At 45.2% G+C, this 139,800-nt stretch overlaps 8 protein-coding genes across 13 annotated transcripts; 4 read left to right on the plus strand and 4 right to left on the minus strand.

Annotated features, from left to right (window-relative positions):
• Positions 1-19,733: 19,733 nt before the first annotated feature.
• Positions 19,734-36,332, minus strand: REST (RE1 silencing transcription factor). Of its 2 annotated transcripts, none has more exons than XM_017805921.1 (4): positions 36,292-36,332; positions 34,249-35,159; positions 28,114-28,197; positions 19,734-25,196 (listed from the first exon to the last, which is right to left on the minus strand). In XM_017805921.1, the coding sequence occupies exons 2-4, from the start codon at positions 35,147-35,149 to the stop codon at positions 23,497-23,499; spliced, it is 2,685 nt and encodes an 894-aa protein (XP_017661410.1). In that variant the 5' UTR covers positions 35,150-35,159; positions 36,292-36,332; the 3' UTR covers positions 19,734-23,496. The 2 variants fall into 2 exon arrangements, with proteins under 2 accessions (XP_017661410.1, XP_017661411.1); XM_017805922.1 differs by having other exon boundaries at positions 23,497-25,196; positions 36,288-36,323.
• A 7,889-nt stretch (positions 36,333-44,221) lies between these two features.
• SARAF (store-operated calcium entry associated regulatory factor) lies at positions 44,222-59,342 on the minus strand. 2 transcript variants are annotated; one of them, XM_017805861.1, is made up of 6 exons: positions 59,214-59,342; positions 58,399-58,574; positions 56,766-57,156; positions 53,891-53,999; positions 52,015-52,133; positions 44,222-51,509 (listed from the first exon to the last, which is right to left on the minus strand). In XM_017805861.1, the coding sequence occupies exons 1-6, from the start codon at positions 59,281-59,283 to the stop codon at positions 51,484-51,486; spliced, it is 891 nt and encodes a 296-aa protein (XP_017661350.1). In that variant the 5' UTR covers positions 59,284-59,342; the 3' UTR covers positions 44,222-51,483. The 2 variants fall into 2 exon arrangements, with proteins under 2 accessions (XP_017661350.1, XP_017661349.1); XM_017805860.1 differs by having other exon boundaries at positions 52,015-52,136; positions 59,214-59,339.
• Positions 59,343-59,479: 137 nt separating this feature from the next.
• LEPROTL1 (leptin receptor overlapping transcript-like 1) lies at positions 59,480-64,592 on the plus strand. Its single transcript, XM_017805862.1, has 4 exons — positions 59,480-59,592; positions 59,805-59,880; positions 61,304-61,490; positions 62,097-64,592. Exons 1-4 carry the CDS (start codon positions 59,577-59,579, stop codon positions 62,211-62,213), a joined length of 396 nt encoding a protein of 131 aa, XP_017661351.1. The 5' UTR covers positions 59,480-59,576; the 3' UTR covers positions 62,214-64,592.
• Positions 64,593-66,166: 1,574 nt separating this feature from the next.
• Positions 66,167-79,875, plus strand: SRP72 (signal recognition particle 72). Its single transcript, XM_017805841.1, has 19 exons — positions 66,167-66,334; positions 67,296-67,416; positions 69,131-69,254; positions 70,016-70,159; positions 70,923-71,034; positions 72,082-72,113; positions 72,663-72,787; positions 72,882-72,939; positions 73,118-73,249; positions 73,644-73,772; positions 74,278-74,350; positions 74,924-74,988; positions 75,961-76,056; positions 76,521-76,624; positions 77,222-77,299; positions 77,929-78,066; positions 78,314-78,351; positions 78,659-78,818; positions 79,619-79,875. The coding sequence occupies exons 1-19, from the start codon at positions 66,229-66,231 to the stop codon at positions 79,791-79,793; spliced, it is 2,010 nt and encodes a 669-aa protein (XP_017661330.1). The 5' UTR covers positions 66,167-66,228; the 3' UTR covers positions 79,794-79,875.
• Positions 79,876-82,136: 2,261 nt separating this feature from the next.
• On the plus strand, positions 82,137-87,738 carry ARL9 (ADP ribosylation factor like GTPase 9). The gene is made up of 4 exons (XM_017805843.1): positions 82,137-82,170; positions 82,604-82,772; positions 85,310-85,485; positions 86,558-87,738. Exons 2-4 carry the CDS (start codon positions 82,757-82,759, stop codon positions 86,735-86,737), a joined length of 372 nt encoding a protein of 123 aa, XP_017661332.1. The 5' UTR covers positions 82,137-82,170; positions 82,604-82,756; the 3' UTR covers positions 86,738-87,738.
• Positions 87,739-87,911: 173 nt separating this feature from the next.
• On the plus strand, positions 87,912-97,008 carry THEGL (theg spermatid protein-like). Its single transcript, XM_017805842.1, has 9 exons — positions 87,912-87,969; positions 88,765-88,795; positions 90,957-91,007; positions 91,990-92,112; positions 93,696-93,809; positions 94,118-94,229; positions 95,338-95,469; positions 95,992-96,167; positions 96,735-97,008. Exons 1-9 carry the CDS (start codon positions 87,945-87,947, stop codon positions 96,847-96,849), a joined length of 879 nt encoding a protein of 292 aa, XP_017661331.1. The 5' UTR covers positions 87,912-87,944; the 3' UTR covers positions 96,850-97,008.
• Positions 97,009-98,881: 1,873 nt separating this feature from the next.
• HOPX (HOP homeobox) lies at positions 98,882-106,460 on the minus strand. Of its 4 annotated transcripts, none has more exons than XM_017805848.1 (3): positions 106,214-106,460; positions 101,476-101,651; positions 98,882-99,133 (listed from the first exon to the last, which is right to left on the minus strand). In XM_017805848.1, the coding sequence occupies exons 2-3, from the start codon at positions 101,617-101,619 to the stop codon at positions 99,056-99,058; spliced, it is 222 nt and encodes a 73-aa protein (XP_017661337.1). In that variant the 5' UTR covers positions 101,620-101,651; positions 106,214-106,460; the 3' UTR covers positions 98,882-99,055. The 4 variants fall into 4 exon arrangements, with proteins under 4 accessions (XP_017661337.1, XP_017661336.1, XP_017661335.1 ...); XM_017805847.1 differs by lacking the exon at positions 106,214-106,460 and adding an exon at positions 103,175-103,307; XM_017805846.1 differs by lacking the exon at positions 106,214-106,460 and adding an exon at positions 101,965-102,070.
• A 15,158-nt stretch (positions 106,461-121,618) lies between these two features.
• SPINK2 (serine peptidase inhibitor, Kazal type 2) lies at positions 121,619-126,513 on the minus strand. Its single transcript, XM_017805773.1, has 4 exons — positions 126,407-126,513; positions 126,019-126,056; positions 125,370-125,479; positions 121,619-121,789 (listed from the first exon to the last, which is right to left on the minus strand). Exons 1-4 carry the CDS (start codon positions 126,453-126,455, stop codon positions 121,744-121,746), a joined length of 243 nt encoding a protein of 80 aa, XP_017661262.1. The 5' UTR covers positions 126,456-126,513; the 3' UTR covers positions 121,619-121,743.
• Between the last annotated feature and the right edge of the window lie 13,287 nt (positions 126,514-139,800).

Below are 139,800 nucleotides of genomic sequence, written 5' to 3' on the forward strand. Positions count from 1 at the left end.
CCACAGGGCTTTGAAAATTCCACTGTCATGCTCTCTGCTATAATTAGCACTTGATGAACTTAAAATGTTTGATGACTGTGAAATTGCATTCCTATAGAGACAATGCACACCTGGAATAACAGCATGCAATTCAGGGGTCTATGGAGTCTCACACCATTAAACACAGCACTTCAAATAGAGTTTTCACTGTGAAAATGGAGCAGCCTCTTTGACGTGCTAACATCAGCTCTGGTCCACTTGCTTCTCAAATCACTGGTGTAGCAGACAATCTTCAGAGGGCTCAGGATACACTTTAAAGCAACTACAACATTTTCTTGTTTAGGAATGAATGTACTCTTCTGGCAGAAGATGAAGAGAGGCAGACCATCCTTACCTCAATTTCACCTTCATAGTCAGAATGAAGGTAGAATGGGGTATATCACTCTATATACCAACATATATATATAGGGAGAAAGACTCATTGACCAATTAACCCATTCCAGCTTCACTAAAAAATAAGCTGCTTTGTGATATGGATTAGAAAATAGAATCTTTTATGTGAAGAAAAGTAAGAAAATGCATTGCAAATATGATTGACTCCAACTCACAGTTTTGCAATGCTAAGAGTGCAATGGAGATGCACAGGAAAGTATGTGTTTTCTTCTACAGAATCAGTATTTTTCACCGCAAGCACTTCCACCATTTCCATACTAAATGAAAAGAGCACTCTTGCCTGAGCTGAGGGCACACACCTGAAAAGGAAAGCTGAGTTGGCAAAGACAAGACAAAGGCCAAGGAGTGCAGCAGAACCTTGGCCACACCCTGGTATAGAACTACTCCTTTCATAGGGTCAGGATGTTTCTACCTGTGCTATTCATTACTCATCGTGGCAACTGAAACCCCAACAGAGAAGGCTCATTGTATCAGACGGCTATTTCCAAAGAGCAAACACACAAGATAGATCAAGTGGTATCATCAACTTTGCTTTACGGGTTAATGCCGAGGGGGTAAGAATGTGACTTTCAGAAGACATTCATGCTGAGAAGATGGCAGTCTGAGAATGAAGACCCACAGCATGGGAGCACTATGTGGCACCTCAGACTGGCCTTTTCACTCCACACGAAAGTCTAAACCCAAAAAAATGAAAAACGAAGGCCTGTAAATGGATTTTGTCCTTCTAGGGATTTTCAGAGCCAGTGTTTAGAACAAGGACCCTAGCTTCTAATATCATGCTGGGCAGACACTAAAAGAAGCTGAGACAGAGTCCCAACCAGAATTATCTCTTTTAATGCTGTCTCCTCAGTCATGGAATAAAATTATCTTCTGTCTCTCTACATGTCCCATCATTAAACCCGGAGTTCAAGGTCACACAAATATTTGTAAATATTTTCATGATTTCACTCTGACTAAACATGTCTGCATAGAAATTCAAAATGGATTTTTTGCATCTTTAAATCTCATGCTTGACCTCTTCAGTTTTTAAGTCTGCTATGGAAGGCTTGTCATGAATCATAGAATCATAGAATGTCCTGAGCTGGAAGGGACCCACAAGGATCATCGAGTCTAACTCCTGGCCTTGCACAGGACAACCCCAAGAATCTCATCATGTCCCTGAGAGTGTTGTCCAAATACTTCTGGAAGGCTTGGTGCTGTGACCTCTTCCCTGGGGAACGTGAACTTATCGTGAAAAAAGAAAAGTAAAACTATTAACACTATGCAAGCATTCATTATGTGGACAAGGTTAATGCATGGTAAGGTTTGAGGGCTGGATGTAAATCTGTAGGGCTTGATCTCAGAATTCAAGCTGAACTGCTTAAAGGTTTTTCTGTGCTAACACTGCTAGAATTATCCAAGTCACTCCCATTTCTGATCTGTAAGGTCTGAAAGCTAACAATTCTCTGCCACATAAAAATACAAGGAAGATCATATATTGCTGAAAAAGAATAGTATCTCATATTTAAAGAGACCTGCCAAAAATGTGTGAATACGGATTAAAAACAGAAAAAGAATCCCTTCGTATATCACATGACAAGTACCGGTGTGTCTTTTCTGTCTGCTTTTGTAAGGTGCATATAGAACGTTTTAAAGCTAGGGGTTAAACATTTGACCTTTACTTTGAGCTTTCCTGCCCCTGAAGTGTTTCCATAGATACTTAATATATAAGACAATCTGACCTTTGAAGGGTGCTCTATTGAGTTTTCAGATACTATCTGGTTGTAACAAATGTGGGTAGAGCCCTTCCCAAATCATTTGCGAAGCCTAGCCATGATGCCACTTCTTCTGTGACAGGCAGCAAGACAACCTGAAGAACTGGCACATCTTTGCTTGGCTATTCCTCAACTTGTTACATGGGTAGCAAAGGCCAGGCCAAATTCCTATGCTGTCTTAAGAGCATATCCCAACAGGCAGTCTGGAACATCAGTTACTGATCTAATGCACATGTGTTGTCATACTCATCTAAATTGACTGGATCATAGTTTATATTTCAGGGAAATATCCCAAGTTACTAAAGCTGGAGGAGCTGGGCCATTGACCTCAATGAAGACACGATAATTTACATCAGCCAGGGAAGTAGCTTGGTGGAACTTTGCTCATTTAAATCAGTGGAGGATTTCACCCATTATCCCTGCAAATGTTCTACAAAAATGCAATGTTCCCTCTATTCCTTGGCATTGTCTTAAGCAATGACTACTCTACATTCCCAAGAAAGGGTATAGCAATATATATTTTAATCTCAAGGTGACTTACTGACTGTTTTTCCATAACAAAAGATGGGTGCTTTACTTCAATAGCTTTTATTAGTGGTGAAAAAAAAAAAGGCAGTGATCAGATTTGGTAATTGAATATAGAAGGTAATTTGCACTCCAATCTTCTTGGAAATTAGGCTTTTTATTAGAAAAAGGAAGAAGTCTGAAAGCAATAACTGTCTTTCATGCGTTGTGATACATTAAAAAAAAAAAAGGCTGGAGAATAGTGGGGGCTGTCCCTTTCTTCCAATGTGTAGTTCTTTCCTGAAGAGAAAACCAGAGCTAAATCCTAGCCATATCTCTGTGACACTGATAGGTTAGTTGACTTACTGCCTCTCAGGGGTTCTGAACATGTGCAGCCCTTATAAGAACAGGCCTTGTCTTGCACTGACAGCACCAGAAACAGCAGAGAGCAAAAGAGGGGATTGGGTTCTGGAGGTGTGTATGAAGACACTATGAGGACTTGTATCATATTCTAGGATGTGCCTAAGGAGACTTTCTTTCCACTTCCTACCTGCCACCAGCCCACAGGAACCAGCTCTGCAGAAACTATAGAAATACACAGTAAATATATCCTGCATTACTGTCATATCTGAGGCAGGGGTACCTCTCCTGCAGAAATCAGATGCCATAAAAAATGAGCACCGTGTACCTCAAAGAAGTAGAAAGCCTCAATTTTCAATAAAAGGCTTTGAAATAAAAATGGGGTCAAGAACGTCATGAATGAGACAAATCAGTGGCTCAGAGAGCTATGATTCCACTTGAGTAGTCTGGAACATGGTTGAGAACCCAAAGACTTTTGTTTCACAAAATATGAAGTGACAGTTTTGACACCCTTCTGTAAAGTTTTTAGGTAAAGCAAAAAAGCAGGCTTACAAGTTGAATTTACCTTGCCATTTCATTATTTGCTTATTAAAATTCAGAATCAAACACAAAGAGAAAATGTCATCTTTTTCTTCAAGAAAAAGAAATTAATAGCCAAACTGCAGAAGCAATAGACAATAAAGACTCCATTGTCAGAAAAAAAACCCTGCTCATGTTCTGAATAAGGAACAAAAGTAAGAACAGTGATAGTTTTCATAGACTTAAAAAAAAAGCCCCAAAATAAAAAACAAAACCAAAACAAAAACAAACAAACAAAACAAAACAAAACAAAACCAAAACAAAACAAAGAAAGCAGCTGAAATATTGTTTCCTGGCTGTGTTTTATTCAATGGGATGGTTTTGTTCACTATTTTAGTCCCAGACTTTTTGCTGTCTGCAGGCTATGCCCTATGCCTGCAAAAAACAGATGATGCTGATACATAACTAAAGAAGAACTCACTGGAACAGAGAGGTGTGAATGGTTGAACCAGCCTTGACAGGAAGATTATTTGTTGCTCAGAGGGACACTAGATGGTTGTGTAAGATGGGGATGTCAAGATCAGCTGTGTAATAGAATCTGTCCTGAGATTGGAACAATGAGCAGCAGAATTAAAAACATAAGGAAAAAATTACCCATTTAGAAATCCTGAGTAACCTCCTCTACCAAGACAATCAGATGAAGAGAGCCCAGGGTTGGGTAGTCTTCACTTTTTGTTCATGTTTTCAGAGCATGGGAAATTCAGCAGCAGCCACTATCAGCAGCAGCTGAAGAAGTACATTTTAAGCACCATATACAAAGTTTTAAAGTTCAAAATCACTTGAGGGATCTTCAGGATGGGACAGAAAGATGAACTGGTGTGGGTTTGGATTTGGGTTTGGGTTTAGTTGCTGCCTCTACCTTATTTGGTTGCTAAGTATATGGCATGGATAAATGAAGCTAGATAACTTAGGGGGAAAAAAACTACATTGCAAATACAGTTCAGCCAAGCTTTATTTTTCAATTGGCTAAAGAAGAAGCTTTTTAAACTTAATATGACCTAGAAACTGCGCATTCCCCAACAGTCCCAGCAGCCCTAATTAGTTGAAGAAACTAAGAGGTTTACCATATAACCTTCAAATCATCTCTTTGAATTCACTCTTTGCTTCTAAATCTCACTGGTTTCCCAAGTGTTTCTCCCTTGTCCCATTTCATATAGTTAATGAAACATCTCAATCAAGGAGCAGGTTTTTATACGCAAGCAGTTTCTGTCTGCATTTTAAAGGGATGAGATTTGAAATAAATTACCACTTTTTGCTTTGTTCCTTAGGGTAAAATGAGTGTCAGCACCACAACCTCTTTCTGACTCAGGAACGATTTGCCAGGTACCTCACCTCCCTTTTTACTCTCAGAAGAATACTTTCACGTCTCAGGAGGAGAAGAGTTTGGGAATGGGAATCCAAAACGTTTTGTTTCTCATGTACACTTGCTGATTGAAATGTGTAGCCCCTCTCCAGCTTTACCTTTTAAAATGGGGTAATTTGCTCCGTACCCTGCAAAAGCTCTTCTGAACAGAACACAGTTCATACTTGTCAAGGCACTGACGTTTCCAGACCTGGCACATAAATATGGAAATAAAATTTTATCCAGAACAGAGGGTGCCAGGGACATCCTGTTCACAGAAGGTGTGTCTTCCTTTTTTTTCATTCAGCAGCTATTCAGAAAATGTCTTTCAGATATCTAACCTAAATTGACCGAAGTAGTGTCATCTCATTCCAAAGTCTGGGAGATTGACCCACACAGAGAAAGTCTGGAATTTGTGCAGCATTTCCAGAGCTTCTTCCTCCTTTCTTCTTGTTTTCTTTCACTCACTTATTTACACTATGACTAAATTTCACAAATACAGTTGAAATTGCTACTGGAGTTACTGCTATTGGCAAATCCTCTACTGAGGGAAAAAACTGTTGGAATTTTACCTATGTGAGATATCTAGTCACAGAATTCAGATGGTTAAAGTGTTCATGTAATATAGGACCTTGATGACCTTCAAAATTTAGGGTCTGGTTGCCTCAATCAGCTACCCCAGAATCCTCAACATGGTCACTGTTTGCCTCTCTTTTTCACTTTGAACTGCACCTAGTTAAAAAGTTTGTCAAGACATTTACAAGCTTACCAGTTTTGAGGACAGATGGTAAGCAAAAGAAGATGAAGTCAACCAGCCTGTAAAATAATTTTTAACACTACTATTTTCTAAAAATAGTCAACTAAAATCTTTTTAAAATATGAAAAGAATGTTATGGGCTTTCAGTAAAAAACCCTATTCTGTTCCTGCTAAAGTTATGGGGTTTTAGAATAACTGAAGAACACTGTGTGTGTGAAAGTATTCCAGTGAAAACATTTGGCCAGCCCCAACAGACTCCTAGAAAACTTCTTTTGTCTTACTGTTACTAATGTGGGGATAAATACATAATGGGGTAAAGAAATTACAAGGCTCTTATCTGTTCACTTTCTGAAATAAGCACACATTGTGTGTGCTTACACAAAAACTACAATGTAAATGAAAGCTCATGATCTGCAGCATTATAACCCATTAATGACAACACAAAATGAGGAGAACAAAGGAAAACCAGAATGGAAGAGATGAAAGAAAGCAGGGCATACAAATCTAACCTCAAGAACCAGCTGGAAATTTTCCATTGGAGGGTTCCCTGATAGAAAACAACTTCAACAAAAATGCAATTGCATTATTTACAGTAAATATTTCAACTCCACAGTGGGAGAAATTGCAATGAAGCCATGTTATTTCAACAGTTTTCAACATTTTCAGATCCAACTTCAGGTAACAGACAATTGCTCAAAGGAAGATCGAAGTGAACAAGCAAATCCGGACAACTTTATCGTGTTTGCTTTTTTTTTAAATCCTAAGGGATATTCAACCTTCCTGAGTAAGATTTTCTTTTGACAACCAAATTCTTACAAGGTGGAAGCAAACCCAATGGTTCAGAACCAACTGAAATGTCATTTGGCTCACAGCTTTGACAGCTTCTGATTTCCTGGAAATTCTTGGAAAGATGTTATTCAGAAAAAGTTTGCTTCAGTTTGCAATTCCTCTCAGATGCATTTCCTTTTCTGAGTCTCTGGGGACACACAGAAACCAACATCATCAATGTTCTGTACCATGTTCTGACTTCTCACAATAGGGTAATAGATAGGTTACTTGCTGGGCCTGTTCAGTATCACATAAATATATGATATACCTATTCTGCTAGAACTGTTATTCCTTTCCTAAGAACTGCTCATTTTCTTCATCTGTTAAATTTCACAGCTGCTTGAAAATGTGCTCATATTTCTGACACTGTTTTTGCCTAGAAGAGATTCACTAACTTGGAACTTTGTGAAAAATGCATTTGATTCTGGTTTCCTGGGAATATTCACTACTGCACAGCTTCCAAAGTCATTATATTGAAGAATTAGAAATAGTAACATTTAGAATTATCCGACACTTCATTTACATACCTAACAACCAAACTCTCTTGCTAACCTATCTCTAATTATGATGCTGAATTGATGATCTACCAGATGCTTAATTAATAGAATACAAGACAGTTTTGCTGGCCAATGAACTGGTTTTGCAACTGCATTGCTCACCTTTCTGTTATCAGGTGCCTATATCCTTAAACAAACCAAAAGTGTTTCTTTAAACACTATTTCAGCATGAGAAAAATTTACCCTGCAGAAACTTTCTCCCTATTCAAAATATATCTGTACTATAAGGCATGAGTGGTTCAAGGGCACACAGCAATGCTAGTTTCATTCTCATCCTAACTCAAACCAGTTCGGCTTTGTCTGCTTGGGCTTCTGCAAAATAAATCGGGCTTGTCGTCCTCACCCCGAGTTGTCCAGCCCACAGCCGGGAACTAGAAGCTGGTATTTCCTCAGGCTGGAAGAGCAGTGCTGGAGCTTGCGGACTACTTGCACCACCTAGTGATGCCTGCGGGCTTGCACAACTACTCCTTCCTGCCTGAAGCACAAAGCGAATCCTGGCTGAGAATGTCAGAAGTATCTGGAAGGAAAAGGGGGAAAACCAACGCTTAAAACACAAATATTGTTGCAAGAACTAGCATTCTGTCCTCACCATCAACATTTTTAATTGGCTTTTCCCCGACACAGCATGTAACACTAAGTAAAGTACATCTGCATCACATTTGTATGGATATCAGATGAATTACAGAGGGTTTACAGGGCACAACAGAGTGGTACTTACTGGAGAAAGCAAGATGCAATGGGGAGGGTCAACCACATTTCCACATGCATTTTTCTGTAAAACCAGTGTTTTCAGTCAAAAAAAATCTTGACGGACCTCCAGATTTTCTCTCCTTCCTGCTGAAGTTGCCAGCTGCTCATATGGCAGCAAGAAGAATTTCCACTGGTCCTCTTCTGGAAACTTTTGAAAGGCCTTTGAAAGGCCTCCATCTCAAGAAATTGGAGACACTGGCCTTTCTCTCAGTTTCCTCCTCAGCTGTGTGATTGCTCTTTGATGTGCTGATGCAGAAACCAAGGTGGAAGGTGCTGGCATCTCTCATCTACCATGAGGGTTGTCTGTAGCGGACAGGATGCCTGCATTTATTTCCTACCTTAGTAACAGCAAGTCCATGCTCCGTTGTGAATTCCACTGTAGGTTCCTGCTCTCATCCCAGTCAGGTCCCTTAGCAGTTCCTTGCCTTTTCTGTTCTGCTCTTCCGCTTCCCTACGAGCACAAACAGGAAAAGAAACAGTGCAGTGCTCAGCTCTTCAAGGGCTGACATCACTCCTAGAGCTGGGCAAAACTTCTCTTTTTTGCTGCCCATCTTCAGAAGATGTTTTTGGTCACACCAAAGGCTTTTGTTATTCTGTCCCCTTTTTTTTAATATATTGTTATATTTTTTCCTTTAGAGGAAAATTAATCAAGGTATCCAAGGCCACTCTAGGTTTGATAGTATCAAAATAAGCCCAAAATAATTTCTAGGGGAGATGAAAGACAGTTCTAGTTTAAAAATCTTTTCTCTGTAAGACATTCCAGAACTGCAACCGAACGACAGGCTCAAGAGTTGAAACCAAGTGTTGAGGCTGACCAGAGAGAGTTCTTTTCCCCATTGTTTTCATTCACTGGTAGATATAGGAGGTCAAAAACAGATTTTTTTTTTTTTCAAAAGAAAACATTCCTTTTCCTCTGTCTTCCTTCTTCTTAAACAGTGTTCTGAGTTTTGGTGATATCTTTAGTGCCACATCACTGTAGTAATAGTGGTGAGAGAGACACTAGAGACCACAGGAAATGTAGAAGCTGACAGAGAAGATCATCGGGTTAGAGAAGCCCAAGGAAAAACAGGACACTTTGCCTGAAGAGAGCTGTCTGGAGAGAGGTGTGTCTGTTTTCTAATGAGGTCAGCTCATGCCCTCAGCTCCCATGCAGGAGATGAGTCACACCCATGGACTGCAAAGCAAGGTGACCCTACAAAAATGTTTGCTTAACTTCAGCTGGCCCAGAGGCATTTCACTGGAATTCAGCCCTTACCAGCAGCAAAGGAAATGTACCCTGCAAGCTCACACTGAGGCAAGAGACATTGCCTGGGGCTATGTTAGGGGACTCACAGAAGATCCCCAGACCCTGGAGTGGTGGCTGAAGGATGGGCCCAGGAATTTATACTTACATTGCTATACACTTGGGTGGGAACAGCACTATTTAGAAAAGACAGGGTTTGATGGTTGGTTTTTTTTAATTAGAATTGGGACACAGAAGTCACGAGTCTCAGGATCTGTGCTGTAAATACTTAGTTTAACTTAAATTACATTGCCTATTGGTGTAGACTTTTGCGTAAAATAGAGGCAATTTTTGCCTGAATTGCCAGTGCATCTCCAGGCTTTGCTGCCTAATGCTTGAAAAAAAAGGCATAGAAACCTTTGAATGAAGATTCTGTAACATAGAATTCAGGAGACTAGAATTAAAACAGAACAAGAGAAAGAGCAGATTTGTGTAAAAAAACCCAACCAAATGTCTCTAGTTCTGCCATAGGAAGTAGAGGAGCTATTCACCTAAAAATGAGATTATAGGTTATTGGTGACTTCATGGGGATTTTAATTCTTTCTGTTAAGTTTGAGGGCAAAGAAGATGGGAAGGGATGTGACCAGAAGTGAGATGTGCTCCATTTTTTCGGCTACTGTGTTAAAACTGAGGTTGAAGTTGTGTTCCCAGAGATTAACTCAAGTACCTACTCACAGTCCGATCTTTTATTAAAATTATCCAAAGAGGTCTTGCCTCAAGAGTTAAATTGCTTAGTGACATCTCTATATGAGCGTTGCCTTTTCTCCGCATGAGTGTTTCTCTGATGACTAGTCACTTAATTCCATTAGCAATTAATATTAGGCAGTCTCCCATCTGAAAATGCTATTACTTCAGGAAAATCATAGTTAATTGGGCCTGAAGGGGGGAGGGGAGGGAGGAGTGCATGTGTGGGAGGGTGGCTTTTCTGATCTTTGTTTTACTTGATGGTGTTTTCTGCTCTTGATTTCTTTGGTTCTGACATTTAAAAGGGCAAGCCAGTAGAGTTTAAATCAATCCTGGTTTTTTGTTAACTTGCCAATCCATTAAGGGTTTCATATATTACTTGCTTTTCAGTAAAGGCATTACTGAGAATTAGACTTAATTGCCAAAAGAGCAAATTTTTCGGGATTCTCCAGCAAACACCAGGTAACATTAACACTACTTTGCTTCTTTTAATCCAAAGCCATTTCACTGCTGTGTTTCAAACTAAGGGAATGTTTATCTGAAAGTCTTCATTATGCTAATATCCATAGGATCCATCTCAATGCCAGCCTCTACTGAGAGGACTCATTTTAATCTAGGTTGTTGCAGAGCTCCACTGCACAGTAATATGAATTCAATTACAAACGGTCTCAGTTAAATCTCTGAGGTTTCCAGAAACATCTTCAGCTCTTCAAAAAGTTATTTTCTGCCAACCATGTTGATTAGCCAAAGACATTTTAAAGGCAACCTCTTCCCTCACTCATTATAAAGGCCCGAACAAAACTGACATAAAAAAATGTTGGTTAGGGGACCAGCCTTTTCATAATGACAGCAAGAGGTAATGAAGTTTGTACATCTTGATTTTAGAATGACCTTTGAGATCAATTTTCATTCTTCTCCTGACTTGGTCACTGTGATGTTGACCTTCCCTCACTGTCACTGCAGTTGCCCTTCTTTCCTTCCCCCGTACTCATACAGCCACATGGGCATTCCCATGAACCATACACTTCTCACCTGCATACATCCTAAGAAGATTTGGTGTGTTTGTGTAACTTCCTGAGTGAGGTCTACAGCGACAAAAGGGAATCCTTGACCCCACTCTTCCTGAGTTTCAGAGTTTGATCACTGAAGCCTCCTGCTCTTAATGCTTACCCCTCTCATTCATTGGAACAAGCGGAGGACGTCGAGACCCATCTTCTGCTAGCATAGCTCCTGTGAAGGCAGCGGATCTGTGCCAGAAGAAGATTCCAGAAATGCTAAATATCAGGAACAAAATATATCAGGTCTTTTTGTTTGACCTCCTTTAAAAATTCAAGGATAGAAAAGAGCCCAAATACTTCTATTATTGAAGAACGCAGTGCTGAAACAGATACACATCTGATCTGAGGCCATCAAGGAATGGAGAAACCCAGCAAAGATTCTCATATATTTTCAGTTTTCTGTTGGTCTCACTATTAATACCTGACCCTTACTTTAAAGCTTTTGGTGTGTTTTCTTACCTAAAATTACTGGATCTTCCTGATGTAAATCAAGGTGCTTCCCCCCAGTAGAGTTATTTCAACATTATCATGTCTCAAATCAGCTTTGTGTTTGAAGAGAACAAATTGCATTCCTTCAGTCTATCACTTCAATGCCCTATGGATATCGTGCAAAAAGAGTATTCGCTGTTAACGTTTCTGTGTCAGTAAAACATGGATGTGCTTGACAACCACTGTAATATTACATTAAGGACCTGAAACTTGCCTTGATATTGCTGTAGTTGAAATCAGATGCAGTTTCCTGTCAACATTAGTGGGATTTGTCCTGAAGATGAAGAAATTCCCAGGCAAGCTCTGCTGTCTTGTCCCATACACCTTCTAATGCAACTGCCTGCATTCAAATGTCAAATCCCTTATTACTGTGCTTCGTAACCTGTGCTAGACATGAGAAATTCCATGCCAGTCAAGAACAATATGAATTTGAAAGCAAAGCCTGATAAATTCAAATTCTTTTGCAAACTCTAGATTCATGTATAAGTCAAATCAAATAACAGATTTTCACATCTTCCAGGAGTTACACTATTCTAAATATGTTTGTCACAATATTTCTGACATATGTAGGACTTTTATATCAGTAATAACATTTGAGTAGCACCAGAATATCTCTGAAAACTTTCAAATCTGTGGATCTTTAGACAGTGACAGAAATAAATCAGTTTCCAAAGACATTGCAAGCAAGTGGGTTTCTCTAAGGAGCTGGGTGGATTTAGCCACCCTCAGAATCAAGCTCTTTGTGAATCCAGATGGGCAGCAGAAGTATGATGAGCTTGGCTTCAGTTCAGCCCTTGGGTGGGAACCTGCACAGACTCTGCAAGTTGTATCTACACACGTGGCTTGCTTAAAAGTTATATGATCCCAGTCCTTCAGTTACTGCCACAGTTCAATGGTTGCTAAGTACAATCTGCATTTCCTATCCATAGGCAGCAAGTGGTTCTAGAGTTGCCAGAGTTTGGAGAAGTGATGGCACTCTAAATCAGCAGGACCAGTGCTCAAAGTGTAGGTTTGGTGATGTTGATAACCAAGATGTCTGTCACAGCCCAATAGCAACTGCTCAGTCTGTACAGAAACTTTATGTCTGCATCTCATTTGTCTGCCAACTGGTTTGCTTTAACATATGGAAGAGAAAAGACCCTCAAACCAAAAGCTGGGTGAGCAGTCCAGCAGCAATTCTCAGTAGCCATCGTTGAAGAAACGCCAACGATCTCTTTTTGCCTTTATGAACTGGACTGGCATGGACCTGAGCATGCAACGGTCCCTGTTCTTTAAAGTTGATTTGAAAATGACTGTGAACAATTTAAGCACTCTCAAAAGCTTTGACAGTTTCCAATCTGTTCCTCTGGAATATTTTAAGTTAGTACAGCAATAACAGTCCTAAAAAATTCTCAGGCCAAACAGCTGCTAGTTGTCACATTTCCATATTTTTCAAATGGTTCCGGGGACTATTTATGACCACTGCTTTGTAGTTTGGCATGGAAAGCAGACTGTAATTTGGGAACTGCTGCACCTAAGACAAACAGGTATGGGCTGGTTTCTCCATTACATCAGCATAGGCATTCCCATGGAGCTGAAGAGCTTAACAGGGACAGAAAAGTGACTATCACTGTGGTACCCACAGAGATGACTGATAACTTTCGACCTCCCTTATCCCTTGAGAAAGACATACTGAAACACCATCAATCTGGTTTCCTAGTGATCTAAAATTGACTTCATGTAGGCATAAACAACTTAATAAGCTGTGAATGGACAACGTTAGAGCAAGACTGGAGATTTTTTGCCCTGAAGTTAAAGGTTCTTCTAGTAAGGGTTTCCTTGGTCACACAAAGCCCCCAGTCTCATTATCTGATGCCTTAGCTGATGATCTTCCAACAGCAAGGCTGCATGAACGCTGGGAACGCAGCAACCCTGCCCCCAAAACAGGGAAAAGGGGAGCACATGAACTCTTCAGAGAAGCTGCGCTTTAAGCACTTTTTAGACACACTTTCCCCCCAGAAAATCACAGGGCATACTGATAAGGATGACCTGAAAGGACTCTGCAAATGCTTGACCAGTGACCACACCAGCTGCTGTCTCTTTCCTTCTGAGGTATTTGGAGGGCTTAGTAGATCAAAACAGCAGGCACACATTTATTGCTGATCAGCAACTACAATGCACGAAAAAAAAGTCCGATATTCTTACGCACTAAGGTGCAAATCCTGTGCAGCAAAACCTGTCTACATACTGCTTTATGCAATATGGTAATATAATCCTTTTTATCTGATTTTTTTCAGTGCTTCTTCCCCATGCTCAAACACAGGGGACTGCATGTACTTGCAGCTTTTTAGATCCTCTGATAAAATATCATTTCCCCTCCTGGAGATATATTCGTTACTGTCAATGCCTGCCAGCCAAAGGGAGAAGCAGCACTTGATTTTTTTTTTTTTCTTTTTTTAGCAGCTGGAATTTTCTGGTGTTGCTCTCTTGTCACATCACCCAACCTCCTGCTATAATCCAGAATAAGCACAGGCTGCGGGTGGCGCTCCCTCCCCGCCACCGGGTTCGTCCCTCAGCGCTGTGAGAAGAAACTCTGAGCAGGAAAAGCCTCGTCACGGACCACTGGATTTCCACCGCTGAAATAACAGACTGGAACAAAACAACGTCAGCAGAATTACACAGAAAAAAAAAATATCTCCCAACAGCTGCCAGCTTTCCTCAGGCTCCATGGCCCCTGTGTACACACTGACTTCATTCTTGCAGAGCATTATTGGCGCTGCCTTGCTGGAGACTGACCGCAGGGTCTCACATCTGAGGGGAGCAATGACTCAAATGAGCTCCACAGAAACATCTTCAGCTGCGCAAATGTAGCAGAAATACATAATCCCTGCCCTGTGACTGCCTGGCACAGTTGCTGGTATAGATTTGCGAGCGTTGCTTCCTCTTGGAAAGGAACTGTGTGCAAAAGGCACCATATGATTACTCCCATCTCCTATAATTACCCTAATCAGAGGACGGTCAGACCTTTTAGGCTAAAAAGTACTGTGACAGCATTGTTGATAATATTCCCAAACTATCCCCATATTTTCCAATTGATTAGGTTTGGTGTCCAACCTTAAGAAAGCAGCCTTAAAATTGACAAATCTCAGCTTGAAAGTCAGAATGCCTGATCTTTCTACTGCCTTTTATACAGTCTGTGCAATCAACTTTTCAACTTATCTGCAAAATAAAGAATAAAAAAATTATTTGTTCTTTCTAGACTCGCCTCGAGCCTGACTCTACCCTCCCTATATTTTGATTTGGGATCAAAGCACCTATATTTTCTGGACAGGGGAGTAGGAACCAGCTGCAGTTATGGGCTATGGTGTGAGCAGTTCCTCCCTTTACTGGAGCCACAAAGTTGTAGTTAGGAATTACAGGCAAGGGATTGGTGCCCTGGGAAATGTGAATGCTTAGTGATGACCCAAGAACTTTCTACAGTGCTCTAGGCAGCCAATGATCCACCTTGCTATAAACTGTATATGATGTTATTAAAAGTGTAGATGAGGCGTCTATAAGAAAAAATAAATAGCCAAAAGGTTAATTTTGTTAATATGGTAAAGAATGAAACTCTAATATTATAAACATCATAGAAATGAGTATTCCCATTTCAGTTAATATATGCTGGTGGGTTCCCTTTGAAATCAACAGGCCTGTATGAATCAAGTTAACAGTATGAGTGAATTTGTTCTGTGATCTAATTAAAAAAAGCTAATAATCTGATAAGCATAGAAGTTTGCAAGGATTTTGTAATCACTCCATCAATTGCCTTTTTATTTTTTGTTTAGTGGCAATTCTAAACTAAAGGTTTTATAGAGCATTCAATTTGACTGTTATTAAAATGCTAGTGTATTTCATGTACCTATTTTAGTATCAGAGCAAAGATGTAAGACTACACAGCAGAATACCTTTTTAAATCAAGGGTCTGATTTCCAAATGTACTGAAAAATTGATAGGAATTAGAACTTCCTAATGTGAGCAGATGGAGGCTTACCACCTTGGAAAAGCAACACCTACAGGTTTAAATATCAGATTCATGTGCTGCAAATAATCACTGGCTAGCTCCACATGCACATAAATGAATACACACCTTAGAGGCATTTACAAGTGGAAATAACTACAGATTAACCACAGGGGTTGAGGTTTTCAAGAGCAGAAATCCAAGCTGTATAATGTTATTTCTCATAATTTTTCTCTGTTCTTTTTTTATTCTGCTTCCTTTTTTTTCTTTTCTTTTTTTTTAAAGAAAGCCAGAAGTGTTTTTGTTACACGCATGAAATTCATCAAGAAAATGATTTCTCTCAGATTACTGCTTTCTTTTTTCTCCCTTGCAAACATTACCACTGACAGCTTTGTATTTTTTTCCTTGTAACATTCAAAAATGCAAACTTGTCTGAAGTATGATATCTACAAGGCCTCAGCAGAAAGTCACCACCTCCAGTAGAAGTCACCATCTTCTCCAGTAGGTCCTGGAGTCACTGCACCACTCATGTCAGAGGTCTCCAGCCGGACAGACCTTCTGACAGCAGATGTAGCTCTGCAGGTCTCAGGTTGCTGAGAGGACCTGATGCTACTCCATGAAGGTGAGTCTGACGGTCATCCCTTCTGCAGAAGGTGATGATGACAGCCCTGGGACAGCTATTCTTTGTTGTTCATCTTTAAAAGGGAATATTGAAATGCTACTCAGATCTGACCATTGGAGGGGGTTAAAGTGGAGACCAGCACCCACAGGGCTCCTGGATTGTCTTTACCTGGCTGACTTTCTCCCCTGGTCACCTGGCTGCCAGTGCGCTGTCACATCAGAGAGTCGTGTACATCTGCAGCCAGTCACTTCTGCTCAACCCTAACCCTAACCCCTTGATATCCCCAGTGGGATATGTGGCCAGTGGAGAATGAAGATTAACAGTAGATTATCCTTGTCTAAATAAAGTCACATTGCCACTGAGTGCTGGCGTTCCGGACATGCTGGAACTTCAGTGCCAGCTGGAGTCAAAGACAGCCACAACTGGTATCGCTAATGCATTTTTCTCAGTCTCTTTAGTGGCAGAGTGCAGGTCACAGCTTGCTTTCACCTGGAGAGGTGTCCAGTGCACTTGGAATTGGCTGCCCCAGAGGTGGGAACACAGTCCTACCATCTGCCATGGACCAATCAAGACTGCACTGGAATAGGGTGAAGGTCCAGAATACCCACAGTACATCAACAATATCATCATGTGGGACAATACATCAGCAGAAGTTTTTGTGAAAGGGAATAGTCCAAATCCTTCTGAAAGCTGACTTTGTCATTAAAGGGAGGGCTGCATCTCCCTGCCACACTGAAAGCACGGATGTATGGTCACGAGTGGGAGCCTGTGGGTTGGTTTTCTTTGGCATGCATCTGATGTGGTGCCAGCTCACACCTCCCCAAAAAAAAAAACCCACAGGTTCTTTTCCCACCCAGTGGCTATTCCCTTTTCAGAGCTGGTCATGGTGGGGGACTCCCAGCCTACAAAAATGACTGCTGCTTTTCAAGGCAAGAGCTGAACAAGTCCCATGCAAAATTTGAAATTTTACCCACTGTTAACACACTCAAAATAGCCTGTAATGTGAGGAGAGGCCCATTGGGCTGAGAGCCTAGTGAACCACACAGTTTGCAGTTGCCCACAAACTCCCCCCAGCAGCAACTGTCTTCGCTGATCTTGCAGCTAAACTGCTGGGGGTTGCCCAATATGACGTGCTGGAACAGAAACTTGATGGTGGGCCACCCATGCCCTGGCAGTGCACTGACACATCCCAGTGGTTCTTCTGCTGGGAGAGTTGTGTCTGTGCAGATCAGATAGCAGCCTCCTGAAGCACCAGGTGGAGTTCCTGACTGTCTACTGTTGGGGATGAGTCGGTGGTAACATCCCATGTCACCTATTGCATGCCATGGTGTGGTTATACCACATCTTTGAATTATTCTGTGCCTCAGGTCCTCGGTCCAGCCTTACCAGGCAGCACCAAATCAAGGAAGAGGACAAAAAGAAAGAAGGAAAGAAAAAAGCCCTCAAACCATCAGGGTTATTCTGGCCAGCTCTAATCAGACTCAGTGCCTGCTTAGTACCTTTTGGGAAGACTGGAGGAGCATATGACCCCCAGCACAGCAACAGGAAAAGCCCCTGGCACTCTGCAACCACTGCAGGCACTGCCAACATCCTTGTCCCTGGCATCCCCGCCAAGGGACCAGTCACCATCTTCCCACTCAATTTTTTGCTGCAACTTTCTTTTGGCTGCTTATGATGGAAGCAAGCCCAGCAACAAACATCATCTGTCCCCCTCACCTCCAGCACAGCCTCAGCTGCAGATGACAGCAGCTTGAGTATTCTGACCTGTATAGGGCTAAAGGAGACCATGAAGGCTCCTTGGACTAGCCTGTGGGCAAAGGACGGGTTTGGCCATGTGGTTTGAGCCCGGGGGTGTCAGAGCTACAACATTGTGTTGCTGCAGGTCTGGTGCTTCCAGCAAAGGAGGGAGAACTCATTTTACCAAGCTTAAAAATACAACGTGGGTGAGAGAAGGATCCTGTCCTGTCCTTTTAGATTTACCTTTTCCTACACATAGCTTATATTGTATATGAACAGTGGTAAAGCCAATTATGTCAGCATGGCTAAGCTTTAAAAACAAAAGACAACCACCAAATCAAAATCAGGAACCTAGCATTTTGGCTCCTTCAGAGCATTAAGGCCTGAATAAGGCAGCTGAATTAAGACACGAGCTCGCTCTGTCCCCATACAAGCCATCGGGAAGCTAAGCTATCCTCCACTCAAGTCAACTCACCTTTTGGGCATCTCAGTGTGTGGGGAGGATCTCCTGCTGGCCTGCAAGATACCGCAGAGCCATGCATTTGTGCTTAGCTACCCAGTTCTGCTAAAAAACAACTTAGCACAAAGCAGATTCTTAGCTGACTTTTCAGCCTAGCAGGTTTTATCCTGGTCTTCTATCAGGAAAAAACTAGCAGGTTTTCTGGCGGGGTGCAAGGAACTAGTCAAAGATAAGGATGACCTGACTGCAGGTGTAAGGGAAAATGATTTCTCAGGTTGCCAACCCACTTGTGTTCTCTGGTTTCAGCTAGCTTGTCACCAAAACGCCTTCCTGGGGGTGAGGGGCAGCACTGGCTGGTGGTGCAAAGGGTAGGACCTCCTCTATTGATCCAGTTTGAAATCATTAACTTACACAGCACAGGCAGAGGCACACAAGTGCCTATCCAAACCCTGCCATCTCTTTGCCATGCTCTTACATCTCCTTTGCAGTCCATGGGCAGGCTCAGGTATCGCTCCTGTTCCCTGTCCTCACCATAAATTGCACACGTTGCCTACAAAACTTCTAAGGGGAGCAACTCCAAACCCACCCTTATCTGAATACTGACAGCCCCCGCCCAAGGGTATGTCCTGTGGTAGTGGTGCACCCTGCTCTTTGCTGCTTAACTAGTAACTGTATGGCTTGGAAACCTGAATTTCCACTAAGATGTCACAGGGTGGGAGAGGGGCATGGCTTATGAGAAAAAGTTATAACAGAGAAGCCTAAAGCTCATTTCTTATGTTCTAGGAGCATCCCGAACCATTCAAAGCTGCAGCAGCTGCATACACAAGTATCCCCTTAAGTTCATCAAATGTTTGCCTTAATCCCTTAGGAATTGTTCTGTGCTAGGAGGAGGTAAGAATGATCAAGCCCCACAAGTAGGTTAGCATCCAGCTCAGGTTTTCTAAAATGGCCAGGCTGGCAGACAGATGAAATGTCACCCTTGCAGGTTATTCCAGGCTCCACAGCTCTCAAGACATTTTCAGTGTCTATATAGACAGTACTGCAGCCATAGGGATGATGGGTGACATTAACTTTTACAAATCTACTGCTAATTCACCAAGTGAGACTGCATCAGAAATCCTTCTGGAATGCAGAAGATATTGCCACCTCATTACCTCTGAAAATCAAATTTAAATTCCTCGGCTTCCATCAAGTTGCATCCCTTCTCACGTGGCAGGGAATATTGCCTTTCATGCCCATTGGGCCCATCCTCCAAAATCACTAACAGGTTCAGCATTCCATATGAATCTCATCCATATGCACGCAACTCCCACCTTGTGCCCTGCCCTCACTGAAATGAAAACAGTACGCTGAAATGGAAAAACAATGTATTTCTGGAGCCCCTGTCCCCGCCTGCAGCCAAGTCTGCGTGTGCACGCACCTGGCATCTCTGTACTGGCTCCCCCACACCCACCTGGCTGGCTGGAGGTCTTCAGGAGTTCTGCCAATGTTGCTTGCACTGCTCCTGCCTCTGGTTACAAACGGCTTCCAGAGCCATTAATAAGTAGAAGATAGAAGCCGCATGTTCCTTAATAAAGTTTATTTAATCATAACTATGCTTAGGAAAATACACTTGTCAAGGTTAATATAATGCAATTTAGTTTATACTACATTTTGGACAAAAGACTTCTTATACATGATTTAGGTAAAAACAGGATGTATGATCTGGCTCGTTTTACATCTATTACAAATGTAGAAAAGACTGTCATGCACTACAGTAGAGAGCATGAAAAAAAATTACCTTTGGTTTAATTCAGAGAATACAAGTATTGCACTGTAAAAGCATCAAACATGGTGCAACTAAACATCATAAACATGTTTCCATGCCAGCTTACAAAAGTTTGTTAGCTAGTGTAATTTTAGAGGGGGAAAAAATTTATGTACACATAAAACAATTCCATTAGCTATTTGGATTCTGTTAATATCGTATGCACGCCACTTATCTATACAACTGACATTCAAGAAAACTCTTGAATTTGATTTAATACCTTCCAGCTACATTAAATCTGTTGAAATCAATGACATTATCATATCTTAACTGGCCTGTCAGCTCTTAAACATTCTTCTTTAAATGACTAAAGTTCCAGCCTAGGTCATCAAAATCCAGAAATAGCAATTACAATACCATGGATTATTAGTGCCTAGCTACCCACTTCTTGACTGTTTCCCAGGGCAGTTACTTTGACTGTATAGATTCATACAGCAAAAGCCCAAAACACCACATTATTCGAATGAGGGCTGGCAGTGTAGGGGTATCAGTGTGCTAATCCTTCCAACCATGTATTGGAGGTTAAACACTTATGAAGATACTATTGCCAAAAAACACAAAAACTCTAGCATTGGCAAAACCAACACATAATAATTTAAGAATATTGAAAAAGACCAAGGAAAAAAAAAAACATTGTTTAAAGGGAGATACAGCAATGTAAGACCACCATATATGGTGGGCTACCTGACCTGCACTCCCTCTCAAACACTCAGTATTAGCAGTGCTTAACATTTTAGATACACATAATGCATTACATCCTTGCCTCTTTACTGTAACATAATCCCAAACCTTGCAGAGAATTCCAACACAGTTCTGCATCAACATTAGGTATCTCAGGACATTGTTGATGGGTCTCAGATATAAAGAATCAACTTTTCTTCTTAATATGTTAATAATAATTTATTTTCAGTTTGTCATCTTGTGGTAAGAAACACTGCCAAACAGGAGCCGACTGTTGTCTTCAAAGAGTTCTTGTCAGATCAAGCACTGAAACCTTGACCGCTTCATGGAAATGTGCAGCACAGTATTTCAAAGAACCATCTTTGTTCTTATCTCACAGAGAGATTTAGAGTCAGTCAACAGCAACATTTTCATTTAAAAACAAACAAGAAAAAAATTATCAGGCCAGTCCACGAGTTTATTTGAACATAGCTAAAGTCCTTGAAGTCTCTCACAAGATGGCAGAGGCTCTTTGCAAGGATATGAAGGGAGCTATAAAACCTCTACACAGTACTGGAATTCCCAGCAGCTACTCATATCGCTCACAAATGGTGGCAACATTTATATATAAAGAAACACTATTATAAAAAAAAAAAATACATCTAAGACTATTACAACTGGTAGTTTAGGAAAAAAAATTCAACTAGGTTTATTTTCTTAATGTTTAACATAAATATAGTTGCAACTTGATCTTGAGTTGACAGTGATTGTCGCAGCCAAGGTAAGGATTGAACACTATCTATGCAAACAAAAACTCACTATACATTATACAAGTTATTTCTGCCATGAGGGATGCCTTCCCTCTCAAATCTTTGGCCTCCTATTACCAATCTTTCCCAAAAGCAGAAGCAATGTAGCATTGTTGCTCTCTATTCATTCAAGGCAGTGGGTTTCTTTGGAGGGGAAGATGCTGTGGGAACACCCAGTGAAAAATGGGGTTTATTCCAGAACTTAAACATCGAGAGTTATTTGCTACAAAGTGCTCTGACAAATGCTGTCTGAGCTCTTCAACTCCACTCTCCAAATAACACCCACCTCCAAATTTGCATTTTTGGAGCTGACAATCAGAGAAGCTGCCCAACTGTTCCCACTGGAAAGGCAGCTATTGACCATCGGAAGAGTGCACAGATGAGACCTGGAGGGCTTTGCTTCTTCCCTGCTGGTTTGGATTTTGTTTACACTTTGCCACGGGTTGGCTACAAGCAGTAAGTATGCAATCTCTCGTGTGTGTGTGCTAGAAATGACATTCATTTAGAATTACAAACTCCCAGTATGACATGTAGACCTGAGATGACAATCTTACATGCTTCTCCCTGCACGGAAGCAGGAGGATGATTTTATTAAATGCAACTTGAATGAATAAGGAGCAGAAATCCCTAGTTTTTTTAATGTCAGGTTTGTTGCTTACCAGTTGATTTATCTGTATTTGTTTGATGGGGTTTTTCTGTGTATGAGATGTTAGATTATATCACTGCTACTATTTTGGTTTTTTTAAGCTTGTGATGTTTGACCGCTGTCCACCACAGAAATGAATAGGGAAGGGGAAAAAAATAACCATCTGGACTTGCAGAATGTGCGAACTGTTTCCACGGAGAGTGATTATTTTCCTGTCCAAATTATTAATCAGAATTTATTACTCTGTATGTGTGTTCAAAATATCAGAAGTGGCATTTCCATGATAGAATAAATCTCATTACAAAGTGTTTTGAAATTGCATTGGTATCCTTTTGCTCAAGGACTATACAATTTTAAAGCCAGTTAAAAATATATAGCCAAGCAGATCATAATTTCAGCAACTTCATGCACGACTAATCACAATCCAGGAAAATAAGAAAAATCTGCAGTAAGAAGCATCACAGAAAACTGCCACAGAAAACTGTCCCGTGGTAAGCAACAAGTCTGAATGTTTCCAAATAAAAAAAACTTACATACAAAACCAAACATGCATATATAAAGTGTACATGTTCTGCACAAGCACTATTCCTAAAGGATTAAACTGCATAGGTAAAAATCAAAAACAATGTGCAACATTATTAAGCCCTTAAAGCACAATCCAAAAAAAAAGCAGAAAGTAAAAATAAAAAACTTGTTCCCCCACAACAAAGCCAATTACATATCAGTGATTAAGATATTAATCAAGACAGAGGTTCTCCAATCAAAAGTTGGAAGGACTGCTCTCAAATTTTGGCTTATCATTCATGCTTAGGGGACCTGAAATGTACGTTCATAATTGTAATTAGCTTAAACAGTTATGTTCATCACTAGCCAACTTTGATTTCTTTTACAAAGTGCTCTTTATGTAATAGAAGCTATATTCCTGGTAGAAAAACCATCAAATAGTTTAACACTTTGAACTTCAAGACACATCGAAAAGAGCTAAAAAAAATGGGGAAGGGAGGAGGGGACAGAGTTGGCTGCTAGAACAAAAACAACTAATGCCAGTGGCTCTATGAACATGCAACTTGTGTATTGCTAGCTCCAGTCTTGTTCCTAAAACTCAGTTTATAAAAGAACTGCATATGCTAATAGACTAGAAGCTTACGCTCACTTTACAGGACAGAACCTCATACCACCTACCTGCCTTCTCTAATTAAGAGATCCAATAGTTAATGAGTTCACCATTACACACAAAGTTGTCAAAAATATTTTCAACTTACAAAAAAAAAAAAACCAACAAAACAAAAAAGAAACCAATGCAGACACTAAAGGAAACCATGCTTAAAAAAAATCTACAATATCTGTACATAAGCTGTGTAAGATCTTACAAAAGAAGATTCTCCAAACAACCGCTATTTCTATTCCTGCCCTTTTGCTGCCTTCTCAAGATAATACACATTAACTAGGTGCCGGTTGAGGTGCTTGCTGTATTCACCTTCTTTTTTAAATGAGCGGTCACAGAAAATGCACACATAGTTCTCTCTGGCCTCTGTGGTGTCTGGAGCTCCTTGTGGTGTCTTTGGACTTGTTTCCTCTTGTACAGAGCGAGCACCATTTAACCCCGAGTCATCGCTTCCTTCTGATATGTTGTCACTTATGTCGCTGCCTTCATGGCTGTGGATGCCCTCATCCTCATCCATTTCCTGAGATTCATTCACTGCTGTGTTATCCCGAGATAAGGCCAGAGCTACTTTAGGGCTCTGTGTACACCTTTCTGGAGGCATGGGTGCTGGCACAGCATCTCCTGTTGGCTCTGTCGCTGGCAGGCATGTCTTGGTCAGGTCCATCAGGTCTGAGTTGCTCACAGGTTCTGCCACAAAGGTTTCCTCTGGCTCCTTCTCAGGTGCCAGATCTGGTACCACATCCATGAGCACGTCCAAGCTTTTTTCAGAAGACACTGCATGGGAAGATTCCTCAGAGCAAGTGTCTTCCCCTTTGTTGGCCCGTCTCTCCTCCTCTTTTGCATCAATAGTGTCTTCGCTCTCTCCTGCTGCAGCAGGCATTTCTTGGTCCTCTACCTCAACTTCTGTGTTTGCATCCTGAACTGGCAAACAAAGCTGCTCTGGATCTTGGATGCAGTCTTCTTTGGGATCAGTGCTCTCCCCCTTGAGAGCATGATCACCATTGTTGTTTAATGCCACTGTCTCAGAGGGATCTTGCTCCTTCTGGTTACTGCTCTCAGTGTCCGGCTTCACGCATCCATCATCTTCTGTGATATGATGCTCATCCAGCATCTCCTTTTCCTCGATCTTTTCCTGGTTGAGTTTACTGCTTTTTTTACTGTGCTTAATTTTCAGAGCTTTCTTTTTTCTATTTTTCTTGAGGCAAAAAGTTTGCTTTTTAGGCTCCTCCTCTGGTACAACATCACTTTTTTGAGCTTCCTGGCAGTCTCTGGGTTTAGCTTCCACTTTCTTTTTCTTTTTTGTTACTAGTGAGGTATCATTTGCTGGCTCTTGCTTTGAGGAAGTTGCTTCAGTCTCTGCCTTTCTTTTGACCTTCTTTGTTTTACACGTTTTCTCAGTACTCTTCTCAGTTTTAATATCCATCTCCCTGTTTTCTGAAGCTGATTTCCGACTTCTGGTTGTCACCTGGCCTGCAGAAACATTGCTTGTTGATTTCTTTTCCTTTGTCAAATTATCTTTTTTCTCCACCTTCACAATTTTCTCAGTTTTCTTTGCAGCTGCATCCCCTTTTGTTGGTTCCTTCTCCACTTTGTCATTACCGCTCTCAGAAAAGTCAGCTTCACTCTTTTTAGTCCGTAGCTTCACCTTTGAAACATCCATGGTGATGTCAGCACAATCGGGATGCCTGGATTTGATGTGGTACTGCAGGTTACATTTTTTAGACGCTGCATAATCACAAACAGGACAGAGGAACTGGCGCGGATTGACGTGGAGCTCAACGTGCTTTTTGAAATTGCTCCGGTCAGCCGTTTTGTAGTTACAGTGCGGGCAAATCAGAGGCTTTGGCCCATTGTGAACTTGCCTTGCATGACGAGTTACTTCATGCTGGTTTGAGGCCACATAGCTGCACTGATCACATTTGAATGGCTTCTCACCTAGGGAAGGAAGGACGGAAGGGAATGATGGTGATTATTAAGTATGGGGGTTGGGGAGCATTCACTTCCCACTAATACAGATAAAGAAATATGAAACTCAAAAAGGATAAAAAAAAATTATCCATGCGCCTTTAAAATTAAGCAAAGTCAACATAAGAAATCCAAAAGTCACAAACACATTCACAGGACACTAAGAACAAAATACAGGAAAAGAAAGAAGGGGTGAGGGTTGGGAGGAAGGGGATCCAAAACCAAACAAGCAGTAACAACGTCACAGGTTCTGGCTAGGCATACATACCGGCAGAGATCTCTCTACAGTAATATTAGCAAATGGAATCCATACCCAACTGGTCCATTGAATGCATTGTAGAAAAATGGAAATGTAACATTTGATGAATAGCAGTTTCACACAAACGTTTCAAAAAAGTCCAACTTTACACAGATTTAGCATATTTCATGTTTGCATTGAAAAGGAAATGAGGGAAAAGAAGCTAGCAAAAACCTAAGCACATGAAAGGGGTGCCCAGATGATCTTTACCTCTGAAAAAGTTCAGTTCACTGTTTTGGTGTCTCAAACACATGATGTATTGGCTGCAGGCTACTCTTGGCAAGCCAACCAAATGCAGACTGAAGCCATCATCTTGCTACTGAAATCCGCATTTACAGTTGTGCAACAACTCTTGTAGAAGTGTTCTGCTTAGTGCATGCTGCTGCAGCAGAAGTGGCTTTTCACTTACACATCAAAGCAAATAGGAAAAACACTTCTAGTGCAACAACTCAAGCCCAGAAATAGTCTGAGAGCATGTGTGAATTCAACTGAGGAATTTGGGATGCTTCTGAGGTCTGAACCAGCATCTCAAAAGTGACCCACAGAACTCATGCCTGCCACTTCTTCAATAAGCTGAAAATCCACTCCAGTCCCTTCTGCGCATGGTACAATAGCGCTTCTCCCACCCTTGCAACCTGCTGCCCTGGCACTGCCCATACTCAAGCTGGTCCTCCAGAGCATGACTGAGGAAACCAGACAGCCTGCAGTGAAGATATGGTGCCTGTTCATGCGTTAACCACATAGTTGATCTGCAACACCCTCAAAAACTCTAGAAAAGGCTGTGCTGCTTCCCTGGCAGGAGGGGGTCATTTGTTTAAGAATCCAGATCACTTCATGTCTGCCTGCAGCATCTCTTTATTATTTAAATAAGAGCCAGTTTGTTTCCCTCCCTCCCCACTTTACGTCCTTCCTTTTTCCCCTCACTTTCTGGTGACGTTTTCCACAAGTTTAAGCTTGATGTGCTTATTGCTCATCCTGCATCCAAGTATGGAGCCTTACCACCTACACTTCAAGGCACAATTCTGTGTTACATGCGGTGAGGACAAGAGCAGCCTGTGTCTTATATACACACAAACAAGCTGTTCTAAGTACACAGAGTGCTCAGAGGTAGCTGCAACAAGGTAACTCAAAGACAGTGTGTAAAGACTTTGCGCATCACCTCTAAATCCAGGGGGTTTATTGCACAACTGAAAAGGACATGTACCAACATGGCTGAAAAACCAGCTGTGAATTAGGCTTTAAACCACTGTCATTTGCTGTCTGACGTAGGAAGAAAGCTATGGCACCATTTGGCCTCAAAAGGTCAGCCTGTGAACTGCAGGAGTCCAGAAATTGCCACAGAAAAGGTTCAGCTGCCTGGGCAATGCAGCAAAACACACAATAGAATTTAGAAGAGCTAATAATACAACATCCCTGATAGCAAAAGTCATGCCCTCCATCCCAGACCTTTGAGGTAAGGGTCACAGGCAGATCCTACTCCTTAACTCCTTCAGATTTGAGACTTCCTTGCACAGAACAAGGGGAGAGTAATACATTCCTGAAATGGTTTTCAGGTTTGGTATTGACCAAACTGTTTGCAAATTCCGTTTGGCTGAACTAGAGTTTCAGCCAAAAATGGTTTTCATTTCTGGAAGCAGAATACTGCATTCACAAAATTCTCAAACCAAAACACTGACATGTCATTTTAAAGTTGGCTATTTTTAATGGCTCCAAGCCCCCCCCTCCACTACAATTAAAATTGCCTGCATCCTGCTTTCAATTAAAAGTCACATCTATTGAAATTGAAACAATTACTGTTCAGGAGATCTTCACTCCTGTTTGCTAGCATTAGGAATTCACCCAGGTCTGGTCAATTTACATTTCAGCAAACCAAAAGCACAGGCTGAGATCTACCTAAACTCCCCTGCAAGAGTGATAGAGAACAACTGTGCCTGTGTCTGTGGTGTTACAACTCACAAAAATGCTGCAAGAGAACAGATGTTTGTAACACCACCAGTAATGGGAAATAAAGGCTAGTGAAAACTGCTAATTTGGCTTTTAGTGCCAAAGTCACTTGTGAACAACTTCTGAGTTTGCTTTTTCTCCTCTGTGTCTCCTTGACATAAGCAGACACTAATTTACATCACCTCAGAACCCCTGGATGAGATGAAATCCCAGACATCATAGAGAAGACTCTCAGCTACTCAAAATTTTCCCAGTTTCACTGATTTGATCTCAGCTATGGCAGCAGACAGAAGACAAGAATTTGTTCCTATATCATCACAATGCTGTATTTATTACTAGATTACTAGGACTACTAGAGCAGCCCTATGAACCTCAGAATACATCTTGAAAAGTAAAAGGGAAAGAAAAAGATATATTCCTGTCATCACTTTTATTAATGACTTAGCATTTCCTTAGTAAGTACAGACATTAAAAGAGGAGCTAAAACTCAGGCTGTACTGAATAAGATGGCATCTCACAAAGAACTGGGCAGCCTGCTCTAGGTGAACTGGGTGACCTCCAGAGGTCCTTTCCAACTTCAACCACACTGTGATACTGTGAACCATCCCCTTTTCCTCAGTCCCGCTGCTGCCACGCCTTACCAACCTGAGTGGGTGCGCATGTGCCTGGTTAAATGGGTCTTCTGAGAGCTGGAGTAGGGACACATAGCACACTGATAGGGTCGCTCTCCTGCAAAAACAAATGGTAAATTAGTTACTCAAACACAGCAGATTCCCAAATCTGGTTACCAACCCAGACAGGTGAGGCTGTCACAGCCCCTCAAGTTGTATTTGAGGGCACGTTATCTCTCAGCAAAGGGAAACAGTGAGAATCACATGCCCGAGCTGGACCAGCACAATGTGTCCTGCCCTATGAACGAGGATAATAAAAAGGCAGAATATGAGAGAGGCACATCCTAATGTCCATCTGGGGTCGACAGTGACCTCGGGCAAAAGGTGATGAGGACAGACACCTTTAAGAAGCCTTAAGCCACCAGATCTGACTTTCCTACAGCATTTTCTCCCAGCACTCAGAAGATGCACAAAAGATACAGATCCTGTAAGAAACCAGGTATGTTCTTGCTTCACATAACATCTTACCTGAAATCTCAGTGTTTAATTTGGATTAAGATGGGGCATAACCATCCATTCAGCATGGATGTGCATTTCCCAGAACACGTGCGCAGATAGAGACCAGGTCTCTACTTTCAAAGTTTTACTGGCAGAGTGAAACTAGCTTGCAGCATGGAAAACCATGATGCCCTGCTCAGTGAAACTATGCTGCTAGCAAAAGCTACCAAAAGTGTAGCAGTAACATTTATTTTGAAGACTCAAAACCATCTGCCTGAAGACTTATTGGTTTTGGAGAACTAATGGATACTAACCTGTCATAAGTTATATCTCCACAAGAGAGAATTAGCTTGTAATTGTAGCTAAAAATTATATCAAGTACAATGATACTTGAAAATCCTTTTCAAGTGAAGACAAGCTCCAAACAAAGGCAGATAGTTTTAGAATTAACATCTGTAGGCAGGTCCAGATAAGTAACAGGGCTGTTTGCCTCAGACTACTAGTACAGCCCAGAGATCTAGGCAGCCTCATCTCCACCAGAAGTTGTAAAAACACTTCTCAGGTGGACACTCTCAACAAGAAGAGAGGAAGGAAGCCGAAAAGGGAAAAGGAAGTTACTTGGTTGTAATATTTATTCAAGTCATAGTCAGAATTACACTACACCATTTTGGTAAATTTGCTACATATGAAGCATACAACCAAGGTGCTCTACAAATCATGGAGACCTGGACATCAGCAAAAGCAAAAGCCCTGCACACAAATCATGTGTTCCACTTACAGAGCTATAGCTCTATCTGCAGCATGTGAGGCTCCACTGCTGGCCTGTGCCAAACAGCAGCAGAAGAGGTCTTTGTAATGCAGATTAATCCCACATTTCTTCTCCCATCAAACATTTATCGTTCTTGATTAAATCAGCAGTTTAAAGTTAAATTCACCCTAACAACAACAACTCCCCTTCCTTTCCAATTAAAACAAGGTAGGAGATTGGTGCAATATACACAATTAAGATTAAGTCATGTATAAGGGAGGGTTAGTCCTTTTGTTATAAAGAAATGGTTTTGTTTTTACGTGACTCCTTACAATTAGAAAATATAAGGCCAAAGGTCCTGGAATATTCAGTCATATCTTCTTTCCATTACCTGAAATTTCACTTCTGTAAAGTTACCTACAACATTAGGAATGTGGAAAAGGCTTTTACTTCCATACCCTTTTTTACATAGGGCACAGCAACAAAACATACTATTTATGTACGATGAATGCAACCAGTTTAAAATGTGTTATTCCCACTTGAGAATTAAATGCATGACTACATTGTAAAGGCTGTTTTATAAAACACTATTCCCCAAAGGATTTGTATTGTAATTTAACAAGCTCATTCATGACATGCAAACAAGCCACCAAAAAAACCTCTCCAGAAGACACTTACAGAATAAGCCCCAAACTAGCAAAAGCTTAAGCATGCACTTAACTTTATGCAAATGAACAGGCAGACTGACATAAGAGAACAAGTTTAAGACCATCTTGTTGAGGAAACTATCCAATCTCCATTCAGGAGACTCTCTGGCAGTCACACTCCCAAGGCCAGACTGCTGGGACTGAAGGCCCTTCACGGTAGGCAGATCCAGTGAGCCGACGGGTGCCCCGCTTGGCTCCCAACACACTCCACTCTCACAGTCAAACCAGGTTTCTTTACCAGTCAGACCCCAGGTTTGCCATAGGAGAGTCTCAGATGTCTCAGCAGTAACACAGCAACAGTCCAAGCTGGTGCCTCCAAGAAGGACCCCCAACAATTGAATCTCCGGGCTTTTATACCCGCATGCAAGTCTCGCTTTTCCTCCCGGGTCTTCCGCTCCTGTTGAGTCCTTCTGTGCCCATCCACCTCGGTGGAATCATCCATTTTCGTCTCCTTAGTTATCCAAAAGGTTGGCAGTTCATGGCTCCTGCTGTGTCTCTCAGTGTCTATTCACCTGACTGGCCTCACCAGTAAAGGGTTGGCTCTGTGGGCTCCCACCCTGAGCTCAATCTGCATCTCAAACTGCAGCTTGCAAACCAAGCTACCTCCTCCAAATGTAATCCTCAACGATCTCTTTATAAAGCCTTTTTTACAATGCCATTAGAGCTTCTGTCTGCTTGAAACGAAACTGCTTCCATCAAACTTCCAACACAGTGGCAAGCAAGAAAGATCCCCTATGACAACCAAAATGTAAAAAACCCCACAACAACAACAACAACAACAACAACAAAGTCCAAAGCTAGATGCAGAACACTGTGACTGCCTAAGCAGATGTCTTATTCATAGAGCCTTGCAGATTACTTTCAATGAAGTTTTCTAGAAATTGCTTCTAACAAGTAAAACAGGAGAAAAAGGAAGAGAACAATGCTGCACTGTCTTGCACATAGTACAGCTCCAGGATCATCAGCAGGTAAATCAAGTCAAAACTTGGTCTAAAAGGTCTAACAAGCACAAATGAGCCCAGGTAGGTCTTCCCCTGACACAAAGAGTCCTTTCTGCCCAAACAGCAGAGAGATTGCCCCGAACACCTCCACCACCCACTCCTGGGCAGCAGACAGGCTCTTCCAGATGTAGCTTTCCCAGGTGACAAGTTTATGACCATCTGTATAGTCCTTGAAACACTCCTTTGCCCAAGGTCCCCCACATTTGTCAGCAGCCTGCCACACAAGCACTGCCACAAGCTGCAAGGTATCTTCCAGGACAGGGCAGATTCATGGACACCTGCTTTTCAACACGGATGCAAGCAACAGGCAAGCAGATTACCTCTGCCTGCCTCCCCGCAGTCCCCAAACATGCAGAGGATAGGTATTTTTCCCAACCACTGAAGGTACTAGCATACAGCCCCCTTCCCTGCTCCTGGCCATGTGCTCTGGCATTTCCATGTGTCCCTATTAAGTCGATTCAGTTCACTAACCAGCAGAAAATCAACCTGGGGAAGAGAAAGGGAGTTTTGCTGCCATTTTAGTGAACTGAATCAACCAGTCCCAGGACATGGGGAGAAAATCGAGACTGCCTTTCTCCAGCAGCAAAGGCAGAGCATTTGATCCTGTGAAACTCCACTCTGTACAGTCAGTGTTTCAGAAAACTGTATGGCTCTAACACAGCAGAATCCAATTATCTGCAAGAAGGCATTCTCCCACACAAAAAAAAGTCTGGCAAAGCACAAAAAATAGAAGAGAAAGATTAAGTGTTTATCCAAAATTATTTAACTTCTTAGCAATCAGGAAACCAAAGAAACAAGCAATTCCAACTCTCTTAACATTCTGAACCCATAAAATAGGAAGAAAACTATGTATGTATCCCATTCATTTTTTCCCAATAAATATTTTTCTTAAGTTTTAAATGAAAACTATAATCCAAAGCTATTTTAGTATCATTCAGTTTTTATTAAATTCAGTATTGTTATGTGAACAGTCTGTAAATACTTTTGCCTATAAAATATCTGTATGTTTTTTCAGGTTTTATGGGGCAGGGATTGTTTGGGGGTTTTTTGTGCACTGTGGGTTTTTTTGTGTTTTTTAAGGCAACTTATTACACATTAATATCAGCAAAAACTTTTAGCTTGGTGTATAAATATACCTGTCATGAGCTTATCCATTCTTCTAATACTCTTCCTTTAGTTTTAACTCTCCCCCACAAAATCAGTGTTACTGGGAACGGGGCACATTGCTAAATCATTCTACTAACATATTTGAAAGCTTTTTATCTGGAAGACATTAACTCTGTAGTTATGAAGTAGCAAAAAAACACCTACCAGGGTAGCTCACTTCAGCTTAATTAAAATAATAAAAAGACACAGCAAAACAAAGAATCAGAAACCTTGACTGCATCCCTGTTTTTAAAGGAGAAACAAGGAACTGGATTTTTTTACAATTTTAATACAGTTCACTGGTAAATTGGTCAAATGCAGTGATAACAGAGCGCTTCCTGGGTAAACATGCTTTCATGTTCCTGTAAAACTCAACATGTTAGTTCCTGTAAAACTCAACAAATGATTTCAGAGATCAGAAAGGGGGACCTAATGTCATGTACAAACACAAGCAGGGATGAATTTAAAGTCGAGACACATGTAAACCAGACAGAAACCCAGCACTGGTTCACACGTGGCCATGAGTTCCCCACATGATTCATTTGAGTTTTTTCCCTATTATTTTGCCATTTTCACCCGATCTCTTTCCTGTTACCTCCTACAATACACACAAAGAAAATGAACTGGAGGATAAACCACACCATTTTGGTAATGTCTCTCACCATAATCTTTGTTTACTTGTTTAGGAAAAAAATATTTATACAGGACTGATTTTTAAGCTGATGGTATCCTCTGAACAACATCACTCAATTATTGTTAAGAGAATAATATGTCTTAAAGTACTAAAAATGCTAGCAGACTCTTCCAGCCCCGACAAAGCAAATACTAAAGCGAGCTGAGGAACACAAACTTCTGCACACTTAAGCTCAAGCCCAGCCCCAAGGCCTCTGGAGTGCTCATCCCTTCCAGACAGCTGCAGACAACTAAACCGAAGCCTCCAAACCATTTATGTCACTGCTGTAACAAAACATGATTTTAAAGGAGAAATTCCCCAGTGTTTTGCTCAGCCGGCATAATCTACAGTAAAGGGGATCCAAGTCAGGTCAGCATGCTGGAGGATGGCTAGCAAGTCTGCCTTCTCCTCAGAAAAGGCCTGACATGGTAGAAATAAAAGCTTCTAAGAAGCTGCAAGGAAGGTCTGAACTGCTTTCCCACTTCCACAAAAGGGATCAGGAAGCAAAGCATCTCATGGCCCAAAGAGGTGAGACCACGATGATGTCCCCTCCTAGAAAGGAGTTTTGTTATGCCTCAGGACTCCTCATGTGAGAGGCCGGTGAGGCTCTCTGATACAAAGCAAAGTATTTCCTAAGTCACTTGCAGTCCCAGCTCACAGGACAGCAGCAACAGTGAAGGTCTTCTGATTCCACTTGGTATAAACCAGAGAAAAAGGGGGTCTCACACTGTTCCTTCCGATTACAAATCGAGGTTAGGATAAGTCGGGAAATCGGGCCAAGGACTCCCTCGTAGGCTTCCTATAGGGCAACAGAAGTATGTGTCTACTTCTGGTTACTACAATGATGCAGGCCCCAGAAAAAATGAAGCCCCTGTACATTAAAATGAATTAATTCACTACTCTTCTTCTGACTTTGTAGATGCTGGAGGGCTCCTCTGCATTTGAGTATCAGATCTTTCTTCTCTGTAATTACACCATAGTCAAGTTTCACCTCAGTCTGAAAGCATCATTTTCAAAACTACCTATCGGATTTAGGCACCTTCTGTCAACCAGTTTGTTTTGGTTTTAGAGTATATCAGTTTTTGGTGTTGTAGACCCTGGCAATCATCACAGGCACACTTTGTCATGCCCTCTTCAACAAATAGGCTCATAATTACTAAACAAGATGCTCTTTATCTCCTCTTGGGTACCTGACATTTCCTCAGTCTTCTAGGATTGCAGACTGGAGCTCAAATCAAACCAAATTCCACAAGTCTATAACCTGCTGGCACCAAGAGAGAGTTTGTTCCATCAGGGTGGAACAAACTTTGCAAACAGAAGACTCTGCTTGCTTCATTCATCACAGATTTCTCAGTAGTCTTACTGTACTTCAATCAAAAAAAGATTAAAGACTTACCTGTGTGAGTCCGAATATGCTGAATATAATTGTTCTTCCTATCTGAAAAATAGGAGCACTCTGAGCAGGTATACACTTTCCTGGGAAAATGATTTCTAAGGTGTTTCTTCCAGTGATATTCACTGACAGTAGTGTAAGTGCATATGGTACACTTGTAGACTCTCTCATTTTCCCCTGCTTTGTTGTGATGCTTCAAGTGAGCCAGATAGTGATCATATCTGTTAGTGTTATAGCCACATCGATCACAACGGATTGGGCCCTTAGAGAAATCCACCTCTTCTGCAGTGCAAGAATCAGACTCTTTCACCTGTGCTTGCTTTTCTGCATTTTCTTCCACAAAGAATTTCTTAGCGCTGTGAACCCTGATATGATGCACAAACTCCTCTTCGGATTCTGCCTCATACTGGCAAGGCTTACAACGGAATGGCTTGCTCTTCAAGCTCTTACACTTGTCCTCTGTGCTTTCTGGAGTACATGGTGCTTCCAATGACACATCTTTGTCCACACTGGGTGTCTTAGCAGGGGAACAAGCAGCTGGACCTTGGCTTTCCACACTAGGAACCTCAAGGGAGCTTAATTCCACACTTTCGGGTGCCTCACGGTCACTCTCCACAGCCTGGGTATCTTCCATACCATCTGCATCGCTATCTGAGAAGTTACTGTCCTCCACAGTTGTCAGTTCTGCCATCTGTCTCTCTTCTCCAACCAGGTAATCACAGCAGTTGCCATTAACTTCTCCTGTTAAGGCCACATTTGCCAACATAATAAGCTGAGGAGCTGCCAGCTCAGCTTTAGAAAGGTCCTGTAAGTCATACATGTCATTGGACAATGCCATGCCAATACCAGTACTGCCAGGAAAGAGGCTGTTCCCACCAGACTGTCCCAGCACTTGAGTTGCCATGGCAGTAATTCTGTCGGAAAAGAAAAGAACACCTGTAAGCACCCGAGTGCGGAAAAGCCTCCTCTGCTATGTACTGTCCAAGTAGCCCTCCAGGGAACATCAGAACATTAGAGTTTTTTGCTGAGGCGCTGGGGCAGCGGGAAGCAGAACCCGGGGTGAGGCTGCCACAGACCTCACTCGGCCTCGGGGAAGGTGGGGGGTCTCGTTCCTCCCCCGGAGGGGCTGTTTGGCTCTTCCCTACGGGTGGTATAAGATCCCACTGTGTGGAGGACGGGTGGGGGGCGCTGACAGCGGGGGCCCAGGGCCGAGGCCGAGCTCCGGGCCGGCGAATGGCCCCAGGCCGGGCCGGGCCCCGCGCCTCTCCCCACGCCAGACGCGGGGGGCGGCGCAGAGCCCGCCGGTGAGTGCCGCGGCCGGGTCCCGCCGAGCGCCCCTGTCCGGCCGCCGCCCACCCGACGGGCCCACGGCCGCCAACAAAGGGGGACGGCCCGGCCCTGCCGCGACCTCCCCGCGGCCCGGTGCACATCCGCCGGGGGAGCCGGGCCGGGCCGTGCCCCGCCGCCCTCCCTCCCCCCTGCCTGCCAGGCACGCGGCCATTTTCTGCCTGCCCACACAAAGCGCCCTCCCCGCGCCGCCCCCGGCCCGCCCGCCGCAGCCGCCGGGGGGGCCTGGCCGGGCACAGCCGCCCCGCCGCTCCCCGGTGCGGACGCCCGGCTCCCTCCTCCCCCCGCGGCGGGCAGGGCAGGGCAGCGGCACCGGGGCGGGGGCGCGGGCCGGGGGAAGCGCCTCGGTACCAGCAAGGTCACGGCGGCCGCGCCCACCCGGTGCCCTGCAGAGGGAGGGGGGAGCGAGCGGCGCCCCGGGCCTGCGCCCGGGCCCACGGCCTGTGGCTGCGCCCGGGCCGGCCCGGCCGGCGGAGGCTTCGCCTTCCGGCGGCGGCGCGGCCCGGCCCGGCTCGGCGAGCGCCCCCGCGGCCGGCGCGGCTCCTTAGCCGTGGTGCTGATCCCCCCGCGGCCCGGCCCGCCCGGCCGCCCCCGCCCGCCCGCCGGCCGCAGATCAGCCCTGGACAGCGCCTCTCGCCCGGCTCCCGGCCCCCCCTGCCCGGCGCCGCCGGGCCCCGCCGCGCTCGCTCGCTCACCCACCGGCGGCGCGGGGCCGCCCGGCCGCGCGGCTGCTGCGGGGCGGGGCGGGGCGGGCGGGAGGCGCTGCTGGCGGCGGCGGTGGCGGCGGGCGGAGGCGCCCCCGCATTCCAGCACACAGCGCGCAGCGGCGGCACCGCCCCGCCCGCCCCCGGCAGGAGGGGCCGGGCCCAGCGAGGTCACCCGGCAGCGGCGGAGGGCGAAGGGGAAGGGGTGGCCCGGCGGTGGCGTTCGGGGCACCCGCCCGAGGAGGGGGCTCGTGCCCGGCGGCCGCGGGGCTTGTCCGTGCCCAGCCCCGCTGCCCTGCGCTCCTTTATCCTGTTCAGGGGCGATAGCGCTGAGCTGCCCATCGCCAGGCGGTGTCCGCGGCATCGCCTTCACGAGGCGAGTCCAGAGAAGGGCGACGAAGCTGGTCGAAGGGGCTGGAGCACAAGTCCTATGAGGAGCGGCTGAGGGAGCTGGGGTTGTGTAGCCTGGGCAAAAGGAGGCTCAGGGGTGATCTTATCACTCTCTACAACTACCTGAAAGGCGGTTGTAGCCAGGTGGGGGTCGGTCTCTTCTCCCAGGAAGCTAGTGACAGGACAAGAGGACATAGTCTTAAGCTGCACCAAGAGACGTTTAGGATGGACATTTGGAGGAATTTCTTCACAGAAAGGGTGATTAGACATTGGAACAGACTGACCAAGGAGGTCGTGGAGTCACCGTGCCTGAAGGTGTTTAAGGAAAGACTGGAATTGGCACTTAGTGCCATGGTCTAGTTGACATGGTGGTGTTTGGTCATAGGTTGGACTCAATGATCTCAGAGGTCTTTTCCAACCTAATTGATTCATTGATTCACCCTGCTCCACCGTGGCATGGTCTAGGCGACTAAACTACCCAAATACAAAACGTAAAGTGCCTCATGCAATCGCAGGACTCCAAACCTCCAAATTTATTCCTTGTTCCAAAACTAGGAAAAACCCCAGCAAGCGTTTGTTGTGGAGCCTGGCTGTGCACCTGCTGGCTGTGGCAGGTCCCTGTAATGGTGAGCTCAGGAACAGTGGGCAGTCCTGCTTGTGTGACAATCCCAATTCAAAATGAAGAACCCAATTTTCCTAGTGGTTCTTTCTTCTCTTAGGCACTCGTGTGGCTCTTCATCATGAATATCTGAAAAATTTCCTTGGCCCTGGAACTCCTCAGGCTTAGCTGATTCATAAATCCCAAACCTTTCAGCAGGAGCCAAATACCTAATGAGGTGACATCACTAGGAGGCTGCGGAAACCCCCCTCCCTGTGTCATCTGGCCAACTTCAAAGAGAGTTATGCTGTACTGCTGGGCAGCAGGTGCAGACGGGGCCAGCCTCCCTGGCTGGCAAAGTAGTAATTTCTCCTAAACTGGGGAAAGCAAATGTTTTTTTTCCTAGATGCAAAAACAGCTGGAGAATGCAAACTACGTCATGAATTGTTGAAGGACTGTAAAGATACTCTGTTGGATATTTAAATGGGGTATCTAAAGAGTATCTCTGATCTGTTCCTGTAACAACCTTTCTGGCCTGCACAGCAGAGGTTTGATGTGTGTGCTGGATGTGCCTTGCCACTCTCCTTACTAACATGCCTGCGAGGGGTGTCCAGCGAGACCAGAGTAGGGCCACAAAGATGATCTCAGAGAGGGCTGGAGCACCTCTCCTATGAAAATAGGCTGAGAGAGTTGGGGTCGTTCAGCATGAGGAAGAGAGAGCTCTGAGGAGACCTTATAGCACATTCCAGTACGTGAAGGGGGCTTATAAAAAAAAAGGAGTGACTTTTACACAGGGAGATAGGGACAGGACAAGGGGATACAGTTTTAAACTAAAAGAACAGAGATTTAGATTAGGTGTTAGGAAGATATTCTTTACTCAGAGGATGGTGAGACACTGCAACAGGTAGCCCAGAGGAACTGTGCATGCCCCATCCCTGGAAGTGTTCAAGGCCAGGTTGAATGGGGCCCTGAGCAACCTGATCTAGTGGGTGGCATCCCTGCCCATGACAGGTGAGTTGGAACTGGATGATCTTTAACATCCCTTCCAAACCTATAGTTCCAGGGCTCTGTGACAGGCGCACACCATTGCCCCTCAGTTTAAAATGCCACCACGGTTCTGTCACAAGTCAGCTCTTTGCATCTTTTTTTCAGTGTCTGATGAAGACCAGTGGTGATCTGGGCTTTACACTGGAGGGGTTTTTTAGTGTAAAAGTGGCCCCTTTCAGCACTTCAGTGCGCTTTTTTACCTGAAATATGGTTCTTCAGCTCTCAGAAAGCTTCTGAGTAAAACTTGTCAAAGCACATAAATAACCTAAAAACCTAACTTACTTTCAATAAGGTTTCATTTTCTAAGTTGTTTTAAAGAAGTTTTCTTGCTTCCCACCTCTTTTGAAAACAAAATTAATGCCTTTTATATTTTATATTCAGAGAAGAGTTTCCTCATTGTGTATTTTTTCCTCCAAAGATTCGTTCATTAGCAGTTACAGAAATGCCAAGAGTGCTTGCAAATCTTGCCAACTGGCCCTACTTCTACTTGGGTATTTCTGTTTCCCAAGGGCAAGCTTCTTTCTCCAGCCTCCATATATGCCTGTCATTTTCTTCATCCAGAAAAGGAATTCCCTAAGACAGGCATCTTATATTATGAATTTATATATATTTATATATATTATGTTATGGCTTTATTTGAAAGAGGTTGCTCTAAAACCTTAACCTGAGGTCTTTTGCCGAAGCATCGCACTCTTGCAATGTCAATGTGTTTTTCCTCCTGCTTCACTGCTCCCAGGATACCCATAGTTTGGAGCCGGGTGCTTGGATCGCAGCCATGCTGTGGTATTAATATAGGCTACAGCTCTGAGCTACTCCTCAGGAAGAGAAACTTGAGCTCATGGGAGGATAGACTCACATCAAAGCTTTTCCCTTCCGAAATATATGGATGCTATTGGCTCAGGCTACTTGGCTCTGAAAAATATAATCCAACTGTAGTCCAGCTTCTGTAAGTAGTGACATTGCTGTTGCCTACCCCTCTTCCTGTAGAACTTGCCCTATTTGCAGACAGCTCTTTGCTCAACACTCCCCTTATGCCAGGCTGACACAAAAGACATGTTCCCTGGTGAAAAGCTCCTTTGACCTCTAAGTTGAACGTTGCTCCTAAGTCAAGTCTGAGCTGTTCATAAACCCCCTTAACTCTAGTGGCTGCCCCATCAGATTTATAGGTTAAAACTCAAGTTACACTACTCCTTAGCTGTGCCAGAAGTCAAGTGCTGTTAGTTCTCCAGTGCTTTCCAAAAAAATCCCCCATGTGCACCCCAAAAAGTCTTAGCAGCACACGGAAGTGGCTACATCAATTATTTTGTGGTCGGGATGCTTTTGAGCAGCTTGAACATAGATAATTCTGCAGTGAATATGTATCATGAAAGAAATGATCCACATCAAAGCCTGTAATGTCTGAAAAAAAATGCAATAGTAAATAAAAACTTCTGCCAAAACAAGAAACTTGACGTTAATACTCAGATGGATTGTTTCCATCCTGCATCAGCTGGGGAGCAGGGAGCTGAAACTGTGTTTGTAATAGAAAGCACACTTCAATAGTAACATCCAGCTGTTATAAAGGCACTGCATTCAGAACTGTTAAAGCATTTTAGATGACTTGAGGTTCCTACGGGAACTTTGGTTCTTTCCTTTGTGTATAATTTCACAATTGGATTTGACATAAGTGCCCTTTTAGGTTCATTGCCTGGAAGCGGGTTTTTTGTGCTGTCTGGTTGTCCTCATAATTTTTTTTTTCTGGTGACCAGATTGCTTAGGCTTGTCTGAAAGCACTACTATTAATGTTATCTTAATAGTATTTTAATCTTTATCACTTCAACAGAGATCTCTTTCACCTTTCAGAAACCAGTCTGACCAGATTTCTCAACTTTTGTACTCTGCAAGTAAGCCAATTTTCTGTAACTATGTTGATGTTGTAAAAAGGTGGTTACGGTTCCAGTGTTCTAAAAAACTTAAATATTAATTGCTTCACTGCCAGGCATAGACCCTACAAGCTCTTGCTTTAACAATACAATGTAGGCTCTGCTGAACTTCTAAAATGCTATTCAGAGCCTCACACCATATATATACTTTGCACTACTGTGCTCCAAGAGGAATCTCTTTTGGTGTTGGTGGAGAAAAAGCATTGCTGTCTGGGTTGAAAAAGGTCTCCATTTGTTTTGTTTTGCCTTATTTGCTAGTTACAAGACATCTCCTGTTTGAAGACCAGAATGGGCCAAAATTTCAAGCCCTATGCAGCATCACTCATATCTCAGAAATTCTGGCTTTAATACTTTTGAACAAGCTCGTTCTGCATCTCATGATGACAGGAATCTAATAAATTATTTTTTTCAAAAAGTCAGTAAAATTCTGACTCATAGCTATGCCACTGTGGCACCTCCTCCCTCCTAACATGAAGGTTTCCTGTGCGGTGAACAGGATCAGAAGTACAACACATAGTAAAACTACCTCTCCAAAATGCTCCTCTGGTGAGCAGCACTGGCCTGTCCTACCTTGCAGGGTCAGCAGAAATGCCACGTTAGCTCTTCTGCCTAGAAATGAGTGTAACACGGGGTCAGTGGAAGTGCCACGTTAGCTCTTCTGCCTAGAAATGAGTGTAACACGGGGTCAGTGGAAGTGCCACGTTAGCTCTTCTGCCTAGAAATGAGTATAATGCGGGGTCAGTTTCAGGGAATATGAGTTTACAGAAGGTTATCCAAACTTAGCTTCTCACTCTTTGGTCTTTCAGAAAAGCACACAGAATAGATTGCATTTGTTATGATGCTGCCTTCTTGGATAGCAGTTGATACTGCGAAGGGGCAAACTTTGGCAAAGCCATAATTTCATACAGTACAAAATATCATGCTCAAATAAGGCAAAGGGTCTTCAGCAAAGTATTTACTTAAAGTTATTTTTTATACTCACAGGGTATTTTTCTACAAGCAGTCAGGCTTAATATTTGTACCTATTTTTACATAGCCTTTTCAAAATATCTTTTGGCTTCTAACATATGGCTGTTACCAACTGCTGTGCCTGTGATTTTACCAAGCAGTAAATCCAGCGTTTGGGCTGCCACTGCCAGACTTAATCCACCACAGCCATCTGACTCAAAGCACGAACCTGGCACAAAACGCATCCTGTCAAGTCCTGTTTGTTTCACGATGCTCTGAACAGTTAATTTTGCGCCATCAGATCTTACACAGTTCCCATTTATGTGGACGGATTTCCAAATTATTTCAGTCCATGGAAGGAAGAGGTGGTAGGTACCGAGTGCTGTGGAAAATGTGCTCTCGAATTTGCAGCTGGACACTGTGCAGTCCGGTGTCAGGGCTAGGCACACAGCACCTAATCCTCTGCAGCAATTCTTGGCTTCTAAAACTAAAGTTGCCTGAGTAACTGTTTGGAGGGGGAGGGTAATGTTGTGCTTGGAATTACAGTGCCACAGCCTAAACAGAAGTGCAGCTGCAGTGACTCGCAAACTGTTTTGAAAAGCCTTTCTCATATGGGAACACTGGTGTAACTGGATCTGGAGCTGTACATCTTTTGTCTTGGGCAATGGCAGGGTAGGGAATGGTGTGCCTGGTGTTTGACAACAGTTCTCTGGGTGAGCAAGTGTTTTTTAAGCAGCAGTCCTCTGCTCTTTGCCGCTGGCTAATTGACAACAACAGGCATTATGTGGGGAAAAGAGATGATATAATGTACAATTACTGGGTAAGAGAAGGAGTAAGGGAGTAGGAAGGGCCCCTTTAGAGGGAACATGCAGTTGTGTGGTGGGGCTCAGCTGTTCTGACCACAGTCCTGCTTGGTTTCCCCTTCATTCCCAGGAAGTCAAACTCCATGCTGCATGTCTACTCTCAATAACTCCTGCTGTGAAGAGTTTGGTTTATTCACCTCAGGTTCAGAAATTCCACCTAACTTTCCTAAACACCTCTGGGTTTAAGCCACAGCCCTCTTGCTCCTGCTTCTCACCAGGCTTCCTATGCCTGCTGGCTTGGAAGTGTCACTCAGCCAAACCCACTTGGGATATTTACTCCATCTTTAATCGAGTCTGCTCTTCCTCTGTTCCCTCCTTCACCGTGTCTTTGCCCTATCTTCCCCAGAACAGCAGCTACTGCCTGTTCTTCTACCTGCTGCAAGCACGAGCTCACCCTCTGACAACCAGACAATATTTAACCCGAGTTGGACTCTCTGGAAGAGTTGTACCTTTCCAGTACCAGGGACAAAAGGGGTTTGAGATAGGACAATAGCAAGGAGAGGGTACTTTAAATCATGCAGTATAACTAAACAACATCCAACGTTCACTCCAGCCCAGCTCTTCAATGTTTGGTGTTTGCACCAGTGCAACTATTCAGGGAAAAAAAAGTTGAAAACACAGCCTACATAAACGTATAAACCTTTCCACTTCACCTCCAGTAATAATTGTTCAGTCAACAGAAATGTTTCACCAGCCTGAAATAATCCCTGAGAATCAGTGAAGTGTTATGAGCATTTTCCGGAGCACACTCTCTGTGCACTCTTCTGGAGTTGTACAGACTTTTCCAAAAGCTCAACTCTTCGCCATGCTGTACCTCTCCACACTGGAAAAGCTGCACCAGGAAGGACACACAGTTACCAGGTGGACAAAGGCCCCCGAGAGCGTTACTTGCCTCTCAGTTCCCAGGTAAGTTATGGGGTTGCAACACGGTTTCAAGAGAGGTTTCACTGATGCAGCCACACCGATCACTACAACATTGGCTAATGCCCATGTTTAAGTGAGGCCTAAAGTTTCCTTTAAATATGGAAAATGTAGTGCTCTGGGCAGACAAAGCGACTTTTATATTGCCCCCATTGTTTTCCTAATGGAAGCCTGAAAACAAACAAACAAATAAACCAAACCAAACAGCCCAAAACTGACAGCTGTCCTTAACAGCTCCTCACCATTGACTCCTGCAGTTAAGTCTCAGATCCGCCTTATGTCTCCTCTCTCATTCTTTTCTTTCGAGTATCTCTGCAGCTCATCTTGAGCTAACAAACTTCTGCCCACAAGGTAAGAAAGGAACTGGAAAAACCACCTCCCACCCATCTCTGCAGGGTGATCCCTCCTCCAGTCTTTTGTCTAGGGGACCTGCAGGAAGGAGATTGTGTCTTACTGAGGGCAAAACTGTGCCCGGTATGATGTATTTCCTCTGCCAGTCTGAGCTGAGGTGCAGAGGCACTGCTGCAGTATAGGAAAATCACCAGTCCTGTTAACTCTGTGCTTGCCAGCTAGCCTGCTCAGAGGCCGCCTCTGGGATAGATGGTGTTGTCATCTGAACTCGGTGAGCTTCAGTAGCATGGTAAGTTGTTAAGGAAAAATGAGCTGGAAAAGCATATTGAAGAAAAATAGTGAAGAAAAAGCAAAATGCAAGCTCTGTTTCATGCTAATAAAAATTATTTCTTCTCCCTACAGTTCTCACATGGCTTATAAAAGTAGACGTCCTGTCTCAGGTGGAAAGGTGTACTGAGATTTTATTTAACATCTATGAGATCTTAAGATCTATCTTCTGTAGATCTAGTTGATATATGAGCACTGTAATATAGCACATGCTGTAATAGAACACAGAGCTCCATCTCTTGAAACACAAATGATTAATTAATAATTGGTTTTTTGTTTATTTACGATGCTCAGTAAAAATGTCGGTTGTCCGATATGTTGACTGTGCCTTTCTCCTGATTTCAGCTGGAAATCATGCCACTTACTGAGACAAGAAAACATGAAATTCTTAACATCCATGTTTCATACGTGAACTTTCCTGGAAGAGAAGTCATGTTACCTGCCCTTGTCTGGCTCTTTAAGAAATTAACACCTCTTTAGCAGTCTTGTCTGCAAAGTGCAAAGATGTCTGAATGCAGTAAGAACAACTGCCTATTGAAATCATCAGTCTAACAGAAATGCTGATGACAACTATGATAACTTTATTCAGAAGTTTGGTCTACATTTAAATTTTTTGCCAAGAACATATATTGGGACAGGAACACAAAATATTCTCTTCACAAAACCTCTCTTCCCCCTACACCAACAAACGCTTTAGTGCAATTAGAGCTGCGCTGTTTGCAGAATTTCAGTAAACTGTACTGGACAAAGAGTTTTTCAGTCAGCATTACCCTTCTGTGCTAGAAGCTGTGCCTAGGATAAGTAGATCCTTATCCCCGTAGATGATGTAAGAGCTATCATACTGCCTTGGAGGACAGCTCTGCCTACCCCAGTACCTCAACTCTGATGGAGGCCATTAAAACCTTCTGCTTCTGGAATTCAAGTCCTAGGGATTTTTGAGCCAGAAGTCATGTAATGGCTCAATCACTGACGTGTTGTTTTTATGTAAAATCACCCAATCGCTTCCTTCTCATCTTTAGTTTTGGCCTTTAAAACATGCTGCAGTAGGAAGTTTCATAAATCAGGCCTCTGTTTTGAGGTGCACCTTATCTCTGACCTGGCAAGATTGTGAAGATGTATGGTTAAGCTGTGCATTTGGGAGGTGAGCAAGAGAACAGTCAGGACAGCCTGACCCAGCAGCTGAATTAATACAGGGTCTTCATGAGCCACATGCAGACTAGGGGATGCAGCTCCTTCAGTGTGCTGCAGCCACAGTGCACAAGAACACCCTTCCATGTGCCGACTGGCTCCATCAGAGCATTCTACATCTCTTTTTAAAGCTCTCTTTTGCTGACTGTTCCATACCCTTGCTTTATTTGTCATTCCAGGGCATAACACATTCCTATAGCTCGGCTGTCTTCCCGCGCCTCTCCTGACATGCTGTCCAAAGGTCATCAAATACAATCTTCCCTCACCCACAGCCTCTTGGCTTGGAGGTCTGCCAAGCTGAGGCTAAGTGGTAGCACTCATTGCTCCATGAGGCCTCTCAGGTGCTTAAGCAAACAAAGACTGGAGAGGAACAGATGCCTGGTAGCACGTTCAGGCTAGAAACACTATCTGGTTCCTGTCTGGGACTCTTTGCTCCCTACTCTGCTATGGCTGAATCCCGTTGGGAGATGGTTTGTGCTGGGTTTCTCTCTCAGCTGCTGCAGCGTTCTGTTTCTCAGCTCTATCCAAAGCAGCTTTGCAATGTAAAAGTCAGTATCTGCCCAAACACTAACTTTTCTTTAGCAGCTACATCACCTGAGCTAAAGGAAATGTATTAGTATCTTGAGTAAAACTGGATTACCTGAATCAAGTGTGGTCTTCCTCCCATCACTTATGTTTGCACTGCTTCAGCTCTATACACATTCACTTAGTTACAGCCTAGTCCCCAACTCCTTGTTAAAAAGGAAATAAATCCTTCCACCTGTTAGGGAGGAGAGCATGTAGGATTAACCACCCGAGCCTGCCAAGACAGAATCACACTGCACTATGACCCAGGGGGCCTGGCTCGTTTTCTAATAGTCAGGATGTGGACACATGGTTTGCCTTCCTAAGGGAAAGAGCACTTCACTTCTGACAGTAGGTGTCAGCAGCAGATGACAATTTGTGCTGAATAGGATCTTGACTCAAAGCTAAGACAAGTAAAACTTTCTGAGCTGTTTCAGCCTGACTGGAGCCTGATTTTTACCTCGGTTTCAGAAACAGCACAGATCAGTGTTTCTGTCTATGCTGCAACCACATGAATTTCTGCACTGATCTAACTTCCCCTGTTACTGCTACCAATTCTTTGCAAACTGTGTATCAAACTACAAAGACCCCTGAACAGGCCAGACTTTGTTGAACACCAAACCTGTTACAGTTCTAAGTCTCTCATTCTTGCCCAAGTGGTGCAGAAAGCACTGATGGAATTATTTAAATCCACATCAATAAAGTATTCCTCCAGCTCCTAGAGAAAGAATGTTGATAAAGTAATCCCAGCATGAAGGTCAGCTCTGCAAAATTGTTCCAACTCAGCATTTTATCTACATTCATTATACCTTTTTTTTTCTTTTCTTTTTCCCCCAACCATAATTGTTTTCTGTCCATTAAAGCAGATGTGATGCATTTACAGCTGCTAAATGACAGGAAAATGACCACAGGAGTTGACTGGAAGATGAGTAACTACCATTATTCTGCAGAAGCACCAGCAAAAGGTATTTTGGATTGATGGTAATTCCAGTGTTGCCTCAATAAACACATCCCCACACACTAATTACAAGGACACAGGAGACATAGAGAGGAAGGCTAACAGGCAATGATGTCAGGGCTATGATCTCAAGGCTGAATCTCAGAGGATCCTGCACAATGACATCCATATACAGTTGCAGAGCAAAGACTGCACAAGAATCTTGGTGCCAGGGAAGTCAAGGCAAATGCAGTAAATGAGCTAAAGTTCCTTGTACCATAACTCAGAGAACTTGGTCTTTAAATATACATGATTCGTCTCCACCAAAACTGGCAGTGGCTAGTTTGAAATCTGAATTCTGGTATGTCTTAGATGGTCCTCAGAGCAAAAGGTGTCAATACAAATTACCAGTAATTAATTGCTCGTAGGATTTCTTTAGATATGCAGAATAAACTTCTAAGCCCGGTAAAATAATCCTAGTACAACAGCTATTAGAGCTGCCTAGTATTTCCTGCTGTCATGTCAGAAGAGTGAACAAGCAGGACATAACTGGACACAGGCTTCCCCTGCAAGCCTGGCTTTGGCTGGTGCAGGTGTAAACTTGCTACCCTTCATCATGGTTGCTTGCTGCTCTTTCCATTTCTGGCCTTCTCTGTTCATTCCAAGTCAAACTGCAGCGGGAAAGAAACATGGACGCAGGGCCAAGTCCCCTTCCTTGTGCTTGGCACTAGCATTGTGGCATTTTCAGAAGGATGTGATATCTTTAAACATACATCTACCTACAGGATTTGCAATGGCATGCCTGTGGAGTGGCTGAGCTAGCACATCCTAGGCCAGCTTCCTAGTTATATTCTTAAGTCATTCCTAAGGTAGGATGCAGAGGATGTTTTCAGGTCTTCTCCTTGCTGCCAGTTCACCAGCCCTTAATCTGCTCCAATCGCCAGTTGCCAATACTGTACCCTGGACAAAAATGTTTCTCTGACAGAAGGCTAAAAAAAACTTTTTCCACAGACATACTGCCCACACAGGTCAGTTCACAGCCTGACAGTTTGCTTGCTTGACTTCCCCTCCATCTACTCCACCCATTCCCAGCTCAGTGCACTTTTTGCAAATGCTCGTCACTTTCTTGGTAAAAGAAACATTGACACTCACCAGGAACAGAGGGAACTACAGGATGGAAGACAGTGGGAGATAAGATATACAGGCCACATAAAGGTAGTCAGCTGATTATTTTCATTAGCACTGGTAAATCACAGCCGGAATAGAAACAGAGGTGTCAGAAAGTGAAGACTACTGCGTTTACATACAATATTAGGAAAGCAAGAGAATTGGCTGCAGAGGAAGGTTTCAGCAAAATATGCTGAGTGATAAAGAGCCTCTCCCACGCAGCACTCAACCTTGAACTGCCCCAATAGGTATTGAAGGAGAACCTGACATTATGTTTCATTAGACACAACAGCATTGTCTGTTGGTACAGATTCCATTGCTGTGAGATTTTTTAGCATTTTTGTGGTTTTGCTCATATACTTTAGTTCATAGGCAACTGGGCTATTTCTGTACCGCAATCACTGGTTGATAGGGCACTCTGAAAATACTAAGAACTAATACTAATTTGCTTTACTAAGGAGATAAAAATACAGCACTTGTAATAGGTGCTAAGTGGACAACAGTCTTATGTGCAAATGCTGCATACGCAGGCAGGCATCACTTGCTACTTTATTCCAGCAATTTCTCTCTGCAGCAACTCTTAGTGCTGGAAATTGTGCCACTTGGCTTGACTCCCCCTTTTGGAACTTAGTGATATAAAGTGATGATCGTGGAAGAATTTTACTTTTAAAAACAACCACCTACCATCTCGCCTTGCTGGTAAGTCTAACACACACATGGCACCTAGGAAAAAAGTGAGGTGTGTAGCAACAGTCTGCAGAACTAGCCAAGATCTGACCTGGGAGCTGAGTCACAAGACAGAACAGCATAGAGAAAAGCTTATCTCTGTGCATCTTTTTTTTCTTTCATCACATGCTTCAGGGGAAGTCAGCTGTAAAACCAGGAGTTTCGTTCCTGTAATGAGCTTTAGCTTTGTGTGAGGACATAAGCCTTGTCAGAGTATGAGAAGTACTAGTCCCAGATGCCAAACAGAACTGCAATTATCTACAACAGCATTTTACAGTTTAAGCATTTACATATGCCTTGCAACTATGAAGTTGCTGTGAAGATGCTGCCAAAACCCTGCCTAGGAGCAGAAGACAGACTAGGACCTTCCAGATCTGATGCTCAGGAAGGAAGCTCAAGGCCTCTCACAAGTATGTACTCTAAGCTGCCTTCCACAAGTTCTTTTCATTCAGGAGCATCAGCAACATCCCTTATGTTTGACCAAGGAAACACTGGTAACAGAATTTGCAGGCCTCTGTTTAACCCTACTTTACAACAGCCAAGAAGTTGAACTGCCTTTATCTGTAGACCAGGGCTCTATCCAGCAGTGACAAATTCTCTGTGTAAGAAGTTGATGTCAGCTTAGGCTACACCAGTGTAGAGTTCTGCTACTTACACAACCAGGAACAGCAGTGATCAGAAATTCTTTTGAAAGGTTCAGCTCATCACCTTCTAAAACCAGGAACTTGACGACATAGCAGAGCTTTTCTGCAGACTCAGATCCAAAACCATGATTTACAAGAAAGCATTTAATTCCTTACAGTGTTCAGTATTTTCTTATTGAAAATCCAATCAGTATAATAACTCTTCCCAGAATTGTTTTATTTTATTGAAACAACATACAGCTTACTCACTCTGGGTCTGGGGGTAAAGGATGATATTACACCACCCGGGAAGTGGACGGAGACAGACAACTCTGAAAAAAACAGAACACGCCATCCCTGCAAGCCTCAAGATAATGCTTAAAAGACAAAAGTACTCCTTATTCACTTATTTCATTATCAAAGGGAAGGGCAAAAATATCCTACAGATTTGAAAACTGTATTCAGTATTCATAAGGTTCATGTATCAAATCACATTTCATGCAGAAACTATAAATACATAAATACATACAAAAACATTGTCTAAAACATTTCATAGCACATTGTAATTTGAGAGCTAACTTCAGCTTCAAACTACCCAGTTAGCAAAAATCCAGTTTCATTGTTAGGTAATTAGTTGGCAAAGAGAATATTGACTGTGACAAGTTTCAACCTGAATACACTTAGAAATAAGTAAAAACTCCACATTTAAAATACATTATTTTGCTACACTTTGTCAAAAAGGTAAGAGATTTACCATATACTACTTCTCATAAAAAGTAGAACTTTCTAACAGGCCATCAGTAAGGTATTCCCTTTTTGTTTTTAGGTTCATAAAGCAGATTGTTAATGCAGTTATTTTTCCTCAACCCTCAGGCAGCTCTGAGAAGCAAACCGCCATTTTACCCTCAAGTTATCAATTTTCATTTGATATTTTCAAAATAACATTTTCAGTGCAAGCACTTTTTCAGAGTTTCTGTTGACTTCATACAGACTTCTATGTTTTTTGATGGGTTTGTTTGCTTGTTTATTTTGGTTTTTTTTTCTTCTTTGGTTTTCTTTTGTTTGAGTAAGCCAGACATTGAACTTGGGCATAATCATATGAGCCAATTTCTTCTGTACTCATAGCTGCTTCCAGATTAGCTATGCTGAAGTCACTTTCTTAGAAACTAATCAGACCTGCTATATCTCCTTGTGGAGGTGCAACTTGTATCAGCAAAGCAGTGCTTTGCTTTCACTGTAATAGTTTATATCAATTCCCAGACACTTTACTTTCACAAGGCTGAAAGCTATGCTCCTCCTGCTGCTGCCAGCATACAAAACCTGTGCACACCACACTTCTACACTCTATTAGGATGAGTTCTGGAGAAGACCTGGGGGTCAAGCAGTCCATTTTTCACTCTTGCCCTCTTCCCACAATCCTGAGAAATTTCTCTGCTTTCTTTTCAGCAATGCTTCTCCCAGGGCAGTGTCAATCACACAAGAACTGTGTGATACTTCTGAGAGCCCCCAAAATATCATCACAGAATAAAGCTTTTCTGCTTCCCACTCTTTAACAGCACTTTGTTTTGAAAAAGTATACTGGGTAAAGTTTCCATCCTGTTAGACATTCAATTTTCTTTTTTGCTTAGTATCAAGGCCTGCTGTGCTCTAGAGATTCTACCAGCTCTGGATTAAGAATGCTCCCTTCCCTTTGCAATAAGCACCTTTGGTTTACTGTGTCATAGACAGGTCATCTAGCAGGACAGATCATTCACATCAGAAGTTTTCACAGCACTGCCAACATCCACCATTAAAAGCAAAGTCTGTGGCCTCAATGCTGGCAAAATGTCTGCTATCACCTGAATTTAAATTATCTCAGTCTTCCAGAAAAAGGTTCAAATTAGAGAAAACCATCTTGTCTCTTTTCAGGTTACTTATTTACTTCCCCCCTAATTTATACGCAAAATCCCCCCGGTTTGCGCAGTCACCTTGGATAAGCTCTAAAACATGGAGCATCCTCAAATCTGCAAATTTTAGCTCCAACAGTCACACATCACAGATACAAACATATTAATGTTAATCTCTCTATATACAGTTTTACTCTTTTCCACTGAGGAAAAACTGCAACACTTATCTGAGTAGCTGACTGCACTTACAGTAAAGTTCACATGAATTCTACAACGACGAACAAAAGTAGCTTCAAAGAGCAGCACTCAGGTATCAGGTGGATCCTGGACTACCAAGAAAGAGGTGGAAAAAAATACGTCAGAAATTCTAGATCAAATGAAATTAAGCCCAGAACATGAATAGCAAGCTACTTGTTAAGAAATCTGGTAAGGCTATCATTGCCACAATCCCTCAAGTACAGTCAGATATATAGTCACTGTAACATCATTTTTCTTAACTTGGATGAATTTATTCTGTATGAGAAGCTGCGGATTTGAAACAGTGGATTTTCCAGCACTTGTGATATCCTACACAGCAGTGAGAGTCCACATTTCCACAAAGAAAGAAAGGGTTTTTTTGCCTAGTCTTTCATACTTCACATTCCCTTCTGAAACCTACTATTAATAAAATAAATACAAGTGCACAGGAAGATTCAGTTCAATGACTCCGATGTAATAACGCCAAGGATTTCATCTTCGTTTTGTGCCCCCAAAGCCTGCAAAGAAAAAAAATGTCAGCTCTACTACAGCCTTTCCACTGAACTCTCTAGTTCTAAAAGGGCTAAAGGTGGCAAGGGAGACAAGGTACACATATTCACATGAAGTAGAACAGCAACCAACTGTGGGCTGACTGGCCTGAAAACTATTCTTGCAGATTAGACAACCTGCCTTCTACAAAGAACATGCTTGTTCATGCTTGCTAGAGAAGGACATGTATAATGTGCACCAGAAGGGAAACCCTTAAACTAATGCACCTTGCCACTGAAGACAAACCCAATACTGGTGGTACCACGCCCACCATACACCTGTGGGGAGTTTCATGCCCCACAATGCTGCCCTACTTCCACAGGAAACAGAAATAAAGGACATGGTTACATGCCCACCTACACCAACTGATAAAATAAAACAAAGAATGTTTGCTGAATCTCAACTAATGTCTGCATATTTTTGATAGGTCAAAGTCTCTTGAGCTTCAGGAGATGCAAAGGTGTTTTGCCTTACCAGAAGCAGTTCTTGTTCCTGAACTGCTACCTTGTGTGGAATTGCTTGAGTGCTCATTCATAGGAGGTGCAGCTGTGGGATCTGTCCACATACTGTAATATGGGGAACGTGGCTGTGCTCTGCTGTGAGACAGAGTAGAAAAAAAGATTCATTAGTAACGTTATGAAAAATTAAGAAGATACCATTCCAAACAAGACAACTGCAGCTCTGAGGAAAACTGTAAACAGGCAGTTGTTCAAAATCTGGAAATCCCCCTATTGAACATATTTACATGTTGAGAACAAGGGATATCCAGTGTTGTTATAATATCACCTGTAGAATTCCAAAAGGAAATTAAACCTCATTCTTTAAAATAAGCAATTCTATGAATTGCAAATGAGGAAAGTTTTCCCTCTGAAATTCTGACCTTAGATTCTATCAGACAAGAAAAGAAATTTGACATCAGAAGCTTAAATGCATTTTGGCAACACCTACATCCCAGCCATGTCAGCCAAGAGAAAACATCCTTCTGTTAACTATTTTGAAAAGGTTGTATCATTAACTCTAACATATCACGATCTTTGACTCACTGATTTAATTTATTTGCTTCCATGGATATGGGATTTCCTGCTGCTGAAATGGACAAAGAGATGTCTTACACTTTCTGGCACCAGCATTTTGAGGCACATAATTTAAAAAAAGAAATCAAATTAAATAATAGTGTATCAAAGACTGTTTTAAAAGAAAAGAAGCCAAGTTAGGAAGCTTGTTCATGTATCTGGACTTATTCAGTTAGGTCTCTAATCCTGAACAATAAGATGTGGCTATGGAAATGGGGGGGTGGATGGAAATCAATTAACTAACCTGTTTGTAGATACTACGTAAATACAATGCTTAAGCACAAGGATCATGTATTTCAACTTAAGAAATACTAAGACAATAAGACCTTTAACATATTTTACCTTTTGAGAATTGCTAGCAGAGTTAATATAAGGCTTCTGTTATTACAAAAAATAACAACAAAAAGAATCTCAACAACTTTACAATCAAGATGCTTTAACACACTCCTGTCCATATTATTTTACTTTCAAACTTTCAATATGAAAAAAGGTATACAGTTATATTTAATCTGTTACATTGCCACATTCCTACAGGAATAGACTCAATACACATGCAGTTATTCGATAAAAAGAGAAAACTGCTTGGGCTCTAAAGATTCCCTGGAGGAGTCACATATTTTCTCCAGTAAAGCCTAAAATGGCACCAAACTCCTACACTGAAACCAATGCATTTTAAATGCCTAAAAGTGTCAAGCAAATATGACCAGCAGATGGTTACTCCAGCACAAAACCGCTTTTGAATGCTGTTTATGTTGTGTTTTTTCAAAATGCAACTTACATAAGACCTACAAGTCCTCTGGAAAACCATACCTCTTGGATTTCCACACATGGGCCATTGGGAGACTGAAGATTAAAGGCTGTTTAATCACACTGAGTATCACATAAGAGCAGCTGCCATACAGACTGACTTCAGGAGAGATGACACTGATAGAAGAGACCTATCTACAGATAGTCATATTAGGCATAAAACTATCTGTGTTTTAAGGCAGTCTGCAGGTAGATTGTTTAAAAGCTCAATTTAAATTTGCAGGCCATTATGCCAGGTCAGGGTAATTAAAAGCAGAATGAAGTACCTCAGTCCTCCCAGTTCTTCCCCAGAAATGCGCTTATAATGTCTCTGATGCTGCGGCTAGACATAACTCCTCAAAATTCTTCTAGTGTTAGGATTTTATAGCTTTAATGGCACAGGCCTGAAAGCTTAGGAACAACGTCAACACAGCATATGGCATACCCCCTGAAAGCTTAAATACTTAAAATCTGATAGATGCATGTTTTACCTGTGACTGCCTGCCAAGTAGCCTAGCAAGCCTCCTGCTCCTAATCCAGTCCAAAATCCTGGTCCTGAATGGGTTCCATGATGGGAATGAGTTCCAAAGCTATTGTCATCTTAAACAAAACAAAAATAGGAAGCATCAGTTAGTAGCCTAATCCTCAGACCAGCTGTTGCAACAAGATTCTCTCCTGTTAAAGATAATGGAAAATTAGAAAAGCTCTTCCTAATTCCAGTAGATTCTTGATCAAGCTTAACTTGAGAGGCCTCACATTTCAGAAAGCAGAGAAAAATACAGAAACAAACACTGCTTTGAGGAGTTTTATGCTAAAAATCTACTTCCACCCCATCTCACAGCCCCGACATTCACAAAACATGGAAAGTCCCTGCCTGCTGATCTAAAAACAGACAATTAAGACTAAAAATAGAAAAGGAAAGGAAGAAAGAATAATCTGAAGGTCACATAGCAGGCCAGAGGCAGACACAGGAGCAGAAATCAAATAGGTAAGACTACAAAGCAAGCGAACCACAAAGACGTACAGCTTCTAATCTCACTCAGCACAGCTGCACCATTTGAGTCACAGTGGCTCAGTGTAATGGCTAACATTACTTGTATTGTTCCTGCTAATCCTAGTCTGGGATTTGTTATCAAAAGGCATGTTAACTGCAATCACATTGCAAAGTTTTTATTATGCATGAGTCACCAACCTTGACAAATACCTTGATGAAACTGCAAGCATATCAAGTGGGTTGTGGGGGAAGGAGAGTCACAGATTTTTTACATGTGACCTGCATAACATGAGGTTCTGAGTCAGAACTGAATGTCTTCCATTTAGAAATAAAAACAGAAGAGACAACCCCAAAGTAGAATAATTTTCTGGTCTAGAGAAAAACACAAATGCAAGAATAAGCTCAACCACAGGCTTAACACATAAGGAAGTATAAAAAGCAAGGAAGATAACATTAGAGTCTCCCTGAAACACGCCCACCTCAACAAGTGGACCAGAGATAATGGAAGTAAAAGTTATAGAAGGTCTGGTTTGTCTTCAAACTGGTATGAAATAATCAGTTTTCAGTCTGCATTGGATTTGATGTTGAATTTCATTTTGAATGCATGGGGAGAAAGATAAACTCTCACTGGAGTGATATATCAGTTATGTTGATTTGAACCAAAAAAAAAAAAGACTACTTCCTTTACTGTAAAAACAATGTTAATCAGAGATGAACCAACTCATTTGTTCAAAAGCACCGTGACTGAACGTTAACTCAGAAAACTGAGTCATATTTTGCTGAAATATCTAGAGTAAACATGAAGAATCATGTCAAACCACAAACAGAGAGAAAGCAGAATTTTATTAAGATAGGCTGGCTAAACTAGTTTCACAGGACACGCTCTGCATGTTAACAGGATTTAAAATGAGGCAAACTAAATATTAACAGCAATACATGAACATTGCTTTCCATTACTGTCCAGATTTCCAAAGATTAATACCTTCCTGGGAACACATGGACATACACACTCAGAGATGTGCTTTTGCTCTGCTGCCAGAATATAAGGCAGACATTAAATGCAATGAAATAGCATAACAATTGGTGCAATTAATCAACAAGGAACAGGACAGAAGAAAACGAAAGTAACTCTTCACTGTTTTGCCTGTGTCCAGTATGACAGAGCCCTGTCTTATGACCAGGGCTCTACTGACTACCACAGTAATGCCAATGGCAAGTGCCCACACAGGGTCACTGATGCACATGCAGCATAGAAAGACAGCCTGAAATAACTACATGGAAACCAATTTGCAAAGCCAACAGTAATATGGAAGCAGAATCCCTTTAATTTTCTGCTGCAGGTACATCTGAATGTTTCTGCTGGGCACGCCCTGCACAAGGGTATCCCAAAGAGTTACACTGCACCCTCTGTTGGCCAAGCTGCTTGAGCAAAACTTGAAGAAACCATTAATACGCATTACTAAAATACAAACCTCTAAGTAAACTTAATCCTTGCTATATATTTTCTTGCTAAAACCCCTTCTCTATCTCAAAAAAAAAAAAAGATTGTGTAACTTGTGAGAATATAATTTAAGTTTCAATGCTGTGAGCAGCTTGCACGTGCAGAGGGTTAAATCAGTTGGTCAGACACCAGATGAGCAACGTTTATGTTCCTCAGACACTGTGACTGCCTAAGGAAGACCATTTATTAAGTGAAAGAAGTCATCAGTTTTCTGGGAGAAGAAAAAGTGCACCCTTTCCTAGCAGCACCCTTGTCATTGCTTATCTATTGCTTACAACTTCAGATGAAAGGCCCCACGTGAGATTGAGATGAGGCACCTCTAATGCCAGTTCACAGGCACTGTTCTCTGTTCTGGGAACCAAATCTTTCAGCTGCTGGAACTACACTGAAGCACCTGTTAAACAGAGGACTGGTATATGATACTCAACTCCATTAACTGCTTTGTGAATGAAATCAGTGCTGAAAGATCCTTCTGTAAGGTTTCAAAGCACCTCTTTGGAATGGGTTTGCTTCTGGCTGCATAAAACCATTCTGTCTTCCAGATTACCTATGAAAATTATTCTCCCTGTCATAATCCTCCTATTTCACAGGGTATGAAAAGAACACTTGCAGAGCATGGGGAGATGGATTTTCAAAGGTTCAAAGGGCAGCTTGCTGCATAGCTGCCCTGAAAGCCTGTGGAAAACCAAGTTCTTATTTTCTCTTTTGAACAAAGAACAGAACACAAAGCTGGCTGCAGGCTCTGCAGCCAAATCAGCAGAGTCAACTGCCAATGCTCTGGTTTTAAGTTGGTCCCACCTGCTCCTACTGCAGATAAAACAGTATAACCCTGCTTGCTCTTTTGAGTACAGAGAACAGGTCAGGGCCCTACCTGTGAAGCTGGACTTAAAGCCAGGAGGAGGAGGTGCCTGCTGACTCTGCCAGAACGGCCTCGCGAATCCATCACTGTCACCGGGACTCTGCTGAGGCTGCTGATTGCTGAGGAAGAACTTGTATACTCCAAAAGCAAGAGCAAGAAGAACTATTACAACAATCACTCCAGAAGCAGAATCAGAAGAATCGTGCCTTGACTGATAATAGCTAGAACCAAAGCTTCCAGAGGTCTTCACCTTCCTTTCACCTTCCTCAGTCAGCTCTAGGCTGAACAGCAAACTACAGGAGCCTCTCAAGATGTAAGGATCATCCGGGTAATCGTAGCCTTCACAGCTCACTTCTATGTGTCCAAAGCGGTAGGCTTTGTCCAAGTCTGCTTTGCACTGCCACTGAAAAAATAAACACAATACAAAGTAAAATCTTCCGCTCCAGAGATTAAAATACCTGTCTGCTTCCCCAAATATGCTCTGAAATAAAGCCGTGATTGCTAACAAACTACCTAAGGGGCCACACGTTATGAAATTTCTGAGCACTTATTTTGAAAAGGAGTAGGAATTTGATGTTAACTAAAGATGATTTTTAAATCCTACAACTTGAAAAAAATTCTGATCTTTCAGAACACTAAAGAGTTACGACTCTGGAAGATTTTGTTTTTCTTCACTGGACAGGTTTTTCAAATATTCCTTCTTTAGATAAAGCAATACTTCTAAAAACATGCTATACCCTGTGCAACAGTTACTTAATAAATGCCTGTCCTATGTAAACTTGATGGCAGCTACAAAAACACATGTGATCCTGAAATCCAGTGCACCCGATTCAGTTTGTGTCCATGCAGAAACCAAAAAAAACTGGGACAGACATCATTAGGCATTCAAATCCAACACTTAAAATCCTACTGCAGGCTCTGCAGTTGAATATATGTGGATTCTTCAGCCTCATGTTTCCTTGAGGTGCCTGAACTTACCATCTCTAACTGCAAGTGACACATATTTTGGAGAGGAAATAAAAAAGTAGTAATTTCTAAATTAATAATTCAGGACAGCAGTATCAACTGTCAATTCAAATTTGACTGTTCTTTTACAGTACTGTGTCAGTTTTAACACTCACCTTCAGCCTTGATTCCTGGTTATCTACTGACAGGAGCTTATGTAACAGCTAACAAAAAAGAGCCATGACTACTTCCTGACAAGCACTCACATCCTAAGGTGCAAGAGGAAGTCATGCAAGCCCAAAACTTAGTGTTTAAAAGGTAGAGCTAAAGTGAAGCAACTATTAATAATCCTTTTCCACTCTAATAAAAAATGGAAATCCACACAGCAATATCAATTCCAAGAGCATCCTCTGAGGTTTGCCAGAGTTTGATTTTATAAACTCGAGAACTATTTTATTTAAAACCAATGAAGGTTCGCTGCGCTGTTTTTACATCAGCACCTTCAAGGATATTTCAAACATATACATACAGTAGTTCTGGAAAATGCAAGCCTAGAAGTATTTAGGTTAAGTTTTAGTCATCAAAGGCCATCTAACAAAAAGCAAACTGAACCGACACCCTAGTTCTTTTCCTCTTCGGAAATTACCGAGTGTAGGGGAAGATGATTTCATTAATAGTTTAACAAGTTTTAAACAGTTACCTGTACATCATAGCCATCCCAACCTTTGTTGTAACACTGAACCACCTCAGGGACACGGGAACACCCCGCAGTGCCTCCCGTGCACTGCAGCTGCGGGACCGCAGGTGTCCGCCGGGACGTCGTGTACTGCCCTCTGTGGAGAGTGAGCGCCTGTATGTCCCTCAGCAGAACCTTTCCTGAAACGGGGAGCACAAACGTCAGAACCATGGCATTAACTGGGTTGGAAAAGACCTCTGAGATCACCGAGTCCAGCCCATGGCAGAACACCACGTCACTAAGTGCCACATGCAGTTTTTCTTTAAACACCTCCAAGGACAGTGACTCCACCACCTCCCTGGGCAGCTCATTCCAATGTGTAATCACGTGAAGAAATTCTTCCTAATGCTTGTCAGCACTTGTCTAGGTGCGTTTCCCCTGGCCACACGGGCCTCCTCTCAGGACACGACTGGCCATACAGAGGCCGAAGCAGCGTCTTGCTTCTCTACAGGAGACAAAAGCCCCAGGAAGCACCAGACGCGCAGAGGGAAACACGGCATTTCCCTCGTTTCCTTCCGAGGCAGCTATGGGCAACTCCTCTTAGGCATACGAGCAGCCCCGACCGCACAGCGGGATGACTGCTGCGGCACAAGCCGCCTTAAAGGGAACCCCAACCCAAACGCCTTCCTGGCGCGGGCCCAGGCACAACCCCTCCTTCCCCCGTGCCGCCGCCGCCAGCCCGGCATAGCTGCGCAGCGCCGGGCCCGTAGGGAGCAACGGCGGCGCCAGGAGAGGCGCCAGGGGCCGCGCTGAGCCCCGTTTACCCCTGCGGGTCTCACCCGGGCGGTCCCAGCCCAGCGCGGGGCCGGCGGCGGCGCAGAGCAGGAGGAGAGCGGTGGCGGCCGCCATGACAGCGCTAAACTACGTCACCGTCCGCCCCGGCGGGGGGAACACAGAGGAAGGGAGGGAGCTTCTCTCTGTGCCACGCCCCCAGAAGTCCGTGGAGCCAATAGGCGGCGAGGGCGCGGCGCTTCCCGCGCTTCGCCTATAGGGCGGGGCCGCCGTCTCGCGACTTTCGCGCGCGCGCGTCACGCGGGCAGGGCGCTCCACCTTCCCGGACGCCGCTTCCGGTTCCGTGCGGCAGTTCCGGTTCCCGGCGCGCGCCCCTCCGGTGCCGCGCGGCTCGCGGGACAGGCGGCGCCATGGCCGGGATCAAAGGTGCGCGCGGGGGGCGCGGGGCGGCCCTCGCGGGCAGGGGCGGGTGCGGGCCGGAGCCGCCGCGGGAGCCCCCCGTGTCCCTCCCCCCCCCCGTGTCCCCTGTGCCGGGCGGGCGGGGCTGCGCTGAGCCCCGCGTTGGTTTGCGGGTCGCGCTCGGTTTTGTACGGCGTGTCACGCCCTTCATCTGCGGTCCGCTTGTGTTCTCGTTGCAGCCTTGATCAGCCTGTCCTTCGGCGGAGCGGTCGGACTGATGTTCCTGATGCTCGGATGTGCCCTTCCCCAATACAAGTAACGTGCACTCGCTTCCTGTTCTTTGTGTCTTGTTTTTTGTGTCACTAACCCCACAGTGCTTTGGATTTCGTCATTTCAGAATCATAGAATCGTTAGGGTTGGAAGGGACCTCTGGAGATCATCTAGTCCAACCCCCCTGCATGCCAAGGCAGTTGTGGACTGAGAAGTCCTCTCTGTGTAGGAGGGGTCTTGGGATTTGCCTTTGTTTTTTTGCTTCGAAAGATTGGGGTGGGAAAAAGACCATCCAGGGTTTAATTTACCTTAGAAGTGGTGACAACAAAAGTTAAGCTACCAGGCCTGACTGCAGACTGTTATTAAAGGGTACACTGCCCTGACATGTCCCAGCTATTGTCTGTGGCTGACAAACAAACAGGAACTCCTGAGGTAGGCAGCAAGTGTGTGTTATCCAGGGAAGCACCTGCATTTTCTCTGGCTGCATAGTAGTAGCTGGGCTCTCAGTGACTGTCAGGTGGACCTTTTGCTGTGTCCCAGGCAGGTAATGTAGCATCTGGAGTGATTGCAGTTGCTACCTGTACTTTGGGTATGTCCATTCCTATCCTTTAGTTCTCAGGAGATACAAAGTAGCAGACCAAAAGTGCAGGTAGTTATACCTGTGGCTTTGACTTTTTGCAAGTGAATGCTGACCCTACAGAAAATCTTTTAAATTGACTTACTGAATGTTAAATAACATTCAGTAAATAACCTGTTATTGGTTGTGAATTGCAGTTCTCTACATATATGACCATGACATATATAAAACCAGTGCTGGTGACACAAACCCTTGGGAAGGAGATCACTGTGCAGTTGCCCTTCAAACAATGCAATAAAGTTTTATTGAAACAATGTGCACCTACGTTTGTGTGCCTGAGAAATCTAGTCTGGTGAGCTGCAAGCAAAAAAAAGTGTTGCCAAAACAATGGTGTAGTTTTTGCAGGTGTCTGCTGGTTGCATTCATATTTTAAAAAAGTGGAAAAAAATGTCTTGGTTCCCCATGGTGGCTGAGTATTGTCTGAGAATGACGCTCTGTCCCACATGTGTGCACTGAAAGCCTATGGCCAAAATGATGTAAGGGCTCTGCAAAGGTATCTCTGCAATTCTTAAGCACAGCTGACAGGATAAACTTTGGAGTTAAGCTCATCTTGTGAGGTGGCATTAGATTTAGGCTTGCATAGTGAAATCTTGCTTTATGAATATCCTGTTAGTGAGCTCTGCTGCCACTGAGGTCAGCCGAAGCCGCTCACAAACATGGTCTGCTGGATTAATGTCAGCTTGTTCCAAAGCCAAGGATTTGCCTTCTCTGGGTTTGTGTCTATCTTTCCTGAATGTGGATGCTGGATGGGGAAAATGCCTTGTGTTGATTTTAGGAAGGACAGGAAGACAATTGAGTTAACTTAAATTTTTCTTCTCCTTTCTTTTTCAGCCAGTACTGGCCACTGTTTGTTCTGTTTTTTTACATCCTGTCTCCTATCCCGTACTGCATAGCAAGAAGATTAGTAGATGACACAGATGCTACAAGTAATGCCTGCAAGGAGCTAGCAATATTCCTTACAACAGGCATTGTGGTATCAGCATTTGGGCTACCAATAGTGTTTGCAAGAGCAGCACTGGTTAGTAATATTTCAACCTATGATTGTTTGTTTTTTTTTCCTTGAAAACTTTGTTCTTGATGTTTGGGTTTTTTTACTGAAGATAAAGCTCTTGTGCGCTAAACAACTCTTATAATTGCATACTTAAATGTTTGCAGTGGAAACAGAATAATGCAGCTCAGACAGTCGGTTTGAGTGCCTCACACCCTCACTCTCCCTGGAAAACATCCACCTCCTTTTTTGTTGCTGGCATATCTGCTGGTGTTTTGAAGACCTTAAATAACTGTCTGTTTAAAAAAGTCTTACAGAGTGGTTGGCAATATAACTGGGCCGCAGATGTGTTTGATGCTGTAACCTAGCCCTACTTTATACACCAAAACAGCTGTGCCTGCTAGCCAACACTTTGAGTATGGATAGAAAAAACTTGTGCTGCTTGGCTGGCTGTGAATTGATCAAGTAATTTTAGGTAAATCCAGCCTTCTCGGTGTAACCACAAATAACGATATAACCTTATTGCATCATGGGCATGTTACTGAACTTTGTCTAGAATGGGACAGTAAGATGTTGCCTTTTGTCTTGTCAGTATTCAGTTCAAAATGTGTCTAACTAAATTCCCCTTGTTCACAGATTTACTGGGGCGCATGCGCACTTGTTCTTACGGGGAATACAGTCATCTTTGCCACAATCCTAGGATTTTTCTTGGTCTTTGGCAGCAATGACGACTTCAGCTGGCAGCAGTGGTGAAAGGAAGATAAGAGAACTATCACAGGCATCTTGTCATGCAGTGGCCATCCATACAAATGAGAGAATGGGCAATAAAGAGAAGTAGCGTAGCAAGCCTCTTGAGTATTCTAGATGCTCCTTTTCACGTTGTTCGTTCTGAGTGTACTACTGTTACTGACAGGGTTTATATGTTTTTATGAAGTGGAGAGATTATTGATTTCATTTTTACCTATGGTATGTTTTTAGATGCTCTCTTGGTTTAAAATTGTCATCCTTCTGTCTGGTGTTTTATGTGAAGCTTTAAATCAGGAACAAGAACATTTAAACATGGTTTCAAAGAAGATTTAAAGTTGGGGTTTTTGGTCAGGTTTTTGGTTGGTTTTTTATTTAAGCTAAGCATTAGTACTATGTTTCAGTTTTAATTTTTTTTTAAATACCAGGATTAAATTATATACAAGCTGATTGGAGGTAAGAGATTGTCCACCACCATTGTCAATTTCCAAATCGACAGATTGTTGCTATATTGTAGCTATATTTTTAGAGGCAAGGCGGGTTGGAAAGTACCGGTTGCAGATTTTCTTCTGCCCATACCTCATACCGGGTGATGAATGTTGATAGCCTTCATTTCAGGACAAGGCTGAGGAGCAGGTAGTGTTATTTGGGAGAAAAGTCCTAAATTTTAACACTGCTGGCCCTCTTACCTGCTTTGTTATTGATTCTGTGGATGTGACATTCAAATGCTCTGTAAATGTATTGATGCTGACAAACAAAACTAAAGTGTATTGTAGGGGAAGGGGAAATGATGTTTAAATTCCATTTTTTAAAAAAAGTATCTTTTGAACTCTTTCTATTTATAAGTATTGTATGGTTTTGAACTTTTATGTCAAGTTTTTACCACAAAGATGGTAAAATGTTCATTTATGGAACTACTGGTCTATGTTAATTTGAAGCGTATACAAAGCTATTTCCTCCTCCCCCTTTTTAATTTATTTTATACATAGTATATATATATATAATAAAACAGCTTTTAAAATGTAGACTAAAACTTTGTGTTAAACCTGCCTAAGAATGATTCACCCCCCCCCGCTTTTTTTTTTTCCCCTCACAATGCGGTTGAGTGACTTTTTTGGAAGTCACTGGCTGAACTGATTTCACTTGACTCTTTTTAAGTTCTTATGCACTATTGGTTGATAAGATTTAATGTTATGTCTGTAACTGTAGCTTGTGTTCTGTGAGATCGCACATGTAGCTTCAGATATTTAAGACAAGTTTTATGCATACCTCTCAATTGTCTGGATTTTTCATTTGAAGAAATCTGCCATTAGACATTCCATCACAACACAGTTGATGAGTACCACTTAACCAGGTTTGACTGTACCACATGCAGTGATGAACTTGACCAAACATACTTCTAAATGGTATTTTTCAATTCTTTAAAAAAAGTCTAGGAAAATTAACCATGCGTAATTAAAAGCTGACAGTTGCTTAGATTTTGCTTAACAGTGTGAAAAGGCACAGAACTGCAGGTCTTGGCTGTAGAATTTGTGTGCAGATGCAAAGTATAAAGCTTGAATATATGTATATATTCATATTTGTATATGAATGTCTGCAAGGTTTGATAGTAATGGTAGCGACTTGCATGATGTGCTCAAGGAACTGAAACCGGCAGGTGGGGACAGCAGGGGTGTCACTGCCTACGTGTTCTGCTTTGTTAATGTCTTGTGGGTAAAACAAGAGCTCAATTTTGTCAGTGCTGGTAGAGGAACAAGTAGGTGCTAAGGCTCTAGTGCAGAAGCCAGTCCGTAGCAGATGGTGTTTCAGCCATAAGTAAGTGGTTCACCAGACTGCCCGCGATGGTGGCATTTGGAGCTGCAAGAGGGCTGTAGGGTCACGTGTTTCATCCCTTCTTTCATCCCCTCTGTGCCAGTACAACGGAGGCAGAAAATCTTCCAAACCAGTGGCGAAAGTTGCAGTCCTTTGCAGTCCTTGCAAAGGAGGAATGTTTAGGACATGTACCAATCTGAATCTGTTACCAACTCCTTTTTCATGGTCAGGAACTGTTTTCTCCTTCACTCCTAAAGCCTGCTTCTCCATATGATGCTACCCTCTGGATCACTGGCCACGGAGCTGACTGTGTATGTATTGGTGGTGCATTTTTTTGTTTGTTAATTGCATTACAGCACTACCTTCTTTGCTTGCACACCAAGTACAGGCAGTATTGCTCTGATTTGTGAGCTAGACACTTGAGAGGTATAATCCTTCCATATAATATGCACTGAGATAGCATAACCATCCTTCTAGAGGGAAAAACTTTGAGCGATAAAAATTTTAAATGGCGATCTTGAGTTCTGTATGTTTAATCAAAAATACTCTAATAAAAGGAGTATTTTGTTTAACGTATTAATTGGTTTTTCTTTTTTATTTCTTTAATGTGATTGTCATTCCTGTGGCAGAGATGACACCAGATTGCTCACTAGTCCTTCGGAGTGAGTATTCGTGTCATTTACCTGGGGCTGCTCTATAAAGAGAGGCTCGAGTGTCCAGTGCTGTACTAGTTGCACTGAGCTGGCTTTGCTGGTTGTATCTCACACCTGGAGTTTTATCTCAAGTTTGTGTTTGAAGGCCAAATCCTGATATGTTGCTGGAATTATACAAAGTAACAGCCACCCTTACTCTCTGATGTATTTATAACTTTACAATTTTTATTTAAAAAAACCCCATCCCTTGTGATATTTGTAATGATATGTGGCATTTCTGAAATTTGAAAAGTGATGTCAGTCTTTAACAGAAGAAAGTAATGGGAATTGATGGAAAATCTTTTTGGGGTGAGCCATCATCCCCTTCCCTCTCTTGACACACACTCACTTTGGTCATATCTGTTGATTTTTTTTTTCTGTTTGTTTACTCTAAGAGGGGAAAAAGGTTGGTTAAAATATTAACTGCATTTCTTAAGTCAAAACATTGGAAGAGGAGTGAGGTAATTTGGCAATAACTGAGGTGCTACGGCTGCACACAGTTTTTTCATGAAATCAAAATAAATCAGAGAAAATACTGAGTTGGAAGGGACCCACAAGTATGATCAAGTCCAACTCCTGGCCCTGTGCAGGACACCCCAAGAATCACATCATGTGCCTGAGAGCGTCATCCAGATGCTTCTTGAACTCAGACGGGCTTGGTGCTGTGACCACTTCCACTGCCCAACCATGCTCTGGGTGAAAAACTTTTTCTTAATATCCTACCTAAACCTCACCTGACTCAGCTTCGGGCCATTCCCTCAGGTCCTGTCACTGCTTACCACAGAGAAGAGATCAGTGTCTGCACCTCCTCTTCCTTCCCCTCACAAGGAAGTTGTAGACTGCAATGAACTCTCCCCTCAGTCTTCTCCAGGCTGAACAGACCAAGTGCCCTCAGCCACTCCTCATATGGCTTCCCCTCAAGGCCCTTCACCATTTTCATTGCCCTCTTTTGGATGCTCTCTAAGAGCTTAATATCTTTCTTATATTGTGGCACCCAAAACTGCACACAATATTCAAGGTGAGGCCACACCAGTGCAGAGCAGAGCAGGACAATCCCCTCCCTCGACCAGCTGGCGATGCTTTGCCTGATGCCCCCCAGGACACGGTTGGCCCTCCTGGCTGCCAGGGCACTGCTGACTCATATTCAACTTGTCGTCGACCAGAACCTCCAGGTCCCTTCCCACTGCTCTCCAGCCTGTCGTTCCCTAATCTGTCCGTACATTCAGGGTCGCCCTGTCCCAGCTGCAGAATCCGGCACTTGCCCTCCTTGTTGAAATTCACACTCGCAGTGTTGCACGGAAGAGCGGGAAGTGAACATCACCACAGTGCACCAGCTCAGCGGGTCAATCCCTCGGTGCCCACTGCCCGCCGCTGTGCGGGAGGGGGCGGGGTGAGGGCGGTTGGGGGCGGGGCTGTCAGGAGGTGACGCGCGCCGGGGGGCGGGGCCCCGCTCGGCTGTTCCGGTTCCGGCGCAGCCCCCGCCCCCGCGACGTGTGTCTGGTCCCGGTCCCGGTCCCAAGATGGCGGCGGCAGCGGGGCCGGCGGCGGCGGCAGGGCTGTGGAGCGAGGTGAACCGCTGCGGGCAGAACGGCGACTTCGCCCGCGCCCTCAAGTCCGTCAACAAGAGTGAGTGCGGGCGGTAGTACCGCCCTGCGGATCGCCGGTCCCTGCCGGGGCGGGCTTGGCCTGGTACAGGGGCGCTGTCGTGTGGCGGGGAACGAGGGGTGTCCGTCCGTAGGCTTCGTGCCGGGAGCAGGGCAGCGGGCAAAGGCCCCAGCGGGTCCGACTGTGCTGGGGAAGAGGCGAGACGGGCAGCCGTGACCAGCAGGTGCTTCTGTTGCATCGCGTGCATCCCTTGGTGTGATCCAAAGCCTCGTGGGGTTTCCTTCCGTTTTGATCGTGGGGGAAAGGAGTGCTTTTCCCCCTGGGAACTGGAGGAGTGGTGTACTTATGGACTGACTGGCTTGGGAGCGATAACTTGCTTGGGGCTGAGAGTCCACGTTGGGTTGTGGTTTTTTGATGGTTTGGCATCCAAAATGGGATTGCTGTATAAGGCATGTAATGATTAAAAGTTCTGTCTTTGCTGCTTGTGCAGAGTAGGGGACTCCTCTCCTCTTCTGGCAGAGCTGGGATCACATGAAAAAATCAAATAGCAAAACCCGTGTCTCTCCTACTTCTACTTCCCTGTTTACCAGTGACAGAAAGTGTTAAAGTGACTCCCTATCTAGAGCCACACTGTTCTTCTGTACTAGCTGTTGTCCTTCCTCAGTATGCTTTACGTGGCACTCAGGCCTTGGCACTGTGTTCTCTGCCTGAAAGTGAAATGCCAGCGAAAGGTTTGTCCAGGTGTTTGTCCAGCCCCTTTGGTGCAGCTCTGTTCCAGACATGTTAGCACAGTGGTCACTTCGGGTAATTCCAGTATTTATACTCAATTCTTTTATGAACCAAAGTAAGCCATGCCTTTTAAATTGACATGACCGCTCTCTGGGTTGGGTTTTTGCACCCGTAACAACATGTGGCTCTTACAAAGCCTTGGTGTGTTTTATAGTGAGTTGGATCATTGTATTGAAACTGATTTCCCCCGCAGTACTGCAGATCAGCAAAGACGACGTGACTGCGCTTCAGTGTAAAGTAGTGTGTCTTATCCAGAATGGGAACTTCAAGGAAGCTCTCAGCATAATCAATACCCACACTAAAGTGTTAACCAGGTGAGTTGTGTTTTGCTGTGTTCTACAAAATATGAAACCCTAAGTCCTTGAGAAGCTGCTGCAGCTTCAGTGGAGGGGACTGATAAGGCAGCAAAGTGCAGGAGGTGCTCAGAGACACTGGGATTGGTCTTCTTAGTGAAACTGTTTTTTTATGGGTCTGGCTGAGTTTGAGGCAGTCTAACATCTTGCTCTCACTATTGAAGGGATTGTCCCTGATATAGCTCTCAGCCACCTCCATGTGCTGATGCTGCCTGTTGGTGTGGCTGAGTATCACAGCTAATACAAGGGAAGGGGACAGATCTCAGTGGGAGTGAGGAGAGAAGGGAAAAACCTTTGCCAGTGGCAGTGAACTGTTGGCTTTGCTTGGCTCTCTCACCATACTGCTCCTTGGGGTCCTTTTCTTTGCCAGCCTGAAGGTATTGCCTCAGCCTTTGTGGTGGTGCCAGCCCTTTGTGCATCCTCTCAAAATCAGGACCTTGGAGACAACTTGTGTCTGAGGACAAGTCAAGCTTCTCATTTGAGTCATTAAGAAGACTGATTTCCTTCCTAATAAGGATGCTCTTTATGCAACAACTAGGATGAAAATTTCTACCCAAGAACTGCCTGGCAGCAAAATTTTTGTATTTCAGATACTGCTTTTATTAAGGAACTTCCCAGAAAAGTGTGTTGAAGTATCACTGTGATGAAACATGCCATCATTTATGTTCACATCTTATTATTACCTTATTCACTAATTCCTTCTTTCCTGGGACAAAAGGGGTTTAATTCAAGTTTTTTAGCTTAATTTTTAATTATATGGTAAGGAGGAGCAATATTTTCTTTAAATCCAACTGGCTTCAGAGTTTTTCCTATAATTTCTTTAGCCTCATTCTGCTATGTGTCTGTCTCTGTCCTGCAGAGCAGGAAAGTGGTGGTTCTTCCTCTGTCTTGAAGTTGTCCCATCCTGTGCTGAGGGTGGCCCACTGCTTTTCTTTAATTCTGAATGCCATTAATTTGTTTTCAAACTTCCTTAATACTCATTTGAAGTGAGATAATTTTAAATAGGCAAAGAAAAGCTGATAGCAAATGGCCCAGGCATGAACTAAAGGAATCACTAATTAACTTTAGCTTTTTTGGGAATGCTTCCCTGCTGGTGTGAGCTTGCTTTGAAGCCCGTTTTATGTTAGCAAACCTTTTTGCTGCAGTTCTGCTGCGCTGATGTTTCAGAATAGGTTAATGTTATGTTTGTCTTCATATCAGACTGTAAGAGAGATTTGTATTTTATACCTTTTCCTTCCTCTCTCTGTGTGAGTAAATTGTCTTTAAAAATTTGCAGTAACAACCTTTTGTTGTAATGATACACCTTCTCCTTAAGAAAGAGTCATGGAATGAGGTTTGGTATTGTTCCACCTTTTAAGCATTTAATTAGCATAATCAGTAGGAGGTGGGGGCAGAGAGGATTTGGAATGCTGTTTGTCTGGAGACGCCATTAAAAAGGAACCTCTTTTTAGGTGAAGTTTTGATATGCTTTCTGTGTTGAACACAAAGTAGGTTTAAGGTACTTTCAGTGCTCAACGGATACATAATTCAGTAATCTGGGATCATGTGTTTGGATTTTGGGTTACGTAGCAGTCTGAGACTAATTAGGGCTGATTAAACAAGTGTGCTTATGTGGGTGAATGCTTTTGAATGCAAACTACAGTGCATGCTGTCAGCCTTTGTCTTGTCCTTGCAGTGACATTATTGCCTTTGAGAAGGCCTACTGTGAATACAGGTTGAATCGTATTGAAAGTGCTCTCAAGACCATTCAGAGTGCCAGTCAGCAGACAGACAAGCTGAAGGAGCTTTATGGACAAGTGGTAATTACAAGCTTTCCTTCCTAGTGGGAGTTTCATATGCTGGATGCCTTGTCACTCCTCTAATGGGGGGCAAGTATGGGGACAGAATTTCCTTCTCTGCCTTGAAGGTAAGGGCAGGTACAGTTCCAACTGCTCAAACTTCTGTGGAGCTTCAGGTGGCTTTGCTGGAGGGAGAGTCATCGTTTTATCCCCACTAAACCAAAGCAATTTGTGACTCCCACTCCCTTCCTGGGTCTGGCCTGGTATTAGCCATATGGCTGAGGATGGAAGAGATCTGATGGGATTTGTTTGTGGTTGAGCTGTTTGTCCAGGAATGGTTTGTGGGACCTGACATCTCGGGCATTAAAAGTGAAGCAGGAAAGAAGTTATGTTTTTTTCTCTCGTTTCTCCCCGGTTGATCAGAACGGTTTTGTGAAGAATTCTCTCAGCTGCATGAAAGACCATTCATTTAATTTCTTTCTTAGAGAGGCGATCTAATTTGGAAGAAGGCTGTTTGAGGACAAAACTGTGTAAACTGCTGCTTTTAAAGAAGCTGTTTTAGGAGTAAGAGCTGTGTCATTTTTTGCAGGTATCTGGTGCCATTGCTTGAGTCCTTGCAAATATAATCTATATAGTTTGCCCTTAAAGGTAGATGCAATATTAGTCATGTTCAGCATATGATGCTCTGCTGCCCCTGTCCATGGGGAGGGAGGAAGGAGGCTGTAGTTACCAGCATGCCCACGAAAATACTGTTCTGAAGGCTAATCCCTTCCCTTTCACAGTTGTACAGACTGGAGCGTTACGATGATTGTCTGGCTGCATACAGGGATCTCATCCGCAACTCCCAGGATGAGTATGAGGAAGAGAGAAAAACCAACCTCTCTGCTGTTGTGGCAGCACAAAGCACATGGGAGAAGGTGGTGCCAGTAAGTGAGTATGTGTGTCTATGTGTGTGAGAGTGAGAGCCAAGGAATAAAGGATATGGAATTATAGATACTGAACAGGATAGAAATGTGTTCCTGTCTCTTAATGACTTCTGAGCGTACTGAAAATCAGCTAGTGGCTTTTCCTCTGTGGAGGAATAAATGCTGTTATTGATCATGAGTTATACTTCACCTTTGATCTCTAGGAGACTTGTAGATGTTACAGCAGAGCAGAAAGTAGATCTCTCTGAGCCTGCATTGGGCAGAACACCTGTGGTGACTAGCACTTTCCTCTCTCATTACCTTCTTGCCCAGGGTAAAAGCTAACTCTTTGGATCACCCAGCCATGCTTGGGAATATTTTTGTTAATGAACAGTGCAGATTGTAATGTTCACATCTGTTTAGAAATATTTGTCCTTCAAGGTGTGCATAGCGTGCTCAGCTTTCTGTTTAGCACTGTAGATCCACTTTCTAACTCTGTAGAGCAGCAGTTTTGCCCTTTTGCAGCAGTCTAAGTAGTCCCCAAGTTCAGGGTGGACTTTCCTTGCTGCCTTGTCAGTTACCTCTGACTCTGTACTATTTGAGGGAAGGTCCTTTGCACTGCCACTTACTTGCCAGGTGTGTGCCCTGTTAAAATTGCCTCTTAAATTTATTTTGCAAGGATTAGTTTAAGTGTACATGAAAACTATAATTTGTGTCCGTTGCTTGTCAAATCTGTACAGATCAGTTGGCATTTATTGAATGTTACATTTGCTTTTCATTGTAGGAGGATTTGGGCCTTCGAGAAGCTACCTACGAGCTGTGTTATAACAGTGCATGTGCATTGATTGGGCAAGGAAAGTTGAATGAAGCAATGAAAAAACTACAGAAAGCAGAAGGTAAAAACATGGTGAGGTGAGAGGGAAGGTTTGTGTGATAGGAGCAGTTGCTCTCTGTAGATGCAAATCAGAGGAAAAGAGGTTTTGGAAATTTAAAAACTGGCCAGCATCAGGATTTGTTTTAAGTTCCTGACACAACTGGTGTTTTTGTAGAAATGTTCCTCTGCATCTCTTTTCCAGAGCTGTGCAGCATGTACCATCTCCTGGCTCTCTTGCAACCCCCTGATTTGTGTTCAATAACTTTGTGAAGTTTTTTAAAGTAGGAAGTAGATGTGAGTGTAATCTCTTATAAGCATGAAATGTCTCATCTATTCTAACTCCTAATTTTGTTAGTATGAGTGTATATTTAAACATATGCTATAAAAATTAAGAATACTTCTTGGTATGAATTAGGTATGAAATTAATGTAAGCTGATAAATGAGCTTTTTTTGCAAAGAGGATTTTTTTCTATGGGGTGGAAGAGGGATTTTATGTGTTTAAAAAAAAAAAGGTTAGGGTGGGAACTAGGAAGGACTAGTTTGTGTCTGATCTAGTTGCTCTTGCAGATAAATAGGTCAGTTCTGTCCCAGTTTTGATGAAGAACCTATATGCTTTGACAGGCGTCCTTTGGAGAGCAAACAAGCGATGTTCTGGTGAGGTATATGAGAAAGTTAAGAAGCGACTAGTGTGGGTTCTGAAAACTAACAGAATTGCTGCCCCATAAAGGGTGATGTAATCTCAATATTGCAGGCTTGTAGCACTTAAAATAACTCCCAAGATGGTGTGCAGTTGTAGCTGAGTGATCTTTATGGAAAAGATCAGGAGCTAGGTGTAAGGAAATTTGCTCAGGAGAGAAAATGAGCATATGACTCTGCTCTCAGAAGGCAGTTCTGGGAGGGACAGTATCTCATGCTCAGTCCCATCCATCATTGCAGTCTCCTCTGTCCTTGTAGTGCTGCAGAAGTTTCAGCAATACACGAAAAAGTTATCTATTCCTCCATGCTTCTAGCCTTTTTCCCCCCCCAAAGCCTTCTAAATTGTGTTTTTCAATTTGTTTTTCCTTCTAGAGCTGTGTCGCCAATCACTGTCAGAAGACTCTGTAAGTTCTTGATGTTCTGGAGAGTGTTTGCTTTGTGCCATGTGGTCACAAAGAGCAGAGAGCCAGAGGAGAGCCAGTGCTGCTCTGCTGGGACCAGCTTATGAGGGTGGGGCAGCGATTGTGGCTGTTGCAGAAGGGTAGCAAACACTGCAAGCTGTTTGTGGCTGTGCTCCTTGCAGAGTTGCCTGTGCTGGTGCAGGTAGGATGGGTACAGGTTGTCTGAAAGCTCCCTGTAACCTACTCCTGCTACGGATGAACACGCTGAGTGGGTGGTGAGAAACAGGAAATTTGTAATCAGTCACTGGTTTGAGCAAAGGGGCAGATTCAGCACACAAGAGTATTTTCAGGTTCTCACATGAGCAGATGAAGTTTTCTTCCAGTTTAACCCACATCTGCTTCTGTTTGTGCTGTGGCTACGACCTTCATCTGTAGTAGCTGAAGTACTTTGCTGCTAATAGTGCCCAAGAACACTCATAGACAGAAGCCAGCAGACAGAAGCCAGGGTAAGAGAGGTGACATAGCAGCTTTTTTACTTTGATTTTTCTTCAGGATGTGACAGAGGAAGACATTGAGGCTGAGCTGGCTATTATTCATGGTCAGATGGCTTATATCATGCAACTGCAGGGTCGTACAGAGGATGCTTTACAGCTCTACAATCAAATAATCAAGTTGAAGTAAGGGGGTTTTTTAAAAACAAATGCTCGACCTCCCATCTGTAGAGAGAGTGCTGTTTAATAACAGTATGCTTTCTGCTTTTCTTGTCTGCAGGCCAACAGATGTAGGACTTCTTGCTGTCATTGCAAATAACATCATCACAATTAACAAGGTATAGAATTAGCTTGCTGCTTTTGATGCAGTTACTCAGCTTGCTTCTCTGCTTTTGTGGAGAGAGGGGAGATAACTGGAAAAGTTTTTTCCTAAATAGTAGTTAAATTTCAGACCCAGAGGCCTTTTCTTCTTCAAGGAATATAGTGAAATCTTCTCATGATGTGCAATTTCCCTAGGACCAAAATGTCTTTGACTCAAAGAAAAAGGTGAAGCTGACCAATGCAGAGGGTGTTGAGCATAAACTCTCCAAGAAACAGCTCCAGGCGATTGAATTCAACAAAGCTTTGCTGGCAATGTACACTAACCAGGTAGGGGAAGCTGATGAGCAGTAAGTAGCTACAGATTTACTCCACAGGAGTTTGACTGGGAGATATGGCTGTTCTCTGTCAGAAGACAAGACCACTTGGTTTAGGCACATAACTGAGCAGAAAAATAAAATCATCCCTAAAAGCACAACTGGCTGACTGTTTAGTGACTTGAGTATTGCTGTAGGGAGAACTGTGTGGAGATTACTAGAAGATAAAAGCAATATGAGTGGTCTTAGATGCATCTGAAGTGCCACTAGGAGGACTTGTTCTTGGCTCTGTGTACTCCTTTCAGGGAAGTCATCACAAGCATATCTTAGGTACTGCGGGTACGTTAGCCCTGTGTTAGATGCTTGCAGAGGTTGAGATAAGTGTATTCTCTCTTCCCACTCCTCAGGCAGATCAGTGCCGCAAGCTGTCAGCAAGCCTGCAGTCGCAGAGCCCTGAGCATCTGCTCCCTGTGCTTATCCAGGCAGCCCAACTGTGTCGTGAGAAGCAGCATGCAAAGGCTGTGGCACTTTTGCAGGTAGGTTAAAAGGAAGTTTTGCCAAGCTCCATTTAAACTTGTGCTTTGTGTTCTCCTTTGCTGTTTTCCCTTAGTTTGTTTTGTTTGGTTTAAATTTCCAGGGGTATCTGACTGCTTATTTTGGTTTGGTTTAATGCTGTTGGAAGGCCTTCACACTCAACTGAACAATGCTGCTTTTAAAGGGAAATAGTTCCCTTACACCTCTGATTCTTATGCTTAGGAAGCTGTAGTACACTTCTTCTAGGGTAAGCAGTAGTCTTTGCTGCTCTGCTTACAAGCAGTTTGCAACACCCTTCTTTTTGGAGGAAATGAGTGGCTTGGGACAGAAATCTGAAAGGACAGTGGCTCACTGGCACCTCTTCTGCTGTGTGCTGAAGCCTGCCTGTGCCAGAAAGCTTCCCTTGGCTCTTGCCAGCTTGCCGTGTCTGAGCATGAGATATGATTCGCCAAAGCAACAGCCTCGTGCCCACACACAAGTTGAATTGTTCTTTCTTCTGACTCTCAGGACTTTGCAGACCAGCACCCTGCCAATGCAGCTGAGATCAAGCTGACGATGGCCCAGCTAAAAATTGCTCAAGGTATTAATTGTCCTTCTTTGTTGGGAAGTGTCTGTACATGATAATGCTAAAAGGGATGAGAAAAACAGACTTCAGGGCAATCTTTGCTGCAGTCACTGTTGTGACAGAGGTGTGGAGCAGAGGTGCTTTCAGTCAGGTAATATATATACATGGCTCTAGCAGGATAGTGCTTATAGCTTAATGGCCAGATATGCAGGCTCCACAGATCACTGCCAGAGATGCCCACAGTCTTTGTGAATAATAGGGGGCAGGAATCTCTTCTAGGGCAGGATAATCTCGGGAGCAATGTGCGGCTCCCTAATGGTACCATTCCTGTGTACAGTCAAGCAGCACAGAGTTGCACCTGGAAGAGAAGACCCTGCTTGCAAAAGCTTGCTCCTGAACCCTTGTGGAATGTGGCAAGGGCAGAAATGTCCATTGTGTGGAGGCCTGTCCTTAACTCTAGAAAGGGGGAGATGATCTGAGAAGGGGAAATCGTTCTGTCCTCATTGTTTACCTTTGGCTCGAAGTTCTCTGCTGGGATGAAGTGTTGCCATGCCACTCAGAGTGCGTTCTTCCCTATCTCTCTTCTAGGCAGTGTCACCAAAGCCTGCATGATCCTGAGGAGCATAGAAGAACTGCAGCACAAGCCTGGTATGGTAAGCAAAACTCAGTCTAAACTGTGTGAGGTTTTTCCCTTGTAGGACAGCTTTGCACTGCCTGCTCCTTTTTGTCTCTTCCCTGTGGTTTTCACTTGACCTGAGTGTTTACAGGGATTTTGAGCCCATCTTCCTTGTGTTGGACAAAGGTGGGATTATAACTTGCATCAGGTAGCCTGAACTTAGCCAAAGAAGTACTCTGCCTGTCAGCAGGGATGCTCTCTGCCTATGTTCCCACTCCCTCATAGTCTCTGAGACCTGTATGTTGTCTGGATTTACTTGCATAACATGACTGGAGCAACTCCTTCCCTGGTATGTACTGTGAAGCAGCTTTAGGACAACAGGCCTTAGGGAGAAAGTGCCATATGTTTCATCCCCACAGCATCACCCCAGACTGCATGCATATCCACATGTGGTATCCAGGAAAGCTTGATGACCTTGTAAGTGCTCATGTGCTCAGCATAAGCATCTTGAGCAGGGGCTGACAGTTGTGGGTCTGCTCCAATTGCAAGGGCGAACGATCAAAGTAATTTGTAGGGGCAGTCAACAATAGCAGCTCCTTGCCCTGGGTCACCTCTGGTTGTGACTGGGATGTAGGCGGACAGATAGTGTCTGTATCATCTCTCATCTTTTTTCATGGCCCTTGGAATAGAGAACAGAGGAAGAAAAAGGGTTTCTAATGAAACTGTGCCCAGTGGTAAGCAGATAAAGTGGCAAGACAAGAAGGTTTGTTCAGTGGATGCAGTCGTAGGCTTGTACCATAGGAGAAAGATGTTAGGGGCGTTTTTTGGGGAGGGACCTGGGGAGGAAAATCTGGCCTGTGTATCCTGCCTGTTACCACAGCCATTTTTTAGGGACAGAGCAGAAAGCTCACATTGACTCTGCTTTTGGGAAATCCTATCATTTAACTGCTGACCCCAGGCTATAAACAACTTGCATGAAGATCTGTATGCTGCTCTTGAATGTTTGCAGGTGTCTGCGTTGGTGACAATGTACAGTCATGAAGAGGATATTGACAGTGCAATTGAGGTCTTCACACAGGCTATCCAGTGGTATCAGCAATTCCAGGCAAGTCAGACCAGAGAAGCTAATGTGCAAGGATGTGTCCCAGTCTTTTCTAGCTAGTCCAACTCAGGTTTTCATGTTGGTGCATAGCCCAGCAGCTATCCAGTTGGAGTTATGGAGACCTGTGAGCTCCTGTTTTGTGAACATTTGTTTATCACTGTTACATTATTTTAGATGTTTTGCAAACAGGGAGCAGCAGCTCCTGTCACATTAGGAGAGTGGTGGCAATGGATGCCCAAATGTAGCAATCAGGGCTTCTCCCTGATGAGACAGCATGGTGGAGCAGCAAGCTGCCTTGTCCCAGGCAGTTCTGCCTCATATCCCAGAGTGCATAGGCAGTCTATTTTCTGCATTATAGGATGCTAACTCAGTTCTCCTTGGCCAGGTCTCAGGGGCATTAAAGCCAGCTAGAGCTGGGCTTCATGCTGTGATAATAAGGAACTAATTATGGCTGCTGTGTCTTTCAGCCAAAGTCTCCTGTCCATTTGTCACTGATAAGGGAAGCTGCCAACTTCAAACTAAAGCATGGCAGGAAGAAGGAAGCAATCAGCGACTTGGAAGAGCTCTGGAAGTGAGTTGGGTGGTTGCTGAGCAGCAGGTCTCAACCCAGAGTCCTCTGCAAGTTGTCTGGTGGCAGGCAGTATCTGCAATAATTTTTGTTAACTGGTAGCCATTCTTTAGAGTTGCTTCTGCACCGGGGCCTCAATGCAAAACCATATTTTGGAAGGAGGAGAGAGAATTCATTTGATCCATAGTTGATGTTCACTTGAAAACCTGGTAGACTTGTCCCAGAGGCCTCTTGTGTACAGCAAAGATTGCTTTGGGGACTGGGATGCACAATTTTTTCTTGGATGTTTAGGTTTTAGTTTTTATTGTGCACTTGATGGGATTTTGGGGGCTAGGGGAACTGTTAACTTGCCTTTGCTACTGGGTTTTTCATCTTTCCTTGGATGTTTCATGACACTGTGGGGTTGTCTGCACCTCCCTTTGTCCACACTAGTGATGTTTGGTGATGTGCTGTGGAGGAGACCACAGGCTGATATGCCTGTCCCCACAGACAGCAGCTGTGCTGCAGCAGCAAGCTCTTGTATGGTGATACCAGTCTTTGGGATCAGTAACATTGGTAACTTGGTCCTTTTCTGTTTTGTCTTTTTTTTCCCCTGCAAAGGCAAAACCCAAAAGATGTGCATACTCTGGCACAGCTCATCTCTGCCTATTCCCTGGTTGACCCTGAAAAAGCTAAAGTGTATCCTTTTGATGGTGGTATCAGACCAAAGAAAGGCACTGCTCACTTGAATTTTCAGCTGTGTGGGGACTTCAGACTCACTCTCGCCTGAAGAAAAGCAAGGAACATCTCCAGAACAGCAACATATCCAGGTCAAGTTGTCTGGAGCTACATTATTTCCCTAATTGGCTTGATTACGATGAGATCTCCGGCCCCTTTTGTCTTTGGCTGCATTTTCTTTGAGAATTGATAACTTAAGACTCAGTGGAACAAAAAATAGAACACCTCCATCCTTCCTGTTGGAATCTTAAACCTGTGGTAGTAATGCAGGACTGTGCCTGATAAAATATGACTAAGGTCTCACCCAAAATAGGGTTCACATACTGCGTTTGTCACTTGAGCTGCATTTGGGCGAAGTTGCTCCTTCTGTCCCCATATTAAAGAGGGAAAAATAAGGCAGATGGCAATTAAGCAGCTCATCCCAACTGGTGTAAGAACCTGGTGAGAGAGACAGAAGTAGCCCAGTAGGCCTGTCTGGTGTCTGCATTTTTAAACAGACAATTTATTCAAGCTGAAGTTGCCTCTTGCTGCCTGGAAAAAACCTGGGTCTTATGCTTGCTCGTTTGCATCCTTGAACTCTTCCCTTGCAGTCTTAGCAAACACTTGCCTTCCTCAGACACCATGTCACTGAAAGTAGATGTCGATGCGCTGGAGAACTCCCATGGAGCAACCTATGTTCGGAAGAAAGCTGGGAAGCTCACTGGAGACAACCAGCAGAAGGAGCAAGGGTAAAGCAGGCTCTGGTGCATCCTTCTTTGGGGTGGCATGGGAACCACACCTGGTGTGGTGGTGGCATAGCTGTGGAAGGCACACTGGTGAAAAGGGAGCCTGTTGTTTTAACTGCAAGAAGTTTAATGTAGCAGCAGACCAAGTTCTTAGAGAGATGGTTTAGCTTCTTCCAGAGCTAGTTTTCAGTTGATTTGTCTGCTCTGTCCATGCTGTCTCACAATGTCTGTTCCCCTTCTTGCTTTTCAGACAAGGGGAAGTGAAGAAGAAGAAGAAAAAAAAGAAGGGTAAGTTGCATTTCCTAGCTGTTGACATAGCACAGCTCCAGGGAGTTCTCCAGATTGTTTCTTCAAATAGCCAGCCTCCAGCTCCCCAGGAGCCAGAGCCCCCTGTTAGGACTGGGTCCCTGTGAACGCAGATCTTCATGATAGCTTGTTTGGATGGGACATTTTTTTCATAGAAGTGAGAGCAACACCCTGCTAGGATGATGTGGGTTGCTGGGCTCTTTGCACTGCCTGGCTACTGATATGCCATGCATGTTCCTGACTAGTGTGTTGACCCCAGTCTCATTCCATGACATTGGATGTTCTGCAGGAAAGCTGCCTAAGAACTACGACCCCAAGGTGACTCCTGACCCTGAGCGGTGGCTTCCAATGCGGGAGCGTTCCTACTATCGTGGACGGAAGAAGGGCAAGAAGAAGGAGCAGGTTGGCAAGGGGACTCAGGGTTCAACCACAGCTGGCTCATCTGAACTGTAAGTATCCATTTTGCATGGCTTGATGCAGGGAATCACTTTTGGGCTGCTGGGAGGGATGGGTTTGTGCTGTTCTGCTGCGGCTCTTTCCCCACACCAACTGCAGATAGCACAAGTGAAATTGTACTTTGCTGCTTGAACCTGCTACCAGCTGCTCTCCCTATAGGTTGCTGAAAACCAAAGTGATATGATAGGCATACTTGAAGGTGCCATGGTGCAAATAAAATTCCCGTAGTCCTTTAATGTGCTTTATCTAGCTTTGATGATAAGATGAATTTTGCATGCTTTCTCTTGAGCTATTTGCTTTCAAGTCTTTTGGCATCTGGAGAATCATTAGCCATGATTCAAGAAAACACTGTACTTCCTTCTAAGTTGACACATTATTTGAGGTGGAATCAGGGATTACCTTTATGTATGGACGGCAAGATAGTGACAGTAGCATCTGAGAGAGGAAGGATGCTGGGTTTCCACTGCCTAAGAGTGGGGGCCTGAAAGACTTCTTGTGTGTTGCATGAGCTGTCACATACTCAAAAGTTAGCCTTACTTCTGTTGTTGAGGACTTAAACTATTAGTGAACATCAACTAGAAGGTGACTGCCTTGTCTTTGAGACATGTTCCCACTATCCATCAGCCCTTCTGTATGTTGAAGCTTATTTAAGATCTTGCATGAGTGCCTTCCCATACATAATGCTATCTTATGGGGCAGCTGTGTTTTTCACCGTCAGCTTCCTGCATTAGTACCACATCTTGCAGGTGGTTGTAAACCCATGTGATATCTCTTTCTCTTGTCTTCCCTGCAGGGATGCCAGTAGAACTGCCAGCAGCCCACCTACCTCCCCTCGGCCTGGCAGCGCCGCAGCTGTATCGGCTACAAGTAACGTCATCCCTCCCAGGCACCAAAAACCCGCTGGTGCTGCAGCCACCAAGAAGAAACAGCAGCAGAAGAAAAAGAAAGGGGCTAAAGGAGGGTGGTAAAAAGCAGGATGTGTAACCTCTCTCCTTCAGTAGGTGATGCTGGCTGCAGAATAAAGATCAAAAGAAAGTGCTGGTGAAAGACTCGTGGGATCAGGATCTCTGTCCTTCCTGTCAGTGGTCTGGGGGAAGATGGGCTGGTATAGGTGCCGTGATGTCTTTGCCCACCAAGTTCCCTTGCTCATGCCTGGGGTTGTTGCCAAACTCAAATTAGCCCCTACGAAGAAATCTGTCCAGGCTGCCAAACATTTAAGAGATGTGGGATAATCAAGTTGTTCTTGAAATGTAGTTTTACGCTCCTGCATATGTTGAATTAGGCCTTTAGCAGATTTATCTGATAATGCATCTGATGGTGTCTCATGCAAGCACTGTGTTTTATGTCGTCCCAGTCAGTCATTGACCCGCATAGAGCACAGGCACAAAGCGTCTTGGAAAGCATCATCGGGACTAGATCATGTAGGAGAAGATAATCTGAAGGGGGATAAGGAGAAAGCATGGCAAAGTGTATGGCAGCTGAGTCATTGTCCTGTTTTCTGCAAGCCAGCTGCCTTATTCTAATGGACTTGGCAAAACAAGGGGGAACTCAAGGTGCTTGATTGTCCCAAGTGCACTTCTTCCTCCTTTGGGCTGGACCATAGGTTTCCCATAGCAGAGTCTCAGGTGTTGAGTTTATAAAAATAAATAATTTGAATGGTACAGCAGCAGGTCAGCTTAAGCTGGCTGACTCTGGAGAGGGACCCAGAACAAAGAAATCCCCAAGCAATTATACCTTTGAGACTTATGCACCTGCCCTACACGTACCTTGCACTTGCCTCTTGGTGCATGGGTATTTTTGGTCTGGATCTTTAACACTTTAGTGAGGTATTTTTTTGTGTCCATGCAGGAAGGCTGTTAAGGGTTCTTATATTGTGAAGTTGCAACTACTGCTGATGGTTGTTGTCTCCTTCTGTTTTGTGCTTCTGGTGCACCTGCTTGCTGGAAAAGCATGCGAAACTAGAAAAGCTGTCTTAGGATAAACGTCTTTATCAACAATGAAAAAAACAGTGTGTTATCAATATGCTTCTTTTACTAAAGACAGAACAGCAATGTACCAGCTACTAGAAAAATTGCTAAGAAAACTAACTCCATTCCAGCTGAAAAGGTATCTAGGTGTAAGTTCACAACTTGTGGCCCAAGGCTTCAGCAAGTCCAGCTAAGCAAGTAAAGCTAACCAAACAGCATACTACATCACACAGAATTATAACTCTGTGTAACTCATTCTGCTGAAAACTTATTCATGCTTAACAACTACTATCTCTCAACACCCATCTTGAAATTTCTGGTTTGATCTGAATGTAGCCAAAACATTTTTCCAGACATGGACTGTCAAGGTGCAAGAAATAGCACCTCAGAGAGAGTTGTCAGATGTCAGCCCAAAAGGCAAAGGCTTCTGCCTCTGAAAGGATTTAAAGCAAAAGCCTGAAAAAGCAGGGAGCAAGGGAAATGTTACCGTGGCTTAAAAAAACCCCCCAAATCCTGAGTCCCCACAGAGTAAAAATCTACAAAATAGAATCCAGTTTTTATTTCCTTTACTGTATGCTGGGAGGATCTGGAAGGGGAGCTGAAAGTGTGTTGTTGAGTGAGAAGAATGAGCATAGAGAAAACAGCTGTATGAATGGCTGCCAGAGCCATTTGCTGCTAAGTGAGTGCTGAACAAAGAGTATTGTTTTTAAATTATTTCCCTGGGCGATGTGCCTCCTCTTAGCAAGCAGCTGGTGCCTTCAGGAGAGAGAGCACTATCCTACAGCATTCCAGTTTCTGGAGAATGCAGTTCTGTTCAAAAGGCGCTGTTCTTCTCTGGTCAAACCTGGCTGAAACTCTGGCCTGATGGAAACGCTGACTTGTGGCACTGCTGGAGCCCTGCCTGTCCCGAGTGCCTGGACAGTGGCCTGACTGCTGCGCCAGAGATGGGTGCGCAGACAGAGGCAAGCTGGGAAAAAATCCCGCGGGACTGGGGTAAGGAGAGGGCAGCAGCAGTCGTGGGGGACGAGTGGCCTCCCTGTGACACTGAAAAGCCACTCGTGGCGCGGGGCGCTGCTTCATCGCTGCTCGCGTGTGCCCAGCCTGGCCCTGGGAGCGCGGCGGGCGCGGCGCTCGGGGCTGCGGGGGGCGCTGTCCGTGCGCGGAGGCGGTGCGCGGTGCCCGCGGTGCCCGGCGCGGTGTCGGTGCACAGAGCGGGGCGGCGATGGGCTCCCGCCTGCGGACAGCCGCGCTCTGCGGGGCGGCGCTGGCCCTGGCGGGCGGCGCGGCCGTGGCGCTCCGGGTCTGGGCCCGCCAGCGGAGCCGCGCCGCGCTGCCCGTCCCCCGGCCTGCCGCCGCCGCCGCTGCCACCGCCGATCAGGTACCGGGGCCGGGTCGGGGCAGCGGGCGAGGCCGCGGAGTCAGGGAGCGCCGACGGAGCCGCCGGGGGCCTCTGGCGGGGCCGCGCCGCCTCGGGGCCCCCGGGCCTTCGGCCCTGCCGGGCCCTCGGCCCCGCCGCTCTCTGGAGCGCGGCGGCGCCCTGGGCCGCGCCGGGGCTGCCGCGCCGGGGCCGCTTTCCCCGCTTTCCTCCCCAGCAGCGTCCGGGGCCGGCGGGTGTCCCAGGGCTCCCCCATCGCCGCGGCCGTGCCCTTGTGCCGCAGGAGCCGGGCGGGCATCTTCCACCTCCTCACCGCCAAGTGGCATTTGCTTGTGCCCTCCAGGCCCCTCGTTCAGCCTCCTTCTTTCCCCCAGCCCTGCTTAGCTTTGCACTTGCCCCAGCTGCCCGGCTAACGGTGCTGCCTCTCGCTTTGCAGGGAAAAGGATACAGTAAGCAGATCCTGGTGCTGGGCCTGGATGGGGCTGGGAAGACTAGCGTTCTCCACTCCCTGGCAACTAACCACGTCAAGCGCAGCGTGGCTCCCACCGAGGGCTTCAATGCCATCTGCATCAACACTGAGGAGTCCCAGATGGAGTTTCTGGAGAGTGAGTGAACCCGTTTTAGTGCAAAACATAAAATAAGTTCCTATTTTGTGCCCTAGAGGTCAGGCACATATTTTAAAAGCTCCATGTTCCTGCATGCCTGCTCCAATAACATGAAGTTATGATTATTTTCACCTTGGGGATTCTCTTTTCCTACCCAGCCTCTTTGAAGGACACAGTGGTGTTAGGTCAGTTTTCATTCAGCCCTGGCCACTAGGGAGTTCTGCTCTCAGAGAGAGAAGGGTAACAAGCCTGATTGGGTGAAACCAGCCCAAAGGAGAGATTTCCCCTGTAAGACCTCTGTTGTGGTCCACAGCTGTCGTACAGCTTCTCCTTGGTGCTCATGCCTGGCCAGGGGCAAGAGCCACAGAGGAATAAGTAATAAGTGAAAGAAGAGAGGAGGAAGAGAAAAGCTTTGTATGCTTTTTGTTCAAAAGCCTTATAAGTGGTGTTTTGTAGTCTTTAACAGCTTTTGAAGGTCTGTAGCATTTTGCTAAAATTTCTGTATTGTCCTTCGCGCTGATTTTGGGGTATTGTCCATGCCTGCAAAGGACATCTCCTGTGATGCTTTTGGGATGTCAGAGCTTTTCAAGGTGCAGCTAGCTAATGGGAAAGGTGCAGGCCATGGAGTCAGGTCAGTCCCTGGTACAGAGAAGCTGACATCCCAGCTTCATCAGTGCCTGCTTTCTCTGGAGGAAGAAGCTGCCCATTGCTTCCTGCTGTTTCTGCACTGTACTGTACCAGTGCTCAACTGTCTCAGTTGGCAGCTAGTGCATAGATGCCTCTGTACCTTTGTCAGCAGGCCTAAAGGAGTTATGCTATTCCCAGGTAAGTTTTTGAGGATGAGACCGTTAAGGCAGAGTTTCATTCCAAGTCTTGATAGCGTAGGAGTCTCTGCAGTGGCTTGGGGAAATCATCTCTGCAGTTATGCATGTAGTCTGTGCTCACCTAGTAAGTAAGAGGGTGTATCCTGCCTGGGGATGGTCTGGGCCCAGCACTGCACACCCCAGAGCAGAACCTGTTGTTTCTGAGTCGTCCTTCCCTCTCTGGTCCAGGTTGGTAGTGACTGAGATGTGATGGCTACGATCTGACCCATGGGAAATGCAATGTCTCAGGCCAGTTTCAGCCAGGTAAATCCATGCATGGCTCTCTAATCTGGTTACTTATCCAGTCTGTACCATCGCCTAGTCCTGGGGTTAGCAGCCTATGCTGTGATCACATGGCACAAGGTGATCAGCAAACAGCAGGGGTTTTATTTTGCTGGCTTAGACAGATAGAAAACTGTTCTATCTTTTTCTTTGTACCATCATACAGATAAGTGGGTGGTATTTTGTCTCTGCAAGGGATAGGAGCTCCTTGCTTCTGCTGAGTTCCTACTGGTTTGGGAAAAGAAAATGTGAGGTTGCTGACCCCTGGGTTATGCTATGCATGAATGTACTTAACAAAGGGAGTGGTGCTGAGCCCCTACAGTATCACAGTACAGCATCAGAGGCTTCTGTCCCAAGTGTTATGTGTCTGTCACAGCCTGTTGGCTCCTTTCCACAGTGGCAGTCTTGCAGTTCTGCCTACAGGTACACCAGGGTGCTTGAAGAAGAGGCAGACATGCCCTAGTGGGAAATGTTACTTCCCTTTCCATATTCTTGAAACTGCTGAACCCTTTTGACTTCTAAGTGAAATTGCTTTGAAAGAGAACAAAGTCACGGAGGGCAGTAAAAGATGGTGGACTAGCAAGTCAGTTTTGAAAAGAGCTCCTGTCTATGGCAGGAAACAATTATATGGAACCCCAGATATATTGCTTTGAGAACTTGCTGCTTTTGAGAGACTCACCCATGCCTTTTGAGCACCTCAGTACTCTTTGAGCAAGTGGTCCTGCAATATAGCTGGAGAAGATTTGGAGACCTGAAAACACATCTGAAATACTTAATAGTTATTCCTTCTCCTATTACACTTAGCAAAGTACCGAACTCTTTGTCCCCAGATGGGAACAACAATCTCAAACAACTTGCTGCCTATGGATTCATCACAGAATTGTTGTAAGGTGGACAGTTTCCTCTGTACCCAGCAGAGAAGAGCTCAGGTAGAAATGTATCCTGTGCAAAAATTACTCAGGGGTTGCCTGAAGAGTCTGCTGGGACTTGATTTTTTTCTCTTCCCAAGCACCTCTGGTTTTTGACCATATTAAAACTGTGGGAGTTTTGAACTAGTTCTTAGTATCATACAAATATGAGAGAGCTTCATATACAGAGAGAGCCTCTCAAATATGAGAGCTTTCCTCACCTCAGAGCGAAATTTCTTCTCTGGAAATTGTAGACCTGCTTTGTCTTAGGATGAGACAAGCATGTGGAGATAGGTTATATGGGGACATTCTGACATGGTGTTATGGACACTGAACTTCTTTCTACTCTCCCTAATTGTTTGAGAGCAAGAACCAACAAGGCAGAAAGCAACCATAAAGAAAGTGAACCCAACTGAACTGCACCTCTGGGAGTAGTGTTGCTTGAATCATTTGGTGAATACTGTGCTGCTGTCTTCTCTTCCAGTCGGGGGCAGTGAATCTCTGCGTTCCTACTGGAAGATGTACTTGCCCAAAGTGCTGTTGCTAGTCTATGTTGTGGACTCGGCTGATCATGCCCGACTGCCTGTGGCGAAACAGCTGCTTCATCAACTGATCCAGAACAACTCCACCCTGCCTGTGGTGATTCTGGCCAACAAGCAGGTAAGAGTTCCCTCCTGCTAGCTGAGCCTGGGCTGGCAGCAGCTCTGGAAACAGCAACAAAGCCTTTCAAAGGAGGCTTTGTGCTTTTAAGGAGGACACATGGCTGAGAGTCGTTCTGACACACCTGTTGACCGCAAAGCAAAATAATCTGAGGTTGAGTTTTGGATCTGCAAGATGCGGGTCCTGTGCCTGGCAAAGATGCAGTCAGAGCTGTGGGTGGAAACTGCTGCACAGGTTTTAGAGCTGCAAGGGAGACCACAGTTAGATCTGGAGTTAGGTTTCTGTTCTGAGTATCTGCCTAGAAGTGCCACTCTACCTAGCAGCAGCTAAACAGTGAAGCACCATTGTTTGCCTTCAGATTGTCCAGTTGGTTGCTCCTAAGGCTGCTGTTGAAATCTGAGAGAAGGAGCAGCTTTCCTCATAAGGCAGTGCTTCCTCCTAAGGTCTTTGTGAAAGTGTTGATGATTGGTGCTGTACCTGGAATAGAACTGAGCCTCCGGTATGGTCAGATGATGGAACAGCCCAAGGTTTTTAATCATAGATTTATCAGAGCTGTGTGCTCAGTTTGCTCTACGTTGTTGCCTCCTAAATTTCTGGTAACTGAGGCATGTTACTAGTCATTTGTGTTACTCTTGAACGCAAGTGCAGGCGTGGGCTTCATCAAACTCAAATGCACCAGCAACAGTGGTGATTAAGAAGTAGGCAGGGCATGACTGTTGTACGTTTGCACTGGTCTTGTAACTCTCTGATGTACACTTGGGGTCTTGGGCCAGCCAGGCTTTTGTTTGCCTTTTACGGGTGATCTTACAGAGTTAACAGAAACACTGGAATTAGTATAGAAATAGAAACAGAACTGTACTCATATTTCTTTGTGAAGAACTTAGGTTAGGGATAAACTCTTTTCCCCAAAGCATTTTAGGGCATGAGAACTTGACCTCATAGAAGGTAGGTAAGAATGGTGCCCCAGAGCTTTTGAGACCCTTCCCCTCCCTGGACAAAAGCAGTGGCTCAAAATGGGAATGGTGCCGCCACCTCTTGCAACTAACAGGCTTGTTTTATTTTTGTGCATCAGGACCTTGAAGGCGCGTATTGCATCACTGATATCCACGATGCTCTGGCACTGTCTGATATTGGGGACGAGAGGAAGATGTTCTTGATTGGTACCCACGTGGCAGAAGACGGCTCTGAGATCTCCTCCAGCATGAAGGATGCCAAGGAGCTGATAGCGCAGCTGGTTTTGGAAACACAGTGACAGCTCTTTTCCTACAAGGTGGTGTTTGTGGCTGAGGGAGAGCAGGTGTTACTGTATGGCCAGTTTGCCATGTGGCAACTGAAATGTACAGATATGTTTTCCTTGTGGGTGTGGAATTCCTCTGAAAGTGATGTCTAGTTGGTAAGGAAATCTAATTTATAGTGGTTTGAAAATACATTTGAGAAGTAGTCTATTTTTAGCATGTTTGTAGGGGGAAATTAGTCTCTCAGACAGCAGAGTTCAGGGGATATAAGGCTTAGATGGGCTAGATAGCTTCATGCCAGGTGGGAATCAAGCACTGATGTCAGTGGAACAAAGTTGCATCCAATGAATTTAACCTGGCTTGATGTCTCAGGCTTAAACTGAAATATGTTTACTTCACAGATTTTATAGAATCCTGTTAATGGTGCATAACAGGTGTTCTGTTAAAAATGAGACCTCACTTCTTGTCAGTGTCAGAAACTGAAAGTGCTGAGACTAGTATTTTTGACAGTGACAATTCTTGCTGTGTTGGAGCTGGCTGTTAAGGGAGTGGCAAATTGGTAATCTCTGGAAATTGGATTGGTTACTGCTTGTTTAGTGGGTAAGAACAAGAAAATGAAAGCAGTCGTACATTAAGTGTTTCTTTGCCTACAGGCAAAAAACCAAAATGGTGTAATTTGAGGTAGTGACTGGAAGCATTTAAGTTAAATTGGCACCAAAGCTGGGAGACTCCTTCTTCAGGCTGAGCGGCTTATTTCAGCTTAGTCCGGGATGTCCTCGAACAAGCAGTCTTACGTGTGAAAACGCTGTTGTTTCTTGAGGTTTCTGTTAGCACAGCAGGCGGGACGGTGATGAGCTGCTGATGGAGTGTCACTCTCCCAGTGTCCTCCTAATTATACACGAAGGAGGGCCCCGTGAGCAGTCCTGTAAGGACCCGTTTTGCAACCGCATCTATTGTACGAGGCTTTTGTAGTTTTGTCCTTTGTAAGAGATGCATAAAGCAGAAAATTCCACCCTAACCCGTGGTCTGGGCTTCATTTACCCGAACAAGGAGTTGGGCTGCGGGGAACTCTCGAGGCCTCTCTGGGTGAGCCGCCGTGAAAACAGGTACAGGCCGGAGCCCTTCGACTGCCGCCTTTCCCACCCGGCTTGTGTGTGCCCCGGGCCCGCCGGGAGCCGGGCGGGGCGGGCGGAGCCGTTGGTGCGGGCGGGGAGGGGCCGGGCCATGGCGGCGGCCGGGCCCATCCGAGGTGCGTGGGGGGCCGAGGCCCGAGGGGCGGGCTGGGGTGGCCCCTCCGCTCCGGCAGCGGCTCCGCCAGCCCCGGCCCCGCGCGGGGCTGCGGTGGGGCTCGGAGGGAGGGAGGGCTCCCGGGCACGGAGGGGCTGTGGTGCCGGCAGGCCCCTGGCACCGCAGCTGGGAGTGGTGGATGCCGGCCCCGATTCCTGGCCAGCGCTGCCCTCGGGGCACGTGGCTGCCTGAAATCACCCCTGGTTTCCCCACAGTGCGACTGTTTCACTATCTCTGGCTTTCCTGTCAACCCATACCACACCCCCACACTTCCCACCTTAAAATACAGCCGGTTGTTTTCTGTCGGCACCAAGTCCCAGTTTAACCCAGCTGCTGTTCCCCCGAGGCTCTGAAAAGTTCTCCCCCACCCCGCCCCGAAGCTACTGAAGTCAGTAATAAGGGGTAACTACACTGAATCAGGTGGGAGTCTGCAGGTTGGTGGCCACTGGTGCCCAGGAGGGAGGATGCTGCTGAGTGGATGTGGTGTTGGGATGCTCTATCCTTTAGCCTTGGGGCTGCCAGCATCCCCCAGTAAGGGGCATCCACTGGTGAGGAGCACTTCATGTGCAGGGTGCATTGCCAGGCAGCTACACCAAGAAGGGGCCAGGGAAAAACAATACAAATACCTGCTGAGCAATTGTATTCTGAGGAGATGCACAAATTTCATCTGCCACATGATTATTTCATGCTAAAGAGCAGGCAGCCCAGACCACGGGTGTTACCAAGCTTTTAAATTCACCTATTTTTGTCTTTGCAGTTTCTTATTCATCTGTATACACACACACCAGGTAAGAAACCCTCCCAACCTCAGCCTCCTGGCTGAGTGTTGAGACTGTGCCCCGTGTTTCCTGGGAGGGCTCAGCCAGGGATTTACACCAAGCAGTGAGTCGATATATTGGATGACATAGTGGTAAACACTGAGAGGAAATGATGCCTGGTTTTCCCCTTCCCTCAGCTTTTCATGACAACATCTGACCATCCTGCTCCTCAAAAAGGGAAGCTGTGACTATTTGCTTTACAAGGAATTGATCTCAAAGGGAGTTGATCCCCCTTAAGCAATGAGTCTGTGAGAGCTCAGGCAGCAGAGAGGAGGTGTTTCTTTGTCTGGCTGCAGCAAGTCCTCATTTTCCTTACTGGGAAGCATGAGCAGGACCAAACAACAAAGCGCTCCCCCAGGGCTGTCTTGTTGTCAGTGAGGTGGCTTAACTCCTTCAAATTGCAGAGCTGCTGCAGGTGCATCCTGTATGGGGATGCCTGTCTGTCTAGAGATTTTGCCATGATAAAAGAGTCAAAAGTAATATTTTTTTTTATTAATTGGGAAAAAAAATTAATACTTAATGATTGTCAAGTTGAGAGACCTGATTTGAACATACGTGTGGCTCATTCATTGGCTGGGTCATGATGCAAGCTTTGCACAGCAGTGTCCAAGCCAGCAGTGCAGGGCATTAGGGCCGTGTGCACGCTGTGCTAGATTTGGCTGTGGCCATGTGGTGGTTATGTGCCAGCAGCAGAGGAAAAGCAGCAAGCCTGCTTGCAGAGATAGTGCTAGCTCTGTGGTGTAGCTAGGCTGGGGGAGACCTCTGCCTGTTAATCCTTTACCCCCTTGCAACTTAGCAAGGAAAAGCTGCTGGGCAGCCACTTGGGAATAAACAGCTGAAGCTGGTTTTTGGCTCCTGAAATGACTCTGTCCCATTTTGAACTGGTGGCAGGGGGCCAAAGTCCTACAGGCACAGTTCCCTGTGTGGGATCTCAGTGGGAGCTGTGTTTCCAGTGTTGTAGCTGGCAATTGGGTGTGACGGGGAGATAAATCAGCAGGCACTTCACAGGGAGCGTGTGGTGAAGATGCTGTAACAGCAGCCTGCTGTTGTTAGGATCTCTGGTGCTGAGCACTTTGGCAAGCATTTGTGGGACTTGGCATCTCACTAGAGGTATTAGCCTCATCAGAGAAACCACAGGTGTGTCCCCAAAGCACAGACTGTTTTCTACCAGCAAATCTCTCTCTCTGTTGGTGTCCTTGCTCTTCTCTAGGGCTATGCTGCCTTATTGAAGGGTGATACTGAGGAGGGAAGCAATGTGCCAGGATTTCAACTTCTGTGCTTTTTCCATGGTGGGGCACTTCCACAGCTGCCTGCACAGTGTGGTTGTTCACCAGCTGGCTGGGGGCAGGCACCTGCAGCCCCAGTGGGTGGGTATAGGCTTGGTCTGTGACATCCAAGAGTTGTGCAACACACTTGTGGCACTGGGTCATCTCGTTGTTCTCTCTGTACCATGCTCATAAAGCACAAGCATTTCCCAGCCATTGGGATTTCAGGCCTGGTACTCTTGATCAGCAGGAACAGCAGTGATATCTGATCTTTCTGAAAGGTTTTGGTCTGTTGTATATTCAATAAAAACATTTTCACAGCTGCTCCTAGGCCAGAGACCATGTACGTTTCTGTGCTCTAAGCATCTAAGACCTCTGTGCTGAATGGACTGAAATAAAATATGCTCCTAAAGCCATGTGGGTACAGTGCTGTCTCCATGATGCCTTTTAGTAAACCACAACGGTGTTGATAACAGGTGTTTTTGTTCGTCTGGGCTTCCATAGGCTGGGAGATCATCCCTCTCCTACCTGCAGAGGTTTCATGTATATAACCAGAAAAGTTCCTTCCCACTCTACCTGCCATGTACCAAAGGGACCTTGCAGTGAAGACAGAATTGCAAATTTGTGTCTCTACAATCCAAAAGAAAGCACAAAAATTCATGGGCTGGTGAGTTTGCCAGGTTGAATGGATGGAAAGTACTTGAAGAGAGAGATCCTTAAACACACTCTCTCAAGGGAATGGAGGCAAAAGCACTGGGGTTTCAGAGTGCGTTATATGGCTTTGAGCACAGCAGTGGCTTTTTTATGCTTTGTTAGTTTAACTGTATGTTTAATGGCATTTTTGTCCTTTTCTGCAATTCTGACAGGATACGTGTACTTGCGGAACCCAAGCAAGTAGCTTATGAAAGCAGTCCCAGGTAAGTAGGTGCTCAAACAGCCCTTGCTCAGGGTCTGGGGACTGATGGGGCTCAGGCAGATCAAACCCTTGGCCATTGTCTTGCTACTGCTTTCCTGTCTGTCTCCAGAAAAGCAGACTGAGAAATTCAGTGCTTGAAGGGCTCCCTCCAATTTGCCCTTTCTTGTGTTCAGTCAAAAAACTGGGCTTGACTTGGGTCTTGCCTTTGTTGCCCCATCTGAGCGGCCCAACTGAGATGTTGCAGGGTAGGATGGTGCTGTGGTGCAAGGTGACTGGACCTCATTGGAACCACAGGCTACTGTATCCTCGAGGACACAGTCCAGCTTTAGTAACAGAGTTGCTGTCTGCAGGATGTGGTCAAGCTATAGCTTGACAAGCCAGGGCAACAGTCTCTTGATAACTCTTCTCCATTGTCTGGATGGGTCTCAAAAAAGGCTTGAGAAACCCATTGCCCTACTGTTCCCTGTCCCGACTACTCTGAAACCCTCTCCCACCATGGCCACTCTCTCACTGGAGGATGAGCAACTCCAAATTAGCCCTGGGTACAGGAGAATAACCACTAATGTGCTGTAAAACCTCACCCACTTTCCATGGCACACCCTGACTGTAACATTATTTTTACTGTCATACCTGTGGTATAGTTAGGTGGTAATAGTGAGGCAAAAAAAATGTAATCATGAAACTCCCTCAGGGGTTTCAGAGATGTAGTGAAATGACTCTTTCTGCACATCCTCCAGTAACTAAAACCAGACATAACTTGAAGGTTCTTTTGTTTTTGAGTCAACAACAACCACCTGGAGAGTGTTAGGAAGTTCAGTGCAACAGAAGGTGAATGCTCAGGGGATGGTAGTGGCACTTTAAAGCTGTGGGGAGCCATAGAGAATGTGTGTGTGTTCCATCCTAAGAAGGGAAGGATAATCCAGCAAACACATTTCCCCCTTGTGCATATTACCAAAATTTCACACCCTTTCTGTTCTTGCTAGGCTTGAGTGGGGAAACCAAGAGACGATCTGCCCTCTATCATGGGGGGCTATGACATCTCGACCATCTTCAAGAATAACGTTACTGTCCAAATCCAAGAAAGACTTTTGCGAGCACCAGCGAAGGTCAGTGATGCAGTACCACAACCTGGGGAAGGAGGCAGCTCAGTGTGGTCTCTAATCAGGGGAGACATGCTGTCTCTTAGGGGAAGGGGAGATGCCATTTCCTCTGCTACCACCGCTGCCCCACAGGGAGCCCCATGGCATTGAGACTCACCAGGCTGTTTTGTGCTTGGAACAGGGGCTGCCTATAGCAGGGAGGAAAGTGCTATGGGAGCATAGTCACCCTGAGTGCTTGACTTCCAACAGGGTTAGGAACTGGGGGGCGCTAAGTTTTGGTGCCCTTTTATTTCCTCATACCGACTGCCTGGCTGTGGGAAGGACTTCTCCAACACATGGTTGCTCATCCGATGATGCAGGTTCCCATCAGCGGCCTTAGGAGCTTGCCTTGATCTCAGTCTTCAAGCACATGGGAGCATGTTCCTCTACTCTAACAAAAAAACCCCAGCCAACAGCTCTGCTTTGGCTTGGAAGCAGACATCACGTGCATGCATGCGTTCCTTGATGGAAATGTGTGTGTTGCACCTGCGAGCACAGGGGAACTGTCCCTAGAGTATTCCCTGTCCATATTGGGGCTGATGCAGCCTAGCCAGGCACCTGGATACAATTAATAATCCCCTGCATCCTCTTGGATCCTGACCTAAATCTTGAAAGTAAAGGTCAGCCACAGAGACATCTTAGAGCATCCTGCTGCTGGAAGGAATCCAAGTCTCTTGCCTTAAGTAAGACCTCTGCTGTCACCGCATGTTGAAGAACTAGACCATGTTTTGGAATAGGAGTGAAAAATGATATAAAAAGTGTAAACAACAGTGGCCTTGGGTGATGCTGCATTACTTGAAGCAAGTCATCTCTAACTCTCTTAGAGGAGATGAAGCTCTTTTGGAGACAGGAAGGTGGTTGCTAATCTGTAAGAAGTCATAGCAACGAGTGTGGAGAGGAAACTGTTGCACTCCTGGCTTTCCTCTGCCTGGAGGGATGTCAAGACATGCATGTTTGTAGTTTTCTCCCCTCCTGCCACTATCACCATGGGTTCTCATCCTCTTGAGAGCTTTTGCCTCTTGCTAATGGTGTCCATCTGATAGCCCTTTCTGCCTTTCCACTTACCTCTGCTTACTTCTTCCCTGGTGATGACAGGCATCTTCCAACAGTCATGGCTGATGGAAAGCTGGATGAACAGACCATTTTTTGAGCCTGGGGAGATGAAAGGAGCTACAAGGGCACAAGATGCTATCAGGCCATTGTAAAAAAGAGGTTTCTAAATTGGCAGAGCTGACCAACAGCTGGCTGTTGTGGAGTGGCTTCTTGAAATGATCAAGGAAAAGCCTAGCCTTTGAAAGCAATGCACTGAGGGTGCTTAAAAGAGAACTCTTCAGACACAAACACCATTTACCTTTAAAGTGAAGAAATCTGAAGTGTAAATGCCTATTTGTTTGTGGCTTTTCCATGTGCACCAGGGCCAGCTTTTTTCCATGCAGCAGGCATGGATGTTTAACCCATCTTAGGATACCATCTGCCAGGATCATGTTCTCTGTCAGTTGCCTTCTGCTAACCCTTCTGTGCTGTTCCTCAAAATCCTTCTTCTCGTACAGCTACATATCAGTGATCGGTGGGCGTCCCCCGCTAGTGAAGTTTGCCTACCCTTCTGAGCGGCTGCTGAAGTTGGCTGAACCTAAAAAATTCCACCCGGCTTCCCTGCAACAAAGGTGAGAGACTAGAAAGCCTATAGGGTGCTACAGGTAGGCCCTTGGGCCTTGTAGCATCAGTGCAGCTTCAAAGTAATAAATGCAGCAACAGAGGATGGGTATAACAGAGGGCAAAATTCAGAGCGGGGTCTCTGCTGGCATTAGAACTTCTGGAAGCTCTCATGGGATGAGTTCTACACTGGAAATGGCCACAAACAAAGCTGTCTTCTACTGCAGCAACATGAGGGTTAAACGTCCCAGCTGCAGCCTGGTTAAACCACAGTGGGGGAGTATCTGTGAGTGGCGGTGCCATGACTCTCTGCTTCCAGATCCCCCGAGTGGCCCGTGTCACTATCTGCACTGACCTATAATGCCTCCCCACGGATCCTCAAGCTTGCCCGGCCAAAGTTGCTGCATCCAGAGTTCATTCCGCCCAGAGAGGTGAGGAGGTGGTTGAGTGAGATTTGGAGGGAACAGTGATGCAGCAAACTGTCCTGAGTTTTTACGTCCTGTATCCTGCCCCTGGATGTGCCCAATGTGTGCTATGGAGGGGAGAAGCTGTCTAGTTCTGCTGGGATTTATGATACTGAGAGAAACTGCCTTCTCAGAGTGAGATACTGTTTTTGCAAATCTCCCTGCTGAGAGACAGAAAACAGCCAGGCTGGAGCAGCCTAGTATAGCAGGAGAGCCAAGGGAGGCATCTGGGCTGCATCCCCTGATAAAGCAGCCTGGGAAAGTGGAGAAACCTGATGGGAATGGTCTGTTAAGCTCTTAGGGAGTACAGTCATGTTTGTAGTTAGGCAGCTTTGCTCCTCTATATAGGGGGCATGAGATTGCAAACACTATGTGTATTTTAACAGTGTTTTACTAGAAGCCTAATTTAGAGACTTATTTCTGAACTTGTTCCTTTTAGGTGGGTCATTGGTTTGGCAGGGGTGAAAGGGCTTGGAGCAATCTCAGGTTACACTCATTTCTGTGGCAAAGGCTAGACTGCATGGATGCAGTCTCTAGGGCTGGGAAATGAGAGGCTGCGTTGGAGCAGGATTTGGCAATGGGAACCCTGTGAAAAATAGGGAAGAAGTCCCATGCTGGAGCAGCAATCACTTTTTCCATAGGAATGCAGTTAACTGTACCAGCCCTTTTACCCTGAAATCTGTGTGTCTCTCCTTAGCAGGGAAATCATTTGATTCAGCCAGGAAGATGAACATGAAAAATATGAAAGAAATTTCTCTGCTATAGGGAGAAATTTACTTGGCTACACATGCTCTCATTACTGGCATTCCTCTGCTGGCTATGAGTAGGCAACAGTGAGGAAAAGAAGTGATAGTGGCTATGACATACAAATCCCTATAACACTGAAATTACCTTATAGTTCAGGTGAAAAAAGAACAGTGGGTGCTGGGGAAGTAAGAGTGCTCCTTCTTGTGACCATGTCTGCAGAGGAAGGGTGCTGAGGTGCTCATCCTTGTGGAGAGGGAGCGTGTCCCTGTGGGCTACTGTGGACAAGCTCTGTATCTGCACATCCCTCCTCCATTCTGAACCCATACAGGTGCCAACACAGGTTCCAACTCCTGCGACCTTGGCCAGCGCATCCTCGCGGTTAGAGCGTCTGGCAGAGCCCTGTGTCAGGCAGGCGACCTGCTGCTATAAGCACAGCTATCCTGAATCTGTCATTCGTCCGGTAAGGCAGCATCACCCGGGACCCTGTATGGGAGGGACACTTGGCAGAGGAGAGGGCACGGGTGCTCAGTCCCTTGTGGCTCTCTTCATGGCAGCCCTGAATGTGCTGCTCTCTGTAAGGCTGATGTAGCTGCTTCCTGAGCTGGAAAGCAGGACTCATCTTCCATTCAGAGCATGAGCTGACTCTCATAGATGTCCCCAGGGAATGGCAGAGCTGAGCCTAGCCTGCAGTTGTGGGGGTGGGGAGAGGGAGACAAGTGTCTAACCAGGATCTCCAGTGCTGCGGGGTGGGTTGGACAAAGGGCTGTGGGTAAGGGGAGGCTGGAGGGCAGGTTGTGGGAATGGCCAAGCAGTGATTTCTGCTTCTACAGTTTGTCTGGTGCCAAACATGTCTGAGGACAGGATTGTGTCCTGTCTGCTTGTAGTCAGTGGCTGTGAACCTGGGTACACTGAGTTACTGGAGGCTGACCACCCTCGAATGCCAAGAGCACCTCTAAGGACCTTCCTCCTAATTCTTCCACAGGTTTCCAAGTCAGCTCAGCAGGCAGTTGCGAGCCCTCGGACCATTGAGCTGGCTAGGCCAAAGAAAGTGCATTCTAAGTACGCGGCCCCACGGGATCCTCAGTGGCCAGTGTCAGAGGCTGCCAAGCGTGCAGTGGCTACACCAAGGATTGTGGAACTGGCCCAGCCTGGCAAAAGGTAGGTGCTGCTTCCCTGTCATGGGGAAATTATCAGCTGCCAGCCCATTTTCTGCAGGCCATAGCATCTTGTTGATTTGTGTTTGGCCAGTGAGATTAAGCCACTGTTCTTCCACTTCCAAAATGCATGGATTTTCTATGTCTGGATGTGATAATGCTACATGGGTTGTGCAATTTTGAGGTGGAAGGAGAGTCAAAAGAGAAGAAATAGGAACTTTCTAATTCCAGCAGGAATTACTGGTTGGGACTTATTAATTACTATCATAAAAATCACCCAACTGGCACAGGGCACAATGTAGCACATTCATGTTGCCCAGCATGATGCAGCTGACCTCAGCCCAGCCTGCAGGAAGTGCTGGATAGGATGTTTCACAGAGGGTGGGGGAATGCCTGGCTGTAGTGACTGCCAGACAGTCCCTCTGGTGGTGACAGCAGTGGAGGCATGACTCCTTTTGTCCTCCCTTGACAGGGAGGGGCAGGGCGCAGGTGGAGGTGTGTCAGCTGGCAGGCAGCTGGCAGCTGGCCCTGCTCTAGTCCGGACTGACCATCCCTACTCTCTCTCCCCCAGGCCTCCTATGGGCTTGGCTCAATTCAACCTAGATGCATTCAGAGTGAAGGAGACTGCTATGAAGGCAACTTGTTCTGATCGGATCCGAGAACTAGCTCGCCCAGTTCAACGCTAAGCTCCCTCAGAAATGCACCTGCCAGCTGCCCCCATCACCCCTTGGAACATCACTCTCTCTGGGATGTGCTGTGGGTAGAAAATCTACTTGAACACAGCGCAGAGGCAGCACTCAGCAGGAACACTTTCTGGGAATTCAAATAAAATGGTCACTCCTTAAGAATAGTCACCAGGGGAAATGAACAGAATTTGACCTAATGTGGGAAGCCTCTCTCCCTAGGATGGGTTATATCTGCAGTTTCTCTCCTTATTGTTTTGCTGTAATAGTTAAAGAAGTAATGAAACAACTGCTGGGGGAAGGCAGCACAGGACCTGTTCCTTCACACAAGAAAGTGTGGCAAACCAAACGCAACAGCATGCAGTAGGGTGATGCAACACAACTCCTGAACTTGGGTTTAAAAATTTTTGCTAAAGTTTAAAGAACTTCTTGCTGACACAAAGTTTTGTGCTTGTGACAGAAGTAGAGACACAAAAGGCTGCAATGAATGTTGAGTTGGCTTGGATTTGGGGCCTGTTTTCTCAAACGCCTGAAGAACAGGCAGATCCAGCCTTTTCCGTTGCATGCATCTTTGATACATATTATGCACCTGGGTAAAATCTGTGCAGTTCAGATACTCAGTTGTGTCACCCTGGGCAAAATAAAGGAGCTCTGCATTGGGATTTTTGGAGCCTAGCTCAAAAAAGCAGAGTTCCCCTCAGTGTAAGAGAGAAAGCACATTGCAAAGGCTAAGAAGAAAACAGATATTGATGCCAGACTCTGCAGAACCAATTCTGAGCTCCAGTCGGGTCTGAGAGCGAGTCAGTTTGGCAGCTGGATTGCAGGGGAACAACATAGCCTTTGCAGGACATGGCATAGGGAGAGTGCTTTTATCTGTTTCCTACAAGTTTGGTGTGCTTTGCCCTGGCAGCCCAACCACTGGCAATGGGCTGGAGATACTGAGGCAAGAGAGATGCTCACCAGTAAGGGACAAAAGCCACAAATGAAAGAATGTGGCAGTTTCAGAGTCAATGTATTTTAATCTTTCCTGTGTTAAGCTGATTCTCCTTCCAAAGAAGTAGAGGCAGGTGACCACAAACCAGAAGGGGATTAATCAGAGGATCCATTAATCAATTCAGTAATCCACTAAGCAGAGGACTTTTGAACCCTCTTGAACAAGGTAAGGTCACTGGGAAATGGTGCTGGTTATTTTTAGACCATGTGTTGTCCTGTAGGAGGATGGATGAGTTTGGGTTTTGTGCAAGAGCCCCAGCACAACTGCATTCCTCAGGCCTGAGAATGGCCAAGAGGAGGCTGGAGTCTGCCCCCTACACCCCTCACCCTGTGGGAGAACCCCAGCAGCACCTGGTGTGCATGGGGTTGTATGGGCTGCTGTGCAGGGACCCATGGGCGTCCTAGAAGATGAGGTTGCCCATGTCTGTGGGCTGTCCCTGTGGCAAGAGGGAAAACCCACGGTGGCCACTGAGGCCATCTTGGAGAAATGTTGCCCTCCCAGAGGAAGGAGTCTGCCTCCTACCATTAGGGCAGGGAACACAAGCAGGGACATAACACAGCTCCTCTCATCAAAAAACATTGGTTTTTTTATTATTGCATTGGGGGGAAAAAACCCTCAACCTACTAGTTCCTTCTCTTTGTTGACCTTTAACAGAAAGGTTAAAAAGGCATTCAAGGAGGGCTTGGCTTGGTCTGATTATGGTGTAGGCACTTGGTTTGCCAAGATCCAGAGCTGACTCTGGCATCTTGAGCTAAAGAAGGTCACCTGAAAAACACATCTGGTTTCCTAGGTGCCCTGCTCTCTGGATTATCTCTACCTTAAAGCTAGTACACATATTTTGCCTCTGGGGATTGTAAGGAAAATGAATCTTTATTTCCTCCTTCTATATTTGAACATGTTTCATGGCAACTTTTCTGCAAGCCTGGGACAAGAGCATGAGATTGCCTTGTCCTGTGCAGCTGGTGTTAATGGGTTGGAATCACTAGACAGGTTACCAGCCATCAAAAGCTGTATACACACACATACATACATATATATATATATATATATAATGTTCTTTTTTTTGGTTATGTACATGTTAAATAAAACTTACGTTAAATAGCAGAGTATTACTTTGTATCGCAAAACCTATTGCAACAGAAGAACCCCAGCAAAACCCACTCTGAAGAGCTTCATTATCATTTATAGGAGGCATGGAGATCAGAGCAACATCCTCTAGTCCCTGACAGACCCGCTTTCTGAGGGCAGCCCTTCAGACTTCCTCCACTCTGCCAGGCGCTGCTTGAACCATTTCTGGAGAGAAAGAACAGAGCAGGGGTTGAGTGCACTGGGCTGAGTGAACCCTCCAAATAACTTTGCTAAAGGTGCAGATGTGGTCAGCACATGGTACCAGGCAAGGGAAACTTATGGTACTGCTTCTTGTAGCAAGGCACTGTACTGTTCCCAGGCAGTACGGACAGTCGCTCCTGACCAAACGGTCTTGTTAAACTACATGTGCACCTCTTTCAAACTCATTTCTCTTGCTCACTTCAGACTTTGACAGCATGGCTGACTTCTTGTTTTATTGCTGTGAGTCCAGGGTTTTCTTGCAAACAGAATAAGAGATTGGCTAAGGAGCTGGATGATGTCTGTTTAAATGATTGGAGCAGTGAAACAATCACTTTCAAAACTGACAGGAATCAAAAGTTGAACTGCTTCAGAAAGGATGAGAGGGACAGCACAGTGGCTCTCAACAAATTTAAGAACAAATAGATTTTAAAAATTGTTTAAAAATTATCTTAGTCTTCAAGCAATATGCATGTCTATGTTCTTCTTTAGTAACTTAGCATTTGTAAGCCAACTTCAAGAGCTGCTGATGCCATTTCAGCACAGCCACAATTTAAAATATTAGATAAAATGCATCTGGTTAAAGCCACACTACCTAAGAAGAAAAGTAAGAAAAGAGATATAACTCATGTGCCGGAAGCACAGCTCAGCCTTTTGTTTGGCAATGTGCCTGTGATTCCTTTTGTCGCAGCTCATCTTGTTGCTATATTTGTTCATGACTATTTTTGAAGCTATTATGGTCCATAATGATACAACCACAGTGCTCTGTACAAGTGTCTCTTGCACTCACACTGCCTTGGATCACATCCAGTCAGATGATCGACAGCCTAGCTTCCTCCCAAAAATTTCACTTTCTGTCCTAAACCATCATCTCCGGTTGACTCGGTACCTCTTTGCACCTCATTTTTACTGAATTTTTTATTAAAATGGCTGCTATTTCTAGCTGATAAAGCACTCCAGATGTCAGGAGCAATGGTTCTCTGTGTTATGCGCAGTGCAGGCACTTTGCAGCTCACCATCCCAATCTTGATCCTGTCCCTAATGTGACCTTCATCTCCTGATCTCTAGGAGCACCCTCAACTTGTGGAAAAGGAGAGCTATCAGGGAAGATTTTAAGATATGTGGGCATATCTTCAAACATATATGACCTGCTTTTACAACTTGCTTTAGGAAAAAAAAAAATGGAACAGTGCCATTTCTAAGGAGAAAAAGGTATTTTAGGGGTACTGCCTCCTTGCTGCCTCAAATAAGCAGTGATACCTGCCTGTCACCAAAGCACAGTAGAGGAGGGGTCCCCTTTTCCGCTCCAGCCAAGGACTATCAGTGTAATGGATGCTGTACCAGCATCCTTCCCTGGGACAGGCTAAATGCTAACACTGCTTGCTTGCTCTTATATCCTTTTGGCTTTGCTGAGGGAAAGCCAGGCTTGGCAGCTCTCTGCAAACTGCTGCTAACTTTCCAGTGTGTTGGATTTCTTTTCTATACCCATCAATGCTGCTATGAGTCTAGTAGCTTATAAAACACCTGCATCAAAATGAGCTGCACCGCAATCTGAAGGAATTGGGAAGGAGCCGTTTGCTTCTGAAGCCTGTGGGTAGCCTGCAGGTAGGCAGATGGAGCACAGGGCTTGGTGGAATTCCCAGACAGTGGCAACCTGTCCCTGTGAAGGGTTATTTGGAGGCCTCTGTGTCTCCTGGAAAGGCTCACAGATTTGCCTGACATCCGGGCTTGGGGACTCTGGGGTATCTAATTGCAGTGAGAGGGAGTGTGCCCAGCCTGAGCGTGTCCCACAGCACATCCTGCAGGTGTTGCATCTATCCGGTATCTGTTTTTAAATGACTGTAGTTTCTTCAGACCATGAAGTCAGCAGTGGTTTGGGTAACCAAGACTATCAGAAATGGGTTGGAAGAACAGCATGCATGGATTGTATATTCGGGGCAGGAACATACAGGGTGCAGGGAGCATGTGGGTTACAGGGATGTGCTGTGTTGCAGTAGAGCTTTGTGGGTGCAGTGTGGGGCTAGGGGTGTGCTGGGGGTTACAGAGGTGCAGAGGAGATTGTGGGTGCAGCATGGGGTGCAGTGAGCAATATGCACATGGGACACAGAGGAGTGCAGAGCACGTTGGGGGGAGCATGAGAGGTGTAGGGGCTGCTGTAGAAAGCCTGTGAGGGGACAGACAGATAGAGATGTCTAATGGAGAGACCAGGACAGGACAGGCAGCAGATGTGGGGAGAGTGTATGGGGCACAGAGGCATGCAGGGCATGCAGGGCTGGAGCCAGGGGAGGGGTGGGGGGGCATACACTCACCAGGGTCTGCTCCTCGGAGAGTCCAGTCTCAGCTGCGATGAGGCACAGCGTAGTGGGGTCAGGATGCTTGTTCACCTTGCAGAAGTTGTACTCCAGGATCTCCAGCTGCTCCTCAGTGGGAGTCACTGGCTTTTCCGTGGCCATCTTCTCCTGGGGCAGGGCTATGGGGCTAGGCACTGCAGAGAGGGGCCAGTGTCATTGCTCCAGCTGGAAGTGGTCAGTGGGGCCACATTTGCTGAGCCCCAGATTTGCCATCCCTGTCCCCACCAGCTCCCCCCTCCACAGTGGCCTCTGGCTGTGGCAGGGCACAACTCCCTTCCCAAAGACATGCCACAACTCCCTTCCCAAAGACATGCCACAACTCCCTTCCCAAAGACATGCCACAGAGCTCAGCTGGGAGTGCCAACCCCTCAGCCTCCCAGCAGCTCCTGCCTCAGTTTCCTTACTACGGCAACCGCACGCTAACAGTGCCCAGCTGAGCTGTCTCACCATTCTTAGCTGGCAGGAAACTGCAGGCTGCTCAGCGCTCTCCTGGTGCTGTATTTATAGCCAGCGTGACTCCCATGGGGACGATTCCTGTTTACAGCCGTATTTAGGCCTGGGCGTCACTTAGGAGTGATGTCACAGCAATGGGAATGTTCAGGGGGGTAATTTAAAGACATTAGTTAAAAAACATTATTTATCCTCTGGGTGAAGGGACAATATCTGGCATCCAGCCTAAGGGGTTGGGTTTTTTTTTTCCTTACTTTCCAGTGATCAGGAAAGTTTGTGCAAGGGAATCACAAAACAGAGAATGCAGAATCTTTTGGGAGCATGGTCTTTGATGCAGCAATCACCCTATTTCCCCTCCTGATCATGTCCTGGTTCTCTTAGCAGCATGGCCAGACATCACACAAAGCTGGTGATGAGTGGGTGAGCTGCTTTGTTTTTATTAATATTTAATGTTATCATGCGTGGGCATAAACAGTTAGTCCTACTACTCCTGAGCATCACAGAACTATTTGTTTGGGTTTTGGTGTATAAGTGAAGGGTCAGTCCTCAGAGGACTGCACCCCATGCATATCTGTTGCCCAGGCACTCACTGCCTTTGGCTGTGGTCAGTGCTAGGTGTTCCCAGCAATGGCAGAAACAAGAAGCCCATATTACCCTCCAGAGTAACATTTGTCCCACTTGTGCTTTGCATAAATCTCTGGAAGGCTTAGCCCAAAAGCACAAGCAAAACAAGTAAGTCCCCCACATCTCTTCTGCTGGGCTTCAGGTTTGCTCCTGTGTGGCAGAGGGTCGAGCTTGCCAGTTCAGTTAACTAAGACACAAGGCGTTGCCCCCACAAAGCATGCAGAAGTCCCTTGATGCTGAATCATTTTGGTGTTTTCGAAACCAGGCTGTGGGGTGTTGGTGGGGGAGGAGCTGGATGCAAAAATGTGGCCTTTCTTGATCTGCTCTCCTGCTGTCCAAGTTGCCTGGCCCATCTCTGTCAGGTGGGCTGGTTGGTATTGCTGGCTCTCCAGTGCTGCCAGGAGCCCTTGGGCCACCTTGAGACTCCTCTGGGCCATCCACTGCAGACTTGCCCTGCCTCCACACTGCACTCCAGCTTCTCCTTTCCTTTGGCTCTGGGATGTAACCCAGGCACCTCCATCATGCTGCACCCATACTGAATAGCTTTAAACCCAAGCACTTTCTTGGCTGACTGATAACTTACCTGGGTACCCTGGGATACTGAATGCCCCAGGGCTTTCACTTGCTGACAGAACTGCTAGGATGGAGCTCAGCTTCAAGACTGTTTTGCAGCTTTCAAAGAGCCAGCTCTGCTGTTCATGAGAGTCTGGAGAGATCCTCTTCTTTGAGCTTTACCTCATAAAGCAAAGGCCCTCCTGAACCTAGTCTGCAGAAGCTACTTTGACTAACAAAAGAATCCTTTGGCATTTGAGTAGGGGCTTATAAATAGACCAGGGCTGGTTGTGAAACAGCCCACTCTGCTTGAGTCATTCGATAAATACTGATTGTAACATAGCGGTTGCGAAAGGTTGCAGCACCTCTGAGTGTGATGGAGTGCTGGTAGACTAGCCCTGGATGGACTGGTGAAAGCCCGGCTTTAACCCCAGGTACTGCAAGCCGAGCTGGCCTTGTCTACGGAGAGTTGCAGCTGCCTGGGCTTTCTTGGGGTCAGCTCAGTTCAGAGGCATCCAAATAGGAAGGGAGCAGCCAAAATTCAGTTCCTCAGGCATGTGAGGTAGCGGGGGTCTGCTGAATGCTGCTCACCTACTTTGGGCATTTGGAGACCTCTGGAAAAGATGCAGGGGGAGAAGGAGGTCCCCTGGACTTCAGGTGCTGCTCTCCAGCACCATGGCTGCCAGGCTCTCCATGAGGTCCAAGTGCAGATGAGGCCAAGCTTAAGCCACAAGTCCTGCCTCTCCTCCTTGATCAGCACTCTACTGAGCCACCTGCCCTTCTCCTAGAAAGCGCAGCTACCACAGGGCTCCTCATCACCTCTGGATCATAAATCCAGAGCTTGTACCACCAGCTTGTGGCTTGTGCCACCAGCAGCAACATGTCTTGGCGATTCATTAATCATTGTTTGCCGCCTGCTGCATTAATATACGTTAATGTGAATGCATTGATTTGCATAGGGAGCATGTGCCTCAACTTTCATGTTTCACCTGCACAGCTGTTTCTGTTTATCTCCAAGTTCCTGAGGCATTTCCCCATAAGACACAGTGTCTTCTACCTGCTGGCAGCCCAGGGTGCTCCAGCATGCATAATGTGATGCCCAATGGCTTTTCCTTGTCTCCTCTCTAACCCTGCTCTGGAAGGACAACAGTTCCTACCTCTCAAGGCTGTGAGATGGCTTTCAGGAAAAGGCCAAAACCCTGGGGCTCCTTGAGGGCTCTACAGGTCTCCCCACATCACTCCACTAAGTCCTGGAGGCTTTCAGGAGCCATGTGGCCCCTGTGCAACATGCAGCATCCAGCATTTAGCACCTCTTGCGTGCTAAAAATTGGTGTATACGACACAACTTGAAGGCACCAGGAATGCCTAAAATGCCCTGATTGGCCCTACCTGGACCACTTCTCACCTGCCTTCTATTTAAATGGAGGCTTATTTAAGCCCAGGCCTGCAGCCTGGCCTTCAGGCTGCCTAGGACCTCTCCCCTGTACAGGAAAGGTACAAATGTCTTGCTTACGCTTCTTTAAGCCTGGCAGAAAGATGGAGACTCATAGCTGTTTGGCTCAGCTGCTGAAAATCACCGCTGCTTACTGCTTTTTTCTCCCTAAAGTTTTGAAGGCATTGGAAAAAAATGGTTTTTTCAGTGCAAAGGATGTTAACCATCTATTTGGCTTTCAGAAAGGCTGTGGGGCTGCAGTTGTCATTCAGCTCTGTGAACAGTCCCCTGAGAGCTTTGTGTCAGGGGTTTACTCACACAGACAGAAATGACAATGCCAGATGCACTGTCACAGTGAAACCACCACAGCTTTGGTGACACCTGCTCTGTCCTAAGTCAAGCTAAAAACCCCTGGGGAATTCACACTTGGCTCTGACTATCTTGGTTTTAGGTGGAGCAGTGTAAGAGCAGAAGCTTGCAAGGGGTTCAACGGTTGCCTGTGCTGTGGGCGGCTCCAGCCAGCCTTGCTGTGTACATGACAGCACCTGGTGCTCTTAGTGTGGCTGATAGGGCATTGAAGTGGACCTCCAGAGCCATTTTGGAGTGAGCAGACAAAAGGTAATGGCCGATGGACACAAGTTGCAGCAAGAGAAAATCTTACTAGGTAGATAGATAGATAGATATTGTACTACCCATGTCCTGTGGTTGCATCCAGCTCCTCAGAAATACCCTGAGTTACTAGCAGGACTCCTAGCTCTGGCCTGAAATGGGAGAGGACATCCCTCTGTCTCCCAGCATGCTTGTTCAGCACTGCTAATGCAGTCAGCATTTATTATCCTGGCAGAAATCTGCTGCTTTTCCAGAAAAGACACGATCTCTGTTTGCTCAGCTTTGTTTTTTTGAACAGTAGTCACAATAGCTGGTTGGCTGTGTAACTTTCTAACAATTTACTGCACCCAAAGCCCCTGGAAATCTCTCTGAGCAGTAGCTCCTGCCAAGGTGATGGGGCCCCCATAGCCCCTGTTTGGTTTCTTGTCCCCTTCCCCAGTGCTCCCAGTGTCAGGGCTGGGATGCAACTGGAGGCATCTGCATCTGATTTTAGCCTGCAGCTATTTCCTGCTACTGCAGAGATCAGAATAGCAGTTCTCAATGCAAACAAGCCCTCTAACCCTGCCTTGCTCTGCTGCAGAGCCACGTCTTGTCCTGAGCTTTGCTTGGCCTCTTGCTGTGGGGTGGCTGTGGATAACATCAGCCAGCATGGTGCACAGGATAAGGTGGGACACAGGCTTTAAAAATAAACCGGACCCTGCCATAAATAAGGAAAAACCACCTGTCATGCATCCGGTAAACCACCCGTTGAGCCTTTTAGAAGATAATATCGGATGCGAACAAAGCAAACAGCACAGCAGCTGCTGCAGCAGAGGCAGGTCCCCGTGGTAGCTCCCGCCTGGGGTCTCTGCCTGCCTGTGCGCCCCTTGCCCTGCCCCGGGCATGAAGCTTTCTCACTCAGACCGGCTGGGTGCAGCTCCAACCTTCGCAGCACCAATACTCACAGGGCAGCTCCTCCCTTCATCGCCCACCTCCCCATCCCCAACAGCAAATCCACTCCAGCACCCCTAGCTCAAAACATGTGCTTACCTGGAGCTGGCAGGGACCAGAAGTGTGTAAAACAAGAACCCCGCAGGTCCTTGGGTGACTGCTTAAGTATCTGCGTGTGTGTGTGACAGGCGGGGACCTGAAAAACCTGCCGCAAATCACAGGAGCTCCCGGGATCCACAGCCACTCTCTGGGCTGGTAATTCAGGTTTGGCATCCACTCTCCTTGGCAGGGCTCAACGCATGGTTGTACGCGCTGCGGGGCTCTCGGACGGGTGTCACCGGCAGCCGTCGGGGCTCGTCCCGCCACTCTCCGGGCTGATGGACACCGTCCTACGGGCCCCGGGCGAGGGCTGCTGCGGCTGTTTCCTGCAGGGGTACAGGAAGGGTGAAGGCGGGGTGCGGCGGAAACTGCGCTGAGCTGTTCGTTCATCTGCACTCCCTGTCCTCCTCGGCCGGGATGGGTCCCGCTCCCCCGCCGCGGGGAGCCCCGCTCCTGGCTTTGCTGATGGAGTACGGTGGCGCTCACTCCTTTGCAGGGCTGGCTTCTGATCTCACTTCAGTCTCTTGCAAATGATGTGTCCAGGTTTAACATTCCTGACTCTGCTGTCACTTTGGTCAGCCGTGTGATCCCGCCAGGCTGGGTGTAGGGGCAGGACTGGCTCTGGATCTGACCTGCTGCTGCAGCCCAAGTGCCCTCCAGAGGCATGGGACAGGAGCCTGGCTGGGAATGGGGAGGACGGTAGAGCATCCTCTTCTGCCAAAGACCAATACTCTCCTCGGTTAAAGTGCCCCGGAGCCGCAGTTCCCACTGGGGTGGTCTGGAAGCATTAGACAGCATCTTAAAAAGAGGCAGCTTGTCGGGTGGGGTGCAGTGGGGAGGGGCTGATTTTCTCTCAGCTTATAGACAGCTGGAAGAAGATGCTGGAAAATCAGAGAGGCTGGAGAAAGGGCTCATGAAAAATTGAGTATGAGTTGCCATGGCTGAGATTATCTGCCAGAGCAAAATGCAAACTGGCACAGGATGCAAAAAGCTGTGGAGCTGACTGGAGCCAGGGCCAGGGAACCCTGCCCCTGGGGAGAAGTGGCTGGACAAACACAAGAAACCTGCCATATGTTTAGCAATGAGCCAAAACCATCCCAAAGAGATTTTTAATGTTGGGGAAAACATGGGCCAAGACAAGGGGATTGCAAAGACATCTGTGCCGAAGGGCAGGCAGACCTGTGCCAATTTTCCTGGCAGGATGACATTTATGAAACGAGTGCTTTTGCTACAGGGATAGCTTCACTGCCTGATAAAGCAAGTGAAGGGAAGTCTTTTGGAGAAGACTCGATCCTGCATGCCCTGGGCAGGCACCTGGCCAAGGAATTACGTCCTGTTTATCACAGGTGTTAAGCAACAGGAACATGGTTAGCAATGGGTGCGGACAGGCAGGTTGGAAGATGTGTCCAACAGGATGGCTCCAGCAGCCATGGCTGGGGGACATCAGGGTGCATTCAAGGAGGCTGGAGCAGACCCCTGCAGCAGGGGTCAGCCCTGGATTTCAAACCCAGTGTGGGAAAATCCAGGTAGAAGTCCTGAACTGCATACTGTCACGTGCTTGGGGGAGCTCCAGTGGATATTGCTACTTATCTACCCCATGCCCATGCTGTGCTCTGGCATCTGCTCTTGGCTAACCTTAGAATCAGGATAGATGGGAAAATACTCTGCCCAGAAACATTTTCCTATGTTTGTATGCTGTCTTTTTTTTTTTTCCATGCATGTGCCCCGAGCATTGCAAAATGTGAGTAACCTGGCCTACAGGAACAGGATGGGCTCCTCTCTTCCCTTGTTTATTACTGTCAACAGAAAGAAAGTCTTTAATGTGGAAAAACCCTTTTCCCTTAGCCTATGAACCCAGCCCAGATTTGCACTGGGAGCACTGGCAGTGACATGTTTCAGGCTGAGACACATCACTGAAGTGTCTTCAGAGGTGCTGAGAGTCCTGAAGTGGTGACAGCGTGAAAGTCACACCATGAATCTACCCACATGTGCCTGGCACATGCTAATGCTTTCCTGATCTTTTCTGAATTTTTTTAGGCCCCATTTCTCCTCCTGGGAGAGAGTCAAAGTACTGCTGGAGTTTATACCTCACCTGGTATGAAGTGATCTTGTCCCCGGAGGATGTCCCTTTGTCAGCAGAATTAGATTAAATAGAAACAAAATGCAGAGTGCATCCAGGCCTATCACAGAGAATTTTTCCTGACGGGGAAGAAGTACAGTTGTTGTGATGTGCATTTGACAGTCTTGCAAGATACTATGGCATTGCAGGGAGGAGTTGACAGCTGCAGCCTGCATTCAGCACCCCACTCCTCTGGACCCCTCTTGCAGAGGCTTGAATATCATCCATGTTGCTCCATGGCAACATGTTGGCTGCAGTCACTTTGGGGGGAGCATTGGACACACAGCTCATGGCTATCCTGGCCCAAATGTTGTCCCCCTAAAGCTGCATGGAGACAGAATGGAAAAAAGATGAAGATTAGAGGGGGGAAGCAACTTGTCAGGCCATCAGGATAGAATGGGATATAATTTAGCTTTTCTGACTTGTTCATATTGCCTCCTTTTCATGCATCTCTCTCTTGAATTTTGCCATGTTTTTTTTCCTCAAAATGAGGCTTAGTACCAGCACCTCTTGTCTGGGCATTAAACAGAGATTTCTTTCTTTTTCTAATTGTGTAAATTAAAAAATGTGTGCTTTCCAGAGACTCCACACCAACCCAACTGTCAGATAGAGAGCAAAACCTTCCTTTCTCCCTCTGAGCATACCAATGCAAAGGAGAACCTCAAAAGCTATCTTATGTTTTGTTTTTCAGTGTTTTTTTTTCCTGGTGTGCTGGGGTTTTCTGGCTACTGATCCAAAAAATGTGGCTGGAAACAAGGCTTTACTGAATTTTTTGGCTTCCATTCAGTCAGAGAAGAGTTTCCTAACCAGCCAGTACTCACTTACAGGACAACTCTTGCAGTAAATCAGGTGAGATTTCTACCTGCGTACGCCACTTGCCCCAGAACAGCGTAAGAAATCAGTTGCTCTTCAGGGTGCAGCTAACAATTGCCTTTGATATCCCAAAACACGAGAACCTGACTGAATCATTGATCTTTTGATCAGTTTTTCCCTAGGAGAGCAGCAACACTAGCTGCAGCCAGAGAGTCAGCAGCATGCAGTGCTCACTCAGACCATGCCCCGGGCAGGGGGAAGAGGAGGTGGGCACAGGTGGCCCCTTGCTGCTGGAGCTGGGCTGCCTGCTGCCCACCTGGCTTCAGCAACTGCCTCTCCTGCACTCTCCTTCATGCATTTTCCTTTTTTTTTTAGTGGGCAGGGTTCAGCCTGTCTCTCCTCAGCATTAGAACAGATCCAGGCCAGAGAGATACTAATCAGATGTGACTTCCAGTAAGATCCCTGCCTTTGTGGGATACAGTCGTGTGGATGGAAACTGCAATGTTTTATTATTCCTCCAGTTGTTCCAATAATTCTCAGAGAACAGTGTCATCTCATTGGTATTTCCATGTGCAATCTCTGCCTGGGGTACAGTCTTTCTTCCTACTCTCCCTCTTACTAACCAGATTGTTTTGAAGTGACTAAACCAGGAGCTGATACATGCAGTTCCTTGCCAGGAGGATTTTCAACAGCACTGCCATTGCTTGTGGGCAGAGCGTGCCCCAGCACGCAGAGACAGCCAGCAGGGCATCCCACGTGTGAGCCACCTGACATGCCTAGCCCAGGGAAACATGGGCTCCAGCACTGGGGAGAGGCAGGGAGGAGGGCAGAGTAGACATGCAGAACTGCTTTCTACCCTGGAAGTGCCAGAGGTATGCGAAGGGGAGCGAGTGCCCTTCCACAGATTTGGATGGCCATGCGTTTTCGAGGGAGCAAGTCAGGGAGGCAGGGAGGCAACTCATGAGTTGAGATAAGAACAGTTTAATACTCGAAACAAAGTAAAATATAATAATGATATTAAAATATAACTGCGACTAATCAATAAATAGTAATAACGATAAAAATTTATAATATGATAATAATAATAATATGGCCAGTCTTCGGGAGCGAAGATTTGGGAAAGGTCATTAACCCTTCGAGCCTGCGCAGTGGATTTTTTTTTTTTAGGTGAGACCCAGCGTGTGCTGAACTGAGCCCACCCTTTAATCCTGAGGTTCATCTGCCGGGGCCGAGCAAGCTTGGACAGTGGCAGTGAGGGTCTCAGGACGTAGGTTTGTTTAGAGTGACCTTCTCTTAGATGGATTGCCTTACAGGGCTGACGAGCTCCATCTGCCCAGGGGGCTGGGAATCGAACCCGGGTCGCAGCGGTGAGAGTCCTGCACCCTAACCACTAGACCACCAGGGGCCCCAACGATAAAAATAATAATGAAAAAAACACAAACAAAAAAAATAAGTGATGCACAATACTATTGCTCACCACATGTTGACCAGTTCTGAAATCAGTATTCTGAAATCTGTTCTGTTCTGAATCTCTAGGCTGAAGCTGCCTGGTTTTGGAAGTCCTGACTGAAATATTTCAGTAGTCAAATACTTCAAGGTCAAAGGAGGGACTTCATCCTTCCCCAGAGCAGGGATGAGCTCTCCCCAAACACTTGCCCGCCACCAACACAGCCTTCTCAGTTGCAAGCAGGCATGCTATCCTGAAGCCCTGGTTCGAGGCTCCTAGTGGGTTGAGCATAGTTGCTGACAATCCCCTGGCTGTCATGGAGCCCAGCCACTTTCCTCAGCCTTCACCCTGAGGGACAAGGATCATCTTTTCCCCTGTGCTGTCCCATGCCAAGCAGCCCATGGGTGCTGTGAGGGGCAGGCAGGGAGTCCCTGGCTGCAGGAGGTGCCTGGCCGTTGCACCCACCTTGCAGCAGCAGTGCCGTGCAGCCAGCCCTGTGCTTTCCGTCGGAGCAATTTGGGTGGGTGGGAGAGGGCCTTGGTCCGTGCCTACTGAGAGGTGATCCTGGTGCCACCAGCTGCTGGGGCATTGCCACAGGTGATGAACAGGATGAGTCATCTCCATGTGACACACACCACAGCTCCTGTGGCCCCTGTGGTACCCCATGGCAGTGGCAGGTGACCAGGATGACTTGCAGAGTGACAGTGAATAGGGATGGGATGTAATGGAGACTGGTCCTCTGCTCCAGCTGCTCTGTTGGGTGTCAGGGAGTGGCTTTAAAAATGTTTTCCCCTTTAAGACCCTGGTTGCTAAAGAGGGTTCCTGGGAAGCTAGCACTGACAAGGTGTCACAGCTACCTGGGTGCCAGCTGCCAACAGTCTTCTCTGCACAGCTGGCCATGGGGATGGTGGGTGAACACAACAGAGGCACTTACAGCTGGCTTCCTCATTGCTCTGACAGCCTCATCACCCCAGGGAATGGGTCATCCACCGTGGGACATCCCCTGCTCCTGGGAGTTCCCTTCTGCTCCAACTTTGGGGGCTGGGGCACTCCGCTGTCAGAGTGTTGGTGTGTGTCTCGTGTGTTCGGCAGGGAGGCTCCAGGATGGAGGAGGATGCTCCTTACCATCTCTCAGGATACAGTGACTGGGCTGGTGGCTGGCAATGCTTTCCAGGGAGCAGAGTGCAGTGCAGTGTTGCACAGGCCAGCAGCTGGAGAGTGCTCAACCCATGGGAGAGTCCAGCAGGCTGAAACAAGCACAAACATCCTAACAAACCTGAGCTAACAAAGCCGTGCCTGTGCCACTGCTTAAGGAAGTCCCATTCTTGTTGCAGCATGTGTTTTTGCTCCTTGTCCTGCTGGAGGGAAGTGGTTTGGGGGACACCAGAGGCTGAAGGTGCCAGTTCCCATCAGCAGTGAGATCAGGTTCTGGAGGCTTACTGCCAAGCTGAGGCTGTTTGAGGGAGGAGGCCTTCTGGCACTGGTGGGAGATTGCCTTTATGTTGCTCCGAGTGTCTATGTGCCCATCTCTTGACTGGCTGGTACTACATACAACCAGTGTATCTGGCTTCTCTGGGTGGGTTTTTCTCCTTTCTTCAAAGATTGTTTCTCATCTCAGGCCTAGTCCTAGCTAGGCATGAGGTCTTCTTCAGAGAGGGTTTTATGTAGGTCTATGTCTCCTGTTTCTTAAGCCTATGGCCTGGCCACAGGAATCCCTGCTTAGTGGGGTGGGCACAGTGGGGCTGAGCTGAGAGAACCCACTGGAAAGCTATGTCCTGAACACTATGCTGTTCCTGCTGTCCAGAACTGGCCTGTCTGCATGGCAAGGGAACACTGGACCAGACTGTCAGGGGTTTCCTGCTTCCCTTGAAATACACTTCACTTGGCAGATATTCTTTTAGCAAGATACTAAAGATTCTAGCCTCTGCTGCCCGTTCAGCTGTTGTACACATAGACATGGATTTGCTGGGATGTGAGGCTGAGCTGGCTTTAAAGTAGGTGTCTGTAAAGGTAGTCTTGAGTTTTCATGCTTTGATTGCTCCCAACTTGATTTCTCTTCCTCCCTCACCCTCCATTGTTGGATTGTGGCACTAGGAAACCTCTGCCAAGAGCAAAGGAGGGACAAATTTGCAACAGCCAGGGTGACAGGATTTGTCCAGGGCATCTTACTTCTGTGCTGCAGCATCCTCTCTGTGCTAGATCTCTGCACAGCTTCAAAAGAAACAGTTCATGGCAGTGCTGCAGGGCACTTCCATCTGCTCTGAACCTTCTCTGGCCTAGGAGAAAGCAGAGTTAAAGGAGTTCTCTCTGGCTAAAAATGCCACTTCACTGACCCTCAGTTAGCAGCCTGGAAGGATCATGAATTCTGGAAGAGAAGGAGCAAGTGGCTAGAAGGGGCTGAAGTGTTCCAGCATCAGCAATCCTCGATTGTATCTGCTTGTCCTTAACTTGTCACTTCATTCTCTCTTCCTCAGTGCCAGCAAAGAAGGTCACTGCAGCTCACAGAATCACAGAATCTGCTGAGTTAGAAGGGACCCACAAGGATCACTGAGTCCAACTCTTAGCCCGGTACAGGACCATCCCCAGGAGTCACACCATGTGTCCTACAGTATCATCCAAACGCTTCTTGAGCTCTGTCAGGCTTGGTGCTGTGACTACTTCCCTGAGGCACCTGTTCCAGCACCTAAACACCCTCTAGGTGAAGAATCTTTTTCTAATATCCAACCTAAATCTCCCCTGACACAACTTCAGGCCATTCCTTTGGGTTCTGTCACTTGTCACCACGGACAAAAGATCAGTGTCTGCCCCCACTCTTCTCCTCACTAGGAACATTTAGATTGCAGTGAGATCTCCCTCAGTCTCCTCTCCTCCAGGCTGAACAGACCAAGAGCCCTCAACTGCTCCTCATACGGCTTCCCCTCAAGGCCCTTCACCATCTTTGTTGCCCTCCTTTGGATGCTCTCTAAGAGCTTAATATCTGTCATGGTGCCCAAAACTGCACACAATATTCAAGGTGAGGCCGCTCCAGTGCAGAGCAGAGCAGGACAATCTCCTCCCTCAACAAGCTGGTGATGACAACGAGCCTGATGCCCCCCAGGACATGGTTGGCCCTCCTGGCTGCCAGGGCACTGCTGACTCAGATTCAACTTGCAGTCGATCAGGACCCCCAGGTCCCTTTCCGTGGCACTGCTTTCCAGCATCTCATTCCCCAGTCTGTTTGTACATCCAGGGTTGCCCCATCCCGGGTGTAGTATCTGACACTTCCTCTTGTTGAACTTCATATGGTTGGTGATTGCCCACCTCTTTTAATTTGTCGAGGTCTCTCTGCAGGGCCTCCCTGTCTTCAAGGGAGTCAACAGTTCCTCCCAGTTTTGTGTCAGCTGCAAATTTGCTTAGTATCCTTTCCAGTCCTGTGTCCAAGTCATTTATGAAGATGTTGAAGAGCACAGGGGCTAAGATGGAGCCCCGTGAAACCCCACTAGTGACAGGTCACCAGTCTGAGATTACACCGTTCAGTATTACCCTTAGTGCTCGAACCATGAGCCAATTGTTCACCCACCACACGATGTGTGCTGGACATTTTGTCCAGAAGGATCCTGTGTGTATTTCACCCTGGTGTAGAGCTCAAGAGTGAACTCTGGAGCTTGGCTGCATTTATCCTAGTATTCACAGCAACATGCTTCTCAACCCTCTTTGGACTCAGAAATTGTTTGCACAGCTCAAGAGCAAACCTGCACACCTGAGGAAGAGTTGTGCCGCATCATTATTTCCTATGATGGCCAGGGTCCTCCCAGGAGAACTTGTCCAATTGAGTATTGCTGATCATTTTCTGTGTTGTGGTTTAACCCCAGCCTACAACTAAGTTCATGAACCTGCTTGCTTACTCCCTCCACTCCTGCTAGGATGGGGAGGAGAATTGCAAAAAAGTTGGAAACTCCTGGGTTGAGATAAGAACAGTTTAATAATTGAAACAAAGTAAAACATAATAATTATAATAAAATATAACAATGCAACTAATAAATCAATAGTAATAATAATAATTGTAATGAAAGAAACCCAAACAAGAAGGACAAGTGATACACAGTACAATTGCTCACCACATGTTGATGCCCACCCCATTCCCCAGCAGCCCCCCTCCATCCTTTCTGCCAAGTACTCCATTTATATACTAAGCACGATACTCTATGGTATGGAATAGCCCTTTGGCCAGTTCAGGTCAGCTGTCCTGACCAAGCTCCCTCCCAGCTCCCTGTGCACCTACTTGCTGGCAGAGCATGAGAAACTGAGAAGTCCTTGGCTTAGGGTAAGCATTACTGAGCATCAACTAAAACATCTGTCAGTTTGTCATCAACATTATTCTCATACTGAATCCAAAACACATCATTGTGCCAGTTACTAAGAACAAAATGAACTCCAGGATATCCTGATACGCAGTTCTGATATGTGTGGCTGATAAATATATCCCTTTTTTCAGGGATGACTACAGGACCTTCCAAGTCACAAAGTGAAGCCCAAAGATTCATGGTCTGTCTATATTAGTCTGCTGAGGCCTGGATGAACTCTCTGAAGATATGCCTCCCCATATTCCACATTGAACAGCTTTGGACGTTGGAGCTGAACTCTTCACCTGCCAAGGGGCGATTGACGTCATCATTCCTCCTGTAAGAAAGCCAAAAGGAAGCTCCCTTTTGATTGATCCAGGCCTTACATCCCTTGAAGAGAAGATAAGGACACAGAAGAATGCTTCACCACTGGGATCACTGCTGAGCTTTATAACCAGGCCATAAACTGACCACCTGCTCTCTCTGCTCTGCAGGCTCTCCCTGGTTGCTGGGAGCTCATCACCCACAGCCCTGACAACGCACTGACACTTTCCTGCATGGTCCCAGACACTGCCCAGTCTGGCAGCAGTGTCACCTCTTGGCATTAACTCTCATGGGAAGAGGAAGAAGCAGGGAAGTATTTGTCTAGGTTAGCCCCAAACCAGCAGCTGACTGTAACTGCTCTGCCAGATGCAGACCTTAGGAAAAGTTTTTTCTGTGCATGCCACCTCATCATAAACCATCTCCTCTTGCTACTGAGGTCTCGTTTGCTGAAAAAGATAAAAAGAGGTGTGTATCGAAGCACAGCTCAAATTCCAGAAGTAATTTGTCGAAGCTCCTGGGTTTTACATACAGGCAGGACAGAAAACTGGCAACTTCAGATGAAGCAATAGAGTCCCAGAGTGACTTCACTTCTACAGGTGCAACTACTTTATAGGTTTCTGTCAGATGTTGTTCAGCCCTGCCATTTCTGAAGACATGGAGACATTCTTGAGTCTCTGAGAGTGCACTATCTGTTCTGAATAAAGTAATCTTACTAATCCCTAATGGCTGACTGTTGACCCTAAGCACATATTTTATGAAGTTTGCACTCAAGAAACTTAAACACAAGAGACGGGAAATTAAGCAGAAAGTTCAGAGGCATTTTTCTGCTGTGTATGTACACACAGCACTCTGGATAACTTAGGTGCTTTCTCATAGTCAGACCTGTCGGGGTGAGAACACCCAGCTTTGGGCAGTGCAGTTACTGGTTGCAAATGCACTAGCCTCTTGCTATTACAAACAAGTGAAGTGGAAATGACCTCTCATAGTCTCTAGTCCAACCTCCTGCTCCAAGCAGGGCCTTCTAGATCACGTTGATTAGGACTGTAAGCAGCAGAATTGTGAACATCTCGAAGAGTGTTGGATCTAGAATTTCCATGAGTCCCCGTTCTAGTATTCCTCATGGGAAACATATTTTTGCTAGTATTTAATCAAATTTTTGCATGTTTACAAGATCGCCATTCTAGCACACTATTACTTATGTATGGGTTTTTTGCTTACTGGTGCATGGCAGAGTCTGAAGACAATGTTTATCAGGGGACAATAAATGCTTCTTTCCCTCCTCATGTGCCCAAACACTTGGGTTTCATTCCAGAGTTAAAAATCTCCTTTTCCTCTTCTGATTACTTTTTAAAAGGGTATCCTTCTTCCTCTGTGTAGGAGTGGAAGAAGTCCCCAAAATATGCAGGTTTTTCCTCTCTTTGGGCTCAATCACATAGCAAGAGATGCTCCTAGGAGTTTACAAACACTTATGCCCAGAGTTTAGGAAACTTTTACCTTGGCTGATCCATGGAGATGACTTGCTTACTGCCTTCTCCTATTTGACTCTGACATGAATAATATCTAGCTCTCAACTGACAACCAAATATATAGTCAAGTTTTAAACTTTGATTATGGTTGCAAAACCCTACATTCTGCTGGAGAATTAGCTGCTCATGGCATGGATGGGTGTTAAAAACTGGCTGGAGGGCAGGGCCCAGAGTGTGGTGGTGAACGGCGCTACATCCAGTTGTGGTCGGTCACTAGTGGGCTTTCCCAAGGCTGAGTGTTGAGGCCAGTCCTGTTTAATATCTTTAGCAATGACCTGGACAAGGGGATCAAGTGCACCCTCAGTGCAGGGGGCAAGTTGATAGTCAGAGACAGTACCAGGGACACAACCTGTATTTTGTTTGATTGTCAGGATTTGCATTTAGGAACACAGCTTAGTGGGACTTGGCAGTGTTAGGTTTATGGTTGATGATCTTAAAGCTCTTTTCCAACCTAAATGATTCTATGAGTCTTAGTTGATAAACTTAATCACTGATGTAACATCTCATTCACAAATATTCCAATACACTTTGTGCATTCTAGCTGTATTTATGTCTCCTAGCATAAGCTCAGGGAAGGCAGAAACAGTGTGGGGCAAGCATATCCATATATTTACAGAACATCACCTAAACCATAAAAAAAAATTTCCCCCAAAAAGCCATGAATCCCATGTAAATGCAAAGTTAATTTTTAGTAATTCACAGACAGAAACAAGCTACTTGTAGTTTCCCAAAGCTTACCAGAAGGTAAGAGTATGCATGCAGATAGCTATTGCAGAACAGCCCCAAAGCTTCCTAGAGAACCACTCCTCTCTTTGACAGATGCTCTTCAAGTGGAGATGAATAAAGAGGGCTCACTTCAGGTGTCCATTTACAGATATGTGCAACTTACTGGATATCCAAAATATTTGAAAGGGACTGGCAGATAAGAAAAAAGACTTTCAGGAAACCCAGACCCTTCTAGGGCAGCAGTTTGGGGCTTGCTGCAATATCCCACAGAATGCACAGAGACACCGGATATTACCAGACAAGTCAAACATTTCAGTCCCAGCCCTATTCTCTGCTCCAGAGCACTTCACAGTAGGGTTTTTCAGCCTCTTTGCCTCAGTCACTGGGCAAGCCAGAACAGACTAGCTTATGTAGGACCAGTTTTAGGTCAACTCTAAACACTTTTGCACCTAATGTCAGGAAGAAGTATTCAGAACTGCTTAAAAGGTAAAATAAAACACATGTACCAGATTCTCACATAATTTCTCACCAGTTGACAAAAAAGCTCTTAAAAGGATTAATTTTTCCTCAGTGTGAAAGATGAGACAGAGTTACAGAGGAAAATTATTTTTTGAGGTTATCTGTCTAGCTAAGAATGCCCTGTCCAGAAACCTATGCTGCTTCTATAAATGTTTAGGGTTTAAAAAATGAAGCAGCAGCTACATGACCAGCTCAAAACTCATAAAGCTGAGATAGAACACAATACAATCCCACACATGGCAGTGAATGCCACAAATTCATCTATGAGTCATCTGCCCACAGAATAAAGTTTTTACAAAACTGAATACTGTAGAGTCTCCTTCAGTAAACATACTTGGATTCAATGATCAGGAAAAAGAAAGTTAACTTTGCCAAGTAAATGAGATTGATTGTGTACCAGTGACATTAATAATACAGATTAAAAGAAACTGCTCCTAACAGAACGTTTATGCATACAAACCACACTGATTTATAAAAAGCTTTTCCTACACCCCGTACTGAGAACACAAAATGAGATTTAAAAGAAAACAAATGCTGCCACCTAGGGAACAAGGTGGAAATCCACCAATTCAGGCTCTTCGGACTGTCTCCCATGGGGTTCGGGCCACGGCTCTCCTTTCTGCTTTTGCTCATGTTCCTGTGTCACCGAGGACAAATGGAGCAGCGATAGTACTGGCTAAAGCTGCACTGGTATCCACAGGAAGAGGGAAGTCTCTCCTGGGTGACTGCTGATGGGTAGCACCATTGGATACATGTTCTCCAATACACAAGGGTTTTCAATAGCTAACAATATCTTTTGAGACTTAAACGTTTCAGTGGAAGCACGGTGGGTTTGACACGTTTCTATGATACACAAGACAACTTCAGGATTCCCTGTCCTGAAAGACTGTGACAGCAATTCAAGGAGAGATGCTTTCCTCCTTGTTCAAACTAGATATCAACTCTGATGGAGAAAGCCCGCATACCCTTTAAAGTGCCTGAAACAAAGGGGCTGAGCACTTCCAAAATACTCACAGCTAAGCTGGGAGCTGAAGCCCAGCTGTCCTAGAAAACACACACACAGTGTCTGCTGGGCAACAGAAGACGTGAAGTCCAGGAACTTTTTTTTAACGTGTTTCCTGGACAAATGTAAAAAAAATTCCATAGGAGGGAGAGTTGGGAATTTAATCAATTAAAAAAGCTCTTCTTGTAGCTCAACTGGGGAAAAAAACATTCATCTGTACATTGCATTAGCCAAAGCCAGTAAGACATCTTCTGACCTTCGTTTGACCTATATGGATGGCTGCACATTCTCCTCCCAGTCAGATCAGAACTGTGCTGATCCTGTGAAGCTAGAAAATATCATAAAATCCTAATCAATCAAAATATTATCCAACAACCTGAGCTCAGACAGAAAAGAGATCCTTTCTTGTTTCACAGTCATGCCATTCAGCTAGTATAACTCCTTATTAGCTTCATGCATGTGTAATAAGCTAACGAGAAAGCTTGCCATAAGGTTGTTGATGTCTAAAGGTTTCAGTAACATCCTTCTATGTTACTGAATTACAAATTATGTTATGAAGCTGTTATTATTATGTTATGTTAATACTATGTTATTATAAGTTATGAAGTTGTGTCAGGGGAGGTTTAAGTTAGATATAAGGAAAAGGTTCTTCCCCCAGAGGGTGTTTGAGCACTGAAACAGGTTCTCCAGGGAAGCAGTCACAGCACCAAGCCTGAAAGAGTTCAAGAAGCATTTTGGACAATACTCTCAGCCACATGGTGTGACTCTTGGGGTGTCTTGTGTGGGGCTAATGGTTGAACTTTGATGATCCGCGTGGGTCCCTTCTACCTCAGGATATTCTATGATTCTACTGATTTTAGCAGTAAATTTTAATGCCATGAGTAGGTGCCAGTCAGCACTTTGAGCAGTCAAAGCGACATAGGGATTTTAGTGCATCTGGTAAATCAGGCATGGTGATCACCAAATGCTGCTGCGTAGTTGTGTACTAGTCAATTTTAATTTCAAGGAGGCTGGAACTTTTTCATATCCTGTGCTATATAATAGTCTCTCTGTTAAAGAGAAATATACTTCTTTGCTACAGCTAGAAATGTACATTTAAACAGTTTGAACCCACTGTAGCCAGTGATGCAAGATTCACAAGCTGTCTTTCCCTCTTTGCCACTTAATTTTGCTGCTCTAACACTGTTATCTAGATGACTTCCTACCTCACCTGTATATAAAATGGACTTCTAACAGCATCACTGAAGGCAACTGGATTAGGCCATGAGTGAGGACTCTTCATACAGTTAAGCCTCATAGGAAGCTTCATAGGAAGGCTTAGATTCTTAGTCTAGAAGTATGAGTCCTACTCTTCATATGAATAAGATGAACATTGTCCTAAATGTAATTTACAGTTTTTAACTTAAAACAAAAAAATTAAGCCCACTATACTGAAATTCACCTTCTTTTTGATCTATAAAGGTTCATAAACACCCGACTGGTGTACATTATTGTTATGTTTCTGGTTTTTTGCTTGCAGACCTCCAGTTGTGTCACACGATGTTCCTCTGTCAAGTGATTAGCCTTCGCTCGAAGAAAATGAAAGCAGGCGTGTGCTGGAAGGTAAGGGTAGTTTTGACCCTTTAAAGGAACCATAAGACAAAAGCATTATTGTTTTTCAAACCCGAAGTCACTGACCTGAGAATGTTCCTCGGGCACAAAGTGTGCTGTACAACCCTACCTGCACTGCTGCTGCCCAGCAAAGCCTGACACAGCCATTGTCTGGGGCCAGTGGTAAAGCAGGTGCTGCTTGGCTTGGATCAAAGGTAGAAGCCACCTGTGCATTACCAAGCACCACAGGGCAACCCAAATACAGTTAATTTCAATCAACATGCAGGAAACAGAAAGGAACAAACCTAAGAAAGGCTATGTGCCCATATTCATGACAAGTGCAAGTAAAGGACCAAACCCCAGGACATGCACACCCTCCCTGCAGGATGGTCCACCAGATCCACTCTGGAATGCACTCTTTTACATCAGTCTTGAGCTTTCCGATTTTGCTCTGATGTTTGCTACAGGAAGTGGCTCTTGGGTGCCAGCCGGGGAAGTGACACTGTTGCCTCACGGAGCAGAGCCCAGAGGGACAGGGACTTGGATGGGAGTGCATGTCCCCTGCCCATGCCTCCAGCATTCCAAAACAGCCCTTACTTGCAGCAGGAGCAGAGGGTGCCCAGGTCACTGCTCTCTGCCTGCAGGACCTGCAGGTAGGGAGCCAGTGGCAGAGGTTTGGTACATGTTGGGTCGCCATCACCGGTTTGGTAGCTGACACAGGAAACCCCTCCAGTGGCTCCTCAGGGGTTGTTGGCACCTGTGGGCTCAGAATATCCCAGAAGCAAACAGCACTGCCTTTGTTTCTAGCAGAGGTGCTAGGGCCTCCCTGATCCCAGGTGGCGCTGTGGGAATGGCACTGGGTACCCGTTCACTTCCTTCTCCAAACAACTGACTTACTGGTATAGAGTCGGGACATCGCTTTCTTATGAGCCATCTTTCATAAGAAAATAAATTTGGGGTCAGGTTATAACTTTACTATGGCTATGTTTATAAACACTAGTTTGATACAGTAACAATACTTTAAACAAAACTTTAAGCTTGTTTATTAAGACACGCTACACAGAAGGTACATTTAAGGAATTGTTTCCATTTGGATCATCTGTATCCCTCTCATTTTCTTGAAAAGTGGCCATCTGCCATATCAGCAAGATCCCATTTTGAAAATTTCAACATTCTTGTTTTCTTCACTGCAAGCAGAAGAAAAATATTTCAGAAGAGAAACACTATACTTGACAGACACATTTTATATAGTGGACTCACCCATGTCTAAATGCAGTGATGCATTTAATTGCATCACTTGTGGCAAGCATTACCACAAAGTAACCATGATGCAAAGATTTATGAATCACAGAGAATGAGTAACTTACCAGAGGTAGCCTTACATCAGGTTTTGTTACTTATAAAAACCTGATAAAACCATCTGCAAATCTGAGAACTATCAACCCATGTGACAAATCTCTCCATGAGGAATAACATGTCAATTACAAAGCACTAATGCAAGTTGAACCTCAAAGTCTCTGAGGTGGGAGCCAGTTCTAATGCTTACAAAATTTTCCCCTTTCACATGGGAATTCAGTAGGAAGGGAGTGCATTCTGATGCATCTCTGCACCTGAGGCTTCATTATAATTTGAATGTGTGGTTCTCCGAACACTGGAATCTTCTTTAAGGAAATTTTAGCCAAGTATCCCTTAGTTTGGAAACATTTTTTTTTTTTTTTATTTTGAGGTGCTCCATGTACAATCTCAATTTACCAGACAAGTGCAGACACAAAAAGAAAGTAATAGAATGCAAATTGTCCTACCTCTTCAGTTTGCTTCCCTATCTTAATAGAGTCAAGCTGTTTTACTCCTCATGATATTCAAGAGACTTGTGATTACCCAAAGGTAGGGATAATCTGTACTAATAGTTGCATCAGGGATCTTTTAACCAGAAGGGAGTGGAGCAAATTAGGCATATGAAAGAAAATATCAAGATCAGGGGATGTAAAACACCTGTAAAAATGCAAGAAAAAGTTCTGACTGAAGGATAGACCTTAGGCTAAACCCTGCAGAGGCAGCTCAAGCTTCTGCATCTGTTTCCAAGAGCTTGTGGTGCTGCCAGACTAGGTTTAAATTAGTATCAGATATTGTCATTGCTACTGGACACTGAGTGTGGAAGAGACCTGAGATTTGCATTTGAGCACCCACTTAAGAATGGATTAAATCTAAGCTTTAAAAAAAAAAAAAAGGCAAGGAGGAAGACCAACTTTGGTCTTACAGTTAAAGAGCTTCACTGCAGAACCAGGATGGGCAGGGTTTGTGCTGCACCTTTGTTCCAGGTGTTTCATGTTATCATGGATCAGTCACAGCAACCTCTTCTGCAGTACTCATAATGCATATGTGGCTTTCGGGATGCCCACACAGTCTTCCATGGCTAAAAGAGCCCATGGACAGTACCGTCTTGGTCATCAGAGAAGTGCAACTCCCTCTAAAAAGTCCTTTCATGGGCTTAAATATGGGCTAGAACTAACCTGCAAGTTATCTGTTCAGAATCACCTAAGCTAACTGAGAAGTGAATTTTTATAACTTAGTACTGGATGTGCCCATATATCTGTGACTGTTTCTTTATCACCACATTACACTATTTCAGCAACTGGTCATGCAGCTGGTTAAGAGAAGGAAAAAGATCCCCTGTCACTCCTAAGGTGTGTGACAGACTGTACCTTAGACTCCTTGGAGTGAAATGACCAATGCTTATGACTATGACTATGTTTTTCAAAGCTGAAATTCTTCCAGTAAGACAAAGTGTTTTATCTGTGTTGTGTTCATGCCAAGTCAAACACTTTAGGACAACAACTCCAACAACAAAAATATGCTAAATAAAATTCTACCTTGTGTGTGTAATTGGATTAAATCCCATGTATCACACAAAACATGTATGTTACATCTTATACTGAAAAGACATAAGCCCCATCACAAATTACTTAAGAAATCACTTAAGAGAGTTGAAATAAACAGCAGATTCGGCTGGAAAACCCTTTGTTCTGTGTGCAATGCTGTATTCAGGGATCTGCCATGCACCCATCTGGAACTGAGGGATCACACCTAAAAAAATGAAACATCCTAGAAACATAAGGCTGGATGTCAAAGCCCATCCTTCTGCTCTGAAAGGATCAAAGACACTGTTTAAGTCATTAGATGTTCTTCTGCCTATACCTCCACATTATGGATTTGCACTCTCTGTGGGCAATACTTGGCACTTCTCTGTCTTTTTTTGTACTGATTTCACTCGGTTTCTCCATACCCCTGGGAATGTTGATGCTGTCCTGCTCAGATCATCATATCCATGCCATTTGCAATTTTTATTGTCTTGTTTCCAATATCCATTTTAATTACAAAAATACTGAATTACATGTTACACCTAAAGGATAACTCACTTAATAGCTCTTTCCAGGTTGACTGTAAAATGCTGACTGCTGCTTTTGAACCACAGCATTTCAAACCTCTGTGACTTCATCCTTTAACAATTTCAGCTGAATAACTATTTGTCTGTTTATGCGAATGTCAAGTGGAGATATGTAAAATGTCTTATTAATAGCATGCAGTAGCACTTCTGTTTCCTCCTACATTGTTTGGCCAGTTATCTTGCCAAAAAATGAAATCTCATGGATTTGATTGGATTATTTCTGACAAATCTGTATCAGCTCTGCTTACTTTCTTTTTTACCTCTGGTTATGTACAAAGCCAATCACTTAATAACTTACTCCAACATCATTTTAGACAGTAAAAAGTGAGTAGGCTCCTAATATGTAATATGCCAAAACCTCTTTTCTCCCCTTTTCACAGATTGTACTCTGCGTGAACTGTGGTTCCCTGTTTTCTTTTTTTTGTTTTGCTTATGTTCCCTTGGTCATTTGGTCATTCGAATTTTGTAAATTATCTGGTCACAATTAATTTTTCCTCTGCCTCAAAGCCAGAAACACATTTCAGCCTTCCCTTTCTTGAGATCTCTCTGTTCATAATTTTGTAATCTGTTATTTCATTAATATAAATTGCCTTTCACCATTAAAATTCTATTCACAAGCAGTTCCTCTCAGTTTGTACTGAGAGAGCACTCTATAAAGATTTCCAGTCAATCATAATGGAGGGTAACAATGCTCATTACATATTGATTTTCTATGTTTTCAGTTTTTTAAATTATTAAATTATTAATAATTAATAATTAACATTAATTATGAATTCATTCATTGTTTTAATTAATTTATTAATTTATTAATAAATTATTCTTTCAGGCAATCTTTTTCTTGATTTTTAGGCACCCTGTAAGATATTATTGCAAAACAGTATTTTCTCGTAACACTCGGCATTCTTAGTCTTCTCTATGAAAGGAAAGACAGGAGATTGGATCTTGAATTAAAAGCTGCATTTTGGGTGGGATCTTTCATGTTTTCTGATGGAGAGTGTGGAACAATATGTCATTATATTAAATGGCAATATGGCACTGTATGAACATAACAGGCAACCTCCTCTAAGATACTTCTCCTTAGGAATTACAAAAGCGAATATTCAGTACTCCCAGCTAACTGAATCCATTCAAAGCCATTTACAGGTATCATTAGAAAATATTTTGCAAGGGATTTGCATCTGAGAGGACGCTGCTGAAACCGCAGTGCAGCTGCGCAAACTCTCCAAAGCCAGTAAAGAATGTATCAGTTAGCTGGGATGTCAGGGTGAAGATTCTAGTTGCATACAGGGAAGGGAAGGATAAGATGTCAATTAAGTGACTACCTGTTTGAAAGGCAGAGCACACACTCGTTTCCATAGGTCTCCCCATCAGTGCCACAAACTGGATGGAAGTCCCTTGGACATCCAGCCGAAGGATACTTGGAGCAGTCCGGCTAGGGAAGACAGGTACAAAAGAGGTCTAAGGTACACCATTTGAAACAGGTTTCTGCTCAGCTTCTGAAGAATACTGGCATGCTTATGCACAGAAAAAAAAGTGTCCAACAGGAGCTGACACAGCATTTTAAAGTGTCACACTTCTATGGGAATTTATCAATTGAAGCTTGGCTCCTGCTGCCTGGCACGGCTTGAGCTGTGGTGTCAGGACATATGCATGCCACACAACCCAGCCCGTCCGACCTCTAAACCTCAGCGGGACACACGGACAGCGCGTTCCCATGAAGGACAACTGCAGATGGAGCTGGTAATGGATGGGGAATCACCACTTGGCGCGCTGCAGCCTGAGCAGGTGGTGCCAGCACGTCCCGGGTCCCTCAGCTGTGGGGAGAGCTCCCTGCTCAGCCCCGGGGCTCCGGAGCCAGGACAGGCACAAATTCCCCATCGCCATGCTCGGGGCTCTGGGGAAGGGGCCGCCGGCACCGGGAGGCCGGGAGGCAGGGACCTTCCCGGGGACGACGGGGCAGGCGGCACTCACCGGGTAGCTGGCCATGGCACCGGGACACGAGACGAGCCCTGTGGGGAGCAACCGGCGTTAACGGAGCCCGGCCCCGCACGGATTCCCTCCGACCTCCGCGGGACCAGTCGCTGTCCGACTCCAGACCCCTGGACCCGCTGCTGTCCGGTCCCGGTCCCGTCCCCGACCAGCCGCTGTCCGGCACCGTGCTGTGCCGGTTCCCTACCCTGCCTCCGGACGGCTGATGCCCACCCCCGGCTTAGATCCCGCCGCCGTGCCGGCCGGGGCACGGCACCAGTTCAGCCTTCCCTTTCCCTGGGACGAGACTGGCCGGGGCACGGTACAGTCCCGTTTCCCACCTCCCCGGCACCGGCTCGCCTCCCTTCCCCCGACCGCCACCGCGCGGTACCGGCGAGGAGGACGGGCAGCAGCACCAGCACCATCAGCAGCCGCGCCATGTCGCGAACTGAGCGGGGCCGGCTCGGGGCACAACGGCCGCGCCGCGGGGGTGGCACGGGCGGGATCGGGCGGCACGGGAGCGGGCGGCGGAGCGGGGCACGGGCACGGCCGGGATGCCACGGAGGGGACGCGGGTGTCGAGGACTGCAGAAACATTCCCAAGGAACGTGCGTGCTCACGGAATGAAAAGCTTTACCGTCAGGGCTGGGCAGCTGGGCAGCGCAGTTAATGGTGGGAGCCCGACTGTGATTTCAGCATTCCCCAGGCTTCCCTGCTTGACTTCAGGTCGCTAGTGCTGCGCGTTTGTGCAGAGTATCCTGGGCAACTCGGAGAAGCTGGAAATACGCATGGAGTGCCATGTGGATGCTTAGGTCGTACCCCTGTCTCCTCAAGAAGTGACATGAAGTGACTTGTGCAGAACTGTGAGTGCCTTCCTGACAAGAGGAAGAGAAAAATTAATACAGCCTCAGCAATAAAACCAGCCTGCCTGCCTCCAAAGGCATGAGAGCACAGGCCAGCAGGGGCTGGAAAGTCTTGGTACACCATCATGCCGGCATGGCTCGGTGTCTTGGTAGCACTGCTTTCCAAAGAGTACCTCATCTGTTGCTTCCTGATAAGAATGATTAGTTTTGCAGAGCCCAGAAGTTGGCTTTACACAGGGTCTGGCACTGCAAATGTTTGTATGCAGTTTACCAAAATATAGGGCATGGGCTTCTTGTAAAATGGCCTATACCTCTGTATATGAGCTGGAGTTAGACCTGTCAAGTGTTTTGATATGTCCCATATAGGTACATACACACATCCTTCTTGTCTCTGTGTCAGCCTCTGAATCCTTCCAAGCATGGCTTTTCTTCTGCGTGTTTCTGACAGTGTCCCCTGCCCACATGGCGTCATTCGAAGGTTATTACCTGCTTAATATGTTCTCATTCCTCCAGGTAACCCCTGCAAACTGCTGGCAGTGTTAAACTTTCATTCAGAGCACACCTCTGAGATTACTACCCGTGACAAGGGATGCTTCACACAAAAGCCTCTGGCTTGGCTATTTTAAGCAACATGCCTGATCAGAATATCTTGTGGCTGCTGAAGCGCGTAGAGGGGTATTTCTCTCTGCTTGATCTCCTTCCCTAGCTTTTCCTAAGGTTTTGCCCCAGGTTTGCCTGCTAAGCCATTTGAGTTGAGGGCATCTTTTTGTTATCTTGTTACTGGTGGGGTGTTTGCTGGATTTGCCATCCTGGGGGGACCTTTAGGTCCCAGAGAAATTTCCTTGGGAGAAGGAGCATCAGGGGATTAAATACTGAAGAGTTAGGCTGTGGTGGGTTTCCTTGTTTCTTGAAGGTGTGATTTTTTGAAGGAAGAGGTGCCAGCTGAAAGCGAAGAAAGCAGAAACAAGGGAAAGGTGAAGAAAGCAAAACTCAGGGTAGGAGTTATTTCTTAAGCTGTTAATTTCTGAAGTTCATGTCACTAAACAGTTAAGTACAAAACTCTTGCACAGAAAAAAAAAAAACCTGAACACAACAAACCCAGTAAGAGCTCAGTGTAGCTGTTGGTAGCAAAGATGAGCTTTCTCCTGAATAATTCCAGCACAGCAAGCACAAAATGGGCGTGTACTGTTAACATGTCACCTCAGAGAACACCTGCCCCCTAAAAAACATTCTCCACATTAATATATTTTCCAATGAGGAAATTATATGGTCATCAGTATGTTGCACTTGATCTCAGATAAATGGGGTGAATGGGACAATTTTGGTTTAACATCACTCGAGTTATCTTTCTGTGACAGTAACACGAACTCATTCACAGCCACGTATTCTGTCCCAGATGCTTCCTCCTGATGTGGCAGAGAAAATAGGGAAAAGTAACCCGAAGGTGCTCTATTAACTCTCAGTGTCACAATTGTATTTGAAACTGGCGCCAGTCCAGTCTCCTCAGTTCTGAAAGCATTTTGTTTCACTTATTTAAATTTTTCTACTAAATTTTCTACTGAGGTTATTTAATTTTGCCTTATTTGAATAAAATTTTAGAGACAGGTCTTTAGAGAAGGGAAAACTATAGAAATAAGATATTAAATAGAAGAAAAGATAACTTACAAATTTTTTCTTCTGGCAAGATTGAGGGCTATTAAAAGATACTAATTTTCTTTTATAAATTATTAAGAACTGGAAGCAAGGAAGAGGATAATTACTCAGAGGGCTTCTAAATAGCTTTTGTATCCTGTTAACACATTTCTGATATGAATGCTGAGTCACTGGAAAGGAAAATTGCAGAATTATTTGCATACCTTCTAGAAGTTATCTTCTTGTTAACATCAGGTAGCTGATTAATAAACATGGAAGATAATAATGATCCTAGCATATAGGCTGCAGGGAACAATGCATAATTAGAAGTTACATCCCTGCAGAAAAGGTTTATTTCTGCCTTATGCTTAATGGAATAACCCTCTGTGCTTGGAAGCTGGAATTTATTTGAACTTCAGTCCCTTTTCAAAGTAAATGTATATGACTCCCTGAAAGAAAAAGTTCCTTTAGTGAGTTTGTATGTACTTCATATTCTTCTGCTACCCAGTGGTTAGTTACTAACAAGGTTGTGACCCAAAGCATCGAGATTTTGTGACTGAAAGAGCAGCTGAGTTGACTAAGGGCAGGGTTCACACGAGAAGTGCATGCCTGTGTCCTTTGGAGTAAAGAAGTGTTACAAAGGAGAGTGTATGTTTGGCTTGGAGAACCAAGGGTGTAGCTCAGAGCCTCTGGTTCATCTATGAAGAAAATTTTTCTATAGCAAGGAGTGACTGTGTATTTGCCACTGCTTCCAGCAGGACTGGCCTGTAGTCTGGCTGTGCCTTGGAAAAAACAAAACAAACTGCTGGGTCAAACTGTTGGGATTGAAAACCCTCTGGTGCTCCTTGGTCTTGCTGCTGCTCCAGTGAGTGCTGCCCAGGGGCTTCTGAGATTGCTGCAAAGATTGGCCATTCGTTTTTACCACCCTAGTGGTGGCGGCAAGAAGGTCATTCTATAGCTCCACCTGTACAGTTTATCCTCAGCCACTCATGACTGTCCTGCCTACTGGAGATGCTCGGTTGCTTGGGTCTGCTTGTGAAGGTGTTTCCCCTCTTAAATCTGTGCAAATCAGCCAGGTGAGCAAGGACCTACTGCTAAAAATCCCCGAGTACCCCACCTGTATTGGACTGAAGTGGCAAACTCTAACACAGGGTCATGGTGTGGGTGGCCCAGACTTATTCCAGGATGTTCCCTATCTCCCAAAACCAGGCTAAGCAAAACAGGAATTATTTTTATACAGTCAGTAATGAGTAGGTCTTAAAAAAATAGCCAGTGATTAATGTGGACATCAACAAGCTGCAGAAAAATAATGTGCTTGAATGTGGCATAGATTCAATATCAATAAAAGCTTTTAGACAAAGAATGATAAATGCCAGCATAGAGTCATAGAGTGGTTTGGGCTGGAAGACATCTTTAAAGGTCATCTAGTCCAAACTCCCTGCAATGAGCATCTTCAACTAGATCAGGATGGTCATCCATCCAACCCGACCTTGAATGTTCCCAGGGATGGGGTATCCACCACCTCTCTGTGCAACCTGTGCCAGTGTCTCACTGTCCTTATAGTAAGGAATTTCTTCCTTATATCTACCCTCCTTTAGTATAAAATCATTACCCTTTTTCCTGTCACTATGAGCCCTACTAAAAAGTCTGTCCCCATCCTTCTTATAAGCCCCCTTTAGGTACTGGAAGGCTGCAGTGAGGTGTCCCCAGAGCCTTCTCTTCTCCAGGCTGAACAACCCCAACTCTCTTGGCCTGTCTTCACAGGAGAGGTGCTTCAGCCCTCTGATCATATTTGTGGCCCTCCTCTGTACCCATTCCATCAGGTCCATGTCTTTCCTGTGCTGAGGGCTCCAGAATTGGATGAAGCACTGCAGGTGGGGTCTTGTGAGTGTGGAGTAGAGTGGGAAAATCACCTCCCTCAGCCTGCTGGCCACACTTCTTTTTATGCTGCCCAGGATTTTGTTGCCTTTCTGGGCTACAAATGCGCATTGCCAAGTCATGTCCAGCTTTTCATTCACCAGTACCCCCAAGTCCTTCTCCACAGGGCTGCACTCTGTAACCCTTCATCCCTATCTGGTGTTCATTTTTAAGTAACTGAGTCTCTTTGTGAAAATCTGAACTAGCCCCCTATTCTTGATGTATCTCGCAAAGAAAATGTGTTGAAGACTTGTGGACTGTGACATCATTGGGGATTTCCAAGACTCAGCTAGACAAGGTCACAACTTTGTTGATGTACGGTTGGCAGTAGTTCTGTTCTGAGTGGGAGGGGGGGCTAGAGTCCCAGAGATCCCTTCCAGCCATCACTACTATGACTCTGTGTCCCTATCCCTGAAATCCATTCAGAGCTTTGACCCGCTGATTCATATTGTGTTTGCTTATGTTGTCTGTTCTCCTGAAATCAGTAGGCATCAGACATTGGAAGGATGGAGACTTATGGATATGCAGCTTAACAAAGGTATCAAAAATGTATTTGGTGGTACCATTTATTCCTGTTATTTGAAATTATATCACCTTTATTGGGAAAGAAAGATTGGCTGGCATACCTGTGCCAGGATGGGTGTGCCAAAACTGAAGGAACAACACGTTATTTGTCGGGTCCTCAGGAACTTGTCAGTGAGACATTGGCAATGTCCAGGAGTGCAGAAACGCCTTCATTGCAGTAAAAAGGGCTTCAATATGTTCCTTACTCTTCTACCATATGGAAAAATTGAGTGGTGATAAGGGGAACCTTAGGAGCATTCTCTATTGTTCTCTGATTCACGGAAAGCCTTTGAATTAGCGCATTAATAACTATTTCGTGCCTCTTTCAGCACCTCAGAGAGTAAGACCAATGAGCCTAATCAAAACCCAAATTATTTCATGAAGATGGGACAAGTGGAGAACTGTTTTGTACCACTTAATGAAAAGACATCTCTTTGCAAACAGAGAGTCAGGCTATTTATGGATTTTCTCAAGCACAACGACAGCATGGGCTTAGATGGCAGGGCAGGCTGGGAATGAGGTATGAGACACCAGATCTCAGCATAAAATTAGTTCGCAACCTCAAAAAGCAAGCTGATCTATCGCCTCATCTGCTTAAAACGGGTATAGGGATGAGTTCAGGTACCAGAAGAATTGGGAGTAAGGCACTGGATTTCTTCCTGCCTTAAACTGTAGGATTCCACCATGTGGAATATCCTTTTTGCCACAGGCTATGGTGGATGCTAAAGGTTTAAAATTGGAAAAAAACTGGAAGAAAAAATGAAAGTTGCAGGGTAAGAAACCATAAGTGGCCTTAATGGCATGAAAATTCCTGCTTGAACAGGTTCCTGCAGGCTGCTGTAGGCAGGAAAATGGCACAGGAGAAGTCTGGCTGTGCATTTGCTCCAATTTGCTCTTCTCTTGGCCATCATTGATGGTTTCTCTTGGGGAGCGAAGGCTGGTGAAAGGGATGCTACACATAATCTGCAGTTAATATCCTCTTACAGCCCCAGGTCATGTGGGGGAGGATGTTTACATCCACTGAAGCAGCAGGACAGTGCAGCTGGTTTGCCTGTGCTGCTGGCAGGCAGTCTCTAAGGGCACAGTGCTTGGGCACATCCCAGCTGTACCTGTGCCTTGTACATGTGAGTCTCTTGCCATAAGTACAGGAGCCTGTCTCTTCACCTGAGTAATTGCAGGGGTTAAACCAAGCAACACACTGAAAGGAACATAGCACAGGACAAATAAAAATGCTTCTGAGCTGCTTTTCAGCACATCAGCCTGGGGTGGGTGGCACTTCTAAAGGCTTCTTTCCTAAGGGACTGGAGGGCCCCCGCTTCTGGCGAGACTGGGAATGCCCTATAAATTGTTTGGCACTTGCTAATTGGCTGATTCTGCCAACTTGAACCTGCACAGCAGCTGGGCAGAGATGGACAGAGGGAAAAGAGCTGATTTTTCTAATGTTTTAGTATCCCCGACAATGATTCCTGCAGGGGAGAATTCAGCAGCACTGAGCAGACTAATAAGCTTTTGATGTAAGTCTGGGTTTGTTGTGCAGGGTGAGTTGTTTCCAGTTGACATGCTGCCTTCCTGGCCAGATCGTGAGCTGTGCCATCACCTCTAATTTTGGTAGACTCCTCCAGACTTTTCCCATAAAGGCTGGGTTCAAAGGTTCATAGAAAAATGTGGAGGAAGTTCCTCATCACACTCCCTCACCATCCTGTCAGTGGCATTCCCACCCCCACACCACTAAGAGATTGCTCTGGGGGGTCCTATCTGTCACGCAGAGAACATGAATCATTCATTTCAGCTGTGCTCCTACATTTGTAATCCCACGTAGTCCAAAAGACAGGATCCAGGCCTCAGGGATTCAATTATGTACACTGCACTCAGTCTTTCCTTCCTTGATCCCTCGGCATCCATTCATTTTGCTCCATCCTGCTCTGTTCTCTGCTATATCAGTCACAGACGGGCAAGTTTTCCTCTCCTGTTTCCCAAATGAACCCCATCTATCATCTGCCGGTCTTTGAAATTAATTTACTGGCTGGCCAACTGCCCACTTTGTGTCTCTGGCTCCTTCCCACCTGTGTGTAACGTGGGGGTGCTCCCTGGAGGAGGGTGAGCCCCTCACAGTGTACCCACACACTCCTGGAGGATCTGCTCGTGCCATCAGTCACCATCACAGCACAAAGCAACAGCCTTCTGCCTGGCAGAGAAATGTGTGTGTATTCCTGTGATGCTCAGAGTTGAACAAGGGCTCTAGTAGTCCCTGGAGCCTCCAGAAAGCTCCTGAAGGGTGTCCTAATGGGCAGAAATCAACATACTTTTCTTTTTCTCTCTCCTACAGAAGTTCTTTTCTGCTATTGTTTTCAATTTGACTAAGCACTTCTGTCTATTTGGTCTGTCATGGACAGGTTTGCAGGTGCCGGCTTTGACTTCTGCTGTCTGTCTGTGTGCTGGTTCAAATGACAGAACTAGCAGAGCTGGGCCACCGTCCTGCTAGAGGGGAGATGCACTTCGTCTTAGTGATTTGCTCTGGGATCATAACCACTTTAGTGGGAGGTGGTTGGTCCCAGTGGCATTTCTTATGTCAAAAGTTTTTTCAAAGAGCAGAAACTTTCAAGACAGGCTGTAAGACCTTCTTCTGACTGCTTAAGCTGTTAAAGGAGACAAGGTTAAGGGAACCAACACAGAAGGCTGCTCACCTTTTTCTGGGTGCTAAGGCTAAACCCCATAGATGACCTGCAGCTATAGAGCAATGTCAGCAGAAATTGTGTTCAGCTGTGAAATGACAGAGAGTGTGTCCATGGGAGCAAAGCTGCTACTAAATCACCATAGTGCTTGCAAGTGAATTGGTCCAGCAATGTTTGTCTTATTTCCATGTGGGAAGACAGTTTGAAAAGCCAAAGGCACCTTCTTTAATGCCCAACTATTTATCACAGAGTGGTTTCAGCCAGGGCAGTGCCCATCCAAATCTGCTTCCAGAGACAGCCTCACACTCTCTTCTGTCTCTTCACCCTGCAGGAAAGGGCTCTGTGAATGCTGTGGTAACTTGAGAAATGCCTAATCCAGGCAAAAGCTGTGGTCCCCATCTCTGTTCCAGCAGAGCTTCTGTCCAGTTTCTTGTGCCCTTGGGTTTGTAGGACAAGGAGGTTGCATCTGATCCATGCCAGGGGAAAAGGGATAGATGGTAGCTATCAACAGGGAAGAGGGAAGACAGGTGGAAGGAAGGACAGGCACTAGGTTTAGCATCTCCTTTTCCTCGGTGCCCTGTTTATGCAGTGCTGTGCCCTGAGTATGTTTCATGGCAGCATGTACTGCAGCTCTCTCCAACCCCATAAATGAACATTTCCTGGAATACCCACTCAATGTACTTTATGGTCTCCAGGAGTGAGGATAAACTGCAGGTAAGTGCAAGAGGTAAGGGTGCAAGAGCAACAGTTCCGGACCAAATTAATTGATTGAGACATCAGGATTTGGCCACAGCTGGTTAACGAGGCAGGGCTGGTTGGAGGTGTGAGGATAGTTTTCCCCTCTCCTGCTCTGGCTCAAGGAGTCTACAGGCTTGTCCCTGTACCATGTGGTGGCAGCCTTGCACATGGTAAGTGCTCTGTCTTGACTGCTTGCATGACTGGTTTTGTTAGCAGCATTTTTCTAGGGTGAAGAGCTCAGTGGACCATTTAAGCTGTCAGCTGGATAATATTGTATTGTAATGTAGTGGTTTCATCCCACAGCATCAGCAGTGCACAACCTCTTCCTTTCCTTGCTGTGCTGGAGACATCTATAATTCAGTGTGAAACTGCCCATCCCCTTGGGCTCGGTGCTTCAACATACATTGTCAGCGCTGCAGGAGTGACAGGGCTGTGCAGGAATGAGGACATGAGGATGTCTGGGGCATGTAAGACCTCACACAGCCATTCAGATCCCTGCCTGCCAGTCCCAGAGGCTTCCAGGAGCTGTGAATGAGGGCTGGTAGCAGGTAGCAAGGGCTGAACCCTGTCCTAGCTGATTCCCTTCCCCTTTCCCCTGCTGATTCACACAGGATTTTTCTGCTCTGTACTGTGTCTTTGAGCCCCATTTTGGAGGGCTGAGATCTCTTCCGCTCACAAATTTGTCTGTGCTGGTGCTCAAGGGGAGGAAGGGGACAGGTGGTATTTATGTTGATTGAGCTGCAGTGTTGTGTTTGGCAGGGCTTTCCAGCAGCAATGCCTGAGCAGGTTGTGGGCATACTCGGGAGTGAGTCACCAAGCAGTAATAACAGTAGGAAGAGGAGAACAGAAATCCTTCAAGAGCTGTTCAGCTTTTCCTATTGGGAACCAGACAGAAGGGCAAGGTTTACTTGGAGTGACAGAAAGCATCTAAACTGAAAGGTCAGCTGAGGTAATCTGGGGACATGGCTCAGCTGTGGTCTCTGTCTCAATCCTCATGTGTCCCTGTCACCAGATGATGGGGAGATTTCCTGGCAGATGCATATGATGTTGACAGGAGAACTTTCTACCTATCAGCTTCTCTAGCCACCAAGAATCTCATCAGACTGATGTGGCTGTCCTAAGGGACATTTGCTTCAGTGTAAGCTGACTTTACTAGAAATGATCCAAACACCTCATATTCAAACAGAGAAGCACATACTGCTGTAATAAAAGCACTTGAAAGGAGATGAAAGTTTGCTGTAACTAGTTTACACTTCACTGAGCTCCAGCAGAAAGGATGTGTGTGATTTGCCATATTGGTTTTCCCCTTAACTGTGGCTTTCACTGCTGTTTCTGATCACTGATGAATCTATGGGATTGTAATCAGTTGGGAAAAATTTCTTTCACTGCATTTTGACAAATACAAGACTGCTGCTGTGTTTTTCCCTTTGCAATTTATCCTGGCCAGGTTGCCTAAATGAGAGAGCCCTGTTCCCTCCATGTTTGTTGTAGTTCTGATATGTGTGCCACACTGAGGCCTGGTACCCTGTGGGCACATTGCCATTACTGTGGGATTCTGCAAATTCCAATTTTCCTACATTTAGAGACCCTGCTGCTTGCATGTGTTAACCCCATGACAATGACCATAGTAGAAAGACTTGCCAGTGGGTTTCCTGTTTAGTTTATCACACAGAGGGGATCCTTTAAATGGAGGGCTTGGAGCCATGAGATAAGTTTGTTGTAGGAACCAAGTGTAGTGCAGTAATTAATGACAAGATAATACCAATGGGGAGCTTGGGAATGAACTGCAGTTGCTGATGGCAGAGTTTTCAAGTGCCAAAGACAAAGAAGTTGTGGCTTCTTACTCATGTATTTGCTATTACTTTACCATGGAGCTTTTCCTGCTGGTAAGTAGCACTGTGCAAGTTCCTCATCCTGTTGTGTTGGTCCAGGACGGGATGCTCTCTGTTTTAACTGTGATTTCCGTTAGTTCCTTGCACATTACCAGGTTTATCTACCAGACTCGGGAAGCAAATTGGTGACTGATGCTGAGGTTGCCCCTGAGGGCTGTGGTTACACTGCCTGCAGGAGACCTGCCCTGTGGAGTAGCCCACTTGGGAAGGCACGTGGGAAGCCTTCTTCTGTGAATAGATGTGTGGAGAAGAGCAGAGCTGAAGATAAAGCCCCTAAATTACACCATTCCTCAGCTGTAATGTTCTGACCTCTTGAAAAGCTGTTTTACTTTCGGTCAAGCTTCCCATGTTGGGGTGGTCAGGGTTACTGACATTTCCCCTGAACCCTGTGCTAGAGAAGGTTTGGGAATGGTAGTGTTGGAGGAATATGACTTAGGGGTACCTCTAAAAGTGGCAATGGAAAGGTGTCAGGGATATATCCTAACTACTCAACTCTGACTTTCTTTGGTTGTTCCCAGCTCTGAGTTTAAACGGGTGGTGACCAGAGGCTGCAAAGCCATGGGGAGCAAGCCAAGAAGGTCTGGAGGGAAGTCCCAAGCTCTGCTATGCTTCCAGAATGGTTTGGAGAAGAAAGGCCTCTTGTTGATGCCTCTCAGAGTGATCTTTGTGGGTGAACTGGATGTGCAGCAATACTCAAAGGTGAAGTGATGCTTCATTCACCTCAGTTGTCTCTTTTGTTTCTTCTCCTTCATTGTTCTGCATGCCTATTCCCATGGTGAATGCATGGACACCTCTGCAGCTTCCAGAAGACAACAGCAAGTCTCTTCCACAGGCAGCTGGAGACCAGAAAAGTGCAGAACTGGAAAATAAAGGAGCAGAAAGTGCAGTGGTATGTGGGGCCACTGTTCAGAGCAGCTTAGGCATTGGTTTAAGTCTCCCAAAATGCAGTAGGGGTTAGAAGGAGAATGCCTATACTCTGTGCTCATTCAGTGCCAAATCTGGAGATTGCACCCAACCAAGAACTTTGCCCAGAAGTTTTGAAGAAATTAAAAATTTTTGCTCTGAAGTGCAGCCTCAGCCTTGTGGCTGGTGGAGATTCTAGTTGCTGCCATCAGGGCAGAGCTTGCAAACCCCCTGTGGGAATCTTATAAAACCTACCTCAACCAGGAGCCAAAGAAGTTGCCTTGGAAACTGTGATGAAGCTGAAGTTGCTGGGAGCTCCTGCCAGGCTAATGGGAGTTGCAATGTAAATACTAGTCCCATTGCTGGCATCAGGTAGAGCTCAGCAGTCCTGGGGATGCTCATCCCAAGCTGCATCCTGGTGTAGCACGATGCTAGACAGCTTTTCAGTTGCAGGTCTGCACACCTTGGGGAGCTTGAAGAGGGGCAGGGTTCATATCAGTACTTTCTCCCCAGGAAAAGAGTGAGGTGAGTCAACTATACCTGTTCCTTGGTTATATTATTCTCTTAGAAAGATGAGTGAACAAAGCAGGTACATTTACAGCAATGGAGGAAAGGCATTCTGCGTGGAGTGGGAGAGGAGATGGACTGGAAGACCAAACAGCAGATAAATTGCCTAAGGGACAAAGAGAAGTTACTCACTTTTTTTTTTTCCACACTTGCCATGGGCTAATTAAGGAATCTATGTAATGTTGGAAACCTCTGAGTGTTTAATGGAAAAGCAGCTAATTAATTAACATTACAAATCATAACCATTAAGGAATTAATCTTTCATGAACATAATTAGGAATGGTGAGTGAATGCGTACATGGAAGGATGACTTTTAGAATATGAGTTATGGTTGTTTCTTTCCAAATCACTGCTAGTTAATGAAGACATAGAGCAATATTACTGAGCAAACAATGCAGAAGGGAACAAGGCTGTGTAATGATCCCAGCTAGGAGTGGTAATTGATTCATTTGTGGGGAAATGCTATTTGGCTTGATCGTTCTGTTGCTAGAGATGACCATTTGCTTATGGCAATAAAGGTCTAAATTGTCATTTCATGTCTGCCTGGAAGGCAAAACTCCTGACTGGCTGATCCTTTCTGTCCAGTTCCTAGGGCTGGTTGTGGTCGCTGCCCAGGGGCCTTGGGAATCCTCTCATCACAAGGTAATATGATGTAAATGGGAAATGCGGTTTTCAAAAGAGGGCAAATGGCCACAGTGCTGTGTGAGGGCTGAAAAGGAAAGAGATTGGCAGGTCTGAGAGGACTGTGAGCTGGACCATGAGACTTCCCTATGTGGAATTTTCCTAAGGGATGTGTGCTGCTCAGTCTGGATTCAAAAACTCCAGGTGATGGTTACCAGAGTGTGCAGATCCACCTGGGAATTTCAGACTATTAAAAATGTGTCTCTTATTTTGCTCCTGTATTGGGGATCAGCTTCCCGCTGGCTGAGACCCTTCTACTCCCTTCTGCCAAACAGAGGTCTTCCCTGCACCAGGGTGGTGCGACTGTGTTGGCAATGGATGGTCCCAGTGGTGCCAGGCAGAGCTCTAAGTGAGCAAAAAAAAACCCCAAATGTGTTTTGGAGAGCTTTCTGCCTTAGTTAATCAGCTCTGTTTCCTGTTCAGTGCTCATGCGGGGATCGTTCTGCTAATAATTGTTCTTCAGCTTGGCAGTCAAACAGACACAATGAGGCTAAGGACTCATTTTGGATGGTAGAAGAGACAGATCTTACTGGGATTTACCCAGGGAATACATGCCAGTGAAGTTACGCTAATAGCAAAAGCAGGGAACATTGGTCCTCTATTTTTATCTCTGGGATGGGTGTTGGACATTAGGTTCCTTCAGGGACTAGAAAACAAAAAATTGGAACAAAAGTTAATGAACACCCTCCTTTCCTAAAATATGACTACGTGGTTGGATACATATTGCTGTGATAACACAGCTTTTCTGGCAGCACTTGATAGATTTCTCTTTCATTTCTCACCTCGGTTTTTTTTTAATGTAATTAGGTTGGTTTTTTTGGATACAGAAAACAACCTGTGTCAGAGGATAACAGTCAAAGAATAAAGGATGCTTATGGACACCACCCTTCACTGAACATTCCTTTATGATACTGTGCACTTGGAGTTAGGCTGCATGTCTGCGGACATCTGTTTGCATTCTCCCCTTCCTGCAAAGTAGGAAATATATTTTTTAGGTGGAAGTGGTAGGGGGCACAAAACATTTTCAGGGTTTTGGTGTTCCAGGCTCTCTTTGAAGGTCCCAGTCCCTAGCCTGTCCCCAGTCTTTGGGATACAGGCACTTGGTATGCAGTACCTGTGCAATGCAATAAGATATCTGGGAAGAGATAGTAGAACCAACTCTTTGGTTGATGGGTGGTGAAGTGGAAAGAAGACAAGCTAGTCATGGGCCCTGCTTAGCAGAAGTCACTCTGATTCAGTGGAAAAAGTCCAGCATAGACAAAAGAATGGACTCTTATAGATTGGGAATTAGAGACCTTGCAGACTGAGCATTTTGGCTTGGTCTGATGAGCCCATCTGTAAAATTCAGACTTGCTTC

Source organism: Lepidothrix coronata, unplaced genomic scaffold (genome assembly GCF_001604755.1).
Source record: "Lepidothrix coronata isolate B3197 unplaced genomic scaffold, Lepidothrix_coronata-1.0 Scaffold13, whole genome shotgun sequence".
NCBI classification, from domain to species: Eukaryota; Metazoa; Chordata; class Aves; order Passeriformes; family Pipridae; genus Lepidothrix; species Lepidothrix coronata.

What these genes read in the sequence shown, in the direction of transcription:
- REST (XM_017805921.1), bottom strand. Translation starts at nt 35,149, where the DNA reads ATGGCAACTCAAGTGCTGGGACAGTCTGGTGGGAACAGCCTCTTTCCT. An exon ending in GCATATTCGGACTCACACAG is followed by an intron (nt 28,198 to 34,248) that starts GTAAGTCTTTAA and finishes TTGTTTTTGCAG; the next exon opens with GAGAGCGACCCTATCAGTGT. An exon ending in GCACATGCGCACCCACTCAG is followed by an intron (nt 25,197 to 28,113) that starts GTTGGTAAGGCG and finishes TTCCTTCCCTAG; the next exon opens with GTGAGAAGCCATTCAAATGT.
- SARAF (XM_017805860.1), bottom strand. Translation starts at nt 59,283, where the DNA reads ATGGCGGCCGCCACCGCTCTCCTCCTGCTCTGCGCCGCCGCCGGCCCC. An exon ending in GGGATGGCTATGATGTACAG is followed by an intron (nt 57,157 to 58,398) that starts GTAACTGTTTAA and finishes TTATTTTTTCAG; the next exon opens with TGGCAGTGCAAAGCAGACTT. An exon ending in TACTTGGCAGGCAGTCACAG is followed by an intron (nt 52,137 to 53,890) that starts GTAAAACATGCA and finishes TCTGTCTCACAG; the next exon opens with CAGAGCACAGCCACGTTCCC.
- LEPROTL1 (XM_017805862.1), top strand. An exon ending in TGTGCCCTTCCCCAATACAA is followed by an intron (nt 59,881 to 61,303) that starts GTAACGTGCACT and finishes TTTCTTTTTCAG; the next exon opens with CCAGTACTGGCCACTGTTTG. An exon ending in TGTTTGCAAGAGCAGCACTG is followed by an intron (nt 61,491 to 62,096) that starts GTTAGTAATATT and finishes CCTTGTTCACAG; the next exon opens with ATTTACTGGGGCGCATGCGC.
- SRP72 (XM_017805841.1), top strand. Translation starts at nt 66,229, where the DNA reads ATGGCGGCGGCAGCGGGGCCGGCGGCGGCGGCAGGGCTGTGGAGCGAG. An exon ending in CACACTAAAGTGTTAACCAG is followed by an intron (nt 67,417 to 69,130) that starts GTGAGTTGTGTT and finishes TTGTCCTTGCAG; the next exon opens with TGACATTATTGCCTTTGAGA. An exon ending in AATCAAATAATCAAGTTGAA is followed by an intron (nt 72,788 to 72,881) that starts GTAAGGGGGTTT and finishes TCTTGTCTGCAG; the next exon opens with GCCAACAGATGTAGGACTTC.
- ARL9 (XM_017805843.1), top strand. An exon ending in TGATTCTGGCCAACAAGCAG is followed by an intron (nt 85,486 to 86,557) that starts GTAAGAGTTCCC and finishes TTTGTGCATCAG; the next exon opens with GACCTTGAAGGCGCGTATTG.
- THEGL (XM_017805842.1), top strand. Translation starts at nt 87,945, where the DNA reads ATGGCGGCGGCCGGGCCCATCCGAG. An exon ending in GGCGGCCGGGCCCATCCGAG is followed by an intron (nt 87,970 to 88,764) that starts GTGCGTGGGGGG and finishes TTGTCTTTGCAG; the next exon opens with TTTCTTATTCATCTGTATAC. An exon ending in CTGAATCTGTCATTCGTCCG is followed by an intron (nt 95,470 to 95,991) that starts GTAAGGCAGCAT and finishes ATTCTTCCACAG; the next exon opens with GTTTCCAAGTCAGCTCAGCA.
- HOPX (XM_017805845.1), bottom strand. Translation starts at nt 101,967, where the DNA reads ATGGTGAGACAGCTCAGCTGGGCACTGTTAGCGTGCGGTTGCCGTA. An exon ending in GTTAGCGTGCGGTTGCCGTA is followed by an intron (nt 101,652 to 101,921) that starts GTAAGGAAACTG and finishes CCCTCTCTGCAG; the next exon opens with TGCCTAGCCCCATAGCCCTG. An exon ending in TCTCCGAGGAGCAGACCCTG is followed by an intron (nt 99,134 to 101,475) that starts GTGAGTGTATGC and finishes CTTTCTCTCCAG; the next exon opens with AAATGGTTCAAGCAGCGCCT.
- SPINK2 (XM_017805773.1), bottom strand. Translation starts at nt 126,455, where the DNA reads ATGGCGCGGCTGCTGATGGTGCTGGTGCTGCTGCCCGTCCTCCTCGCC. An exon ending in GCTGCCCGTCCTCCTCGCCG is followed by an intron (nt 126,057 to 126,406) that starts GTACCGCGCGGT and finishes TGCTCCCCACAG; the next exon opens with GGCTCGTCTCGTGTCCCGGT. An exon ending in GTGCTCTGCCTTTCAAACAG is followed by an intron (nt 121,790 to 125,369) that starts GTAGTCACTTAA and finishes TTCTGCTTGCAG; the next exon opens with TGAAGAAAACAAGAATGTTG.